The sequence below is a fragment of the Calliphora vicina genome, chromosome X, assembly GCF_958450345.1.
Source record: "Calliphora vicina chromosome X, idCalVici1.1, whole genome shotgun sequence".
NCBI classification, from domain to species: domain Eukaryota; kingdom Metazoa; phylum Arthropoda; class Insecta; order Diptera; family Calliphoridae; genus Calliphora; species Calliphora vicina.
In genome coordinates, this window is record NC_088785.1 from 5,298,285 (window position 1) to 5,425,072 (window position 126,788).

Here is a 126,788-nt window from a genome sequence, read left to right on the forward strand (position 1 = left end):
TTGAGGGTCATTTTATGTGAATGCATTCAAAACACAAAATAGAGCATTCAATCCGATCTCTGGTACGTATCTCTTTATTTTAAGGTTATGTTTCAATTTGTTAAAAAATTTTAAACCATCAAACTTTTACCCCCATTTTCTCAATTTCAAATATTGTAACTGCGGTTTGTTACAAACAAGCAAAATTTTACAATAACAATTATACAGAGAGCGTGTGTGAAACGGTAGCAAAGTTCCATTTTTTTCAATAAACTACACCATTTTTGAGTTGAATATATGTTGTGCAACCTCTTCCATTTTCGAAATAACGGTATACTCGAAAATATGAGCTAACCTAAAAAAACGGTTAGCACCACTGAATTCAGCGTGCCCGAATTAGTTTAACCGCTTGACAGTTTTTTCAACTAGCACAGTGTAATCATTGCCATTTACACAATTTTCATTTACGAAACTTCTAAATATTCTAAAACATTAAAAAAAATACAAACTTCAAACGAAATATTTTTTTGGAAAACCAATAGCAATAGAACAGCTATGTAAAATTGAGGGTGAAACATGTATCATATTACCGGGGTTTTAAGGCAACATTTTTCGATTATAAATTGACCCACCCTAATGTAAATACTCAGAGAAATATGGAAATTAATTTCAATTACGAAATTGCTTATATAAATAAAAAAATATTTGATTTAGCTCCAATCATCAAATTAAATTGAAATGTTTAATTTAAAAAAAAAAACACAATTAAAATAGTATTAGTTAAATATAGTAATTAAATTCCTTAACAAAATTCAATTAAATTTTTTATTGAATCAATTAAGTATGCAATTCATATTTTATGTAAAAACTACTAAAATATTAAGGGCGTGTGTAAAACGGTAGAAAAGTTCTATGGTAAATTACAATTTTCCTATGGTGGAAAAATTTCATAATTTTGCTGTGCCAAATGAATCCAATAAATTTAGACAATTCTCTAGAAAATCCAAAATACTTAAGAACAAATTATTTGTTTTTCACTCTTAATTGATATATTTTCATTATATTGAGGATTTAAATTTTAAATAGAAATGAGATTAGAAATATATATTTTAGTTTTGTATATTTCATTTATTTTATGTTTGTCAAATATTTCTGTACATTTGTCAAAAATTTGTGTTGCCCTATGAGCTAATGAAATTTTATTCACCTCATTACTATCAAAATTTTTCATTACCTCATACTTTGCTACACACAAAAAAATCCATAGGTTATATTTCCTAAAAATATGGTATAAATTTAACTAAGCGCAAGGGTAGAATGGCATTTGCAAAGTTTCTTAGTTAATATAACTAAAATTTTAGATAATTTCATACATAACCTTTTGCACCAAAAATATTTTCAATTGACAATAAAATAAACAAAAAAACTTCGAAGAAGATACCAAACATCAAATTACTAATTCCAATAGTTATATTAACATAGTTTTTAGGTAAAGTGTATAGTTTGAATTACCTATTGGCATAGATAATAAAACTTAGTTTTTAGTTTTCATATAAAAAGAAATTAACTATGCAAGCTTAGTTAATAATATAGCCTCGATTATTTTTTTGTGTGCACCATTTCACACACACCCGGAGTGTTATATTCACCACACAACAAATAAAATTGTTGTGTACAACATCAACATACGTATAATCAGCTGTTTCCGGTTTTTTATCTTTTATTTCCAAGTGTGTCAAAATAGCAACGATATTTAGCAACGCCGGAAATAAAAATGAAAAATTGTATGGGAATTTACAAAAACTAAAATTAAAATTCTATGGAACGTGGGCAGTGCCACGGGAACAGCTATATGGGAGATGGTAGTATACAAGGTGCATTTAATAAGGTGCCATCGGCAGCACAGCTGATTATAGAAATAGCTCGCACAAATGTCAAACTACATATATAAAAAATATTCGCCCGTACGTCCGTATGTCAAACTCTATATATAAAAAATAAGTGAATTCGCCTGTAGTTATTTCAATTCGCCACTGCTGTCACCTTGTTAAATACGCCTTGGTAGTATACATACTATAGATTAATAAAAACTAATCGTGCAAGCAATTGGTGGTTCTATTCCTGAGAAAATTGAGTTCAGAGATGAAAGTATGCATGGCATAGATTAAAAAACGCTTTCCGTGCAAAAAATCGGAAGACCCATTTCAGAGAAAATCAAGTTCCTCCAAATTGGTTAGAAAAAAATGGAATTTAATATTCCATGGAACTGACAGTTCAAACTGAATAAAAACAAGTAAGAGTGCTATATTCGGCTATGCCGAATCTTATATACCCTTCACCTTTGTTGTGGATGCATTATTATTTTTTATAATTAGTATATAGGTATGTATGTACATTGCCCACTTTCAGCGTACATCATCCTAAATTTATCAAGAACACAAAAAACAACAACAACGCCAACGCCAAACGAAACAGAACACCAAAAGAAAAAACAAAAACAAAATACGCAAGGCAATGAAACCAACACACATCCAAACATACGTTTAATTGTATAAAAAACAACAACAACGCCAAAAGAAACAAAACACAAAAGAAAAGAAAAACAAAATACGCAAAGCATGCACATTCAAACATACGATTTGTTGATTTTTTGTCAACAAAACCAACACACAACCAAACAAAAGTTTAGTTGTATAAAAAACAACAACAACGCCAAAAGAAACAAAACACAAAAAAAACAAAATACGCAAAGCTTGCACATCCAACCATACGTTTTGTTGTTTTTTTGTCAAAGCATGCAATACATTGTGTTTTTTGATGAAATTTTCAGAGGTTGTCTCGGATTTTTGCTCATATCTCCGTTATTTATGGACGGATTTTGCTGATTTTAAATAGAAAATAAAAATTCTCGAAAGCATGTCTGACAGAATTGTTGAAGATTTGGATCCCGGAGATATCTGGGGCCTTCAGAAAATTGATTTCAACAGACAGACAGACAGACAGACAGACACACAGACAGACAGACAGACAGACAGACAGACAGACAGACAGACAGACAGACAGACAGACAGACAGACAGACAGACAGACAGACAGACAGACAGACAGACAGACAGACAGACAGACAGACAGACAGACAGACAGACAGACAGACAGACAGACAGACAGACAGACAGACAGACAGACAGACAGACAGACAGACAGACAGACAGACAGACAGACAGACAGACAGACAGACAGACATACAGACAGACAGACAGACAGACAGACAGACAGACAGACAGACAGACAGACAGACAGACAGACAGACAGACAGACAGACAGACAGACAGACAGACAGACAGACAGACAGACAGACAGACAGACAGACAGACAGACAGACAGACAGACAGACAGACAGACAGACAGACAGACAGACAGACAGACAGACAGACAGACAGACAGACAGACAGACAGACAGACAGACAGACAGACAGACAGACAGACAGACAGACAGACAGACAGACAGACAGACAGACAGACAGACAGACAGACAGACAGACAGACAGACAGACAGACAGACAGACAGACAGACAGACAGACAGACAGACAGACAGACAGACAGACAGACAGACAGACAGACAGACAGACAGACAGACAGACAGACAGACAGACAGACAGACAGACAGACAGACAGACAGACAGACAGACAGACAGACAGACAGACAGACAGACAGACAGACAGACAGACAGACAGACAGACAGACAGACAGACAGACAGACAGACGGACATGGCTTAATCGACTCCGCTATCTATAAGGATCCAGAATATATATACTTTATAGGGTCGGAAATGAAAAATGTAGAAATTACAAACGGAATGACAAACTTATATATACCCTTCTCACGAAGCTGAAGGGTATAAAAATAATCAGCTGTTTCATCACAGTCACCAAAGCGAATCTAATAAGGACCTCACGAACAGCTGTCAAAATTCCTTATTTGTTTACAATTGTTAGCTGTCATTAAATTATAATTTTAGTTTTTAGTTTGTGAAATTTTTGTTTTTGCACAATAATGTATTAAAAACGATTAATTTATCACTAAAAAATTTAAGTATTATAGAAAATATAAATTTCTTTATCACAGTTGTAGTTTTAATTTGTTTTTACTGTTAATAACTTCTTTCATGTATTGGCAGACTTTGGCCGGACGTCCATCTTTAATACTTAAACAATTCATTGAAATATACAGAAACTTGGATTATATACAGTACAAAGTTGTAGGAAATGAAAAACATCTTTCCAATGACACGTAAAATGCATAGGTTCTTTATTTAGTGGTAATAAGTTTGATCTTGTGCAGGCGGCCTTTGACCTGGTGAACTTACATACAAGAATTATATGGTATTTTTTTCTACTTAACCTAGCGTTTACACATGCAAGTAACAGTTGCAAAAACTCAACACATTCATGCTTTTGCACTATCACAATTGTGTAAATTTACACATGCATAGTGATTGTGCTAGTGCAAACGTATAAATGTGTTCAATTATAGGGTTTTTACACTAGCGCACATCTAACATCTACCATCAATTTGCAAAGATGTTAACATCTTCCCATAAGAATTGCACAGCGCTGAGTGCCAACATCTTTCTACATCAGGGAAAGGCAAAACATGGGCGCCGCGTTTTTCATTAACTCTTTTCTTACGTACGTGTGCACACGCATTGTAGAGAAATAAACAACTTTTAATCAGTCTAGCTTGAGAACTCAAACAAGCAGGTTGTGTATCGTTTTTTATCGCACAATTTAAGAATCAGCGTTGCCAGTGAAAAAAAATATGTCCCAACATTTAAAGATGTATGATGAACAATATGAGATTTTACATTTTTAATTGGGGAAAAGCGACGAAAGTTTACTGGCAACACCGATTCGTGGTGAGAGCGAAGAGAGTGTATAACTAATACAATCGTAAAATGCAATAGTATAGGTTGCCTTTCCCTGTTCTACATCTTTAAAAAATGTTCCTATCTCATTTCGTTCCACCTAACATCTTTCGATTATTTCAGTGTCACCACTAATAAAATGACATTTATATTAAGAAAAAAATGTAAACAAATATAATATAATAATGAGGGGACATTTTATTTGTTTGAAATTTGCTTGTGAAATTATTTTCTTATTTAATTTGATAGTATAAAAAAGAAAACCAGTCTCAATTTATTTTGTTTTCATAAAAACAATATGATTTTTAATATTATTGCAATTTTACTGATGGTAGATGTTGCAAGTGTGAACAAATCTTTCAAGTTTTCAACATCTTCCATACGTTTCGCCAAAATGTACGTAAGTGTAAAAACCCTATTACTTGCACTGTTACTTGCATGTGTAAACGCCAGGTAAAACATCATCCTAATTATATGAAGTACAAGTCAGAGAACCAAGCCGATCGGCTGAAAATCGGCGGCTAGCCGCCGCTGGCAAATTTTTCAATACCACGCCGCCGCCGACTTCAATCGGCTTAAAAGCTGAGCCGGCTCAAGGAAAGCGCCGATTATCATCTGCGCCGCTGAAACCATTTATGTGTGCAGCAATGTTTTATTTACACATGTGTATTTTTATACCCTTCACGTTCGTGAGAAGGTTATATATACATAAGTTTATCATTCCGTTTGTAATTTCTACAATATAATTTACCGACCCTATAAAGTATATATATTCTGGATCCTTATTGATATCGGAGTCGATTAAGCCATGTCCGTCAGTCTGTCTATTGAAATAAATTTTCTGAAAACCCCAGATATCTTAGGGATCCAAATCTTCAATAATTCTGTCAGACATGCTTTCAAGAAGTTTCCTATTTAAAATCAGCAAAATCGGTCCACAAATGGTTGAGATATGAGGAAAAAACAAGAAAAACCTCGATTTTTGACCTATATCTGGATTACTAAGATTAATATAGACAATGTGGATATCTAATGATAGATATTTCAAAGACCATTGCAATGACGTGAAAATCGGAAAAAATATTTTTTAACCCGATTTTTTTTCACCATAAAAAAATTGAAAAAAAAAATTAAATTTAAAAAAAAGAAATTTAAAATTTAAAAAAAAAGTTTTTAAAATTTAAATATCAATCAGAAAAATTTGTTCCCAAAAAATTAAAAAAAAATTTGTAAACAAAATTTTGTTTACCTAAAAATATTTAAAATTTTTATTTTGAAGTATAATTTGGTGAAGAGTATATAAGATTCGGCACAGCCGAATATATAGCTTACTTGTTTTTAGAAAAAATATTTTTCCAGTGTTTTAGAAAAAAAAATAATAATTTTCTTTTAAAATGCATTAAAGCATTATTTTTAGAATAATCACACATTGAAAATTTGGAACAAATCAAGGTCCCAGTTAAAGTTTAAATTTTCATAATTTTTTTTTTCTGTTTATATTCATATTTTATGTATTGCCGTCCTTCTGCCGGGCGAATGGACTTCATAATTCTGGGGTGTATCGAACACCGGCATCGCTAAAATCACTTTTTCTGTATATCAAAATTTTCTGAAGTACTGAAATATATATATAAATTCAAAAAGGAATTTTTGGTTCACAATGTTAATAAAGAGTACCATATTATAAATCATATAAAAGGTATTTTGAAGCCCTATTCAATGATACCCATAATGATCAGATCATTTTCTAAATATATGAGAAATTTACTATTATATATATTATTTGCAAATTTTAGCCGACATTTAAGCCGCCGCCGTTACTTTCTTGTTTAAGCCGCCGCCGCCGACCATAATATACTCCGCCGCCGCCGCCGATCATTTTACTTCGGCTTGTTTCTCTGGTACAAGTTGTTCAATTACCAATTCAATTCCAATTTAAACTTGATTTTATTGATAATTTTATTTTTTTCTGATAAAACTTTGAAAATAATTACAAAAAAATTTGTTTACAATTTGTATTTATAATTGACAGCTGATTTTGACATTTGGACGAATTTTTCACAAAAACAAAAAGAATGTTGTTTTTGCCTTGTTGTATTGCCGTGGCGCTGTCACCTTATTAGATTCGCTTTGGCAGTTACCTTTTAAGTGTACCCTGAATCAAGGCGAATTCATATAAGGTGTACTCATCCCTACAACAAATACAACAATACAAAAACAACATATATTTTGTTTTTGCTTGTTACCCAATCTGTCAAAAAACACAAGTAAGGCGAATTCAATATTAAAGTGGAATTTAACAAAAAACTGGTGTAATATATATTTTTATTGCTTCATTTTATGTGGAGGATGTTAAAATGTTCAATGATGAGTTCAAACGCGTGGAGAAACAGAAGAAATTGAATATAAAACAACAGAAAAAAGTGGACGCATTAAAAACACACAAATACAAACACACACATATATATGGCGCGCACCAACACGAACATAAATTTTGACAGTTTGGATAAAATAGCTGATGATCAGCTGGGCTAATGAGAACACCTTATATGAATTCGCCTTGCCCTGAATAAAGTCAAGGCGAATTTATACAAGGTGGAGTCAGTCAAACAGCTGTTAATTTTTTTTTCTCTTTTTGGTTCAACAATTGTCAAAGCTAGTTTTTATATTTAAATATCTACATATTCTAAGCTTATTAACAAAATATATATATTTTACATAAATAAGTAAAGCTATTCAATTATCTACACTATATTAAGTTTTAATATTTATTTGTTTAATTTTTCATTTTTGTATTTTGACATTTGTTAAGATCAATATTTGTTTTTGTAGAACTGCCACCACCTTGTATGAATTCGCCTTGTATAGAGTGAAAAAAACTTGAGTCAAGATTAGGGTCAAGGTGCATTTAATGAGGTGCCATCGGCAGCACAGCTGATTATAGAAATAGCACGCACAAATGTCAAACTACATATATAAAAAATATTCGCCCGTACGCCCGTATGTCAAACTCTATATATAAAAAATAAATGAATTCGCCTGTATTTATTTCAATTCGCCACTGCTGTCACCTTGTTAAATACGCATTGATTATGGTATTCAATTAATCGGGTCTCTGGATTAATCGGTTAATCGAGCAAATAATTAATCGGGGTTTAGATTTAATCGGTTAATAATCGGTTAATATTAAATTATTCGATTAACCGAATAATTTCTATTTTAATATTAAATTGAAAAGAAAAACACGAATTTTGTATACTTATATAAGCATTTTCTTACTAAAAAGAACAAAAACATAAAAAACAAACAAAACATAATAATTCAACAAAACAATAAATAAAAATATACACATGTGAGTTCCTTTTTTGGATTTTAAGGAGATCGTCTAAAATAATCTTTTAAAAAAAGAATGTAATTTAAATGCTTAAATTTTAAACGATTTTTTTTAGTTTTAATTAAACTTGACTTGTAAAAACTACCTCACTGATTATAGATTTGGAAAAATAGAAAATAAGGCACGATAAAAAGTATCCAATTTCTCAGTTCTTTTTTTATTTTTTTCTAAGCATATTTTTTTAGATTTTGAATACTTTAATAGTATTGTTAAGTTCTGATTAAAGACTCGTTTCAGTAATGTCTTTAGTTTCGTCTATTACCATGTCGTCCTTCAACTCATTATCACAAAGTTCATCATAGAATAATTTAGATAAAATGTCATTTCCAAATTCCTTAGTTTCAGTTTCCGTACTATACTTCAAAACTATTGCTAGAAGGGAATGTTCACGAGTTAAGAAATTAAATTTTAAAAAATAATTCTGTATAAAGTGCAAAAAAGAGACATTTCGGTTAATCGGTTAATCGACACAAATTAATCGGTTTATTCGTTATTTGAAAATCGTCAATTTTAAATTATTCGAACAGTTAACCGACAAAAATTAATCGGTTAACCGATTAACGGTTAATCGATTGAATACCCTAGTCAAGATATCGTCGACGAAATAGTTTCGATTTTGGGAATTTAAAAAACCGGGAAGTAAAAATACCCACTAATGTACCCATTATCTCAGCTTCGAAAAATAGAGTTGTTTATGGGAATTGTGAAAATCGGGAAGTAAAAATACACAATTATAAATAATATTAATGGAAATAAAAGCAAAAAACTTAAAACCTAATAGTACATTTACACTAGTAATTTTCAAACTAGTTAATGATCATAAGCTACTTTCATAAAATATACCGTTTACATCAGAATTTTAGACAGTTAAGTGGTTTATTTTTGACAAGTCATAAAATAGCTGACTTCAATATAAAAAGTTTACTAAAAATATGTACGTTGTTACGAAAAAACGCTGATGTAAACGGTATAGTTTATGAAAGTAGCTTATCATAAACTAGTTTGAAAATTACAAGTATAAATGCACTATAAGCAAAAGCACAATTTTGTCGTAACCCCCTGTCTATACTTGACAAATATTTATCGTAACAATAAATGATATTTGTTGTCAAGACAAAGTTGCCTGAGCAAAAGCACTATCAATTCTGTCATAACGAAGCAATAATATTAATAAATGAGGATTATACCTGATATTTGTTAATATTGATAACTATTTTGACGTTTATCATGACTAAAATTTATCAAGTATACACAGAGGCTACGTTTATACTAGGGTTCTATAAATCGATTATTCGGACAAAGTCGAAATCGACTTTTACGTCGGAAAAAAGTCGAACAAAGGATTAAGTTATGTCAATAGTCGAAAAAGTAGAATAGTCGATAAATGTCAAAACTATTTTTTTGACCATTTTGGAGGAACCTATTTTTCTCTGGAACCAATCACACGATTTTTAGAACGATGGTATCATTTTGTTCCAAGACTTGTATACTTTCATAATATGTATGGCTTGTATCGAGACACTGCCCACTAGGGATATAACTATTGACATATATATGTAAAACTACAAGGCCTGACTCACTCACTCACTGACTCATCAACGCCCAGCCCAAACCGTTAAAGCTAGAAACTTGATATTGAGGTAGTAGGTTCCCTTTACATCATCTAGATCCACTAAGAAGGGATTTTTGGAAATTCGAACGCGAAGGGGAATAAAACGGGAAAAACCGGGTAAAACATGTATCTCTATATCTCCAAAACCAATAAGCATAGAAATAAAATTTTAATCAAAAAAAGAGCCGACAGGTGTCTGGCACTTTTTGGAAATTCGATATTCTAGGTGGCCAAAACGGGTAAAAATAGTACCAGTAGAACACTCTGTTAATCTTTATATCTCCTAAATAATTAAACTTAGAAGTACAATTTTTAATTCATCAGATCCAAAAAAATAATGCCTAGAAATCTTTTTCGTAATTTTTTTAAAATTAGAATTTTGAAGGGGCAAAAATTGTATCCTTTTTTGGTACTTTTTATTCAAATTTATATTTGCACTAAAATGACCAAGAAATATTTTTGCTAATCGCACTTTTTACTGATAATTAATAAGAAAATTTTCGAATAATATTTCCACACGGGGAACAAAAAATAACCCACAAGATGCTATTCGGAACTAATGTACTAAAGGGTAAAAAGGGGAAACATTCAACACATATTTCGGCACCTTTTTGAAATTAATTCTGCTATTCTATTTTAAGTGCTTTTATTTGAATTTGTTCAATAAAATGCTTTTGCCTCCACTGAAATTTGAACTAAGAAGGGATTTTTTTTGCTAAACGGGTAAAAACAACTAAATTCTGTAAACTAATATCTCTGAAATTCAGACAGATGGAATTAAAATTCAAAAAGCAAATGAATGCCGTCAACAAATAAGCGGGCGCATGTATTCAACTTTTTTGATAATTGAGCTTTTAAAATGTTTTTTGAAATTCGAATAATAAGGGAACAAATTTTTCTTAATTTTTGTAAACAAATATTTTTTTAATTCACAATTTAAGTTTTAAAGTATGTATTACAGATAGGAATACAATTGAAATCGAATTTGTCTCTTCTTAAAAACATATCGAATGTGTTTTGATACTTTTTTTTTAAAAATCCGGGCAAGCAATACAAATTAGACCGATTTTTTCTAAAACAACTAAAAGATTTTTTTTAATAATTAAAATATTGTGTAAAACAGAAAATAGATTTTAGGGTGATTCGAAGCGACCCATTTCAGCGAAAATTTATTTTCAATTTTATAACACACTTCTGTGTTAAAACAGTTCTCATGCATACATTCTGGTGGAAATATTTGGAAAAATAATTGACAATCACATGGAATTTAGCAAACAATTTTTTTCTTAATTACCTGGCCACCACTGCATTTACAGCAACCAGAATTCTTTGTTACCGAAGAAAATATTCAGGATTATCTTACTAAATAATGTATAAACTAAAATTTTAGTATAAAGTGATATGTTAGAAGGATACATTTATCCCTATATTCATAAACATTTTTTATAATTTATAAGAGGTTTATAAAGTACGAACGTTCGAGATTATTTTCCATTTTTTTAATTTATAAAAACTATCAAATTAAGAGATATTTTGTATAGATGAGAAGGACTTTAAATTGAAATAAAACAGAGAAATGTGTTTTGAATATCCATCCAATTCGCCTTATAAATTAGACTTATTGTTTAAATATGAATTCAACAACACAAAAAACCCACAAGATGAAATTCGGAACTTAAATAGGTACTAAGGGGTAAATTGTAGTACACAAATTTTGGTACTTTTTTGCAAATCATTCAGCTATTCTATTTTAAGCACTATTATATTAATTTGATCAAAAAGCATAAACAATTTTGGAAAAATGGAATATTTTAAAATTTCATAATTTCAAGGAGGAAAAGGGAAATTGGTACTTTTCTCCTAATGGTACTTTTTTAATATTTTAAATTATTTCACTTATCGTCATTAAAGTTAGCTGATATGTATCTGAGTGAAGTTAGTGTTATGAATAGGGGATAATATGTAGGTACCAAAATGTAAGAACTGAACTATAGGTACTTTTTGAATTTTCTATAACAATGGACTTAGAATCATGAAATTAAGCATATATGGTCCTAGGTGAGTGAAAATTCTAGGGGGAGACTTTTTGGTACTTTTTCTTTATTCTAATTGTACTTTTTTGAATTTTCTATAACAATGAACTTAGGAACATGAAATTAAGCATATATGGTCATAAGTGAGTGAGAAATCAAGTCGGGGACTTTATGGTACTTTTTCTTTATTCGAATGGTACTTTTTAAATTTGTTATAACAATGGACTTAGAAACATGAAATTAAGCGTATATGGTCCTAACTGAGTGAGAATTCTAGGGGGAGACTTTTTGGTACTATTTCTTTATTCGAATGGTACTTTTTGTAATTTCTTCAGCAATGACCCTAGAAACATGAAATAATGCTTATATGAACCCGAGTGAGTGGGAAACCACAAGCGTATACTTTTTGGTACTTTTTCTATATTCTAATGGTACGTTTTTGAATTTTTTATTAAAATGGACTTAGAAACATGAAATTAAGCATTTATGGTCTTAAGTGAGTGGGAATTCTAGGGGGAGAAGTTTTGGTACTTTTTCTTTATTAGAATGGCACTTTTTGTAATTTCGTCACCAATTGACCTAGAAACATGAAATGAAGGTTATATGGTACCCGAGTGAGTGGGAAACCACAGGCTTTTCGGTACTGAAAAATGGTTTTAGCTAATTTTTTTGGACCATTTTAATTTTTTCTGTAATTAATTAATGAATTAATATTATATTTTGGTTTATTTTTTTAACGTATTTTGTTTTTATTGCTTAAGTAAATTAAATAAATATATTTTTGTTGATTTTTTTTATGTGATTTTGTTCTAATTTTTTAATTAAAATCTGAATTTATGCGGTTTATGCATCTATCGCATAAAACGAGACCTGAGTGTATCTGGTTCTATGTGAGTCAGAATTCAAAGTGGTACTTTTTATTTATTCGAATGTTACTTTTTTATATTTTCATCACCAATGAACTTAGAAACATTATGCTATGTTTATATGGTCCCGAATCTACAAGTATTGACATTATGGAACATTTTCTTTATTCTAACGGTAATTTTTGAATTTTCTACAATAATATAATTAGATAGTATATGAAATTTAGCATGTATGGAGCTGAGTGATTAAAATTTTGACTTTTCTAACAAATGTATGGTACTTTTTTTATTCTAATGGTAGTACTTTATAGCACTTTTTCTTTATTCTAATGATAATTTCTGAATTTTCTATTGCAATTGACCTAGAAACTTATTAAGAAATTATTAGAAATTAAGCTTTATGGTCATGAGTGAGAATTCAAGGGGGAGTCTTTTGCTACATTTTCTTTATTCGAATGGTACTTTCTATATTCTCTACACAAGTGGGGACTTTATTGTAATATTTCAATATTCTAATGGTACTTTTTGAATAGTCTATAATAATGGACCTAGATAAATTAATTTAAATAGATTGGAATCAGATGGAATAGGCCGATTATATATTTTGGAAATTATGTACAAACGTTATTTGCTTATCAAATAATATAAGTTAAGATCTTTCATGCTACATAAGTAACACATTTTTTAATTGTGCATTGATATACTTTTATATTAATATCAAAATATATGCTAACGAAGTAGCGGGTAATATGCTAGTAACTAATATTTATCACAGCCTTCGGTGATAAATATTAGCCACCGAAGTAAAATAATTAAATAAAGGTTGTTGGCTTGACTAAGGCGCCATCTCACCACCAGAGGCGCTGCAACCTGCACTAATAACAAACATAACGCGCAATTGCAGAGTTGTCAATTAAAAAGCTTTTCTCCTCCTTTCACCACCTTTTCTTCTACACTCTATCCCCTTTCCAAAGAAAGTAACACATTTATAAAGTTCCTATACTAAAACCAAACGCGAATAAAACTATCCCCAATTCGTATCGACCTACATATATCACTGAATCCATGCCTATCAAAAGTTCTAGATAAAATCATAGCAAACAGGCTATGGTGGCTTGTCATGTCCAATGTAGTCATCAATTCGGATTTAAGAAAGGTAAATAAACAATTGATTCTCTACTTTATGAAGATTATCAAATTGCAAACTGTCTTTCCTTAAATAAACATGCAACAATCATTTCGTTGGACTTCGAGAAAGCTTTTGATAAAATTGGCATCCACGCAATAGTCGATCAACTAGTTGCCTGGCAAGTTGGACCAAACATTTTGAATTATGTCAGAAATTGTATGACAAATAGGAAAATACTTGTAAGAGTAGGATACTATTACTCTAAATGTCAACCGCTACATAATGGGATACCTCAGGGATCACCTTTATCAGTTATTTCTCATTGCATATAATAAACTCTGCGTAAAGACATCGATTATGTAGTTTTTATTCAATGTTAATAATGCCCACAGATATGTTACAGTTTGAGTGGCACTGCTATTTGAAAGCATTATGCTACTTTTAAATCAGCCGTTAAAATCGTTATATTTGAATTCATGTACAATTTAGTAACACTGCCCCCCGCTTAAGCATGTTCGTCCCGAATAGGCATAGACTCACTTTTCCCATAGGCAGCTAGTCGTTTCAGATGTTCAACCTTAATTCCCGATATCTGTCTTCCACATTTCCGTATTCTATAAACCATGTCGTCCTATTTTTTAACTACCCTATGTGGTCCTTTGCAGTGATTCCTTCATTTGGATGACAAACCCTTATTACGTTGGTTTTCATTTGGTCATTTGTCATTTTAATTCGAACTCCGAACGAGTTCATGCATTTCTTTTTCTGCTGAAGCACCTTCACCCATCTTGAAGGTCAACCTCGATTTTCCGCACATTACACATCTGGGGCTTTGAAATTATCTTTGCTGTTTATTGTACCAGTGCAAATGAGACAGTTTCAGCAAATGATGGTTAGGTAGGTTAGGTTCCATGGGTAGCCACTCTTCAAGCAGCTCACTTGGGTCCATTCAAAACTGATCCCATTGTGATACCCAAGGGGTAAACATCTTGGTATTAATTATACGTCCGTTGTTTCCAGGCTAAACCAACCAGATTCTCTGATGAAAGAGTAGATTCGTCTAAGACTTATCCTTGATAGCTCATCTAAGCATGATAGGAATGGTGTTCCGAAGATACGTTCCCTCAGATTTATCAGAGCCGGGCATTGACAGAATAGGTGTGACACCGTCTCATCCTCTTCTTCATTATGGCAGCTCCTACAGTAGTCATTATACCGTAGGCCCAATCTCCTAGCATGTGTCCCAATTATACAGTGTCCTGTAATGAAGGAGACAATTAGCCTTATTTGCTCACGACGAAATTCCATAAGTAGATTCGTCCTGCTGGCATCATATACGGGCCAAGTAGACCTCGTTGTAACACAGGAAGACTCATTGGTCCACCTGCTTTGTGCAGATTCATATAGTGTCCGCTGAACAGCCATCTTGCATATAGCAAGGGAAATACCAGAAAAGGGGTCGATCTCATCATCATCCATCATCGCCCCCATTTTGGCCAGTTCGTCAGCTATACAATTACCCTGATTACCATCATGGCCAGGGACCCATATAAGCGTTATCCTAGAATGTCTCGCTATCTCATTAAGGGATACCCGGCATTCCTCGGTTAACCTAGATGTCGTAAAGACACCCGCTATTCCTTTAACGGCAGCCTTGCTATCGGTAAATATACATATATCACCAGATATTTGATAAAACCTCAGCCAGTTGGATGCACGTTTAATGGCCGTAATTTCCGCCTGAAGAGCCGTACAGAAGTTAGGTAGCCTGAAATAGGATTTAATCCCATAGTTCTCAATAAAGAAACCACCACCGACCCTATTGCCCCTCTTTGAGCCATCAGTGAATACCCTTATGACATCATCAGGGGGTAAGAGTCCGCGCTGCCATGAATCCCTATTCGGGATCTTAATATGGAAATGCATATCGAAAAATGGTTTTGCGATGCAGTAATCGACATTACTATGTAAGTACCCATAGTAGTTCAGTATCTTAGAGTGCCCATGATCTTTACCATACCACGAACATCCAGCATTTAGTCTCACAGCAGAGTTGAGAGCCATTTGTATCACCATCAAATCAACTGGTAACCAGTTCAGGATAGTAAAAAGTGCCTTAGAGGGGGTAGTCCTTATAGCGCCTGTAATCAGTATCGCAATAGTCCTGAGAACTCGTTCCACAGCCTTACGGTGAGTAGCATTATCCAAGGCGTGCCACCACACCAACACTCCATAGAACAAGATGGGTTTAACAACTGCTTTGAAGATCCAACTGATACCCTTCGGCATAATACCCCAGTTTGTACCAATTGCCTTCTTACAGGAGTAGATGGCTACATAAGCCTTGTTAATCCTGTTTTGAATATTCAAATTCCAGGACAATCTTTTATCTAGAATGATGCCAAGATACTTCGCATTATCTCTAATCTCAAGACTGATTCCATTCAGTCTAGGTGGTCTGAAGTCATCGATCTTATACCTCCTAGTGAAGAGAACCAGTTCCGTTTTTTGTGGGTTCACACTAAGTCCACATGAAATACTCCACTCACTCAGTGTACTTAATGCTGATTCCATACAACTGGATATTGTATCCAGAAATTTACCAGATATAAAAACTGCAACATCATCAGCATATGCGACTGTCTTGATCCTTCTGTTATCCATCCTGATCAACAGGGAATTCATAGCCAAATTCCACAGAAGTGGTGATAAAACACCCCCCTGCGGGGTTCCACGATTGGCCACTTTTAAAACACTTACACCACCTAAAGTAGCACAAATGACTCTATAACCGAGTATCTTTTCGACTAGTCGGCGAACACATAGATCAATTCCCAGTTCATCCATCGCAGATAGGATGGCATCGGGCCTGACATTATTAAAAGCTCCTTCAATATCGAGAAAGGCAACAAGTGAATACTCCTTATGTATTAGCGACTCCTCAATGGAGCCAACTAGCGAATGTAGAGCTGTTTCCACAGATCTGCCTTTGGTGTAGGCATGTTGGGATTTAGAGATGAGTTCCGACGGAATGGTCATTCTCAGATATACGTCAATCACCCTTTCTAGGGTTTTCAGCAGGAAGGATGCAAGGCTAATTGGCCTATAATCCTTTGGTTTAGTGTGAGTCGCCTTACCACCTTTAGGAATGAAGACTACTCTGCATCTCGTCCACCATGTGGGGATATAGGTCCATCTAATACACGCTGTGTATATGCTAATGAGCCATGGTACAACTATTTCTTCGTTCTTTTGAAGATCAGCAGGAATAATGCCATCCGGCCCAGGAGATTTAAACGGGTCGAAGCTTTTGATTGCCCATTGGATTCTATCCCTGTTTATCGGAACAGAGTTATCACCCGGAGCAACAGAATCGGCAGCCCCATTCATAGTCTCATCATCGACTGGAAGGCAACCTGGAAAATGAGTATCTAATAGGACCTCAAGTGTTTCCCTACTATTCAGAGTCCATCTACCACAGGGTTTCTGGATATAGCTCGGTACAACCGGTGAAGTTGATAGAATTTTACGTAATCGGTTAGTCTCAGAGGATCCTTCCACGCCGCTACAGAAGTCCCTCCAGGCTTTCCTTTTCGCATTCCTCGTAAGGTTCTTAAAGTGGTTCACTGAGGACTTATATTCCGGCCAGTTACCCAGCCTCTTTGCCTCGTTGAACAATTTACGACACGCCCTTCTTGCGTGTGCAATCTCAGGGTTCCACCAGGGTGGCTTATTCCTACCCCTGCAGATATTCGGCTTACAGGCCAAATTAGTAGCTGATTGGAACGCTTCTGTAAGTGCCTCAACTGCTACCTCAATATCGTCCCTATTTTCAATAGTGGGCGGGTTTGGTAGAGACCGGGAGAGTACATCACTCTGCAACTCCCAATTGGTCTTCCTCCTATTTAGAATGGTATTATCATTCCTATAAGTTACACTGATATTGAAATCAATATATAGATGATCAGAAAAAGAGCAGTCGTCGGAGACAGCCCAATTGTTAATCATACTGTGGTGCTCAGCACTCACAAGTGTTAAGTCTAGTACCTCACTTCTGTTTGAAACAATGAAGGTAGGTTCTGAACCTCTATTAACTACTTCCAAACTACTATTAAGTATGAAACTGAAAAGACTCTCACCTCTTGTGTTGGTATCGCTGCTACCCCATACAATGTGGTGCGAGTTAGCGTCAGCACAGATAACCAATGGTATCCTGGACTCATTCGCCTTTTTCACAGCACTACGGATATCATCGTTTGGTGGATGCTCCCCGTGGTCATGCGCCATGTAGCTGGATATCAGCCATAACAAACAGCCTTCATTAGTTTCCCATGAGACTGCTACTGTATCTTCATTACTGTAATCAGACAGAATGAAGATTTTCAAAGAGCTTTTAGCCAATATACAGGATCTAATTTTACCTGCGCCTTTAGCGAAGTAGAGCTTATAGCCCTTCAAACATAGTCCACAGATACGGTCCTGATGGACCCAAGGTTCCTGGACCATGACTAGCTCCTCCCCGTTCTGAGCAATTCGGAGGAGCAGTGCAGCTGATGCTGCTTTAGAGTGGTGAAGGTTTATCTGGGTCACCCTCACCATGCTCCATTTTTACAATAGTGACGTCGGCGTCCTCCTGGTCAGAATTCAGGAGGGCGTCCTCGTCCACCACCTCATCCATCCGTTCAAAGAATGTACCAACTAGTTCAGAGACTGAGTTGGTATCTTCAGTGTCGGCTGGATCAGTGGCGTCATTGCAATCCATGCCCTCTTCCGAGAGCATGGGCTTTACATCACCTGAGGATGTATCGCCTTTGTTGTCGCTACGGTAGACACGCAGGATGATCGTACCAAATCCATAGTAGACCTTCCCTTGTGCCTTCCTTAGCGGCCCCAAAGAGTCCTTATTCAGGACAACGATCGCTTTCCTTGAAGAGCCCTCAGCGTCCGTAACCTTAACAACTTTCCAGTCTTGAGTTGGAAGCTGTGGGTTACAGCACTGAAGGATCTCCAAGATCTCCTCCGGGCTAGATGGCTCAGCTGGTATTTTAGCTATGGATCTAGGCTTTCGGGGTATCTCACTCACAGATACCACCTCAAGCCTAGACCCCGGCCAAACCTCACCCAGTGATGCGACGGCAGTCTTTAGTAGCAACGCTGAGCGTTCATCTACACAAGACATAAGTTTTACGTGACCCTGGTACCAACCAGCGTCATCGCATTGTGGAGGAGTGCCTGGGTTCTCTTTGAGAACTTTCCAAAACACCCCTACCAGTTTTTGCTTCACCATATCCCAATTCAATTGAGATATGGATCCGTCATTCGCACTCCGGTCGATAACCGCCCTAACAAGACTGTCTTTGACAATCTCGCTAAAGGATTTAGCTAACGACCTTTGTGCCGCTTTGGGACGTTTAGGTCCCGGTTGCTGGCTCTTGGTCGCTGTATCCTCCTCTGAACGTTGCCGTTTAGGCCCCGCTGGTAATTCAGCAGAAGGAGGAGCGGTCTTGAGACCAGCAATATAGGCTTTCGCCCAGGAAAGCGAAGCTTGTTGCTCCTTAGTGAGGTCCTCGACTTTTTTCGAGCCAAGTGCCTCAACAAAGCGGTAAGCGGAACGCCTGGTGGTAGCAGCCCTTCTAGCAGGGTTTTTATGCCTGGGGTTAGTTTCAGAGCCGGGATTGGCCAGGGGTGATGCGTCTTCAGGACAGGAGGATTCCTTCACAAGACCTGAGCGCACAATTGGCATATGGGAAGCATCCGTGAGGGGCGACTTAGTCGCTTCCCCCTTAGAGGCACCCGAAACAGGGGATTTAGCCGCCTTGACGACTTGGGCTTTCGCGGCTTTGGAGGTACTTGGAGAGAAGTCCAGAGGTACCTCGCCGCTTAGGTCACTACCACCTATTGCCTTGGATTTTTTACAATCAGCCAATCTGGGTATGCCAGATTGACCTCTTGCGACACCAGTAGCATGCAGACTAGTCTGGCCCGGTGTGATCACCTGACTAGCCTGAGTTGCAGTAGCATTCGACTCACCACAGCCCGAAACCATCGCTGTGGGAGTAGGGTCCCCGGAGATTATGAAGCCCCCGACCGGGTACATGGGGCATGCCTTATCCTCTTCCATTGAGTCCTGATGGACAATTACTTGCATTTTATACCTGCTGCCAGGTGTTGAGATAACTGCCGCCCCATTGGAGAAACAGACGCAGACCACCAGCCGCCCAATATGGGAAACAGACGCTGGTGGATTTCGGACGGACATTAAAGAGTCCTTACGGACCAGCCGGACTATCCACCTTAACCACCCCTCTCAATGAGGGGAAAATGGTTCGATGGAAATAACATCTGATAGCCGCCCCAGAGGAGAACAGACGCTATCAGACAAAGGGAGGGTAGTTCTTAGTATCATGCTCAACGCGTGCCCTTCTGGAATGGGAGACCCTGCCAGAGACAGCCAACTCAAGTTAAACTGTCCCCTCCAGCATGGCCAACGCGAATCATCGCACTTAAGCCTCTACATCGCGTCAAGATGACTACCCATCGTAGAGGTTATGATGGTTAAGATGTAGCACAAACCGCATGTTTTATTTCAGGATCAGGAATGCCTTTGACGAATGCCTCTATCTTGATATGGACCAAAAATGGGTTGTTTTCTCCTGGATAAGTAAGCTGTAGCAAACGCTCGATTTTCAACGCAAAATCTTGTAGCGTCTCATTGGGTTTCTGCACTCTACCACGCAATTCCATTCGGTATAATTCTTTTTTATGTTCGCAACCGTATTTACGTTGTAGCGCCTTCATTATGTCATCATAACAATTTCTGTTGCTCGCTGGCACGCTTTCAAGAACTACCGCTGCATTTCCTTTTAAGGCCAAAATCAACTCGTTAGCTTTTTCTTCGTCTTTCCACATGTTTCTAATGGTGTGGTGCCATCAAAACTAGGGGCCTTTATTCTACTAGAGGATTCTGGAATAATTCGTACCGCTCCTTCTTGATACTGATGACTATTCACTTTTGTTACAAAGTCGGACACCTTTCTGTCAATTTCATCCATTCTGTTGTTAATACCTGCTCCTTCTTGACATTGAACATTATTCACTTTTGTTTCTAAGTCCGAAACCTTTTTATCAATGACATCCACTCTACAGTTAATAACCTCAGACATTTTCGCTTCCATTTATGTTAAGTGTTTAATAGTTTCTTTGACTTCAGCTTTAACCTCAGAACGAAGTTTCTCATTGTCGGCAAGAAGTTTCTCGTTGTTGACTCTAGAAGTTTCTTGAACTTCTGCTTTAACTTCAGCTAACAGCTTCTCATTGTTGACTCTTGAATTTTCTTGAACTTCAGCAAATTTCTCATTTGTTTCTTTGAATGTTTCCATCATAGCAGCAAACATAGTGCTTAAATTCATGCTGCTTGTTGTTGCACGGGTAGAAACTTCCAATTCTTCTTTATACTCAAACTCGTAAGTTCCAATATCAATATCACGCCGCTTGAATTCATCTATGAGCCTCTGCTGTAATTCTGCTTTGATACCTGCTGTTGGTAGCTCCAACTTACTCAATTATTTCTTGAGTTGTTCAACTTTTAGTTTCTCAAACTTCATGCTTATTATTTTGCAATCCCACTTCTGACATCAATTGTTACGTTTTAACCTTTTCAAAACGTTGGTTTATTTCCTTTAAATAAACCGGATACTTTTGATTGCAAATAAAAGCTGTTTAGTAGTTTGAAAATTGTAACAACTCTTTATTTATTTGAAATGTACAACAACAGAATTAAATAGTCACTCAATGTTTTTTATACGCGTTTCTAAATTCGCAGAAATACAGACACACTTTATAATGTACACGAATTCACTTGAAAAATACAGCACACTTTAAGGCACTCAGTTATCAGAGACTAAAAGCGTCTCTGATAAACTCACTAACGACTGCAACCTCTGCCACTATTTATATCACTGCCATCTGCACTCTAGATTTCTACAATATTCTTTAACTGAATATTCGAATTCGAATATATATCAACTGAAAGCTTTTATTCAATATTAATAATGCCCACATATATGTTATATTTCAATTCAAGTACAATTTCGTAACAATATTATGTAATAATATATCTGTAATGGAGGTTGACAATCTTAGAATACTTGGACTAACTATAAACAGGAAATACAATTGGAAAAGTCATATAGAAAATTTAACATCATCTTTAACCAAGCAACTTAATATTATTAAATGTTTGTGTAGTCCAAAATTTTTGGCTATTCACCAAAGTCATCGTTAAAATGCTTAAAATCAAAAATTTTTTCAGCAATAAGATTTGCCCTAGGAGCGTTTCGTACTACTCCTGTAACAAATATGTTATTCGAATCCAACATATTGCCATTAGAAATCAAGAGGGATCTTTTAACATCTCGATTACTGAAATCTATATACAATAATCCAGACACACCCTTAAATGAAATCATTAAAAAATGTTCCAAAACTAAAAAAGTGCGTAAATTCCCATCTGTAATATATAAAATTGTTCAAACCGCGAAGGACTTAGATCTACCAATTCAAAGACATTTCGTTAAGCAAAAAATAAAACCTCAATGGCATTTTAAGCAAAAATCCATAAATACTGTTCTAAACAACTTTACAAAATCAACAACTGATCAATATTTACAAAATTATTGTATGAAAACCAAACGATCAAGTAAGTTATGGTATAACTGCCAACAATAAAACTATTAAAACCTCATTACTTCCAAATTACACAACCATATTTAACGCAGAAATCATTGACATTACTGAGGCTTTGAATATAATTAAGAGCAAGATTGGATTCTTTGCAATCTGTACCGACTTACTGTCATCAATAAAAGCCATTTCTAACATGTCGTATCCGTCTGGGACACACTAAGCTCTCACACGGTCACGTAATCCATATACCAACCGAGACGATTTGTAACTGCAACATTTCGACAAATAAAATTCTAGAACATGTCCTAACCTCTTGTCCTATTTTCAAATCCAACGGAACAACACCTTTAAAATTACACCACATCCCATACAACTTATCTCAAATCCTACATCTGAATCCATTTCAAAAGTTATATCCTTCCTAAAAGAATCTAGCCTATACAATCTCATTTGATATTATAACATACTCGATATATGTAAATACCTGTAAATAAAATATATCACCTACAATGTAAAATAATTATTTGATATGTAGAGCCTAAGGTCCTGTAGCCATGGCCAACTTCAAACATTCATTTTTATTTCATTTATTTCTGTAATATTAAGCCTAAATGGCCAAAATAATAATATTACATAGCAATTACACCTGAATATAAATTAATATATATTTAATGTATGTATTTAGATAAAATTAAAGATTTGTGGGTCCCCAGTCGCAATAGCATATAAATTAGAAAATCAAAATAATCCTAAATATGTAGGTCCCATCAGTGGAAAACTGTTAGAGTACTTAAAATAGCAAGAAATTCATTTATCTAGTAGCACTAGATAAAAATTCCAAAATTTTCAAACGAAAAACATTATTAGATTGAGAAAAAATACGTAAGGAATAAGGTAAAATATTCCACAGCCTAGCTATTTTCACAACAAACGATTTGTCAAAGAAATATGTAGAAATTCTGGGTATACAAATTTGTGGATTTCTAGTAGATCGTGGTCTAGCACAAGCGGTCTTCCAAATTTGATTATATTATAAAATAAAATTATATTTCGATACTTAACAAGGTCGTCAAAAGAACATCCAATAAAACGATGAACAAAATTTGAAATATGTTCACGACGCTTAACATTATAAACAAACCGGACTACAGAATTAAATATGCCTTTAATCCTTCTAAAACGAATTGAGCTAGTGCCTGAGTAACCCTCAAGACAATATAATATTAACAACATTAATAATGAATGAGCCATATTATACCTAATACGTATTGGTAAATACAGGTTAGACGAGTATATCTTACGCAGAATACCAAACACCTTACAGTGCAATACATCAATGTGATAGTCAAAAGAAAGTTTACTATCCAAGTATACTCCAAGACACTTTATATGATCAACCATTTCTACACCAACATTATTCAATACAATTTCAATTTCAGGAAAAAAAAACGGACAGTTGGCTCAAAAAAAAAATAATAGCCTTCGTTTTGGAGGGATTTAGTTCCAAAGAGTTAGAAGAAGTCCATTCAAGAACTCGATCCAGACAGAAGTTAATGTTACTTTGTAAAACATCGGTTGAGTCCAAATTACTTCTAAGTGAATGAATGAAACACATCACGAAGCTTCATCACAATAGTATAATGACAAATAGAACCAAATGCGTTAGAAATATCAAGAGAAATAAGTGCACTTAATTTGTCATCATTCACATATTCACGAATAAGGTCTGTGAGACTTAGAAGCATCAATGTAGATTATAACCCTTATGAAAAGCATATTGTCCCTCATAAATTCTCAAAAAAGTCGATTCCAACATCTGGAGTCGCATTATATGTTCCAAAACTTTTGATAAAGCTGGAAGAATAGAAGTTGGTCTGTGGTCTTCAGGACCATGAACTACCCTCGATTTAGGAATAGGTATGACCCGGGCAATCTTCCAAGAAGAAGGAAACTTCGATGTAGTCAAAATAGTATAAAATAAATGTAATTTGTAATTAGAAACAAAGGGATAAATTATCTTAATGAAGCGAATAGAAATATTATCAACACCTAAAGAGGTAGATTTAACTCTATCCAAAATTTCAATAACCTCCAACTCAGCAAAATCATCAAAGACAAAATTTTCAACAACCAAGTCTTCATTACTACTAACAAAAAAATCATTCAAGTCATCTACACCACCAACAAAAGCATCAGAACTATTATCTACATATCCACGACCCCTTAAAATTCTCCACACATTTCCTGAGTCCAAACCACGGAACATTTTAGAATAGTGCTTTTAGCCCTATTACGGTATTTGCAACATGTCTTCCAGTTTACTTCAGAACGATGACATAAAAAAGAACGGTAGGCAAGTTGACTAAGAGACTTAGTATATAAAATGCTGTTAGAATTCATCCAAATAGACCCATCATTAGAAATATTCCTTCTAACAATAGGAACACATGTCAACAGCAAATCAAAAAGAGATGACAAGCAAGAGCACATATCATCAACATTACCCAAATAGAAGCTAGAAAATTCAAAAGTAGACAAAAATAAATGAAAATTATCCCAATTAATAGCATTAAAATCACGATATTAAACAAATTCATTAATCTTAGAAAGGCTGATATTAAATGAAGCTAATATTAACGCATGGTGCGAAATCAACGGACATTGTAACTGACTAGAAAGACAGAACATTGAATATTGCTAACTAACCAAAAGTCTATCAATGATGTAGATCCATGTGAAATATCATAGTGAGATGGTTTTGAATCATGAAAAACAGATAAATTATACCTTATGCACATTGATCTCATATTGCAGGATTTAGTGGCATCAAACATGTTACAATTGAAATCACCAACTACAATAATATCAGAATATTTCAAAAACAATTCACTATGAAGATTTTCAAATGAAACAAGATCACCATAGGGTAAGTATACAACCATAACAAGAAATTTAGAAACATTAGAATTGAGCTCAATATAGAGAGATTCCAGGCACCAATTACAGAAACTTGATAAACTATGTTGAATTCAAGACCATTGGCAATATACATCCCAACACCACCACCTCTAGAGTTTAAACGATCATTACGACAAAATTTGTAACCAGATATCTCAACAGCTCGACTTGATATATACGGTTTTAACCGAGTCTCAGTTACAGCAAAAATATTAATGAAAGATCCAAGTAATATATATCTTAATTCATCCACCTTCGAGAAGTTGGCAGAAGGTTTGATACTTTGGCAATTAATATGAGCTACATTAAGTATATCCTCATGAGATTGCAAAGTTATATTTATATCAGATATACCACTGAAAGAAGTACCTACATTAGGGTTATGAGACATCATAGTAAAATAGTATTACGATGGGGAACCAAACAACTATAAAAAACATATAAAAATTAACATTTCAAAATAATATATGAAAAAAAAAAAATTTTCATTAACCAATAATAACAGCTAATCATAAGAAAAAATATAATGAGATCAAAAATATATGTACAGTGAGTGTCACTCAAAATCGTACAACATATTTTTTTTTAAATATTATGAAATTATACAGGCAATAATAGGTGATTATATAAAAAATTAAGTCATTTTATTAATTGGAACAAAAAATATGTATTTCAACAAAAAAGTTAACAAAACCTCAATTCGTTAAAAAAATATTGATGAAAATTAAAGGACATCACAAAATTCATATTTCACTTAAATTCGTACAATTATATAAAATTATAATTAAAACTTTCAAAATTTAAAAAAATGTTAATATTAAATAATCCTAATACTTTGTAGGGTATCATTTGCTATTTCTTAGTGCCTTTACGATTTTAAATGAAGCGTTGATATTCTGGGCACTGACAGTCTTACCCAATTTTTTTATTTGTGGATAAGGGCAATTAAAATTATACCCAATTTTCTGATAGGTAATAGCACACACAATATAAAAATAGCATTTTAAAATACTTCCAAAACATCAACTTTCTAAAACTAATGAATAAAATTTGACTACGATGGTGTACGATTTTAAGTGACATTCACTGTATATTATAAAATGAGATAGAAAATTAAGATAATGCTTGCTGTGTTTTATGTGCTAAATTCATAATGATTAAAACTTTGAAGAGTTAACTCAATCAACAAGAGTTATTTATTATTGTTTTTTAAGTTTTAGTTTTTTACACAAAAAATCTAGTAAATGTTTGATTAATATTACAGCTTTTTTTAATACAACTTATAGCTCACAATAACAAAGAAGTACTATAGCAGTAAATATTGAAAAACACAGCTATAATTATAATAATTAAAAATAAACAATTTAGCAAAAGAGTAATAATTATAATAATCATCCATTAAGTAAAGAGGCACATTCCACATAATCATGTATAATTACTTTACCATCAGCAGTCATTAGTTTCGCTTTGACTCTATCAGTATTTAAAATTTTATACTTGGTAATAATTTTTTTGTGTAAAGTATTTAATCTGCCAGCAGCCGGGGCATAATGATCATTTAGGTATAAAGGCATATCAATTTCTCCACCAAACACATCACAAATCCGCAAAGACCGAGATTTAAAGTATTCTTTCATTATATTATTACGTAGAAAGACATTATTGAATTTAAAAGGAACAGCTTTACGGTTGTTAAAATAGCATGGATAATTAATATCATGAGGAGATATAGAAATATTATAGATTGAACAAATTTTCATAATAGGAGCAGTGAGATCAACTAAGCCATCAGGTAATCCACTAACTACAATGTCAGCTCTATTAATTCTCTTGTGCAACACGTTGTTTTCTTCTTCTAGTTCAGTACATTTCTTGGTTGTCGAATTATCAATATGATTTATAAGCTTGTTGCAGTCAATAATTTCTGATTTCATGTCCTTGAGACAAGATGCAATTTCAGATTTGAAACTAGCAACAGTATCAGCTAATGCTTGAGAAATGGATCTTTGTTCAGAATCAGCCTTCTCCATGAAAGTGTCAAGTTTCGAGTTTAACGCACTGATCTCCCGCCGCAACAAGTTTAAGTCAGATCAAGATTCATTATTACACGACTTACAGGAGAAGGATAATGACTTGCATTCCTTTAGCACATGAAATATGGAACCACTGCACACAGTTTTTTCATTGAATGCTGGATTGAGTCCAATGTTGTCCTGACAATATCCACTTATAGACTTTTGCAAACTAACGTGTATATATATAATGTATGTGGGAAATGTAAATAAAAGAAAACACGAACAACAACAGCAGCAGCAACAGCAACAGAACTCCAAAAAATCAGCAAATCCACAAAAAAAAGCATCCACTTATGGTTATTTAATTATTTCTAAATCAATGATATTTAATTATTATTATTATATACAAAAAGACAAGTATATACAATGAAAATAGTTAAAAAAGTTGTAAAAATGATTAGCTGCCAAAAATCTCACAACTATTCAGGCATAGTGTTGCCAGATTCCCATTTTAATTTGTAATTATTTTCTAATGCTAATAAATAAATAAAAAAATAAATAGTTTGTTGAAAAACGTAAAAGAACGACATTAAAAGTACCTGTTACTTTCTCCATTTGCTACCAGTGATTTTTTTAAAGTACATACCTGTTACTGCAGTTGTTCCAGTGATTTTTCAAAAACGTTACCAGTGAATGTTCATTAATTTAAAAAGTTTTCCTTTATTTACATTATTTTACAAAACTAAATATTGTAAGGTGCAGTTACAACAGTTAATACATCAATATAACATAATTAATTCTAATACTATATATATTAGCATATTGTTGTCAATAATTCTCAAACAGTTAATCTGAATTCTAATTGGTTGTCAATGATTCCCAAACAGTTTTTGTGAATTCTGATATAAAACATCAAAGAAAAACATGAACAGGGAAGCTAGAATCGAAGTCCCGATCTACTTATACTTTGCGCCCGGGTAACAAAGCATAATTAGACAAGGCCTAAATTCTTACTTCGTATTAATACTGTAGTTAAAATCTGTAGTTAGCCGACCGACTGCCGAAGTATTTATCTCGTCGGATTGTAGTCATTAGCTATTCATATCCAATAACCAGTAGTTATCCGTCGATAGCTGAATAATTTATCTTATCGGATTGCATCCATAAGCCGTATTTACGAATAATTAGTAGTTAGCCGACCGAGTGCCGAATCATTTATCTCGTCGGATTGTACTCATTAGCTAGTCATAGCCCATAAGTTGTAGTTAGCCGACGAGAATTGAAGAATTTATCTCCTCGGATTGCATCCATAGACAGTATTTACAAATAATAGTCGTTATCAGACCGAGAACCGAAGCGTTTATCTCGTCGAATTCACTATTAGAAACTTCGCTAATTAACCAACATATCCCAAAGATCCAAGACAGCTCTGTGGTAAAGATTTCAAAGAAAGCATACCTTTGAAGAACCTGGGCAGACTAAGCATACCCCAGCTGGAAACAAAAACTGCATCACAATATTTACAAATGAGATATTATCTTTACATATAGATATTACATCAAATGATCGAGTTGATCAATTGAATTTGAAGAGTTTATTTACATAGTTGAGGCCAAATCGGTGCAGCCGTTTTCCGATTTTGTATAAATCGAAAAAAGTGGGCGTAAAAGTGTCTAAATCGGTCCTTCCATTCTATACTGATGCAATTACCAACGAACGACATTTGATTTTTATTTATATACATAGATAGATAGTCTAATATAAGCACAGCCTTTACAGTACTACACTGTACAACACCAAAAAAAAATTACGAGGTCCGACCAATAAATATTGTTAGAGGAGACAAAAAAAAGATACGTGTATCGGCGTTTCGAAAGTTTACATCTGAATATCATTTGAGGGGGGGTTAAAGTTTCCCAACTCTTGCACATTCTTATTGTTAATCGTCATAAGAAACCATGTGACCCTTACATTTTAGGTATAAAATGTGTTCAGAAGAGTTATGTCAAATGTTACGTAGAATATTTTTGTAGAATATGTTAACCCTCTAAATCCTCAAGGCATGGGTATTTTTTGTTCTTCTTTTAAAAAAGTGCAAAAACCACCATTAAAACAGGGATTTAAGGGGTTAAAATGTTCCGCAAAAATATTATCCGTGAAATTTTACTATAAGTTTCTGAATACACCAAAACGGAAAATTCAACCAGAAAGTCAGAAATAAGATAAATAAAGAGAGCCGAGGGTTAATTTCGCATTTATTAAGAATTTTATTTTAAAGGACATTGTAGGTATAAAATGTATTCAGCAAATTTATGCAAAATATTTTTTGTAGAATATGTTAACCCTCTAAATCCTCAAGGAATGGGTCTTTTTTGTCCTTCTTTTAAAAAAGTCAGAAATAAGACACAACAAAGGAGAGCTTATGGTTAATTTCGCATTTATTACTATATTTATGGTGTTGTTTCCAATAGCTAGTTGGCGTCTAGTCAGTCTTTTATTAAATGAAAAAATTATTGCTTGAGTCTTTTTCCATCTTTTTCATCAATGCACTTGTAAGTTTACTTGAAAAACATAAAGCTGTGTCATCGGCGTAGTATGTAATTTTGAAATTATTTGGAACCTGAAATTCAGATGTGTAAATCGAATAGATCAATGGCGACAGAACTGATACTTGCGGCAACCCTGCTGAAATAATTTTAGCTGACGAAGCTTCATTATTTATGGCAACCTTAAACGTTCTAGCGTCAATAAAGTCCGCAATTAGTTTGCATAGATACTTAGGGATGTTTGCAGCCAAGAGCTTATATATGTATGAGCCCATTTGCCAAACGGTGTCAAAAGCTATACTCCTAATATTTTTCTACAATACATTTTATGGGCCTCCAAAGATTTTTCTCAGGCTAATATCTTGCAAACAGTTCGCAATTTTGATTTACTAAACTAAAGGAATTAAGTGCTTTGTGCCATAAACTATTAAATTATTATAAACTAAAGCTTACTTTTAGGCAGCTTTAAAAATATTTATTTCTAAATTTATTTCGTAGTAAAATGAAAAAAATATGAAAGGATTCTATACTAAAATAAATGAATATAATTAATTCCGGAATTTCTTGACTGTCTTTGCATGTACATGTATACGTACAAATCTTGATAATTTTCTTAAAACATTCGCTTTCAGTGATATGAAAACACTTTATAAAAATTTAGAAGACTCTACATATAACAGTTGTTTAGATATTCGATACCACAGTTACAAATGATCTGATACCAATAAAGTTCATCAGATATTCGACAACATGTCCAGTTCCATGTCCACTATTAATAACCCGACCGTTTTCAGACACATTACGTAAAATTATAAATATTGAAATGGTCAATGTATTTGGCTGATTTTTTGAAAATTAAAAATTCCGATTAAAACTGTAATAAAAAAAGCCCCCTAAAGTATGCAGTACAAATTTAGATATTTTATTAGCAAATAAACAATAACAGGCTGGTAGGTGTATGTGGGTTGGAGAAACTTGAAGAACTAACATTAGTAAATAGCTACCGGGCGAAGCCGGGCGGTCAACTAGTTATTTAATAAATAATAAAAATGTTATTGTGAAGAACTAAGAAAACTATATAAATTTTATATAAGTATATAATAGCTAGTTGATACAAAATTCAAAAATGTATTTTACATCCCTGGAACACACACAACACAAATTGGTTTCGTATTTTACAATGTATTCTTCTGTTGCATTTGGAATGATAATTTTATTTTACTATTTTATACACAAAAAAAAAATAAAAGGCAATAAGTTTAATAAATAAGTAAATAGCTGTCTATGTACATTTTTATGTACCCAGTAGTTCTACAAGTAGTCTATGTAACTCTTATAGACAGTAATTTTCACTAATGTCTGATTACTTGGTGACTCCACTTTATACATATATTTTGGGTAACTATATAGTCAATTGTTTACTTTACACGTCCCAGATAATATAGCGTGAAGTCAATTGTCACTTGAGAGTCTCTAAGTAATCTAGAGTGTAGTCAGTAAAATAATAATTTTGATTAACTCGAATAATACCAAAAATTAAAAATTTTTATTCATAGACATACTTAGGTAGCTAGCAAGTTAACGGACTCTATGTATCAGCTATAAGACCCCTTGCTTAGGACACGCACATGTTAAACTAAGTAGTCATGTAGCTATTTATGCAACTAGTGGTCAACCTAAGTATGTAATGGGAAAAATCATTAGTTCGGGACAGTTGCCCAGAACTGCTGGATACCTAAACATATTTAGTATAAATTCATATATGTACTTGTTGTTGTGTGTGTAAGAGTTCCGTTTTACTTTTTACGATCATAATTCAGCTCTAATGCTTCCAACACATTTTAGAAACCTTTCAAAGGTATTGCACATACACACACACACTTCAAACGTACAACCTTTCACCCTGCCAACATTTTCAATTGAAATTGTTTTGTTAAAAATCATTTTCATCTTTTTTGAATTCAAATATAAATAATCGTACAAAGGCATGTTTTGGGGATGGACAATCGATACTGATACAATAACTTTTATACCTAATTTATTGTGTAAATCGCTTTATGTTACATGCAGCAAAAATATTCCGTATTTACTGGCATATGGGAAATTCCACGAGAATCGCTACCACGACTGAAAAAACAAAAACTCTTGAAACTTTTTTTCAAGATGATTTCAATAAAAGAAAATAATAAAATGTTACTATGTGAAAGTATTTAGATCATATTACATCATTTTAAAGATAAAAATAATAGTTTAAAATTGCGGCGAAAATTAGGCTCCCAACTAGCTTGTAGTAAGAAATGAATTTGACTCTGATTAGCGGTATTCACAGTTAAGTGCAAATGGTCTAGCATCATTGCAAATGCAAAATTTTACCGTAATCCAATAACATAATACACACAAAAGCCTTTACAATTTTGCATTTGCAATGATGCAATACCATTCGCACTTAACAGTGAATACCGCTATTGTTTTTTTGCTATTGTCAAATTGTTTATTGAAACCGAATGTATATTTTCTATTAATTTTTTTAGTTTTTGTATACATACATATATTTACAGAATATATGTATATTGACTGATGAGTCAGTGAATGAATGAGTCAGGCCTTGTATTTTTAAATATACAGATTTTTTAAAAAAGGCCCAAAACTTGATCGTACGTATACTTTAGTAAGTGTGTGTAAATAAGTATCTGCTGAAATGACGGACATAAGATATAAATATTAAAATTTTATCTTTGTACTTTTAACAGACCGTAATAAAATCTTTAAATTTAGAATCGAGAATAAATAAATAAATAGGTAAGCCAACTCATGTTTTATCTCCTCAATGAAATATGTAGTTATGACAGATAATTATAAATTAACTCAAAATAAAACTAAATTTAATTTATAATTTAAAAATTTGTATATAAATTTAAATATGCTTGGAAGAAAAACTGTTTGAGTAGAATTACAAAAAGGGAATTGGCAGTCCAAAATACCAGAGAGAGAAGAACGTGTAGAACCGTCTTGTCCCTCAAGCTTCATTACAATCGGCCCAAAATATATATCATTTTCATAAATATTGAAAAATTTGACATTTGACCTTCACGATTTAAAGGTTAATGTCTTCCGATTTTAGTAAAACATTCAGACCTTATTCAAAATTACCAGGACTATAATATTATGAATAGGTTTTACTTAAAATTTATAAAAGTAAGGAAATTGGGTTCATTCGCCAAAATATGGACAACAAATTAGTTTTTTTCTTGAAAATCGCAAAATTTAAATCGCAGGTACGGAAAAACTGTAAGAGTTATTGACATAATTTTTTCATATTTTTATTCCCTATTATGATCTCAATAAATCCCAATGTGATGATCAAAAAAGTCTGAAATTTGTTTAACAAAATTTTTAAAAATTTGAAAATGGAGATTCGAAACAGACGTTAAAAAAATGCTTTTTTTTGGCCATACCTGCGAATAGGTTAACGGTATCTTACGAAGACAAAAACTCATAAACAAGTAAATACTAATACATTTTAAATAAAAATTAAATTTAATTTAAATTTTTCTCGAAATATGTTATTTTTTTTTCCTAAATTTCTTGTTCAAGTGGCCTGAGACATGTTAATGGTCTGGCGAATTTGTAATAACTTTAACATTTTTTAACAAAATTTTGTCATTTATATCTCATTACAACGATAATTACGTACACACATTTCGATTCTTTTGCATTCAATTGCAAAAGTATTTATTTAGTACCAAAATTTTTACAAAAACTGAAAAATTTTAATTTTTTACGAATTTTGGCGATACTACAGTTTTTGGATCATTTTGACCCAATGGAGATGCAGGGTTAATCTCCAAAAAATATTTTTTAATGTAATTTTCATTAATATAAATATGTAAATCTACATATTTCTAGAAAACAATGCAGAAAGTTAACGAGTTTCAGCTATTTATTTTCATATAAATAGTAAAATTTTGCATTTATCTGAACTTTGACCTCGATGCGCGTCCAGAAATCGTTGTGCGATTTGGCTCAAATTTTCAGCACTTACCTTTTAGGCCTAGTGTCACAATATTCCACCCGGCACTCTTTGAAATCTAAAAATATTTAATTAATATTTAATGGTAAATAATATTTAATTGTGGCAGACCAAAGACGTTTTGGTTAATGGAAGAAAAATCGAACTTCAAAATGTTTGCTTGGCATACAAATTCATGTAAAACAATTGTTTCGGGTAAAACACATGTTTGATTGAACCGTAATAAATGTTTATTTTGAAGGAGTGTGTGTTTTTTCATTTCGAAATTATAGAAATTGAAGGAAAAAAGGAAACGTTTTTTAAGTGTGGGTGTTTATGCCTATTGATCCGAACTGGGCTGGTTAGTCAAGTGTGTGTTTTTGTTGGTTGATTTTTTGGTACGTACAACACGCTTGTGCTTAAAACTAAAGATTTATGATGAGGACTTTTCAAAACACACAAATATTTAATGTTTATTTTCATTTATTGAGCTGTTGTGGTGGCACGCGTCATTGGTTTTACTCGTAAGATGACGATGATGTAAATTAAGAATACAATTTTCGTATCGGCATTTCAAATCGACATGAGTTGATTAATGATTTTAAAATTCATGGCCAATTGTTTCCTAAAATAACAGAAAACACATTAAAAATTAGCTGTTATTTATTTTAAGGACTACCGAGCAATATACATAATTGAAAATACGTATTAGGTAAACCGGAATTTGTAAACGAATAGTAAATATAAATGGATAGGCCGATTTTAAAGAGAAAACATATATAAAATTCGATTGATACAAAAACAAAAGGAGATAATAGGCTGGTTGAAATGTTGCAAAAATACATTCTGTTGACAAGGTTTGGTTGGCATTAAAAAATGGGCAATATCCATATTCACATAGCCCCCACACAAATGTCGCCCGGAATACTGTTTAGGCAGACATGTACATGACAATTGTCTTATAATAATTAATATCGTGATGGAATTGGGCATAAACACGTTTTGTACCAAATTTTGTGCGGATCGATCCATAAACTATATACAGTGCAAGCTCGGAATTCGCGACTAAAATACAAGATGGCGCAAAAGTAATCCTCCTATCAGAAAATGCTATAAATTTTGCGATTGGCCCCTAATGTCAGTTCTGTTTTGACATTTGTGTAGTAAACACATGCGAAATACCTTAATAAACAATGTCAAATTAAAAGACCAAATACAAATAATCCACAAGAAGAATCAAAGTTTTTAATTTTTTTTTAATTACAGCCAAAAACATCGGAAGTTTACTTCTGCGCCACCTTGTATTACCCTTGAACTTCAATCCCTACAAAATATGGTTTTTGAATTTCCGTTTTTCAAGTTAAGATTCATTGTAAAAAATCTGAAGAGGCAGCACGACGCGTCGTGCTATGAATAAAAAACTTGTATAATTCGAATAGTTCCTGACTGATCTTTTTTTTCTACCATAAAAAACCTACGGCTATAATCAGGAGGAATTTCAGAAAATCAATTTCGACGAAATTGAGTATCATTGTTAATATTTCACTTCCATACAAAGGTTCCTGGAAGTGAACAAAATGGAAACAAATGTTTGAATATCAGCAGCGATTTGTATTCTATTTTTTTTTTTATTTAAAAAAAGCAAACACAAACTGCGGGAATTGAACCCGCAACCCTCAGATAACCCAGCATACTATCAATGCCGGTGAAGGATAGTTGAAGAAATTTAAGCGTCGAAATGGAATTAGATTTTTAAAAATTGTCTTCGAAACCTCATCTTATTGATCCATTTTGTGAAAGAGTTTAAGGATTGCGTTGATGAGCATGAATTGACTCTTCACAATGCCGACGAATCCGGTTTATATTATAGCATACTTCCAAACGGCTCCCGGAAGAAAAAATATGTAAAAATCGAATAACAATTTTGCCCTGATTAAATGCGAATGGGTAAACTTAAATTGTTAGTTCATTAAGAGACAACAAGATCCGTTTTGCACCACAAAAATGTCTATATTTATATACAAACGCTCATACTTATTTAAACAACAACATGATTAATTCGGTTTTATTCATTTGTTTTGCTCCACAAAAACACAATAATCTTGGCAACTCTATTATACACTATATTCCCTGGATATTAAAATTTTACTGTATTCCAGTTACGCCAACACTATATATTACGGCGTGTCGATTTTAAAAATCGCCCAAGTGACAAGGAAAATCGTATTCTAGGAATCAAAATAAGAAACTTTGTCCAAGGAACCATACCTCTAAAATGGATTCTGATGTTCCTTATTTTGACCCAAAGGTCAAATTTTGACTTTGGAGGGCCGACTCACCATTGTGTCACACCCCCTGGAACGGCCAAAATTTTTTAAAAAAATCACCATTTTTGCACTTTACATGAAACAATCAGCGAAATGAAAGAAACTAAAAAAAATTATTGTTTGAAATCTTTTTTGCTATCAAGTCTGGGCAAATTCAAATCGTCGTCAAATAATGGCCCGGTATTATTGCATCCAGTGATATATTTTTTATCGTTGATAAAATCATTTAATTTGTTTTTTTTTTGTATTCAGCAGCACAGTGGGGGATCTGAAAAAAGTGGAAATAAATCTGTAACTTCTAAACGAATAGCCCGATTTTAATAAAATTTCCCATGGCTATAGATTAGGTGTTGGTAAGTTTTAGTTTTGAATTTGGGCTCATAACACCAAGGAGGGCCCGAACCACAATGTCCCAAAGTAGGGCACCTCGGGTATATCAAAAATTAAAAATGATGCCAAATTTTTGTTTGCATCACTGTGAGCCGTTTCATGTTCCAGTCTTACGTAACCAATCAATAGAGAACTCGGTTCTCTCAAAATAACAAGATGCGTTTCTTTTACCATCCTAGTATGATACTTCCCATCAATTTTATCTCGCGTTACAGTATCATCTTTTCTACCATCGTATGAAAACGCTAACAAATTGGTATCGTCTAAACGAACTTTCGATTGATCCATGATGAGAGGTTCGCTATGCCGATCTTTCATTTCGAAAGCTTGGTAAAAATCGGTTCCCAATGCTGATGCTACTCTATCAGGCACACAAAATCTGTCACAACCGATGCACATAGGTCTGGCGAATCACATTTTTTGGCCAAAACTCAAAACTTCTTTTCCTATATTTGTTGTTAGAATATAGTAGCAAACACTTCAGATAAACAAAAAAAATAATTTGTTTTTACAAATTTCAGTTAACAGTTATTCTATGAAATGAGAAAGTTCAATGTAAACTGAAACACGTAGTGCAGTTTTTTGTTTTATTTGAGTCATAAAAAAAACTTTTTAAATCTTTAGTTATGGATATTAATGGTAATCGGTAAGTATTTAAATTTTTAATAGTGAAATATTCAATAAAAATTAATGTAATAAGAAATTACATAAAAAAACTTTCATAACCTAAAAATCAGTGATTTTAACTTTTTATAAAAAAAGTATAGTATATAACTTACAAAATTTCAACCGATTTCAACGAACCAAAAACGCACAAAATTACTGTGATACTTTGTGCTTACGAATCATCAATAACTTTCTGCTAGTTTTTGCTTATTTTTAAGAAATGAATTTTTGTTTCAGGAAACTTTTGCTTCAAAAATTGTGATTGACTCAGATTTTGGAAGAGTGGAAGTGAAAAACTAGAAAAAAATTAAATTATTAAAAACTTAATAAAATTTATGTTTTTTGTTATTAATTGTATCTCTTGTATGAATTTATGTATATAAGTGAATATTTTAGTTTTGGCCAAAAAAAGTGGCTCGACAGACCTATATGCGATGGCGGTACGTATGTTGAATCATGTTGGCATTGATGACATAACCGTTGCTCCTTGCTCTTTATTTTCCATCACAAATGCATCGACTATTAGTCTTCCCTGATTATGGGTGTGTTCGGGTACTTTCCAGTAAAAAATATCCAGTAACTTTATTTTAGAGGGTAAAAATAAATTACTCTCAATCTGAAAAATATCTAAAAAGGTACGCGAACAGCAATTTGTAAAAATAAGTTGTATTTTATTATAAATCAATTTAAAACGTTTATTTTACTTCTTTTCTTAGCAAGACTTGTAAATTGTGTTAATTTTAAACTTTTTTGTTTTGTTTACATTTGCAACAATATGTTCTAAAGCTATTTTTATGTTGATATTTTTTACTGGACAAAAAATGGCCAGTAAAAAATATCATGTTCTCTATCTACGAACTGTCATTTTTAACACTCTCTGGCTCTCGCGTTACAAGTTTTTAAAAGTAAACGAACGGAATCCCGTAACTTCCAGTGATAATTTGTACAAATTATTACAAATTATCAAGTACGCGAACACAACTTATGTTGATCGTGCATAAACTCTTTGAAGGGCTTTGCAACAAAGCCCCATATACATACAGAAACCTTTAAGTCGTATTTACATTTTCCAATGTAATTTTTTTTTTCAGAAATTTTACAAACTCTGGAAATGGAGCAATCTATTTAATTTAATCAATACACTGTTTTTCGGCATTATTCCCATACCACAGCCGCTGGGTGGGTCGGCCCTCCAAAGTTAGTGGGGGTCGGTCATACATTTAGACTCGATTGGGGCACTTTAATGGGTCAAAATAAGGAACATCAAAATTCATTTTAGGTGTATGGTTCCTTTAGCATATATTTTAGCAACACTAACCATTAGTTTGCCTGGTATATAGAAAAAATAACGGTACTCACATATTTTTGATCAGCAATTTATTAAAGCAAATGTTTGTCATTTGTAAATGAAGTGTTATCAGTGAAGAACGAAAAAAATGGTACAACTGAAGTTTTTTAGCGAAAACAAGTAAGAGGGCTATATTCGGTTGTGCCGAATCTTATATACCCTTCACCAAATTATACTTCAAAATACAAATTTTAAATATTTTTAGGTAAACAAAATTTATTTATTTTTTCCAAAGTTGTTTTTTCATTTTTTTGGAAAAAAATTTTCGAATTGTTATTTAATAATTATATTTTTAAAATTTTCGATTTTCGATTTGAAATAGGAAACTTCTCGAAAGCATGTCTGACAGATTTATTGATGATAAAGATATCTGGGGTCTTCAGAAAATTGATTTCAACAGACAGACGGACATGGCTTAATCGACTTCGCTATCTATAAGGATCCAGAATATATGTACTTTATAGGGTCGGAAAATTATAGGAAAAATATAGCCGTTAAGGAGGAGTTCAGTTACTAACACACGTACAGAAGAATTATATATATAAAGAAAGAAGAGAAGATAAGGTAAAAATTATAAATGATAAAAAATAAACATTTTAACTTATTTCATTATTTTTTTTTTTAAATTTCATAGGGATAAAGTTATTAAAATGCCACGTAGAGCAATGTTATATTCGGAAGAGCGCACAGAAATTTTAAATCTTAGATTAAAAGGTGATACAATCCGGACGATTGCTCTTAAGGTTAAGCGCAACAAATCCGCCATAAATAATTTTTTAAAAAATCGAAAGGAATATGGTAAATCAAAGCATCTGGTCGTCCACCTAAAATAACTGATCGTGAGAAACTGCAAATAAAGCGTTGCTTCCAATAAATATATCAGCCCATCTCAAATACGTCTTCAATTGAAGTGGTGACAAACACCTACAATATCAAAAAAATATTGCCTGTTCCGCGCTTACTTCCTCGACATAAGAAGGCAAGGTTGGCCTTTGCAGAAAGTTTTGGGACACTCGGTCATCTACAGTGACGAAAAAAGAAATATTGGAGGAATACTCGAAGAGAACGGGAAACTCGGCACGCCAGAAATTCTAAAATAGGATCCTTAATTATATCTCCTATCTGTTTTGTAACACATAAGATGGACTCAAAATACTACTGCGAGTTATAGGAGATTGTTTTAATTGATTTTGGAGATGACCTATGTGGTTCAGTTTGGTAACTTCAAAAGTAACAAAACAATTTTTAAAATCTAAAAATATTAAGACTCTGGAGTGGCCTGCGGTAAGTTCTGATCTGAACCCCATAGAGAACCTGTGTGTTTGTTAAGAATATCTAAAAGAAAAACTAAATTTATCAACTTTTTTGTTTTTAGTCACTTTTCATTACTTTTTTTGCTAAGAATGTTTATACAAATTTATGTTTCAAGGAAATTCTTAACAAAACATGGTTTTAATTATACAAATCGGATGAAAATTATAATAGTTATTCAACTTCAAAAGGTAATTTTTACTTAAAATATATCCGTATTTACTTGTGTATGACTTTTTGTCTTCGTAGGATACCGCTAACCTATTCGTAGGTATGACAAACAAAATTTTAACGGCAGTTTCTAATCTACATTTTCAGATTTTTATAAATGTTTTAAAAAAATTTCTGAATTTGTTGATAATTTCAATGGGATTTATTGAGATTATAATAGGGAATAAAAATATGAAAAAATTATGTAAATACCTCTTACAGTTTTTCCGAATCTGCGATTTAAATTTTGCGATTTTCAAGAAAACTAATTTTTTGTCCACATTTTGGGGAATGTGCTCAATTTCTTTACTGTTATCAATTTTAAGTAAAACCTATTCATAATATAATAGTCCTGGTAATTCTAAATATCGTCTGAAAGATTTACTAAAATCGGAAAACGTTAACCTTTAAATCGTGAAGGTCAAATGTCAAATTTGTCAATATTTTAATTTTAATGAAACTTGACCTCTTAGCGCGTCCCAAAATTTTCAGCACTTAACTTTTAGGCCTAGTGTCACAATATTTCACCCGGCACTCTTTGAAATCTAAAAAAAAATCGGCTGTCACCCTAGTATACATATGTTAAAAATTTGACATTTTTGCATGCGTTTAAATTTATGCAATTATTTTATATCTTTTACGACATATCGTCAATGCTAAAATATCAACAAAAAAAAATAATAACCAGTTAACCGTCTTAAAAAATCGGTTTGCCAAAAAATCGAAAAGTTAAAGAAACTCGAAACCGGTAACCCGAATTTTTTTTTCACCAAAAAAATTTTTTTGTCATGAATTTCAAAAAATAAAAATTAAAAATAAATTTGGATAAAGCTTTTTTTAAATAAATTAAAAACCAATTTAGAATTTTTTTTTAAATTTTGAAAACAGATTAGAAATTTAAAATTTTATTTATCTAAATAGTTTTTTATTGAGTAGACAATTTTTTTTAAATGTTGGCCCAACTTATGTTTTTGCGAAATGAAAAATTGACCAGACCCACTTTTTTCGATTTATTTAAAATCGGTTACACCGATTTGGCTAATTTTTTGTTTAAATGATCATAGTAATCCAATTTAAGTTTTTACTGAAAGAAAAATTGACCACACCAATTTTTTTTTTGATATATCTAAAATCGCAGGACGCCTGTTCATGTTTGCAATACATAGTCCGCAAAAGTTTTTACATAAATAAAAATTGTCCACTAATACGCCCACTTATTAAATACATATGCAAAATACATCGGTCTGTGATCAATCATATTTCTGACAAAAAATCGATTTTTTATATAAAAACTCAAAATATCTAAATTCGCTAATAACTTGGCCAATAAGCATTTAATCAAGAAAAGGAGCTCGATCTGTGATCACTCATTTTTCCGACCAAAATTCGATTACTTATATAAAAACAAAAAAATATGTTCATTGATTTACATGTATTCTGTTTAGAGATGCTAATCGGGACTGATTTTTGAAAATCCCCTGGTCGGGATTTCGGGATTTTCGGGAAATATAAAATCCCGAAAAATATAAGAAAGAAACGTACATAATCCCGAAAACCGCGGGACTTAGATTTTTGACAACAAACTTAGGTTATGTCAGTCAATAATACGTTTTTTTTTTTGTTGCTATTTTTACCCAATTCACAATCGATTGTCCTGTCCAATCACTTGGACAGGACAACAGGATACCTACCAACCCATGAAGTAAATACGCCAAGGGGATGTTCTACAGTTTACTTACCTTTTTCAATCTTGCCTATCGTTTACATCAAATAATTAATTAAAATTTTTAGGTTATTAATGTTTTAGATATGTTTTCCAAAACTTGTATTTCCGAGTTTGCAAAAGGATTTAACGCATTTGTATATACTAAGGAAATTGTCTATCACATTAGACAAAGATGACCAGCGATATTTTACATCATGTTTAAGGCGAATCTCTTTATGTTCTAGCAACTTTACGTAAGCCTGTGTAATGTTTGCGGTTTTTCATATGATTTATTAAAAAGTTTAGAGCACTTAAGAAATACGTATTACGTACATGATTAATGCCATTATATATTTCTACTTAACTTTCTACTCAGACATTTCGATTAATAGACACAAATTAATCGGTTTATTTATTTGAATATCGGCAATTTTAATTATACATATCACCTAACTTTAATGTCTATAGGTTAAATAATTTATAATATTAAAAAAGTACCATGATGACAAAAGTACCAATTTCCCCTATCCTTCTTGGACAACCGTCAAGTTTGAAATTTAAAAATAATCCATTTTTCAAAAAAAAAAAAAAAAAAATATACGAATCTGTGTTAACGTGCTCAAGAAAAAATATGTTTTAAAAAAATAACTACCAAATTGTTTGCCCGTATTAAAAAAGTTATTAATGAAATTCAACCGAAAAGGTCGCCCGGGCGGGTAACTATTGGTAAAGCGAAGGTTAAACAAACAACGGATACTGGCAACAACGCAATTTAAACAAAGTATGAAAACTCTATCTATAGTAGTTCCCAAAACATTCCGTAATCTATATTATCTTTGAATGGGAGGGAACATTACAGAAAATCAAAGTACTAGTTTAGACAAAGTTTAAAGACTCTCACAATTAGATTCATTTGATACTATAAAAGAACTTGATGTGGAAGATACCCACTCCACTCAGCCGATCCTAACCAATTTCAGCCAAACATCCTAAAAATATATGAAAGTGATTCAGACAAAGATTCTCAAAATTAAAATTTTCTTTGTAATGGAGGTACTATACCACTGTTGCGATCTCGCCCATTTTTTGCTAAACTTCGTTCAGTATATTACCATGGTAACGAAATAATTTATCAGATGTTTGATAATAACTATTGATTTTGTATGTGAAGTTCCGTGTTCACTAATAATTTTCAGACAAATTACGTAAAATTATAAAAAAATGTTTGGACAAAGTTTGAAGAATACGGCAATTTTAGTTGTCCAGATATTAGAAATTTATGATGTGCTGTGTATGGGAGTGTCCACACCCATTGTTCCGATCCACAACCATTTTTGTTAAACTCCGTACAGTCATATAAAATTAATTCATACAAAGTTTAAATACTTTTTCAGTTCTCCATATATTCGCGATTAACAATTTACCTCCTTTACTATTAGATTAGTGGACGTGGCGCACAGTGCTTTGTTTTCATATAGGCAATGGACAAAAATAGAAGGAGTTATTGCAGACGAATAAAAATTAGTGGAATATTACCTTTTGGTAAGATTAAGAAAAAATATAATTCTTGAAAAAATCCGTGAAAGGACACGGGTACCTCCCATATATCCTGAACATATAATTTTGAATAAAATTCACAGTTATACTCCTAACATTTTAAAATTTGGTTATAGTCATTTTAATAAAGTTATTGTTGTTTGTGAAAATTTTTATTACAATCGCAGCACGGATTCGGGTGGCTGCCATACATCCTTTTCCTTAAAAAACTTATAAACCTGTATAAAATTATTAATTTTCAGAAATTATTGTTCTCTTATAATATTAGATGCAAAATTATGAAAATTTTATCGGAAGGATATTCATAATTCCAAGACATCAAGATTTCAATATCCTGTATAACATCTAATTTTTTTTTTAAAAAATTCGTAAAAATCGTTTCTTATTTTGGAACCAATTTGGTTATAATCATTTTAGTAAAGTTATTGTTGTTTGTGAAAATATTTATTACAATCGCAGCAAGGATTCGGGTGGCTGCCATACATCCTTTTCCTTAAAAAACCTATTAACCTGAATAAAATTATTAATTTTCAGAAATTATTGTTCTCTTATAATATCAGATTAATTTAGTTATTAACATTTCAATTCCAGCAAGGATTTACATAACTGCCATATATCCTTTTTTAAAAAAAATACTGAAATATTTTATACATTTTCTAAATTCGGAAGGACGGATGGACGGACATTTTCAAATATTCATAGCCATATGGTTCAGCAGTAATATTAGAAACTGGATGTTGGACTATACTTTAAGTGTTCCTAATATCAGCAGAAGCTCATATTAACATCTAAATCTAAGGATATGTAGCTTATATTAAATTATTGAGATACTTACATTTACGGTAAAAATGTATTATTTATGGGTGCCATCAAAAACAAATTTCTTTTAAAGTTCTAGTCAAAACGGACAAATAATGATTTCACATTATAATAAATAAGTAATAGGCATTAGATAAAATTAAAGAAAAATTAAAATTGATTAACACGTTTTTTTTCAAAATTAAATCAAACTTTGGAATTTTTTTTTGATTTCAGCAAAAAAACATACAACATCAAGAACCAAATAAAGACCTATTAATACACTTTATGCCATTAAACTACTTTTGTTAAATAACGCAATATTTCTTAGTTATTTAAAAGAAAAAACGGTATTATTTTATAAAAAACCAAAAATCTGGAGCTTTTTCCCAAAACCATCAAATTGAAAATTTACGATATGGTAATTTATACATTTAAACAAAAACAAAATTTTAATAGTTTTCATAAGAAAGGACAACTAATGATTACATTTTCTTATAGATAATACTTATGGCTATTCTATAGTAAAACATAATCAAAATAGATTAACACGTATTTTACTAATATTCCCACAAAGTTTTAGAATTTCAGGCTTACAATAAAAAAAAATGTTAATTATTAAAAATTGCGCAGATTAAACTGTTAAACATTTTTTGACAAAAACAGTAATTTTCCATAATTCCACATTCATATTCTTTCATTTGCAGCCAATCGCGAGTTTATATCTTTTAAAACGAACTTTTAACAATGATTTTAGTTAACCTTAATAAAAATATATTTTTCTCCATAAAATTTATGTTGAAAATGTACTAACTTTAGGGACCTCTAGTGACGACAAAAAGAGATATTTATAAAAAAGTCTCTTTTACAATAATGAGTTATTTAGTTCTCTATTGAAAAATATAAATTTCATTAACATCAAAGACATGATCTTGTTTTTGATTTTTGTCCATTAAACAAAGCACTGTGTGGCGCCTCCCAAAGTATTTTATTTTTTTTATTTATTATTTATTAGCCTATGGAAAATGATCCTTGCAGGCAATTAACAATTATTTTTATAAATGTAACAATGAAACTTATTATAAAAATTAAGAATATTGTTTTTAATTATATTTTACTTAATGAAAAATCAATTAACATGTAAAATTTATTAAATTCCATACATATTCTCCTTATTGGATCAGCATTGGCAAAGTTCGCTTTAATAAATTTCACTGATAATGGAACAAAATGACGTGATGGTCGTTGAGGCACATTAAATGAGATATTTTGGATTAAAAAACCGGAACTTACACTACCATTGATTATGTTGCAAATAAATGAAATGTTTAACATTGATCTTCGGCTCTTCAAGGTTGGAAGTTTAATTAAAGCCAATCTTGCAGAATATGAAGGTAGATTTATTGGTTTGAAGTACAATCCACGAAGACAAAATAGTAGGAACTGCTTTTGTACAGATTCAATAGCATCTGAATGTTTTTTATATATAGGGTCCCATATTACGGATCCGTATTCCAGGATAGGCCTTACCAGGGATGTGTATAGGGATTTAGTGGCATAAGCGTCATTGAACTCCCTAGCCCAACGTTTCATAAATCCCAGTACATCTCTGGCTTTATTTGCTGTCATTGTTATATGTGAAATAAAATTTAGCTTGGAATCCAGTAAAATTCCCAGATCTAAAAATTTATCGACCATTTCAAGCTGATGTAGTTCAAAAACATAGTGTGCCGGTATTGGATTTTTTCTAACAAATCGCATATATTTGCACTTTTTTAGGTTTAATTCCATATAATTTTCCTTACACCATGAATAAAACGAATTTAAATCATCTTGAAGAAGTTGCTGATCAAGAACTTGACGATAGCTTAAAAATATTTTAACGTCGTCTGCATACATTAAGACATTGGAACCATGAATAACTTGAGGAAGGTCATTTATAAACAATGAAAAAAGAAGAGGACCAAGATGACTGCCCTGTGGTACACCTGATGATACTTCTATATTTCTAGACCGAATATTCTTAAAAAGTACAGCTTGTATTCTATTTGTTAAATAAGAGAAAATCCACTGTAGTGTACTGTTGGAAAACCCCAATAAACAAAGTTTCTTTCTCAAAAGCATATGATTGACTTTGTCTATTTGCTGATGTTGAAGAAATCCGTGATAAATTTCGGATGTTAGGTGAAGAAGATTTGTTGTCGTTGAGCATCCTTTCTGAAAGCCATGTTGATAAGGAGATATTAAAGTTGAGATTTGATAGCATAATTGTTCAGTTATAATTTTCTCGAATAGTTTGGGTATTATACTTAATTTAGCAATACCTCGGTAGTTTATAATATCAGACTTATTTCCTGATTTAAATAATGGAACAATAAAAGAATCCTTCCAGATGTTAGGCAAATTACAACTCTTTATTGATTTGTTAAATAAATACGTAAGAGGGATAGCAATATTGTCAGCACAGTTGATTAAAATACTGCTAGGGATTTTATCAGGAGCAAAATTATGCGAAAATTTTAGATTCTTTAATTCCATGGTTATATTAGAAACATCGATAAATTGTATAGATACTGATTGATTTGAAGATATCATATATGGGTAGACAGCAGAATCATTATAAGTTGCATTTAAATAAGTTGTTGAGAAAAAATCCGCAAATAGATTGCTTATAACTGCATCATCAATAGATTTATTTTGGTTAAACTTCATAGATGAGGGGAAGCCAGTTGATTTTCTTTTGGAGTTGACAAATTTGAAAAACGATTTAGGATTACGTTTTTCTTTATTCTCATGGGTACTTTTTTGAATTTTCTATAATAATGGACCTATAAACATAAAATTAAGCATATATCGAGCCCTTAGCGCCAAATTATCGTAAGCGACATTTTTAATTTTTTTTTATTGCGGAAATTAAAATTTTATGGACCGACTGATGTTTTAGCGTTCTCAGAATATCAAAATTGTTAATAACTTCAAAAATATAGGGTGTACGATTTTATCGTAAATAAATTTTTTTATTTTACAGTAAACTAATTTTATCGTAAGCGACACATAGTGGTATAGAAAAAAAGAGGGAAATAAATCTGTAACTTCTAAATTGTTAGATTGGTTTGAATGAAATTTCACATGCGCAAAGAAGAAGTGTTCTCGAGTTTAAGTTCTGAACGTGGACCTCATGGGCCCACCAGGGCCGCGACCAAGGGTCCTCAAAGTAGGACACCTCGGGTATATTACATTTTTAAAATGATCCTATTTCGTCGTTTGTGTTCCGATTTCAAAAAAATTACGCACATAAAATCTTATCAATTGTCTCTTATAGCTTAGGAGATATTCGCATTTGAAAATTAAATTTTCAACATTTTTACCCAACCTACTCCCGTTTTTTGATAACAGCGTATTCCGATTTTCTCCAGTTTTCCTTCATTGGACTAACAACATACGTATGTATCAAATAAGAAAAGAACTGTTTAAAAATAATGACTATGTCCAAAGTTATATGCATTTGCATTTAAAAAATTTTGAAAAGCCGATTTTTCGCTAATTTTTTGCGGAAAAAGAACTTTTTTCTTTTTAAGTTATCGCAAAAATTTTCTAAGAGGATGTATAAGGAATTTATACTTTCTGAAAGCTAAGTTTTCATAAAAAAAAATTTTGTTACCGAGGGGATCAGGTCCATTCAAAAACACCTATTTTTTATGTAAAATTAAACCTTAGGGCAAAAATTCTCAAATCGCATATTTGATATCAAAATATAATAACCGATTTTATATGGCTTTTTATTATTTTGTAAAGGACTCCGTTAACTCCGACCCTGGTATGGATATTATAGCCAAAAAACTAAAAATTTCCATTTTTGGGATTTTTCAACTCTTTTTTGGGAATTGCGGGATTGCTGATAATAAATTTCAAAATTCGTTTTTATTTTTCCATTTTAAATAGAAAATTTTACATAACTTCAATTCGAAAAATTTGCATCTATGCAAAAATTCAATAAAAAATATTTTTTGTCATATTTTTCAATAAAGTATTCCATGAATTTTTAATTGTCAAAAGTTATTATAATATATCGCATCATAAAATTTTTAATTCTATGTATAAATTTCAAAATAATCGAAAAAAACCTTCTCCTGTAAAATTTGTGTTTTGTCGCTTACGATAATTTGGCGCTAGGGGCTCGATATGCAATATAATTTTTCAATACCTTTTGTTCAGATGTAATCAGTTGTTAACCAATTCAACTATATTTTAACTGAAACATATCCAAAAATAAAACTCATTTCAAATCCTAATACTCTGAAACTTCACTACGTACACTCAAGCTCTGTGATTTGGTTGATGCGAAGTGAACTTTCTCGGTATTCGTGCTACTTTTGCCAGCCTCAGACGAATATTATACGGCTGAAGAAACAAGATAGAGATAAAATCCATTAATATGCATGTGATTCTGTGAAGTCAGCTGTACTATGTTCAACGTCATATCCTAAGGCTCCATCAGAAGAGTCCCACACAATTTCATGTGCTTTTGATGTGGACTCGCTGAGCATCGACCCTCCATCGGAAATTATATCGAAATTTATTAGAAACTAGATGACCGCCCCGGCTTCGCCCGATAGCTATTTACTAATGTTAGTTCTTCAAGTTTATCCAATCCTGTTCTTGTTTATTTGCATTTTTATTTTTTAGATTTTGCAAAATCTATTCCACTATATAGGCGTACAAATGTCTCGTAGGATGATATGGAATTGCCCATATGTATCTACAATTTTTTTATTTTAAGAGTTGTGGAAATTAAAGACATGAAATCAATAGACGGAATGAATTAATTCTCTTTCATAATTTTATTATTCGATAAATATTTGCAAGGAAAATTTCTGACACTTACCCATGTTATTACTTATGTATGTAAATGTATGTATTTATGTATATATATATAGTATATATATATAGTATATATAAGAGCATAATTAATCTAGACTTATGTTTAAAATTATATAAAAATACAATACTAATAATAAATAAAAAGACTTTTATAATTATACGAACTAGTACTAAAATGGCACAAAAATTACTTTGTATATTAATATATTGTTTGTATGAATAGCATAGAATTTGTAATTTGTTTTGCGATTGTATTCTTGTGTATACATATTTATGTTATTATTTTTTTCTTTCTTTCTTTCTCTTATTTTGTTCTGGCATTATTTGCTGGATCTGATCTTGGACTTTTGTGTTCTGAGGAAACAACACTACGAAAATCGTGCAAAGTTCTTGAATGCTGCTCACAAAAATAGTTTAATGCAGTGTTATTTCTAATCTAACTTCTGTTACACGAATTTCTAGACATAGAAGATTTTACCACAAACAATTAGATAGATTAGTTTTAATAAATTGTTTATATTTATTTTCCTAAATAAGTTTGAAATGATGATATTCTTAAAGTTACAACTTCAAGAAATCTGTAGTGTGTTGTGTGGAAATTGATTTAAAATTTTTTTATTTTATTAAAAATATGCATGATTTACCTTTCAAATAAAAGAGAAATTTTAAAAATCGGTTGGATCATCGTGAATCAGTAAAATATGTTTTTCTTAAGTAGCTTTCCAAAACATAAATAATAAAATAACAATAGTTTTTCTCATATAATGACTATAAGGGGGTAGGATCAACTATGGACCGATCCTCATAAAAGTTAGTAGAAAGATTTAGTTTCGTATAAAAATTGTTTATGTTTAATTTCATCATAATGTTAATTACATTGTGCACGAATTTGACACTTTTTTCTGTCAAGAAAGGCACCCAATGGGTTAAACTAATTCGGGTACGTTGAATTCAGTGGCACTAACTTTTGTTAGGTTAGCTCGAATTTTCGAGATATAGCGTTATTTCGAAAATGGAAAAATCGAAATTCCACAATAAAATTACCTTTAAGTAAGGCTTAACACGTTTTTAATATTCGCAGTCGTTTTCGAAATATAATTTTTTTTTGGCAAACAAAAAATTATTTTTAGCAAAATTTAGAAATGCATATACGCTCTTAATTTTTTTCACACACATAGAAAATTAAGATCCAAATAAAACAAGCCCTAAATGATTAAAATTTGTCCACAACTTTGAATTTTATTCACAAAAGATAATATACATAACTCGTAGTAATTATCTACATTGTGCACCTTGTTTACACTGCAAGAGTCGGCAATGAAGTGCCGTTTTCACAAAACGCCAAGATTCTGTAAATTTTCTGTTTGTTATTGATTTTGAATCCATATTTAAATGACTAGTGGAAAAGATAAGATATATCAACGTATAAGAATTTTTTTCTTCTTTTCAAAAATGTATACAATTTTTAAGAATTAAAAAATTTATAGAAGACTTTTTGTAAAAATGTGGGAAAAATGTTAAAATGTTATTAGGCGATATTTGCTTGATCTTTTGTTTATAAAATCAAAAGTTGTAAACAGATTTTAATCATTTAGATCTTGTTTTCTTTGGAACATTATTTTCTATACGCTTAGAAAAAGTTAAGATCGTATATGGATTTTCCAATTTTTCGTGCCGTTTTAAAAACCAAAAATTTTGAAGATTAAAAACACGTTAAGTATTTCTTAAAGTTAATTTTATTGCGGATTTTCGGTTTTTAATTTTTTACAATAAACTAAACGGTTTTTGAGTTACGCGAATATATGTTGTGCAACCTCCTCCATTTTCGAAATATCTCGAAAATACGAGCTAACCTAAAAAAACGGTTAACACCACTGAATTCACCGTACCCGAATTAGTTTAAGCCACTGGGTGCCCTTCTTGACAGAAAAAAAAGATTTAAATCAGAGACCGAAAATAACGGGTTCACTTTAAAATTTAAAATTAAATTTAAAGCACAGTGTTATTAATGTTCAAGTAATATTCTGAGGGGACCTTGTATGGGGACTAGGGACAAATGTTGGGGGATTATTTGTATGAGGGCTTGGTGAAATACTACTGAACCAATATTGCCCATTTTCAATACCAAACAAACCTTGTGGAATATTTCAGCCAGATAGCTCCGGACAGACAGAAGGGCATAGCTAGATCGTCTTCGAATCTTATGAGGACCCAAAATATTTTGATATGTTACAAACGGTATGACAAAATCAATATATTCGATGGTGGGTATAAACATCAATTAATAAATGAATAAGTTATGCTATCTTCTTTAACTTCTTCTTTAAAAAAAATATAGCGGACAGTGCTTTAGTTGGGGAGCATCCTGATTTTAAAATCAATAAATTCCCCATTTTTAAGCGCTGGGTATAATAAGTAATTTATAGGTAAATATATTACTTCATACTAACTATCTATCCATAAATCTATCTATAATTATTTGTGGCAGTCTACTTGTAAGAAAACTCAATAAAAATCAAACCAAATGCGAAACTAGTTCAGTGTACATTAGTTAAAATGTTTTCGAGTATATTTAGAGATCTTGCATGGTAAAATTAGAATTCTTCTCACATTTTCTTAAGCGAATTGTTATATTTGTTGGTGTAAAAATACATATTTAAAAAAAATTTCAATGTACATATATTGTTTTTTTTTTTTTTGGTATTTGTATAAATAAAAATATATAGGGACTAGTTCCAAATAAGTGTTCCGATCCCAAACATGTTCATAACACAGACTCACACATACATATATACCAAGTACCGTCTCTACCATAAGGGCAACCGGGGTCCGCGGCCAGGACCTCACGGAGGTCTCCTACTCAAAATTAATGTCATTTCGAAATTGAAATATTAATTGACAATTTTTATACATATACTTATTTATGGCGTTAATTTTAATAATTTTTCTAATTAAAAAAAAAAATATTTATAATAAAAAATCATAATTTTTAACAATTAATATGGCATGGCAAATAATAATAATTATTTTTAATATTTTAACTAAAATAATCATGATTAAAGAGAAATGCTGCGTGCATAAGGAGTATGTACACTAAATTAATCATTATCACAAGGACTACCATTTAGTGTATTGATTTTTATTATTTAATTCTTATTATTGTATAAAACTCAACATTAAAAATTATTATTGCTCAGAAAATAACAGTTATTTTTACATTTAGCTGTAAATTAAAAAATATTTTTAATTCAATTTATCGAATATACAAAAGCTTACTTTAACTTTTAACTGTTGCTTTCTAAGCAAAAAACCAAACTCAAATCTAATCGCAATTTTATAAAAATTAAACAAACCCAAAAAAATAATTATTCGTTTTCTTTTGTTACTAATTGGTAACTTAAAAAAGCATAAGCATTGTTTTTCTGCTAAAATAAAAAAATTTAGCGATAAATTACTAAAGTTATCATCACTGATGGCTACACGTTGAAGTCAATAATTGCAGATTTCCCAGATGTGTTTATTGTAAACAATTTATATATACATACATACATATGGACAATTCCACGATTCGAATATTTTCGCATACATGTACCTCAAAATGAGTTCTGTTTTATGTCACGTACGATATACCCTTATTTCGCTCAATATTTTGGACAATAATATTTTGAAAGAACTGTTTATTATTTGAAAATATAGTACGCTCTGAATGGAACATAAAGAACAAATTATTGTTCAGATACTCTTATTTTTGCAAAATCTATTCCACTCTATAGGCGTACAAATGTCACGTCCGATGATATGGAATTGCCCATATGTATACTATTGTTTTATAGCTCATTTCATTATAACGAAGAGAGCAATGATTCACAAAAAAGAAAAAAAATAGTAATTCAACAAGTAAGAGAGCTATATTCTTTTTCCAAATTGTTTTTAAATTTTTGTTTAAAAAATATTTTTCCCGATTTTGACCCATTGTAGGTCCAACTTACTATTGCCTTACATACATCGTTGCAATGGACTTTGAAGTATCTATCATTATATGAATGACTTAGTAATCCAGATATAGATAAATAATAGGGCAAAAATCGAGGTTGTATCGGTTTTTTCCATTTATGGGCCGATTTTGTCGATTTTAAATAGCAAACGAGCCGGAAGAATTCCCACATATTGATGTATGAATCACCTATTTAAGTTATTTGGGGGCTACGGAAAGTTGATTTCAACATACAGACGGACATGGCTATATCGAAAGAAGAACATTAATTTTACGTATATCAAACAAAAAAGTTAAATTTTGTAAATAAGCGAATTCACTTAATTGTGAATAAATTCGAAAAGAATCAATCGATTTTTATCCTCGATATCTCATTTTGTTCCTATCTGACGTTTTCGATTTTTCCTTGAGTTTTTTAAAACACAAAAATTAGCTATTTTCACGTAAAAAATATATTTTTTGCTTCAATTTGTTATTTTAACTCCGAAACTACTGAGCCGATTAAAACGCAATATATAACCGGATTAAAGGTTATTGAATTCCATAATATCGGGCTAACCGTTTTTGAGTTATTATAAATTATGAGGAGAAACATTTAAAAAAAATTTTAAATTTTAGAAAAAAAAACTATTCATAGAATTTAAAAATTTTACCATTTTTGTACTACTGGAACCACAATACATCAAAATTGTGTAGTGGTTTAAAAAGCCTCCACAATTTTTTCGATTTTGTTGCCCTGTGTTATCTAGCGGTAAATGTTATCTAGTAAGTATTAGAGCTTGAAGTGGATTAGAATAATGTAATTTTTTTTAGGTTTCTCTATTAGTTTTATTAGGAAAAGGGAAAGGTAATTAGCAAATCTCATGCCGGACGCACAATTATCTGTAAGTTCTTTAAGGAACACCACATGGAGTAATATTCGAATCAACCTAAAGATATTGTGATATCTTAAATATTTTTAATTTCCTACTTAAACGTATGTATGTATATGCAGTTTTGTACCTCTTTACCTTATTATACTGTTCATAGACTGTCTAAACGAGATAAATATTATCAAATTTGGGCGATTCTCCAATCCATACGAAAGATGAAATAGCAAATTTTAGGCCCGTTTTCTCAATGTATCGACAAACTGTCTGTTACTAAATGTCGACATACATTTATTAGGCCGATAAACTGTCCGTTAACAATTTTGGTTTTCTCAATATACCGACAAAAAACATTATTTTCAGTTGGCAATACCTCTCAAAAAAGATGTGAATGTTGGGAACCCTGCCTTCAAGTGACAACTTGTTTACATAAATCAGCTGTTTAATGTGGCCATCGACAGCGGGAATCTTTTGAAAAATTCATTATCCTGCATGTCTGCCAGGTAGTTAGGCCTGGCATGATAAACTCTTTCAGCATTCACTTGGAACTCATGTTCTTCGAGTTCATCCTCCATCAAATTAATGTTAATTCCTCTATTAAACTTTTTTTTTGTAAAATCTATTTAATATCGTTTACAAAAACACAAACACATAAAAACTATGAACAGCAGTCAGCTGATTGAATTTATCTGTACGATAAATAAATAATTGGCAGATGAGGTCGGGTTAGCTTTGCGACAGAATAAAAGCGAATGAGACATTGAGAAAACCAAATTTCTTTAATCTGCAGTTTTTCGTTGGGAAAAAATATAATCACCTAATGAGAAAACGGCCCTTAAAATTATTTGGGGAACTCTTCGCTATATAATTTTTATTTTGTAGTGGAAAATATAAATGTTGGTATTAAGGAATAAACATGGTAGTAGTTCGGAAATTTTGCACACCATTCTCTGCAACGATGCTGTTTGTGTGGCAAATAACCTATATGTACATAATTATGACACACATTTTCGCCGAAATGTCTGATATAGGGTTTTTACGGTTAGTGACTGACTTGCTACATATGTACATATATGCGATAAGTAAATCCTTAGATTGTATTTCATACATCTATGTATGTATATGCATGTGTGTATGTATGAAATATTTATGTGGATTTGTATATGTATGTGTGTATATGTAACCTACATACATACATACGTAGGTTTGTGTGTGTATTTGTGTCATTATTCAAAAATTTGTTTTACTAGTTAAGTATTGTTTGCTGTTGTTTATGCTACACTTATATTACTATAATTTCATAATACGTATAATAATAATAATTTGAGAATAATATTGATCCACTCAGTCGTCATCGCGAGATTCAAAACCAATTGCATTACTTTCGCTAACAAATTCCAACTCTGATATACTTTCAGCGGGATAATAGTTGCTGTTGCTACTGCTGGTGGTTGGAGTGGCACGATCTATTAAACTAGAGTTGCCCTCGTCCATGTTCTTGATACCAGCAGCTACTGCTGCAGCGGCGGCTGCTACGGCTACAGCTTGGCCCATATCCTGGAGTTGATAGGCCGCATTGACGGCTGCCTGAACGTCGTCTTCGCATTCGGGAGAATGATGACATGGTGGTCGGTCGGAGCCCGGAATATTCGAACCTGGGGAACCAGACCCACGGCACCAAAGTTGTCGCATCTCGGCCCGCCTGTTGCGCATTAGAACTTTGTATTCGGAAATTCGCATCTTTTTACCATCCACAATGCAGGTGCGTTTCGGCCTGGGTCTGTATCTATAGTCGGGATGTTGTTCCATGTGTAGCTTGGAAAGGCGCGACTGTTCTTCGTAATAGGGTTGCTTGTCGGCATTTGTCATGGCTTTCCAACGGGCTCCCAAGATTTTCGATATATTCGAGTTGTGCATGTCTGGGCATGCTTTAAGAATTTTCCTACGCTCATCTTTGGCCCAAACCATGAAAGCATTCATCGGTCGTTTTATATGCTGTTTGCTGTGATAGCCATGTCCATGGCTGCTGGTGGTGTCTCGGCTATTGCTGCAACTGTCGCGTAAATTGGAATGGATGTCTTGTGGCAAGAACGATGCAGGCGTGTGCGATTGTTTACCTCCACTAGCCAGTTTCAGTTCTTGATTAACAGCAGGGCTAAACGGTTCGGTAATCCGTTTGCTAGCGCATGCACTAGTCGAATCTCGACTACTACGCGTAACTCGCGTAACTGATATATTCTCAATGTTATTGAATGGAGCTATCGTATCAGATTCTTGCGCTTCTGGATTATTCCAAATGTGGATGGCCACAAAATTTGTGTCGGCATTGGAAGACGAAGATGATTGCCAGTGCAGTGGTGAATCACAGTTGGAGACGGGTGTAAGGCGATCATTTTCCCGCTTAATTAAAATGGCACTATTGATCGCCGCATCAATCGATGATCTTGATGAATACTTTGGTTTTGTTAAGTTCAACGGAGCATATGTGCATTCCTCATCATCCAGGGATTCTTCTTTGCCCGTTAATGTCACATCCTCCTGAGCTGAGCTATTTGAATTAGATCTCGGGCTGTTGGTTCCATTTGAGCTGGACATAAGGTCTGTATCATCTTCCAGGGATGTATCGACCTGCATGTGTTCAATGGCATCATCTGCATGACATGAAGTTGGCGAAGGACATGCGCTATTGTTATTATTATTATCATTATTGTTATTATTTACATTATACAAAGGTGTAGAAGGTGGTGTAGTCGTACTCGCCACCACATCAACGAAATTTAATTCCGAACCTATGCTTTCTAACACGCTCTTGTTTCCCATGCCATATTCATGCGCCAACGACGACGACGACGACCCATTTTCAACAGCTGTTAAATTATTGTTGTTGATTATTTTATTCGTAGGATCGCTGTTGTTACTATTGCTGTCACTATTGACGGCCACTGCCGCTACTGCCAAGGCGGCCTGTAAATGCGCTGCTGCAACAGCTGCTGTGGACCACATCGGTTGCATTGTCATCTTGTTATGTTGCGAGGCATGGAGGGCGTGTGAATGCAATACTGTTGGTAGGTTGCTAGCTGCCACCGCCGCTAGATGTGGAGGAGGTGGTGGGGGAGGAGGACGTAAAAATGCAGGTATAAATGGCACGATTGTTGCGGCTGGTGTCGGCTGTTGCTGTATTGTAGTTTGTGTTGTAAAACTTGTCTGCTGTGCGACAGCACATAATTGTGAGTTTAACTGATGCTGTAATTCCTGGAAACAATTTTCCTGTTGCTGTTGTATGCACTCTATTTGTTCTTGGTTGTGATGTAGGTTGCCATCTAAATTTGTCATGATTTCGAACTGAGTCTGAAAAAGTAAGAAGAAAATTGAAAATGTTTACTACACGGTTCATTGAAAAATGGTTAAAATTATACACAAATTCTTTAAATACTCGCATTACTGCGACGCTTGATATAATAGTTCAATTGTCAAAAAACACAAGTATGATAATTAGACTTCCAGTTTTCGTCGGGACAGACCAGTTTTAGAGTCGAATGTCCAGTGTCCCGACGATACTCTGAACGGGACGCCATTTGTCCCGTTTTGAAAAAAACATAACTTTTTCATTAATTACCACAAAAAATATAAAAAAATTGGAAATACCTATAGACAAGGATGCTTTATTTTCTGAATTATAGTATTTTCTCAATACTGAACATCACTATTTAACAATACACTTAGTGCATTAACTTCTATGAGTTCCGAAAAATCTCATCTATCTATATATATAAAAATGGATGTTTGTATGTGGGTATGTATGTATGTATGTATGTATGTGTGTATGTATGTTCCGAATGAACTCAAAAACGGCTCCACCGATTTTGATGAAATTTTCAGGGAATCTTCAGAATATCCTGGCGGGTAACACCGTAAAGTCAGATTTTTGATTTTCGGTCTGTGTGCGGAGAGGCGTGGCATTATCCAATTTTTACATTATACCGCTAATACCATCTATATATATATAAACAACTTCTGGACCGATTTTCTGAAATTTTCAGGGTATCTTCAGAATAACCCAGCGGGTAACACTGTAAAGTCAGATTTTAAATATTCGGTCTGCGGGCGGAGAGGTGTGTAAAAATCTAAAAATGTTATATTATACCGTTAATGCCATTATATATAAAAACAGATGTGTGTATGTATGTTCCATATGGATTCAAAAACGGCTAGACCGATTTTAATAAAAATTTTCACGGAATCTTCAGAAAAGCATAGCGGGTAATACTGTAAATACTTTTACATAAATACTTTTAATAAAAAATAAAGGTCTTATTCAAATAAAATTTGTTTTCGAAAGGGCATCTACGTCTAGAGTCGCAGAAACGGGAAGAGAACGCGAATCACGGCTTCAGCAAATGCGTCGCAGTGCATCTTTATCGAGTGCTGCAGAAACACCTCAACAGCATATAGTTGTTCGCTCCCGAATGGCTCGATCAAGAGAAAGAATCGATTTAAAGTTGCCCGGATTTTATTACAATAAGTATGATGACAACAGGAATCACAAGGATGTACTAATTGGCGCAATGAACAAACATTACTTACATTGCAGCATTTTGAAGTTCCCTAAGGAATCCCCGGGAATGTGCTGTTCGAACGGTAAAGTTATTCTGCCACCAGTTATTGAGCCGTCTGAGCTGCTACTAAGTTACATTTCCGGCGCCAATCCTATTTCCAAACACTTCCTTCAAAATATCCAAAAGTACAACACATGCTTTCAAATGACGTCGGCTTCATGCCCACCTTTAAAGTTAAAGGCCAAATGTACCATTGCTCACGCTTCTCAATGACGATACGAAAAATTCCAATTGATCCCTCCACAAATGAGATTTCATTTCCGGACTTCTGCCAAATGCAAATAAATATTCAAGACGTTGTCGACAAAGTATTCCCAAGTCTTACAATGAACTACAACAATTCGGATTGTCTGTGGGAACATGCAATTTTGGCTCCAACAAATTATGATATTAACAAGATCAATAAGCAAATACAATTGAAACTGCCTGGCAAAACAATAAAATACAAATAGATTGACGCAGTAATGAACGAAGAACAAGCCGTCGATTATCCTGCTGAATTCATTGGATCACCGACTTTGTCCGAAACTGTATATTAAAACAGAGATCCAATATAAAACAGATATTTTCTAAGGGCCAGCAACGCGGACCGGGTTCAGCTAGTTAAATTATATATCAAAAAATGTTTACAGTATACTGTAAACATTATTTAACATTCATTAAAAATAAATGGCACGATAGTCGATCTAGGATGCTTGTAACTTTAGTTAAAGGTGAGTTGTTGGTCCATTTCAATTTCAGCTTAAGATGTGCTGAGTTTGTTGAATTTATTACTTTAATAAAAGCTGATAAAAGTTATTAAAATTATAAATTTAAAATTAAGGACTGAAATAATTAAACTTTATTAAATAATAGCTTAACGTAGTAAAATAAAAATATGTGAAAGATTTTATAAGCTATTTTTTAATGGAGTTACAAGCCTGTTTTGAAACAAATTAGGTAAAATTATAAAAAATAAATTTTCAGACAAAGTTTGAAGAATCTCGCAATTTTAATTATCCAGATATACAAAATTGAGTGTGTACTTTGTATGGCAAGTGCCACACCCACTATCCCGATCCAGACCATTTTTAGCTAATTGATTCATACGCATTTTAAATACATTACAATTTTAATACTCCAGATATTCGAAATTAACTATTTACTTTGTTTCGGTGCAATCGGCACCGAAAACTAAATTTCATACATTTGCACCGAAAAAAAGTTCGTTTCAGAAATCGGCAACGAAAATTGGGAACGAAACGGCACCGATCAGTAACGAAAAACCTGTCATTTGGGCCCGGAACGACATTATTTTCATTATTTTTTATTTCAAATTTAAAGGAAATCAAAATGAATAAAAAAAACAAAATTTTCTTTATTGGAAGAGGCAAAAATAATAGATTTTGTCAAAAATAATGAAATTCGATTTAATGTGCGACATCCAAAATTGAAAAATAATTTCTTTACACGTTTCTAAATTCTCAGAAATACAGACACACTTTATAATGTACACGAATTCACTTGAAAAACACAGCACACTTTAAGGCACTCAGTTGATGTTTATTCGAAAAGCGTCTCTGATAAACTCACTAACGACTGCAACCTCTGCCACTATTTATAATACTGCCATCTACACTCTAGATTGCTCTTTAACTGTCTAGAGCTTTCTAATACATACGCCATCTGTGGTGTACTTTCGACAATGTTCTTTAACTGAATATTCGAATTCGAATATACGGTCGCAGCAAACAGCGTTGCCAACTTACGATCAATGTTCAACTGAAAGCTTTTATTCAATGTTAATAATGCCCACAGATATGTTACAGTTTGCTATTGCAGCACTGCTATTTGAAAGCATTCTGCTACTTTTAAATCAGCCGTTAAAATCGTTATATTTGAATTCAAGTACAATTTCCTAACATTATTATATATAAACGTGTAGGAAAATATGTCCTCTTTTAAAAAATGTTTAAGAATTCAAAAAATTATAGAAGAGTTTTTTTTTAAAAATATGGGAATAAAAAATGGTTACACATATATAGAAACTTTCGATCCAAATCCAAAAGTGAAAAAGATATTTGTGAATTGTTCTTCCATGCCATCGTAGAGAACCGTAAAATATTATGTTTCAAAATTGGATTATTCCTAGACCTTTTCTTTACATTTTCCGTTAAGTTCCAAAAAGGAGAAGAGCTTTCGTGGAGAGTAAGTGATTCCATTAACTGTTTTTGAACTTTTCAATCTCTCATTTGATTGCTGAATTTAAAGTTTAAAATTTTTATTGATAATAACACTGTGCACGAAATTGACATTTTTTTTCTGTCAAGGCATCCACTGGTTTAAACTAATTCGGGTACGCTGAATTCAGTGGTGCTAACCGATTTTTAAGGTTAGCTCGTATTTTCGAGATAAACGGTTTGCACAACATATATCCGCGTAACTCAAAATCGGTTTAGTTTCTGGAATAAACGAAAAAAAATCCGCAATAAAATTAACTTTAATCAAGGCTTAACAAGTTTTTATTTGTCAAAGGGGGCAAGGTTTGTGGAACTTCTGAGGAGTAAATAATGGCTTTTTATATAAGTATTTGATACTGTTGAAAACATTGTGACTTGAGGATTAATATCTTAGTAAAATTAAATAATGTTATAAAATTTTGGGACTTCATTTAAATTTACCTTAAAAACTAAAAAAATATAATATTGTGATTTTCCACGAATTAAAATATTAAATTTGACTTAATGTACAATTTTAACTGTTAAAGATATCATAACAAGATTTGGAACCAATATAGTCTTAAATGTCGTTAAATCAATGGCATTCGAATTTTTGACAGTTTTTATTTTCAAATACCGAAATTCCTAAAACGGGGAAAATGTGTTCCAAAAACTGGGATTTTTCAGAAAAGTGCCTACTGTGACGTTATTTACCGTTTGATAGTAAAAACACTTAGCAAGTATTTAGGAAACATATGGGGTTATGCAAATATGTAGCTTTTTCGTGGATCCTTGCTTTGTCTTTTTAGAATTTTTTACTCAAACCGAAATTTTTTTTTAAAAGTTGCCCAAGTTTGGTTAGGTCTGGGGGTGATATGTCCGCTTAAGTGAGCCAAATTTTTCTTTGCACGCTTTTGCATTAAGTTATCTTTCCGGATCATATAAAAATTCTTAGTCCCGATGAAAATTTTTTTTCTACAAAAGAAAAAAATATATGGGTTTTTTTTAAAAAAACGTAAAAAATACGGACGTTTTTACAAATTCCAACTTTGGATGCGTATAACTTTTTATAGGGAACAGATAACTGTTAGCAAGTTTTTTTTTTTTTTTTAGAATTTTATCGCCAATATACATAGCTGTAGTGCGATTCACTAACTTTTATAACGATAATCGTATCGTTAAAATATATATAACGAAAATTTATCGAATTTGCTATTCAGTAACATTTTTAACGATATTCGTTGTCGGTTGTAGTCAGCTGTTACTTTAAGTTATGTTAGCGACAATAATTTAAGTTGTGTTTATTTAATCGATAAAGTGTATTTGCAATTTTTTCTTCGCCATCTTCACCTTTTGTAGCTGGAACTATCGTAAAAATAATGGAAACACAATATTGTTCACATAATATTTACAATAAAATATAAAAAAACAAGTTGAAAAATAAGGGAATTTGACGATTAGACTACTAATTATTCAACTGGAAGAAGTACTTATTTTTGTTCGCGATGTCCCAAAAGTAATCCTTTACATTTTGGCCGGAAATAAGTTGTTTTGTTAGTAGAGTTATTTATAAAATTATGTATTTAAAAAAAAAAAGTAAGTCGCAACCAAGTGTCGAACCAACAATCTTTAATTATTTCATTGTGTGTCAAATAATGGTTTTCTGCTTTTCGCTTATTTTAAATTATTTGAATACAAAAATACAGCTGTAAACAATAGTTAAACATAAATTACTGAATCACACTATCGTTACTGCAAGCGATTATTTATGTCGATAAACATTACGATTGTCGGTTCGTTAAAAGTTAGTGGATCGCACTACTGATATTTTAAAAATAAATTTCGACCCTCCGTAGCTACGGTTTTATAGATATGGCGGACCTACGCGTAAACCATAAAAAGATCGAGCAAAATTAACCCATTTTTCGCCGACCGGTGATTATAATTACCATCACTTTTACTATTCATAACTGACAAATAAAAATTTGTTAGGCAATATAATTTAGTTTATCAATTATTTAGGATCTTATTTCATTATTATATACCCAGTTTAGTTCCTTTAGCAACATAAACTATTTATATTGGGGCTTTTAGAAATTAGCAAATAAAGGTCATCAAAATACATGGAAATATAGTAACCAAGATTCTCTAAAATCTAACAATTATGTTTATATTTATAAAACTAAATGTTTAATTTACTCTTTTGAGGCATATTCACGACAATTAATGTACATATATAATCTAAAATTTAATGATTAATATTTTGGTGATTATAATCACCATTGGCGAAAAACGTATGCTTTTTAGTTTGGTTTATGAACATGCATTTACATATATTTTTATCATCAAAAGCAGAACAAACTTATGTACTATATTATTGCTATGATAACGGTTTATTTGAACAGTTCATGAAAAAGTCGCCTTTGGAGCTGTTTTATTTAGTTTTTAATGAAGAAATTATGGAACTAATACTGATGAATACGAATGAGTATGTATTGGAGTGAGTAGCTAAATCTAGGTGTTCTAAAGCCTTGTGCTAAAAGCCTTGACAATTTTTGAATTTTGGTGGATGAAAAAATGTCTGCATATCGGTACTAATAATAGGTTAGACTAAAATGACCGCTTTGCCAAAATAAGACCTTTAGTTAGTGGATAAAACAAACAATTTATGCAATTAGGAGTTTTTAGTGAGCATTTGTCAATTGACGAATAAATGGTGCCATATTTTGAAAGGCATTCGAGCAAAATTTGTATTAGAAATAAGCCCATTCGTTTCGGCTTAAAAATTGTGGGTTCTGGCTTCACAAGATGGATATACATATGTTTAGCTGCATGCCTTATTCTGGTTCTCAGTTTGATCCTGAGTTTTCTGGAAATTGTGAAGCTTCCAAAATGATATTTTGCATATTTTGACAATGTAATATCAAACAACCGTATAAGTGTTAGAGCCAAAGAATTTAGCTGGCCTCTTTTCCTAATGCTGTAGACTCAGCTGTTGGAAATATCTGGAAGTTGCATATTCTTTTGTGCAGAATTGGAAAAGCTAGAGGGAAATCGAAACTTCTTGTTTGCGAGAATAAAAACAGAGGGACCAAGAAAAAACAAACAAACAAATATGATGCAATACTACATGAAGATAAAAAGACGACGATGCAATCAACGCCAAAGTTACACTCCATTTATGTGTAAGAAGTTTGAAAGGTTTTGTATACATATTCCGCCGATGGTGATTATAATTACCACTCATTTCTTAAAAACTGTAAAACCCTCTAACTTCACAGAAAAAATTATTGCATAAATTTGTTCAATTAATTTATTTTTTGGTTCTACTTTAAACTTTAATATTTTTTTTAATTCATTTAATTATTTTTTTAATTGGTTGAAGGATTTTTCGAAAAACAAAAAAAAAATCTGACGTTTTAAAAAAAATTAAAATAGGAAAACAAAAAATATTTAGAAAATGTGTATATATTTTAGTCAAATATAATAGTTTTGTAGACAATGTCCTCAATTTGGACAATTTTGAAACTGTTTTATTCTGAATGATTATGTTAAGCTGCACGGTAAATACAAACATGTTAAATTGTATATAAATGTCTGTAATTTTAAAGTCTTTGCACATATTAAAAGGAAGCAAGCGTTATGGATGTGTAAATGCGGAATCTGATGTATGAAATACATTTTCTTTTGGAGATGACATTCCTTAGGTAAGTACGATTGTATTCCTTTTTTAAAATGTCCTTAATTTGATGTAATTTTTCTTTTATCATCCATTAGATCTTATTGTGTTGGAATGCGTGCCCGAGCTGACCCCGTTAAAGTTTTGTGGATTCTAATGTTTGTTGACTTATTATTCCCAACTTATTATTCCGATTGATCTTAGGGATAATACTTCCATTTTCGAGTAAGTACTTGTACAGACGAGAGAATTTGTTCAATACGATATAGAATTTCTTTGTTTTTGTTTCACTCCAAGGTCAAAATGCAACGTTAGTTGAAGGCTGCCACCGAGATGATGCCACGTTTATTTTTAGTTTCTAGTTAAATTATAAGTACTTATGTATTTACATTAGACATTACATACATTACATACATTACATACATTACATACATTACATACATTACATACATTACATACATTACATACATTACATACATTACATACATTACATACATTACATACATTACATACATTACATACATTACATACATTACATACATTACATACATTACATACATTACATACATTACATACATTACATACATTACATACATTACATACATTACATACATTACATACATTACATACATTACATACATTACATACATTACATACATTACATACATTACATACATTACATACATTACATACATTACATACATTACATTACATACATTACATACATTACATACATTACATACATTACATAATAATAATAATGAAATAAAATAAACGGGTTAAAAAAAATAAATCAATAAACCTGAATATCTCTTCAACTAATAGAGATAACCTACACTTGTAAGCGTATTTTTTGTAGACTTACACAAGGACTATTTATATTTAAAATTTCAGCTCATTCGGATCATAAATGAATTGTTGGCGATTTTTTTTAAAAAATTTGAGACCTGAGGTGACCAACTTTGAGGGGCTACGCACTGGTACCCATTATCAACTCGAAAACACCTCAGCTCAAACCTAGTGAAATTTCGTAACATATCTGCAATAGTTCCCAAGATACCGAATTATTTCCAAATAAAAAGTTTCTAAACCACTGTGCGCTGACAGTTTAATTCTTGTTATAAAAGAAGTTTTGAAAAAAAATTAGCTTATAATTTATTCAAAACTTACCATGTAATCTTTTAATAATTACTTTCTAGGAAGTTGACAAAAATACTTATTATATATACAGAACAACAAACTCTGCTAAGAAGTAAGTACTTAATTCAGTTTCCGCCATAATGGCCGTAAATCTTTTCCAGATTTATATTTTCAAAAAACTCAAATTTATTGGAATCCCAAAATTATTTCAGATATTCCACTACTACGGTTCCACTTACATATATGTAGTGTCATATTCGAGCCCTTTTTCTAATTTTCATAATGGCCACAAATCCTCTCCAGTTTTTTTTTTTCAAAAAAATCAAATTTATTATTGTATTTATTTTATTGTAGATATAAACTAGTTTATTACCATTCAAATACTAAGTTTTATTACTTGTAGCTTTAGCTGGGTGATTAACAGTGCTCTACTTAACTGCAAAATGGATTGTGCTAAAAAATGTGGTTTATGTCTGTGCTAGTTAGATTTAAATTTATCTTAACTCACATTACTTTTTAAGTTCAAACTTTCAACATATAATTAATCGAAAGCACAAACAATTTTATTAATTATTTTATGATATAGTGGCATCTTCCTTCCCATAAGTTTATTTGTGTCTAATATTGTTATCATTAGGAGAGAATAATCGATGATCATGAATTTTAAAACAAGTAAGAAAGTATAGTCGGTCAAGCAATACCATATGATACCCTGCACCGAGAAGAGGATTATAAACAGTTTTCTTTTAAAATTTATATGAGAGCTATGACCAATCGTCTTCTGTATACATATATGAAACTTAGTTGTGTTGACTTTTATTTAAATACCATATTTTTTAAGAGATTTATACTCGTTAAAATGATTAAGTCACAATAAAATTGGAAAAACTTTAAATTGGGCTTTATTTCATTTATTTTGGGGGTTATTTCATTTTTAAATTGGGAATTATTTCATTATAAAATAACTCCCAAATGAAGTAAAATCAAAAAGAAAAAAATATTGGAGTTTGTTTCATATAAAATATTTTTGGGCTTTATTTAATTTTTAAACTTTTGTTGCAACTAAAATATGTTAGGGTCAACATAAAATATTCATGATGTAACTTAGTAGCATTCAAAATGGACTATTATTATTATTCTTTTGAAAACCTTTGATCTAGTGACATTAAATTAATTGTTAATAATGAAATAAGAAATTATGAGTGGTCGTTGTATTCGATTACTGAGCAACAATAATTGTACTTAAAAAAGTCCAGTGCACAAAAATACAGTGTTCTTTCTATAGGCGCTTAACTAATTTAACAGAGAAAAGTTTTGTAATGGAAAAAAGAAGAATTTTGTAATGGGGAAAAATCGTAGCGATTTGTTTCATTGTGTTTTATTTCCATATTTTTTTGGAAATTATTTCATTATGAAATAAAACCCAAATATTGGGAATTACCGTCAATGAAAAACAACTTTCCTGAGCGAAGCCAGTATAAAAATGTTAAAAATGTTTGGTAATTGAGAGTTAGATTACATACATAAATTGCTTTAGCTTTAAAATGGCTAAAAATTACCCTCTTAAAACATAAAACTCAATCTTAAAACTAAAAACCTAGATCTAAAATTACTACTATATCTATATCATTAAAATATTAACGTTACTGACAGATTTAAGGGGTAAAAAGGATAAATTCTGTAACCTTATATCACCAAAACTAATAAAGATACATGAAAACTTAAAATAGCATATTGCTCCTTTAAACATTTGGTACTTTTTCGAAAATTTAGAGGAGAAAACGGGTAAAAACTGTATTTTGGTACTTTTTTTTGCCACCCTATGTATCTTTTATACCAATAAGAGTTATGAATTTGGCATTTTTTTGGAAATTCAAACCCTTAAGGGATAAAAATTGTGTTTATTTTTGGTACTTTTTCATAAAATATGTTTTTCTATAAATTGATATTGATATTTATTATAAGCTCCCACCACGATACAGAAATTTATTCGAATAAAATTTTACCACCGAAATGGGGACAAAAAAAGTACAATGGCGTGGGTAAAAACGGGAAAATACATTTTATTTGAAATTATTAAGCCAATTTTGATAAAATTTTTAAAATTGGTTGCTGGATTCATACTAAATTAACTAACAAAGTGTTATTTGGAACTCGAGTGCCAGATAAACAGTTTGATACTTTTTAACCCAGATATGCCGACTGCTTGAGTTTGATCATTTTAAAAGTACTTTTATATTATTTTGGAAGCAAATGAGAAATAAAAAACATTGCAATTTGAGTTTTTTAAAAATTTATTGAAAATAGTGGTTTTTTAAGTCGTCCTATATATAGGACATTGGGGTCACAAAAACAAAACTAAAACGCAGTAATGAAACATGCATAGACCAATCAAGCTACTCTTCATAAATATAAATTCCAAAAAATATAGTATTTATTCACTTGTAAATTTTACTTTCCGTACAAACGAGATGTGTCCATAATGACTGAATATGGGCATTATGAAAATATCACGAATTAAAAATTCAATAACTCAAAAATAGTAGCAAAAAATAATGCGATCACACTAGAGTTGGGTTGTTCATGAACGAACAAGTTCAATTGAACAATTCAGTCAAATGAACAGTTTGAAGTTGTTCAATCATCTTGTTCGTTATTGTTCTTTTTATTCACTTTATTCCATTTGATCGTTTGACATTACTGTAAACCCTAGAACCCTAGAAAGGGTGATTGATGTATACCTGAGAATGAACATTCCGAATGAACTCATCTCTAAATCCCAACATGCCTACACTAAGGGCAGATCTGTGGAAATAGCTCTACACCCGTTAGTTGGCTCCATTGAAGAGTCGCTATCACATAAGGAGTATTCACTTGTTGCCTTCCTTGATATTGAAGGAGCTTTTAACAATGTCAGGCCTGACGCCATCCTATCTGCGATGGAAGAACTGGGGATTGATATTGGTGTTCGCCGGTTAGTCGGAACGATACTCGGTTATAGTCATATGTGCTACCCTAGGTGGTACAAGTGTTTCAAAAGTGGCCAATCGTGGAACCCCACAGGGTGGTGTATTATCTGCACTTCTGTGGAACCTGGCTATGAATACCCTGCTGGTCAGGATGGACAGCAGAAGGATCAAGACAGTCGCATATGCTGATGATGTTACAGTTTTTATATCTGGTAAATTTCTGGATACAATATCTAGTTGTATGGAATCAGCATTAAGTACACTGAGTGAGTGGAGTATTTTGAGTGGACTTAGTGTGAACCCACAGAAAACGGAATTGGTTCTCTTCACTAGGAGGAGATCAGAGATAATGCAAAGTACCTTGGCATTATTCTAGATAAAAGGCTATCCTGGAATTTGAACATTCAAAACAGGATTAACAAGGCATATGTGGCCATTTATTCCTGTAAAAAGGCAATTGGTACAAACTGGGGTATTATGCCGAAGGGTATCAATTGGATCTTCAAAGCAGTTGTTAAACCCATCTTGTTCAATGAGTGGTGGTGTGGTGGCATGCATTGGATAATGCTACTCACCGGAAGGCTGTGGAACGAGTTCTTAGGACTATCGCGATACTGATACTAAGGCACTTTTTACTATCCTAAACTGGTTACCAGTTGATTTGATGGTGATACAAATGGCTCTCAACTCTGCTGTGATACTGAAGGCTGGATGTTCGTGGTCTGGTAAAGACTATGGGCACTCTAAGATACTGAATTATTATGGGCACTTACATAGTAATGTCGATTACTGCATCGCAAAACCTTTTTTCGATAGGCATTTCCATATTTTGATTCCGAATAGGGATTTATGGCAGCGCGGACTCTTCCCCCTGACAATGTCATAAGGATATACACTGATGGCTCAAAAAGGGGCAGCAGGGTCGGTGGTGGTTTCTTCATTGATAACTATGGGAATAAATCCTACTTCAGGCTACCTAACTTCTGTACGGCTCTCCAAGCGGAAGTTACGGCCATTAAACATGCATCCAACTGGCTGAGGTTTTATCGAATATCTGGTGATATATGTATATTTACTGACAGCAAGGCTGCCGTTAACGGAATAGCGGGTGTCTTCACGACATCTAGGTTAACCGAGGAATGCCGGGTATCCCTTAATGAGATAGCGAGACATTCTAGGATAATGCTTATATGGGTCCCTGGTCACGATGGAAATCAGGGTAATAGTATAGCAGACGAACTGGCCAAAAGGGGGGCGATGATGGATGATGAAGAGATCGATCCCTTTTCTGGTATTTCCCTTGCTAATTGCAAGATGGCTGTTCTTAATGGACCCAAGTGAGCTACTTGAAGAGTGGCTACCCATGGAACCTAACCTAACCTATATATATTCTGGATCCTTATAGATAGCGGAGTCGATTAAGCCGTGTCAGTCTGTCTGTATGTCCGTCTGTTTGTTGAAATCAATTTTCTGAAGACCCCAGATATCTTCAGGATCCAAATCTTTAATAATTCTGAAGAAGTCAGAAATGCTGGATTACTGATTAATTAATATAGACAATATGGATATCTAATGATAGATATTTCAAAGACCTTTGCAACGACGTATAAAAGTCCATACTAATTTGGACCTACAATGGGTCAAAATCGAAAAAACAAATTTTTTAAACCGAATTTTTTTTTTCACCAAAAAAAAAATAAAATTTTTAAAAACAAACAATTTTTTCTAAAATTTATAAAATTAAAAAAAAAAAATTTGAAAAAAACAACTTTGGAAAAAAAATAAATTTTAAATAAATAATTAATTTCAACAAAAATAATTTTGGTATTTATTATTTTATACCAATTTATACCAAAATTGGTTATTTCAAAGGCAGCAATGTCACTTTGTTGAAACAAACACAGCTATCTCCAAATTTCAGGTCGCATTTACCCGCAAACCTCAGTGAGGATATGGATCAAACTTGGTTGGCATATTTGTCTTTTTCTTCTATACTAATTAGCAAAACATTTAATTAAAAAATTTAAGTTTCTTTAGAAATACAAGTTTTTCTTATTTATTTCGAAAACAACAAAAGTGGAGATTGCTGCCTTTGTTTCCACTCCCCTCATATGATGTTAATGTGATTTCCCAATTATTCAGGACCATAGATGTTTAATTTCATGTTTCAATATTATAGAAAATTAAAAAGTGTCATTAGGACGAAGAAGTACTCATTTACGATGAGTGTTTTAAAAAACTCATGAAAAATCGAAAACGGCAGAAATTGTTGAGATTTATTGCTTTATCGCAAAATGAGTGAATACGCTTATTGCATAAAATAAAATTGCATAAATGTTAATGGTTTTTGTTCTATTGTGATCGTTAAAAATATAACACATTATGAGGGTAACCTTTAAAAATAGTACGAAATATGTTGGCAACATTTTGTGTCAGAAAAGAAAACGTAATAAAAATGCATCATAATTAGTTCATATAAAAATCAGGGAAAACAGGGTACATATTGGAAAATATAGTTAAACTGTATGTATGCATGTATGTATTTTGCTTTTTGGTCGATGCTTTAGGCGAAATTCTTTACAATATGAATTTTTCGGGTGCCTAGTGTTAAATACATGTTCTACATGATACGAGAATGTTACTTGATCGAATGCTACATTCTGACTGGTTTTTACTAAACAATTGTTCAGGTTTGAAAAAGCGTTTTCAATATGCGAATACACGTACTCGTACACGTACATATGTATATTCTTTTAGAATTAGAATAACAAAAATGTGCATTTGTTATAGCGATTTGACTATTTGTTGCATCGATCGTAGTTTGGACGAGTCGTATACATTTTGCGCTGGTTTGTAAACAAGAGATGAGTTGTAAGTAACATATTTATCGACTCAGATTAACTTTCTGAACTGCAACCACCAAATTGTCGGTGTGTCTGTCCGTCCGTCGCACAGTGGAACTTGTAGAACAAGTTAGGTTGCAAAAATCAAAAATTGATTGTACCGCTAAACAAAATATTGAATAAACCTATTTTACTGGAAATTGTCCAACGATTTCAAATATTCTACTCTCATAACAATCAGATTCAGATTACTTCAGAAGATTGAGCCCTTCAAAATTTAATTGAGTTTCCGTGTTCAAAAAAATATACAATTTTTAGGCAATTTGTTCCGCTTTCATATACAGTAACGGATCATCATTATTTTTGGTTCTGTTGATAGATCTATTTGTTAAGAAAATTGTACTGTTTGCTTTGTGTTTGCCTAGGTAAATCGATAAAATGAAATGGTCATGTATGTACTGGCATCACGTGAGTTCGGCTTTTGGCTGATTTTTTTTATTCGATTCGAAATTTTCAGGAGATGATTTGTAAAGAAAAAAAAATTAAAAAATTCCGTGTAAAACTCGGAAAAAAAAACTTGTTAGCAATGCATTGCTAACATGAGTATGCAACTGAAAGAACCCTTTTCAAACACTCATTTCAATTAAACCTTTAACATTTTTGGATTATTTCATTTGGTTCAAAAGTTATGATTTTTGCAACAAAAAAACTCAAATGGCGCCACTGTGCGTCGGTCCGCCAGGCCGTCTGTCTTTCTTTCAACATGCATATGTCTGTATGTCTGTCTGTCTGTATGTACATATGTATATTCAAACCAGTCGAATGTTGTATGTACAACACTACAGGTTGCGAATGCATGAAGAGACAATGTCTAGCTGCAATCAGGAACAGGATTATTGCGAAAACAAAACAAACAAACAAACAAAAAGAAAATAACAAAAAAACTATTTCGAATAAAACCAATTTTGCCTCCAGCATTATAATAAAACTATCCACCTGTTGTAAGCTAAAATCTTCCTAATCCTACGAAAAAATAAGTTATTGCAATGAAATTTGCATCACAAACTTCATTAAGTTAAGTGAACTGGTTTGTGCTTTTTATTTTGTTGGTTTGGTTGGTTTGGTTGGTTTATAGAAACTTGTTTTCTTTATGATTAGTTTAGTAAGGTGGATGTGGCGAAATTGTAACCAGCCAATACACTTGTAGCCAGAGGCACATGCGTTGGAAAATACGAGTAAGTATAGCACCGACAAATCTTATGGGAAACTAACAAAAACTTACCAGCAGCCAAAAGAAGCTCAAATAGCCAGCAGAAATATTTTAATCATCATATAAATGCTGTGTTAAATATTCCAATACACTATAGTATTTAATTAATCAGCTCCAAAGACAATGTTTCAAAACCGTTAAATTACGCAAATAATTTTGATCAGATATGCTCATACACACACATATCGTAAAATTTATCGAAATTCAATTATTCCTACTATATTTATCTATAAAAAAGTACATAGTAATTGTTAAAATAAAGCAATTTAATGTACATGTAATTGTCAATATTTAAATACTTTTTGGTTAAAGCTCGATTTTAAGAATTTTCAAGTACTTGGTAGGGTTATTTTGCTTTTTTAGGATCCCTCTTTACCAGTTACCATTAATTTCCATTTGTGCGTTCCCACCCTCCACCAAAAAGATGCACCTCCGTTGGCAACATATCGAAATATTGGTTGTAGAACTAAAAACTATGTACTTACTGCCTCAAAAGTCCGACTTAAATCTTTATTTTTTCAAAAACCAATCTATTTTCAGTCCAATCTCCTTTAGGATTCTCATTATCTTACAAAATAAATCAGGTAATTTGTGGTGTTGACTCACTTTTGAGGCTGTGTGTATATTCTGGGTCCTTATAAAATTGTAAGTCTATCTAGCTATGTCCCTCCGCACAGTGGTTTAGAAACTTTTTTTTTTTGAAAAAATTCAGTATCTTGAGAACTATTGGAGATATTGTTACGAAATTTCACATGGTTTGAGCTGAGGTATTTTCGAGTTGATTTACGTTTGTTCAGCTTCCTAGCGCTAATGGGCACCATTGTGTAGCCCCTCAAAGAGTTGGTCACTTCGGTTATCGCCTCTATTAGTTGAAGAGATATTGAGGTTTATTTATTTACTAGCATAACCCGGTGCACTTCGCTACCCCTACCCTAGTAAAATTAAAAAAATATGAATGGAAATACGAAAGTAACACTTCAATTGATATTCACTCCACTGCTCTGATCCCACCCATTTTTAACCTTTTATGTAAATATCAAGCTTTACTTTAACTTTCCTTTGTAAGGGAGGGGTCATTCCTACTAAGCCGATCTTGATTAGCTAAACTTCGAACAGGGAACAGGAATAAATTCGTTTTTAGCTAACCTCCGTAGAATGGTAATAAATTGATTGATACAGAGTTTAAATTCTTTTAGAATTATAGTTCTTCAGATATTCAAAATTAATTATTTACGCCACAACCACTAATGGAATTCTGACCATTTTCAGCCAATCTGTGTAAAATAGTAAGAGAGCAATGCGGACAAAGTTGGAAGAACCTTGCAATTATTACTTTGTAGGAAAGTGACTCGCCTCCTTTTCCGACACCTCCCATTTTGGTTGCCCAGATATTCGAAATCAGTATTTACTCTGTATGGAAGGTGCTATGCGCTCTAATCTGATTCCAACTATATTCTGCTAAACTCCGCACAGTAGTAATAAATTAATTTGCTTAAAGTTTAAACACTTTTACAATTATATTTCTACATACAGTGGGGAGCTCAAATGAGTACATATTTCTATTTTGTGCACTTCTTATGGAATAAAAATAAAACTAATAAAGCAAATCTGTCATTTATTTTATGTTTAATATGTAACAAAATGAATTACAATTCAAAACAAAAAACATCCAGTTCTAAATAAAAAAACAGACAAAACTAAAATAACTCGCATGTACTCAATTTTGCACCCCACAATAACTTTAGGGAAGAATTGCATTTTTTAAAAAAATTTTCAAAATCCTTTATTACGTAAATAACATTTTAAACGCATTGGCATATTTTCTATAAATTTTTCATTAACTTTTTTTGGAATACTCTCTCTCTCGTGCTCAATCCGCTGTTGAAGCTCGTACAAATTGGTAGGAGTTAATCGGTATAGTTTCAACCGCCAATTCTCGATTCACTAAAAATTCTCAATAGGATTGAACTCAAGACATTGAGTTGATAACTGCATTAATAAGAAATTTTTCTAGGAACAGCATTCATTGGTGTTCCTAGAACCTAATGCACACCATGTGAAAATTTACTTCTTCTGCAGGATTTCCTCTTTTATATACAAAAACGCATTGATGAGACTACAAAATCGGTATGGTGAGTCTGCAAAATACGCAGATGGTTTTCTTTTCCCATTATTTCATTGATTATTTGCATTGGTCCAAGGTGGCACCATATAAAGCAACCCCATATCATTACCGTGTTTTACTGTTTCCTTACTGTGTCACCAATTTTGAAAAAATCGGCGAAATAATGAGTTAAGAAGACTATCTGCGTATATTGAAGACTAATCATACCGAATTTATAGACATGCCATTCCGATTTTGTAGATAAGAGCGCCAATCATGTCCAAGAAGTTATTTTACAGCAGGACGGCTAATTAAAGCACTCATCAAAAACTTTGAAAAATGGTTTAGTGAGCAAAATTTCTACCGAAATAGAGTCCAGTTCGATATACCGACCTCAATACGTAATCATCTTTGTATTTTCAACATTCATCTTTTGACTTTGTAGATTATAACGCTTATCCTGCAGAAGGAGTAACTTTTCAATAGGATGGTGACCAAGTACACACGTCAAAAATCGTAGAGAATGGTGTTCCTAGAAAAAATTCTTATTAATGCAGTTATCAGCTCAATGTCCTGAGTTCAATTCTATTGAGAATTGTACATAAGTAAAATATATATTTACTTATGTACAATTACATATTTAATCCAATATGCATAAACAATTTTTAAATTTGTCAAAGGTTTATAAAACAAATTTTGAATGGAAAATAAAAAAACACCTTCAAAATATATTTATTAAAGCGAAGTTAAATTACTAAGGTCTTCTTCTTTGTTTTCTATAACAACTCTCACTTAAAACAGAGCGAAATCAATACTGTTTAATTGTTTCTCTTATTTATTTACAACAACACATTGGACAAACACGCATTGATTTGTTTACTTTTTAGCTAAAGGTTCACATGTACACGTTTTTGCATATGTGTTAGTAACATCTTTAAACGCTTATAACTCCTAAAAAACTGAACCGATTATAATAAAATATATATTCTGCACTTCTGTGAATAAATCCCTTTAAAATGGTATATTTCTTGCCCAAATTGAATGTATAATGTGAGCGTAAAAGGGGTCTAAAGAAATCGCCTTGCCTATTAATATTATGATTATTTTTTAATTTTGCTCGATGTTTTTTTTTTGTTTCTTAGATAGCAGCTATATTGGCGATAAAATTCTACATAAAATAAAAACAACTTGCTAACAGTTATCTCTTCCTATATAAAAAGTTGTACGCATCCAAAGTTTGAACTTATAAAAAGGGCCAAAAGGGCTCTTTTGGTATGTTTTTCACTAATCTAATAACTATTGAAGGTCCATGACCAAGACCACAATTTTCAAATGTTCCTGCTCCTTGAAATAATTCAAAATCTACTACAACACCACGAGATGTTGCACATACTAGATTTTTTTAATCCAATAGGTCGTGGATTAGATCTGATTACCTGACGAGCATTGCATCTTCCCGTAAACGGTATCAATTGAATAGTTTGTTATATCAGTAGCTAGTTCATTACACCGCTTTCTTAACGTATCGATGACTGATTGAACTCTCCAAAGTTTGTTTGTTGGGTTTGGTGCAGAGTAGTCTTGAAAATGTAAGTCTGATCGATGTTGCAGGAATTTGTGTAGGGACCAGTACATTCTTATTTATATTTGTCCATAAATCCGGTTGTTTTGATGTTGTTGGTTGTTCGATGGAGTTTGATTGCTCTACCGCTGCACTTAGCTGATCATTTGGAAACGCAAAAAGATCTTCACAGGATATGCTATCATCACTTCTATCATCACACAAGCTGAGAGAGCTTCTGTATTTACATTTAAAGCGGTCCAAATTTTATCAGCATCATCGTCTTCACTGAAGTCAGCATTGGACTGGTCTAAAATGTTCAGAACTGTTTCAATATCGTCATTGTTATTCAAATCAAACAAATCAAATCAAAATGGAAATTCTCAATTTCATTTGGAATTTTCTCAATATCATGTATAATATTCTCAATATCAATTAAATCGCTAATGCAAATTGTTACGAATTTGCATTAGCGATTTGAATTTAACGGTCTTTAGCAACTGCCAGCAACATTCATCGTGTTTATAAACATTTCCATCACTAGAAGGTTATACTTATCAACAATGTTGAAAGCATGCGATTAATTAGCATTACTTATAAGTAGGGCAACACTAAAGCAGCTAACATTAATATCGAAAGCTCTAGAATTCGAATATACGAGTTTTGACCGTTAAGAACAATCTAGGCTACTCAGATGCAGATGGCACTGTCTATAAATAGTGGCAGAGGTTGCAGTCATCAATGAATTTATTATAAGCGCTGTTAGAGTTAACATCAACCGTCTTGTACATTATAAAGTCTGTCTGTATTTCTGCGAATTTATAAACGTAATTCAGATGTTGTTGTACATTTAAATAAATAAATAAAGAGTTCTTACAATTTTTAAACTACTAAACGGCTTTTATTTGCAATCAAAAGTATCCGATTTATTTAACCCCCGTTTTTAAAAGGTAAAAACATAACAATTGGTGTCAGAAGTGGGATTGCATGATAAGCATGAAGTTTGAAGAACTAAAAGTTTAACAACTCAAGAAAGAATTGTGTAAGTTGAAGCTACCAACAGCAGGCGTGATATTGACATCGGAGCTTACGAATTTGAGTATAAAGAAGAAATGGAAATTTCTACCCGTGCAATAACAAGCAGCATGGATTTAAGTACAATGTTCGCGGCTATGTTGCACAAATTTAAAGAAGTTCAAGAAACTTCTACATCCAACAACGAGAATCTGGAAGCGAAATTGCAAGAAAATTCTAGAGAAGTACAGTAAACTACTAGAGTCGACAATGAAGGACTTCTTGCTGAAGTTCAAGAATCTTCTAAAGTAAACAACGAGAAACTTCTTGCCGAAGTTCAAGAATCTTCTAAAGTCAACAACGAGAAACTTCTAGCTGAAGTTAAAGAAACTTCTAGAGCTACAAATGAGAAACTTCATGAAATTGCGGAGGTTATAAACAGCAGGGTTGATAATCTTGAAACGCAATTCAGCAACTTTAATAAAAATACAAGCCAAAGTCGTTGATAAAAAGCTGTCCGATTTAGAGAATGAAGAAGGACAAAGGCCTCTATTTTTTATGGTAGCACACCGTTAAGTTCCAGTTTGTTTCGGTTGCCATTAGAAACGAAGAAAAAGCTATCGAGTTGATTTTGGCAGTTCTTGAAAGCGTACCAGTAAGTAACAAACAAATATATGATGACATAATGGAGACGCTACAACGCGTTGCAACGTAAGTACGGTGGTGAACATAAAAAGGAATTATATCGAATGGAATTGCGTGGTAGAGTGCAGAATGCCAATGAGACGCTACAAGATTTTGCGATGGAAATCGAGCGTTTGCTACAGCTTATTTATCCAGGGGAGAACCATTCAATTTTGGAGCATTTGAAGATAGAGGCATTTGTGAATGGTATTCGGGATCCTGAAACCGTCTCATTAGCGCTGGTACAAGAAACAGCTAAGATAATTTCAAAATCCCAAATTTGTAATGTGCGGAAAATCGAGGTTATCGCTGAAAATGATAGAAAAATAGCCAATGAATTATAGGAATTAAAAAAGGCAGTTTTAAGGCTTTAAGTATGAAACAAAGTAAAGCCAAAACTAAATGCTATAACTGTGGTAAAATTGATCACATTCAGCGAAACTGCAAAGCACCAAGGAGCCGAACCAGATATGTTTCACCACCAAGAAACAACCAGCAGGCGAATCATCAAGCATTACATGAGTCACCTTTAAAGCGAGCTAGCACTGAGGGACAGGATCTGACACCCACACCCAATGGCCCTACCATCTCCATATCAGTAATACAGCAGGAAAATAACACTGCTAGTTGGTACATCAACGGTCATTCGCAGTCTATCATCAGATCAGATTTAGTAAAGAAAGCGATGGAACCAATTTGCAATATAAGTCTTCGCACCGCTACTTTGTAGTGTAAATCATGTCATTGTTGTTGCCGATATTGTGGACGAAGTAATCATTGGTGCAGACTTCATGATTAGACACATTATTACTTTGGATATGAGACAAAAAGTCATGAATTGTCACGAAATGTTAAAAGCCATGAGAGAAAGTCTCAAAAAAGAAAGCTAGTATTTGTTGAGCACCAGAAGTTGCCACCGCAGTCAGAGGATTGTTCCTGTTGGAGTGCTTGGTCTGTCTCGCAGTGAAAAGATCCTCAGGTCGGGTTCCAAGATGGGTGAAGGTGCTTCAGCAGAGGCAGTAAATAATTGTGAGAAACGAATTAAAATGACAAACGAAAAAATGAAAACCAGATTTTTTCTTATTTATACCTATCGTTTATTTAAACATACATACACATTTTTTTCTATCACGTCTCATTTTTCTTCCGTAAGAATGTGCCAAATTATATCTTTCTTATATATAAATAGGCCACACATTTTTTTGTGGTACACTTTTAAGTATGTTATTGTCCACCAATATTGATAACACATATAAGGTTTGAAAGGTTATTTTCTCTAGATATGCACAATATTGTTACGAAATTCTACTTGAATTCAAATTTAACGGCTGATTTAAAGTTGCATAATGCTATTTGAAAGCAGTGCCTCTCAACCTATAACTTATCTGTGGGCATTATTAACATTAAATAAAAGCTTTGAGTTGATCATTGATCAAAAACCACCAGAGATGGCGTATGCTCTTGGCTTCGAAAATACGAGCTTTGACAGTTAAAGAACAATCTAGAGTGTAGATGGCAGTGTTATAAATAGTGGCAGAGGTTGCAGTCGTTAGTGAGTTTATCAGAGACGCATTTCGAATAAACATCAACTGAATGCCTTAAAGTATGCTGTATTTTTCAAGTGAATTCGTGTACATTATAAAGTTTGTCTGTATTTCTGCGAATTTATAAACGTGTATAAAAAACATTGAGTGACTATTTAATTCTGTGGTTGTTGTACATTTTAAATGAAAGAGTTGTTACAATTTTTAAACTACTAAACGGCTTTTATTTGCAATCAAAAGTATCCGGTTTATTTAAAGAAAATAAACCAACGTTTTGAAAAGGTTAAAACGTAACAATATAAACAAATTTTTCAGAATTCTTTCAATAAAAGTGGTCGAATTTCCTAGTTAAAATTAAAAGGCTAACGCATATTTTAAAGAAATCTAATAAAAACAACCAGAATTTTTTACATTAATCAAGTTTAAATTTCACATTTAAGTAAAAAAAACTCAAAAAAATCGTCTTATATAATTTGTACACAAAATATCGTAAAACTTTAAATTTTTCTTTTGAGATTTGATTGATCTTCTAGTTTTTAACGCCAACAGTTAAAATGGCCTTTAAATCATTTTTCAAGCTTCTTTGCATGGTGGAACCAGGATGTAAATATGATCAGGGTGAGAGGAGACACAGATTAGATGGACCAAAATACAAATGAGAATGAAGAAAGTAAATTTTCAATGACATTCTGGAACCCAATTTTTCATAAGCTTTAAACATGTCGTTAACTGACTATTCTACATTTTCGGGTCTGTTGTTCTCTAAAAACCCTGCTTTCAGCAATAATTAGACATCAAGTTTCTTATTCGTAAGCTTTTTATCAAAATGTGGGTCTTTCACCAATGTGCGTATTTATGGTAGCACAAATATTCCTTCTTTGAGTTTATCATCACTTAACTTGGAAAATACTGCTTAAATATAAATAGAATGAACAAAATTGTTCATCAAACCAAGTTTTATGTGGAGTGACGGTAAAATGACATATTTAGGATCTATCAATGGTATATGTTTCATATTCGATTTTCCGTAAAGAAACTCAAACTTTTCTGGCCATGCTTTTGATGCATTTAAACAGTTGCGGTGACCACTTAGTTCAGTATTCATATTGGATTTTCAATTAAATGTGAACAAATATGTCGACGTTATCGAATAGTAACGATTACTAAACAAAACAAAATAATAAAAAAGTACAATACATCGAAAACAGTAACTGTTTCTTTTAACCCTAATATGAGGGTAGTAAAATAATAATTGACATGTACCTCGAAACCTAGACGTGATTGATACCACATACGTTTGGAACATTTAATCTATGACTCATTACCTATTCGTTCCAGCTAACAGTTAAGAGGGTACCAAAATCGTGTAACGCAGTGTAATTAAGTATGTTCAAAATCAACTGTTGTTTAATATCACGAATAAAGATTAGGTCCTACCAAATGTTTGCCTAGTTTAGTTTCACAACATCCCACTCCCACTAATTCTATAAGTATTGTGGTTCTGAGTCGTTAAAGAGATATCCGTCGCGATCAATATAGTGGCGATAATCCAAATTCATATGCAACAGTATTAATGATTTTTCTGGGACTTTGTTTAAGTGGCTTGAATTGCCTGGCTGTTAATCTAAAAATTAATGGCATCATGAGTTTCATTTTTATACCCTTCACCTTTGTAATTTCCACAATATAATTTTCCAACCCTATAAAGTATATATATATCAGCAAAATCGGTCCACAAATGGCTGAGATATGAGGAAAAAACCAGGACAACCTCGATTTTTTACCTATTTTTGACATATATCTGGATTACTAAGTCACTAGTATAGACAATATAGATATATAATGATAGATATTTCAAAAACCTTTGCAACGACGCACAGAGGGTTCAAATGTACCAAAAGTGGGGATTAATTCAAAAGCTGAACTTTATCTGTTTCAGTCATGTTTGGTATTGGGTAAAGTGCATTAAATAATACATCACAAACTGCTAAAATTACAGTAACAGGTAACTTACTTTATTGGCAGTGAGCGGTCAAAGTCAAAAAATTTTTACAAATTTTGCGTGCTGTGGTTAAAATTGAAAATTGTGATATTTCGAGAGCTTATATTTTTTGTTAAATCTGTTAAAAGTAGATTAAAATGGAACCATCAACTTCAGGTATTTGAGAACATAAATAATTTTTGTTTAGATAAATGTTTTGAAAATATTTTTTAAGATTTTTTTTAAAGTTCTCCATTATTGGAGTTTTTGCAATATATAGATTGAGTTTAAAAAAGTTCAGGGCGAGATCGGGTAAATTCCATTAAATGCTCAGCTTATATATACAGTTTTTTTCAAAATATTAAAACGCCTAGAAATAAGAAGAAAAATACTTTTTACTTAAATACTTTTTAATTATAATTTTGATTACTTCTTTTAATCAACACAAGGTCTTCAGGTAAATTTTGAAATTAAAATTGAATTTTTTCATATTTTATGAATTTTATTTAATTTCATATTTCACATTAGGGTTTTAGAAAAACAAATTGGCCAAAAATATATCTATAAAATAATCAGTACTTTTTGTATGAAAATGGGGATTCCCCGGATAAATACCAAAGCTATGTGTTTCTTATCCATACCCATTTTGAAAGTAAAATTGATTTTTTTCTGAAATGAGTGGTTGATATTTTATGACTTTTATTTAATTTCAAATGTCAACAACGACATTAGTTTTTGGCCAAAAAAAATATTTATTTTCTACTTGGGTCAAATTTGACCCGAAGATCGTTAACGTCGGTAAATTTGAAGACCTTATGAAGGTTAAAATAATCTCTTAAACACAGTTTAAATGCTTTGGAGTATATCGATTTTTTTTCTTTTGTTTTTGTAAAGCTAGACATTGAAAATGATCTTTCAATCAGTGTACTTGTAGGACATAGTTAACAAAGCATTGAGTAAGTTTTCAAGCATTCCAGATCGATTGTATCATTTATTTAAATACAAAAGTCTTCTATTTTGAATATTTTTAAAGTTTTTAATACACTAAAACTCATAAAAATACACTTTTAGAAAAAACCGATTATTCGAGGAGAAAAACCCGGTTTATTCGATATTCGAAATGTGAGCTTTTCAAAAAAACCGAAACCGACAGGGCCGATCACCCTAATATATACACACCGTTACAAAAGTATACATACGATGGACTTATTGGGCTTTTTAGTAAACATCTATTATATAAAAATACAAGGCCTGACTCATTCATTGACTCACTCACCCACTCACTGATGAGTCAGTGAATGAGTGAGTGAATGAAAGATTCGGGTCATGTATTTTTAAATATATAGATGTTTAAAAAAATCCCAATAAGTCCATCGTATGTATACTTTTGTAACGGTGTGTATGTCCTTTATTTATTTTAAAATAATCATACAAAATAATCATTTCAAATTTAAAAAAAAAAATTAAAATAACAATTGGAAATTTTTTTTGTCTAAAAAAATTAAAAAAACAACTTTGAAAAAAAAATAATTTTTGTTTATCTAAAAATATTTAAAAATTGTATTTTGAAGTATAATTTGGCGAAGTGTATATAAGATTCGGCACAGCCGAATATAGCTCTCTTACTTGCTTTTTTTTTTTGACATTGTTGTATATATTTGAAATACTTAGGACCTGTCGTTTCAAAAATGAATTTCATCAATGAATCAATTATTTTGTATTGAAGCTAAAAAAAACTTAGTTGTATATGAATGTATCTACCATAACCTTCACTTTACCAAAGGTTTAAATAACTATTATTTTAACAAATAAAACATTTTTCTTCTTATTTCTAGGCGTTTTAATATTTTGCAAATATTCTGTTAACCGGTTATTATTAAAAAACCGAAACCAAACCGGTTTATATTAAATTGCAATTTTTCGAAGAAACCGAAAATCGGTTTCTAAAAAATGTCGAAATGAAGAATCGATCGATATCATAATATTAATAGGCAAGTCGATTTCTTTAGACCCCTTTTAGTCTCACATTATACATTTAATTTGGGCAAGAAATATACCATTTTAAAGGGACTTATTCACAGAAGTGCAGAATATATATTTTATTGAAATCGGTTCAGTTTTTTAGGGGTTATAAGCGTTTAAAAATGTTACTAACACATATGCAAAAACGTGTACATGTGAACCTTAAGCTAAAAAGTAAACAAAGCAATTCGTGTTTGTTCAATTTGTTGTTGTAAATAAATAGGAGAAACAATTAAACAGTATTGTTTTCGCTCTGTTTTAAGTGAGAGTTGTTATAGAAAACAAAGAAGAAGACTTTAGTAATTTAAATTCGCTTTAATAAATATATTTTGAAGGTGTTTTTTTTTTATTTTCTAACTCCCATATGCATAAACAATTTTTAAATTTATAAACCTTTGACAAATTTAAAAAACTGTTTATGCATATGGGGGTAAATATATAATTGTAGATAAGTAAATAGTTATTTTATAATTGTGACGATTTTCAACGATTTATCACTGCATGAAGTTTAATGAAAAATGGGACGGGTCGGTAAAAATGGTGAGTCGCCTCCCATACAAAGTAAATAGTTATTTCTAAATATTTTGTGAAATATAATTGCAAGATTCTTCGAACTTAGTCTAAATGGCTCTTTTATAAATTTTCATAGTTTCGCTTAAATTGTTCGGGATTTGAATAGTGGGCGTGGCACACCCTATACAAAGTATATAATTAATTTCGAATATATGTAGAACTATAATTGTAAAAGTGTTTAAACTTTTAGCGAATTAATTTCTTATTACTGTGCGGAGTTTAGCTGAATATAGACGGAATTAGATTAGAGGGCATAGCACCCAAAATGGGAGATGTCGGAAAAGGATATGAGTCACCTCCCATACAAAATAATAATTGCAAGGTACTTCAAACTTTGTCCGCATACCTCTCTTACCATTTTATACAGATTGACTGAAAATGGTCGGGATTGCATTAGTGGTTATGGCGCAAAGTAAATAATTAATTTTGAATATCTGGAAAGCTATAATTCTAAAAGAATTTAAACCCTGTATCAATCAATTTATTACCATTCAACGGAGGTTAGCTAAAAACGAATTTATTCCTGATCCCTGTTCGAAGTTTAGCTAAGCATGATCGGCTTAGTAGGAATGACCACTCCCTTATAAAGGAAAGTTAAAGTAAAGCTTGATATTTTGAATATCAAGTGAACTGTAATTCTGTGATTCTCAAATTTTGTATGTGTTATTTTCGTACTTCCATTCATATTTTTTTAATTTTACTAGGGTAGGGGTAGCGAAGTGCACCGGGTTATGCTAGTATAGATAAATTGATGTAGAATTTCATATAGACCAGGAATATATATGCACTTTGTTGGTTACACCACTATTGATGATGAAGGGTATACAAATAATTAGTTTATTGCATTGTGTATTTAAAATAAATATAAACTAAGTATCTTATCAGTGTTAAGTGTCGCAAGTCCCAAAGATCATGAACTAATGCAACCATAATGTTATACAACTAAACAATGTATTTTTGAAAGGTTTTTCTTTATGTATGTATGTATTTATTTTTTTTTTTATTTATGGGAATTACGCAATTCATTTGTGTTTAACCCTTTGACGCATATGGGACACCGGTGTCCCAAATATTTAACACATGATTTTTTTTCAAATTAAAAAACTTTTTGTAATAAATTGCAATAGTAACTTCTTATAAACAAAACTTTATTTTGTTTGAAGGTTGGTACCACTGATCACGAAAAGTAAAACAGATAATTCAACTTTATACCATGTTCTGACGAGCGGTTGAATTACTTAATTCACGATCTGAATTACTATTGCGAAACAACCCGTTCTCACGACAGATTAGTAATTCAATTTGACATTTATTTATTCTTCTTGTTTTATTTTCTTCATTTTGTTTTGGTACTTTTGTTTTGACAGCTGACATTGACAGAACACTCGATAAAAATTAGAGATGAGACTGATTTGATCGTAATTCGTAAGGTAATTCCAACTGAATTACGTACGAACAAGGTAACTCGCACTTGCAATTTTGTATGGCGAATCATGTAATTCAGTTCGTAATTGGGGATTGAATGACGAATGAGAGCGTGAATGACGAATAATAATGGTATTAGTTTTGTTTTATAATATCAAAAAGTAATTTTTAATATCTTAGTGCAGTTTTTCAATTGATTTTGTTAGAATAAAAAATATAAAAATATAAAATATAAAAGAAGTATCCGCAATACTAGATTTCTTGTAAGGGACATCGATGTCCCAATATGCATGAAAGGTCGAGAGTGTGGAGATTTTCCCTACAATGATTGATGATTTTATATATTTGTTATACCCTACACCACCATAGTGAGGAGGGTATAATGCGTTTGTGCAGATGTTTGTAACGCCCAAAAATATTGCTCTAACACCCACCTTAAAGTATACCGATGTCCGTCCGTCTGGCTGGCTGGCTGTTTATGTAAACCTTGTGCGCAGAGTACAGGTCGCAACTTCATACAAATGTTCTTTCGAAATTGGACTTTATCGGTCATAAATGTTTAATTTAAATTTCGCTCCAAATAAGTTCTATATACATAAAATTCATGTCACCAAATTTTGTTACGATCGGTCCATAATTAGTCATAGCTCCCATATAGACCCGCTTCCGAAAATCACTTTAACGTGCATAAATCTCTTAAAAATGTCGGTATATACACCAAATTCAACATAAGTAACTTTCATATAGACAATAACCTAATTTCATGGTGATCGGTCCATAATTGGTCATAGCTCCCATATAAGGCCCATTTCGAAAATCACTCACGAATATAAACTATTGATATTTTAAATGAAAAATCTTTTTACTCATTTACTTGGTGTAGGGTATTATATGGTCGGGCTTGACCATATAATACCCATACCATACTTTCTTACTTGTTTTTTATATATATTTAGGCCAATAAAACTACTAGAATATTCCGTTTGACTGATCACGTTGTAGAAGAGTATATAATAGCGGATAATAGCGACCCTGAAGATGGCCTTAATTTGGATGAAGAAGAACAGTCATTTTTAGAACAAGACATACAAGCTGGATTCTCCGAAGCTATCATTGAACCGGCTCAGCAACCACAGTCTACTCAAGCTGAATGCCACTCATCTTCAAGTTCTGTCATGGTGGTAAATGCCACGGAGCATAACAAAGCCACAAACACTATGAATTCTACCTCAACTCATTCTTCAGTTCCTGATCGCGTTCCCATATTTAATTGGAAGATTAACTCTTATAGGGCTTATAGTTTTTTTGACAGTGATTATGAATTTGGTAAGATAAATATCCTTCAAGATTCAACGAGTATAATACCTATTGACGTCATTGAGGCAGTTACAAATATGAACTCATTGATTGAGCAAATAATAGTACCAGAAATCTTACGCTATGCTCATAACAATGGAACTGTGTTTACAACAGATCTTCAAGAAATAACATATTTCTTAGGTATGAACTATGTTATGGGCTACCATGTGCTACCTACAATGAGAAACTTCTGTAATGCCTCTTTCAAGGTTTGAGGAACTAAGAAGAAATTTACATTTCTGTAACAATGAGTCGCAACCACCACCAATATCGCCCAGCTTCGATAGAGCATACAACATTAGATTAGTGATTGATCACTTCAGTTCAAGTTTCCAATCAGCCATGAACAATACAATAACCCAATCAATTGATGAACATATGGTAAAATTCCAAGGCCATAACATAATGAAGCAATATATGCAAAATAAACCAGTGAAGAGAGGATTCAAAATGTGGTGCCGTGCTGATGCCAGAACCGGTTACTTATTTCAGTTTGATATATATACGGGGAAGAAGCTAACAGGACCAGAAATTGGATTAGGAGAATCTGTCGTATTTCAGCTTACGCAGCCTTTGGTGGGGCTTGGCTGTGAAATTTATTTCGAAAATTTTTTCAATTCTCCCATGCTTGAGTATAATCTAGCAAAACAAAATATAAAATCGTGTGGCACTGTCCGAATACAACGGAAACATATTCCTAAAAATTTACCTCTGAATTGAGATTTTTGCCACCAGTTTTGAGGTAATTTCATTCATCAAGTGGATGGATAATAGAGCTGTACATCTTCTCACAAATTTCTTGTGACCAATACCCACTCAAAAGGTAAAACGCAAACAAGTCGGATCAACCCAAAGCCTGGAGATAAAATGTCCAGATATTGTTCACAAGTACAACAAGTAGATCTCATGGACCAGAAAAAGGTCACATACGAAGTAGACAGAAAATCTAAAATCAAATATTATTTGCGTCTTTATTTCGATCTGTTAGATATTGCAATGAATAACGCTTATATTGTGTATGAGAAACTACACTCGGAAAACGAAGGACAACTACTAACTTCTCTTGAATTTAGACAAGTTGTAGCTAGGGATATGATTGGCAGTTTTTCTACTAGAAAACATGGCTTACCATCAACATCCATGACAAAAAAACGGATCCGTAATATAGGACTGAAAAAGTCTATACCTCCACATGTAATGGAAAAAACAAATTCACGTAAACGATGTGTGCAATGTTCTAAGAGTTGTGTAGAAAATCGAACCAATAATATTTGTACAATGTGCAATGTTTATTTATGCTTCACAGCAAACAGTAATTGTTTTGTAGATTTTCATGCATAAAATAAGCAATAAAATCGGTTTATCTAATCTAAATCAATGCTTTATTTAAATTTTAAAATGTACATATTTGCTCTTAATAATAATTTCTCAGTTCAGAGATTGTCGACCCTTAATGCATATTGGGACATATTTGTCCCAAGAGATTTCTAGGAATCTACTTAAATTTTTTGTTTTTTCTTTTTAAATATGTTTAAAATAGCTCTTAATACACTCAGATTCTCAAAAACTTTTGCGTACCCGTTTTGTGCGTGAAAGGGTTAATAAAGGGTGCTTCAGCAATAGAAATGTACGGAAGTAATACTGACATATCATTTATTACACTTACAGAGTACTATCACAAATCTATTTTGCTTATATACTCGTACATAACATTTTTAAAACCAGGTAAAAATAATTAATTATACTCTAACTCATTACCTTTACTATCCTTTATTATCACCTCGACTTTCTGATATGAAACACAAAATGTTGCAAGTCCCAAAAAAGAACTTATAAGATGCATACGCACTTCTTCTTAACGCTGATTACAATGTGCTCGAAATTGAGCGGGGCATCCGGCGGGTTAACCTAATTCGAGTACACTGAATCCAGTGGTGTTACCGTTTTTTTTTAGGTTAGCTCTTGTTTTCGTGATATACCATTATTTCGAAAATGGAGGAGGTTGCACTACATGTGTTCGCGTAACTCAAAAACGGTTTAGCTGCTAGTTATCTATTTTGTTAAAATATTAATATATCTTGCTAATTTATTGATTCACAACATTTTTAATATCCATATATATGCGGCCAATGTTTAGAAAATACAAAACGATAGTGCACATTACCCGAAGTTACTCTATGCTTTTTCTTTGATAGAACTTTTAAATTCTTCGGAATGAATTAAAAAAAGGGCTTACTTCTCCTAAAAACCCTAAATATTTTAAAATATGTCCAGATTATCAAAATTTATTGGTCTAGAAACATTTACCATATACAGGTTTGCGATGTCATATAAAGGGTTTTGTCAACAGGGACGCTACAAAAATAAATAGGGACAGCAAACGATGCCATATTTTTTGCCGCTATTTTGACATTTCTCTTCAGTAAGTTTTGCCATTTCATGATGGAAAGATATATGTACGAGCCAACAACGAGTCGAAATTATTAAAAAGAAATCGACTTCAAAACATAATGTCATCGAACATACTTTCACAGGAATAAAGAATTTCATTGATATCCAAAACCGCGTATGTTTTATTTAAAAAAAACTTTTGTAGCGCTCTTATTGAAAAACCCTGTAGTACTTTTTAGTAATAACAAGGTTAGGTTAGATTCCATGGGCTGCTGCTCCTCAAGCAGCTCACTTGGGTCCATTCAAATCTGATCCGATTGTGATACCCAAAAAGTAATAACAAGCTAATTCCCATTAACCCTGGTTGATTAGCTTTGCTAACGATGAATTAAAAAAAAAAAATTTTATAGAATTTGAACTTCATTATCCGATATATATTTTCATTACTGATTAGCACTGTTTTTATACGACAGTGTACTGTTTTAAAAGTGGCGTATTTTTGAATCTAATTTAGATATTGACTTGAAATTTGTTTTGTAAGACCAAAAATTAACTTATCTAAACCAAAAAGATTAGTTCGGAATAAATGTGGATCAAATTGGTCCTAATATTTGCAATTGTATTATAATTTTTAGAGTTTCGTGTTCGGTTTTAATCGAAACCACGGTTTTTAAAGGCGTAAAACCGAAACCGACAATTATTCTTCGGTTTTCACTTTTAACCTATTTTCAGTAGAAAAATTTAAAATTTAGAAATGATAAACAAACTTTTACATCCAAAGATTCATTAAAGTATTTCCTGACAATTTAAATTCAAATGACTGTTTATTTATTTAATTTAAAAAACGAATGCAAAATGTTTTTAACAAAGACTTAGTTATTTTCAAATATCCAATAAAAGTATGGAGTACTGGCTGACCCGGTGCGCGTCGCCATCCCAATTAGAAGAAAGAAATATTACTATTAAGTCTCCCTTTGTGAAATAATAATAATTATGGATAACATGTCTCTAGTTTCAAGTTTATTGGTTCATAGTAACGTGGATTCTAGCTCATTCGAAACGTATTATTATTATTTTAAAAAAGTACCATAAAGACCCACATTTTGTATTCCCACTCAGTATCATGAATGCATATTTTCATTATTATTGAAAATGCAAAATAAATGTACCACTAAAGTCACCTTTTGTGGATTCTAACTCATTCAGCATCATGTGTGTCTAATTTTTAGGTTTATTACTATAAAATATTCGAAAAGTACTATTACAATAAAGAAATAGTACTATAGCCAACTATTATGTACATAAGTAAAATAATTGAATATAATAAAAAAGTACATTTAGAAGATAAAGTACCACAATTTCCCACAATTGAATACACAATTGAATACACCCCCACCCCCGTCAAGTGTGAAATCAAAGTAATTTCCTGATTTTAGGTTCAATATTATAGAAAATTCAAAAAGTACCATTTTGAAAAACGAAAAAGTACTCCTTAGTTTGGTTTAGTTTTCCTTTTTTAGTATCATAATTGATATGAGAAGCATATTAGCCAACTTTAATGTATATATAGATTAACTAATTTAATATATTAAAAAATTACCATTAAAAGAAAACGTACCAATAAAGAAAAAGGAAATACTCTTGAACACCCGCCAAGTTTGAATTTTAAATTTGTATAGCTTTTCCTTTATTATAACTGATTTTGTTTCTATAACACTTGATATTTAATAAATTATAACAAAACCGACCGAAACCTATCGGTTTTCAATTTTTTAAAACCGAAACCGCGATTTTAAATTCTTCGGTTTTTTGGAAACTCTAATAATTCTGTTACAAATATTAGTTTTAGAAACTCAATAAATATTTAATATGTAATAAAATCGTTATTTATTAACAAAACTAAATGAAATTTTCAACTTTTTTTAAATTTGTAATTTTAAATAACAAAGTGTAAAAAAAACTTGTCAATAGGTCATAGGGAATCCCGCAATATCTAAAAATTGGAGCAAAAATCCAAAAATGCAAAAAACGGTATTTTTTACAATTTTGCCCATAGGATCCACATTTTCTTCGGGGCTGAGAAAAAACTTTGGGGATAAATAAGGAACATACCAAGGTTTCCAAAGCTGCTTTCCGTTTTCTGATCCCTAATTTGGTATTCAATTTCCGAAGGGCGTAAGGCCAACATATTCGAAAAATAGAACATATTTTTTATACCAAAATGTTCTCCGTAAAGCTACCTTACAGAAAAACATAAAATTGTTATATGTTCTTAACACACAAGTCACATTTTCAAAAAACAGCAAACATTTACTATTTTTTGAATTTTTAAATTGAAAATTGTTTATTTTTGGATTCATAATTGATATTACTCTGAAATCTCTTGTATATTATTTGTAATTTAGCTGCCTAACTAACAAAAAATTCGACTCCATTCGGTTCAAAAATACACCCTATATTTTTAAAAAAGCGGATCAAGTTATGGCAAAATTTTAAAATTTAAATTGTGAAATGCCTATAACTTGGAAATTATAAGAGACTAGTTGACCGCCCCGGCTTCGCCCGGTAGCATTTACTAATGTTAGTTTGTCAAGTTTCTCCAACCCACATCCACCTGCCTGTTCTTATTTATTTGCAAATAAAACATCTAAATTTGTACTGCATACTTTAGGGAGCATTTTCATTATAGTTGACTGGACTCAGAAAAAAATCCGAGTTTTACCCGGAATTTTTGAATTTTTTTTCTTTACAAACCATCTCCTGGAAATTTCGAATCGAATAAAAAAAATTCGCCAAATCGCTACAGCTATTTTTATATATATAGATAAATGTGCATGTTTTTTCAAAGCCTAGCCGAACGCTTTCCAAAAATATAAAAATCTTTGAAATCAAGAGGGAAACAAAAAAATGGCACGTGTTTAAAAAAGTTACATGTCGATGGTACCCTACTTTGAGCCCCCATATCGCCGCCCCTGGAGCATTTGTAGGTCCCATTATAATATTTTAAACTCGAATTCTCCTTGACTACGCCCACTTCAAATTATTCCGATCGGACTAGCCGTTTAGAAATGCCAGATTTATTTCCAAAAAATTTCGATTCTGCCCCACTGTGCAGTGTGAAATTTGAATGCATTATGTTTCATTTGTCAACAAACAGAACATATAATAAAATATAAAAAATAAATAATTATTTTACATTAAATCCTTAAACTAAATATAAAACAAAACAACAAATATTTCAGCTCACATACATACATCGATGCTCTGATAGTGGTTAATTCGCTTTAATTTAATTTAATTAAACAACTTTAAATTTTTAATAGACACGTTTAAAATATTTATGAAACATTCCAAAGTAATTATTGCAACGTTTTCTGCTTAATGAATTATAAATGTGCGATTGATTATGTGTGACACATGGAAATTCGCATGAAATTACTAGCATATTTATATAATGCACTAAAGTTTAAAATACATTTTTTTTCGGCAGAAAAAAAACATTTTCAGAATTCTTGGGGTGGTAACGGAATTCTATCTATTCATTCATTCATTCATTATTTTTAAAACCCCAAACAATAATTAATTAATTATTCACCACCAAAAACATAGGGTTTATATTGATTTTGTCAGTACATTTGTACACAAAAGTATATAGGAGGCCGTCAGAGCCACTTTTGCATTTATAGTACTAAGTATTATAATATTTCCGAATTTGACATTAGAACGACAATTACGTACACATTTCTATTCTTTTAAATTAAATTGCAAACAAAATTGCAAACAATATGTAACACGAATTTGACATAAAAATCCAAAAAAAAACTTGTTTAGCAGTTGATTTTATATAAAATGTATGTAAAACCAATATTGTGTGCTATTTTTTTAAAAAAAATACGTATTTTTCTATTTAATCCCTTTTGAAAATCAACCAATGGTTGTTCACACGTTACAGTTACAGTTACATTACATTTTATTACTATAACTGCTGTAATTACTTCACACACAACAAAAACAATCAGATGTTTCCTCAAGTTTCATTAAAATCGGCCCAAAAATATATAACATTTCGCTTTATTTTCATTAGAAATTCCAAATATTGAAAAATTTTACCTTTGACCTTCACGATTTAAAGGTTAACGTTTTCCGATTTTAGTAAAATTTTCAGACCATATTTAAAATTACGAGGACTATAATATTCTGAATAGGTTTTGCTTAAAATGTATAGCAGGTCTCAATCGCCAAAATATGGAGAAAATATTTTTGAAAATCCCAAAATTTAAATCGCATGTACGGAAAAACTGTAAGCTGTATTGACATAATTTTTTCATATTTTTATTCCCTATTATGATCTCAATAAATCTCAATGTGATGATCAAAAAATTCTGAAATTTGTTTAACAAAATTTTTAAAAATTTGAAAATGGAGTTTTGAAACTGCCATTAAAAAATGATTTTTTTTCGTCGTAACTGCGATTGGATTAACGGTATCCAACGAAGACAAAAACTCATAAACAAGTAAATACGGATATATTTTAAATAAAAATTAGCTATTATTTTAATTTTTCTCGAAATATGTTATTTTTTGTTTCCTAAATTTCTTGTTCAAGTGGTCTGAGACACGTTAATGGTCTGGCGAATTTGTAATAACTTTAACATTTTTCTACCAAAATTTGTCATTTATATCTCATTACAACGATAATTACGTTCACATTTCGATTCCTTTGCATTCAATTGCAAATTCATTTATTTAGTACCAACATTTTTACAAAAACTGAAATTTTTTTTTTCCGAATTTTGGGGATACAGTTTTTGAGTCATTTTGACCCAAAGGAGATACTGGGTTAATTTCCAAAAATTTTTTTAATGTAATATTCATTAATATGAATAAATCTACATATTTCCAGAAAACAATGTGGAAAGTTAACGAGTTTCACCTATTTATTCCATATAAATAGTAAAATTTTTCATATATCTGAACTTTGACCTCGATGCGCGTCCAGAAATCGTTGTCCGATTTGGCTCAAATTTTCAGCATTTACCTTTTTAGGCCTCTTCAAAATTTTAACAAAAAAATGTTTCCATACAACTGATTGTCACTTCTAATATACAGTGGTGGCCAGGAATTTAAGACAAAAATTGTTTGATAAATTCCACGTGATTGTCAATTATTTTTTCAAATATTTCCACAAATATGTATGCATGAGGACTGTTTTAACACACAAGTGTGTTTTATTCAACTGTGTCAATTCATACATACTCACCACGAACACATAAAATTTTTCTACAACTTGACGAAAAAAATTTTTTTTTTAATAAACATATTTTCGCACATTTATATCATTATATTTTTATTATTATAAAATATTCGGACCAAATTTCGTATTTTTAGTTCCATTAGTTTCGGTCATATCATGTTATTAATAGGGGGGTCAGACGGCATGTATTGCTTGTGTATTGGGACATGTATTCGATACATATGGAATTCCATGTGTATATCATAATTCACATTATACATACGATTCATAATTTCCACGATCAAACGTACATATGTAATTGCATGTGACATAACCTCTATTAGTTTATATGTTTGTTGTTTTTAACAATATATTTATTTAAAACATTTTTAAATCACAATACATATATTTAATGCTATGAAATTTATTTTGTTATGATTTTTCTTTACTATTTTTTGTTTTGTTTTTTTATTTTGCTCTCACACAGTGTTGTATTTCAAAATACAACACTGTTATATACACGAAAATAGAACATGCTCTAATTGCAAAAAATGTCACGAGTAATACACATGTATTTTACATACACAAAGTTTCATATGGATCACACGGTATGTACATGTTTACATATGGAAAAATGTCCCAATACATGGCACAAAACACAAGCAATACATGCCGTCTGACCCCCCTTTAACAGCGGATGTTTGCTGTGGTGGGTCAACGTATTTCCACATATCTTTGTCCATATATGTTTACCGATTTTTCAGAAACTAGAAACATTAATAATAAATTTCATACCCTTAGAGGTCCTTTTATTTTGGCTCTATCGCACTTAAAATTCAGTTTATTATTTTCTATTTATATATCATTCCTCCCTTTCTTATGATTGTATTTTAATATATATATGTAAGTACAAAGAAACAAGCTTAAATACATTAAATTAATATAAATTCATAATCCTCTTCTTCTATTTCTGTTCTAATCCTCTTTCTCTATTTGTTGTCACTGTCTGATACTCGACACTCCTTGATCTCTGTTGTTGATTTAAATGAAAAATTTTCCGACCCTATAAAGTACATATATTATGGATCCTTATAGATATCGGAATCGATTAAGCCATGTCCGTCTGTCTGTCCGTCTGTTGAAATCAATTTTCTGAAGAACCCAGATATCTTCGGGATCCAAATCTTCAATAATTCTGTCAGACATGCTTTCGAGAAGTTTCCTATTTAAAATCAGCAAAATCGGTCCAGAAATGGCTGAGATATGAGAAAAAAACCAGGACAACCTCGATTTTTGACCTACACACCGTTACAAATGTATACATACGATCGATATTGGGATTTTTTGTAAACATCTATTATATAAAAATACAAGACCTGACTCATTTATTCACTCACTCACCCACTCATTGAAGGGGAAAGGTTAATCATATCAGAAAATCTCAAAGAATATCGCAGATAGCAATAGTAAGGATGAAAGTATGAGCCCGTTCAGCAATTTGCTGGCCAAATAGAGATCGAGATATCGAAGAATATGTCCAGTAGCGAGCATAAAAAAATGCAACGCCATGCAATGTGATTTAAAACAGCACTGATTTTGCTCAAAAAGATATCCAATTGTCCACATCTACTGTTTTTATATTCTTATTGATCATTGTCAATTATTGTATGACATTTTGTTCAATATTTTTTTACGTAAGGATAATTATAAAATTTTGAGTAAAAAAACAGTGGTAAAATTGTGCGAGCAAAAAAAAAAATGCAACTCTACAGAAAATTGACTTGATTTTTAAAATTTTGAAAAAAATAATTATAAAAAATTGCTAAAAACTATAACAATGTTGCATAACCATCATTTACTATGGAGAGAAAACATTCATTTTCTGGTGCAATGAAATTTGGTTTATTAAAATACGGCTGAAAATATATTTTTACATCCTGCAACATTGTGTCTTTATTGAATTGATTTAACTTTAACACTTCATCCATATCAATTTGTACAGTTGTTTATTTGTTGGTTTTGGCATTGATAGGTAACCTTGAGAGAATTCAAACATTTATAACTAATTTCGAGACCTTTCCTGTATCTTATTTGATAACAATACATTGAGAGCATAATCGACCATCGTTGTAAACTGTAATTTATCTAAGAGGCAGATGATCACTAATTATTGTACAGCATACATTATTGCTAACGCTTCCCGGTGTATTTGCGAATAGTTTTTCTCTGCCGCGCTTAGATGACGTAGGTGATATAAACATTACCGGCCTTTCAATACCATTTACACAGTCTGACATCACACCCCCACACCATAAGGACAAGCAACCGCTTAAATTATGTATGTGATTATTTTAGTTCAGATGAAAGGTGGGGATGGAATGCAATTATTATAAAAGGAGTGATATCAATGTCAACGCTATTATTTTATTTATTAATTTTATTAAAATACATAAAAATTGTGTAGTGGTTGAAAAAGCCTCCAACATTTTTTCAATTTTGTTGACCTGTGTAATCAAAGAGCTGCATACTATTTTATTTTTTGATGTAGACTATTTTCATTTACTCACTTGTTATTAGAAGGGAATTCATAGGGCTTCTTGAATACCTTCTAAGAGCAGGCAGAGTGGAATGAGTATCGGATCTTTTAGAATGTGTAAGTATGCATTTTAGAAGGCCTACAAACTGAAGTTTTATAAAAGTGACCAGATTATTGTATGGCCTGTTTTAAGGCGGCACAAATATCTACCTCAAATAAGCACAAACACTTCGACGATATAGTAAGGTGGCAGAAATGTTGAATGAAGAATGTAAAAAAACTTTGATACACATTTTTCAAAAAGTTCAATTATAAAAATTTATTTAGATATGAAAATTATAATACAGCAATAAGACAGAGTAAAAGTCTTATTGCTGTATTATAATTTCATTTTGTTCTTATTATACGCGGCTATAAACCTGATAATAAACAAGTTCTGCCGTTTTCGATTTTTCATGAGTTTTTTAAAACACAAAAACTTGTTATTTTCACGTAAAAAATATAGTTTTTGCTTCAATTTGTTATTATAACTCGGAAATTACTGAGCCGATTAAAACGTAATACATAACCGAATTAAAGGTTATGTATATTTGAACATTTCTAAGTTTACTTCAATAATATCGGACTAACCCTTTTTGAGTTATCATAAATTATTGTTGAAAGAATATTTTATCTTTTTCAATTTTTAATTTGAATAAATAATATCAAATGTCATGTTTTACCCCCCTTTTTATAATTTTCGAAAAATGTTTTCGAACTTTTTCGAAAAAGTTTATAAACTTTTGCAAATTTAAACCGATTTTAAGAAGTAATGTCTCGTCTTTTTCTATACACAACTTTCTTTAAAACAATATACAAAAAAATAGGTTTTCATAGAAAATACATTTTATGCATACATTTATGAAAGCTTAATTATTTGCATTTCCATAACTGTTTAAAAATATTCGGTCTAAAAATGTGTGAGTTGGAGTTACTAAAGTACTACGACCTATCGTAAAACAGTTTTTTCAAAAAAACTCAAAATTTTGATGATGTTTCAAAATCTTTGAAAACGGGGGTCTACAACCCCCACTTGGTCGATTTGCAAGTTGTTACAAAAAGTGTTTTTTAGCAGTGTGTTATTATTTAAAAATTTAGAATCACAATTAAATATTTTCATTTCATTCCTTAAAATTTATTTAGCTAAACTTAAATTTGTTCGGTTCAGTCCGTCATATACATATTTATATTATTAAATACTAAAAGCACTGTCACTTTATTTAGTTTTTGAGCTTTCGGATTTTGGCCAATTGCAAACCTAGAGGCTTGTAAACAATTTTAAAAATCTTTACAAACTTCCTCTAAATTTGTTCGTATTAATATTTCAGCTCTAATCAGGTCGAATGACATTCGGTTTCTTTCTTTAGTATAAAGATTGTTTAAAATAGTAAAAACTCCTTCACAAAAAGCTTTGCTTACTGGTATTGAAAATTCGAAACGTACAACTTTTCTTAAATTCTCGAATTCATTCCTTTCACCTTTGGTAAAAAAAATAGGACCATATCATTTAACAAATCTCTTGGTATTTGTTTATAAACTTCATGAAGGCTGCAGTAATCGATATAGTATGTATATTTTATCATTATCTATTTCTTCAGATATTTTAAGGTTTTACAGAAGTTTTTATGTTTTTTTTTATTTTTTTTTTAATTTAAAAATGCTATTTTTTAAAAACGATTTTCTAAATAACTGACCGCTGTTTTTAAAAAGTCTTCTACTTCAGTCTTAAAAGATCATTAGGCGAAATGCTGTTAACTTTGGTGCCAAAAAATGTGTCATTTAATCTACTTCTGAGGGTATTTATAAGTAGGTCATAATATCAAGTAACTCTAAAACTGTACAAGAGTCATTCTGATGAGCTAAAATAGTTGTAAGAAATTCCTGCATTATGTTTTGCATAAAATATAAAAATGCATCTGATAATCCTTAACTTTTACATTATTTTTCTTTTTTGAAAAATAATGTAAAAGTAGTATTCCCATAAAACATTTTGGCATTTATTTTTTCCTTCCTACAAAAAATACATACATTATTACTGTGTACTAATTAGTAGTAAGTAAATTTAAAGTAATAAATAATACAGATATTATTGTCGAAAATTTCTATTTAGCTGGACAAATGATATTTTAGCTTGAAACTGGACAGGCATCAAACAAAGCTGGACAATCCAGCCAAGTCTAGCCAGGCTGTCAACCCTACTCATAGCCCTTTATTTTGTAATACACTATTTATACGTTTGGGCATACTTTTAACAAATTTTTGGATAATTTCATCCGGAATTTTCTGCCACTCCAGCTCCATACGTTGCCACAGCTCGTCCGATTAAGTTAGATGGTGCTATTCGATATTGTCCCAACCGTCTTTTCACAATTTACCACAAATTATTGATTGGATTGAGGTCGGGACTTTGCGGAGGCCACTGTAACAATTGAAAATTTTGCCCAGTCAACCATTCCTTAACGATTTTTGAGGTGTGTTTCGGCTCTTCTTCCTGTTGAAACACAACTTCTTCCTCAGGATATGCGTTCAAGTCTACAAAATTAAATAGTCTTCCTTTCTCATGATGCCATCAATTTTTTGCAATGGAGTCCAGTGTAGCCAGATCTGGGGATTTCTCCCTAAATGGGGGAATTCATGAATAATTTGTAGACAAAATTTCGTAGGAAGTGATGTGGGGATTTTAACATTGCAAATACAAAATGTTAGAAACAGTATGGTTTTCATTAAATCAAGTTTTCCAGTCTTAAACAAAGAAACTTAAAAATTAATTTTAATTTTTGTACAATAGAAATAATAAACCGGTTTCGAATGCGGTTTTAGATGTATTATTTCAGTACATAGTTCTTTTTTTTCTACAAGAAAAAATAAAATTGCAAATCTATTTTTACAAAGGCATTGCAAATACAACAAGTTAGAAAGATTTTTTTCTATGGTAATACAATTTTGGGGACAAAATTGTGGATTTCAATTTGTTTGTCAGATTGGGGACATGGTCTCCTGCTGTCAACGCCGGTAATACTGTTTACCATCAGACTTGGACCCAGCTGACCATATTACGAGCTTCCAGTCATCAACAGGTTAATCTGGCGAATTTTAGACGTGCCGAAACATTTTTGTGTGACAATGCAGGTTTAGGTTTATTCACAGCTGAGATGTATCCAAAGTTGTGTAGCGCTCTTCTTGCTGTCCATTGGCTAACATTTTTATTTATTGCTAGGGAAACTTCCTTTGGAGTTAAAGACGGGTCCGCTCTCATCTTTTTTTATCATAAAGAGCGCGTCAGCATCAGTTAATAGTTTTAGGCTTAAATTAAGTTCTTTAGCAATCATACGTGATGAAGAGTAATTTTTTGTAAAATTTAAAACAAAAGATTACAGCAACCAAATCGAAAACTTAATTTAAAATAACGGTAAATTTGAAATTTTTCTACCAATTTTGTTGAGAACAAGTATGTGCAAAACTGAGTATATACGAGTTAGGTATTTTGTTGTTGTTTAATTTTCTCTCATTTCTTATTGTTTTTTAATTTGTTTAAAGATCAGTTTTGTTAAGAACAAAATAAGAAAGAACACAAAAAAAACAAATGTCAAGTAATAGAAAAAATACAAACATGTACTCACCTCTGCTCCCCACTATGTCATTTAACGTTTTATGAAATTTAACACTATCAAATTCTGTACAGTTCGGATCATATACAAAGGATTCGACTATAACACTTACTTGTTTTTTAAGAGAAATTGTATTGGATTTTAATGATATTTTTAATTTTTATTAACACGTCACCAATATGTTATGTATGTGACCAAATTTCATTAGAAATTCGAAATATTGAAAATTTATACTTTTGATCTTCATGATTTAAGGTAAACTGATTTTAGTAAAACTTTCAGAGTGTATTTAAAATTATCTGGACTATAATATTCTTAATAGGTTTTACTTAAAATTCGTTTCGCAAAACTTAAGTCGCAGGTACGGAAAAACTATAGGAGGTATTGACATATTAAAAAAAAATCGATTTGATGATAAAAAAATCTGAAATTTGTTTAACGGTATCCTATGCAAGTAATTAGCTTTTATTTTAATATTTCTTAAAATATGTTAATTTTTTGTCCCACATTTCTTGTTCTAGTGGCTGAGATACGTTAATGACCTGGGGATTTTTTGTCTTTTATATCTCATTAGAACTTAAACTATGTGTTTTATGTCTTTTACATAAAACTGAAAATTTGTTTTATACGTTTAATACTTCATTATCGCCTAATGTATTTAAACTAAATTGATTACAAAAAGTTATGCCGCAGAAAAACATTTTCTCTGTGACCATCTGTACTTTTTCAGTTTTTAGCTTATCAGGTTATCTGGTTATAAAATTAAAAATAACCGCTGTATATCGTGATTACACAGGACAATAAAATCGAAAAAATTTTAAAGGCTTTTTAAACCACTACACAATTTTGATGTATTGTGGTTCCAGTAGTACAAATGTGGTCCAAATTTTAAATTCTATGGAGAAATTTTTTTTCTAAAATTGCGAAATTTTGTAGATGTTTCTGCACATAATTTATGATAACTCAAAAAGGATTAGTCCGATATAACTGAAATAAACTTGGAAAAGTTCAAATTTACATAACCTTTAATCTTATTGTAACAAAAATTTTAACAAAAACAAAACACATGTAAAATGTGCATTCAAAGTACACGCTTGCTTGTACGCACATATAATTTTCTGAAAATAAGCTAATTCACTTAATTGTGAATAAATTCGAAAATAATCAATCGATTTTTATGATCGATATCTCATTTTGTTCCTATTACATGTGGCTTTTTGATAATGTAATAAATTTGAACAATTTCTGCTGATTTCGATTTTTCATGATTTTTATAAAACCAAAAAAAAAAATGCATTTTTTACGTAAAAAATATATTGTTACGAAATTGTACTTGAATTCAAATATAACGATTTTAAGGGCTGATTTAAAAGTAGCATAATGCTTTCAAATAACAGTGCTGTAATAGCAAACTGTAACATATCTGTGGGCATTATTAAATAAAAGCTTTCAGTTGATTTGATCGTAAGTTGGCAACGCTGTATATTCGAATTCGAATATTCAGTTAAAGAACATTGTAGAAAGTACACCACATATGGCGTATGTATTAGTAAGATCTAGAATATTCGAACTTTGACAGTTAAAGAGCAATCTAGAGTGCAGATGGCAGTGTTATAAATAGTGGCAGAGGTTGCAGTCATTAGTGAGTTTATCAGAGACGCTATTTGAATAAACATCAACTGAGTGCCTTAAAGTGTGCTGTATTTTTCAAGTGAATTCGTGTACATTATAAAGTGTGTCTGTATTTCTGAGAATTTATAAACGTGTATAAAAAAAAACATTGAGTGACTATTTAATTCTGTTGTTGTACATTTTAAATAAATAAAGAGTTGTTACAATTTTCAAACTACTAAACGGCTTTTATTTGCAATCAAAAGTATCCGGTTTATTTAAAGGAAATAAACCAACATTTTGAAAAGGTTAAAACGTAACAATATTTTTTGCTTAAATTTGTTATTATAACTCCGAAACTACTGAGCCGATATATGTGAAAATTTGTACATAGCATGGGGAAAATGTTTTCAAAATTCAATCAATCGCAAGAAGAACATTAACTACACAATTTTATGTATATCAAACAAAAAAGTAAAATTTTGTGAAAATGAGCGAATTCACTTAATTGTGAATAAATTCGAAAATATTTAATCGATTTTTATGTAAAGCTTTTTTTTGCTGTTGACCTGTGTTATTGTTAAATATTGAAATACTTGAAATTTGGTTAAATGTATATAATTTGCTCATCATGAGATGTAAATTTTAAAGGTTTTTACATTTATAGACAGAGTAGACATCGATTAGTGACATGTATTGATGAAAAAATAGTGTCCATTAAACTACATTTTCAAACGATATAATTTTTAAAGGTACAAAAAGTTCAATTTTAAACTCGCAATTGTGTTGTACCATCTAGGCATGTCGTTGCAGGGGGCTTCAGTACGAAAAATTGCAACATACATAGTATATTGGGGGGAGATGGTGATATTTACTGTAAATAAAATGACGGAAATAGTATTTTTAAAGAAATTACAGAAGTACATTAATTGGCCTAATAAGGCATTGAGTCTGCAACTATGCTCAGATATTTGATGAGTTTCGTCAACGAATATACTCCAAATATTTTCCACCACTAGAAATAAGCAGATACCTACATAAGCTGTAAACATAGTTATGGATTGAGAAAATTTGGTAATATTTTTCAATGAATTTTTGTTGTTGTTGAAATAATGAAAGAAACACATAACCCGCTAACCAAGCAACCGTGGACGACCTTACTATGCGGTGACAAATGCATTAAAGTAAATCGAATAATTGCGTACTGCTTTCTGGAAATATTAAGGCAGAGCCTCTAGGCGAGGAATCCCGAATAAAAGTCATGTAAATAATATTTAAAAACACTTACCAATGTTCCGGTTAACCGACATAAAATGTCCAATAAAGTATACACAGCTAAAAAATTTTGGTTTTTAGTAGTTAGGAATGGTTAATATTAAATGCAAAAGTCCATTTTATCTATCTATCTTCTTCTTTCATATATATAAAAATGAAATGGGCCATGTATGTAATGGCATCACGTGAGAACTGCTGGAGCGATTTGGCCGATTTTTTTTATTCGATTCGAAATTCAAAACCATCAGGAGATGGTTTGTAAAGAAAAAAAATCAAAAATTCCGGGTAAAACTCGGCAATTGTTTTTTGGAGTTCAGTCAACTGTAATAAAAAAAGTCCCCTAAAGTATGCAGTACAAATTTGGACATTTTATTTGCAAATAAATAAGAACAGGCAGGGTTGGAGAAACTTGAAGAACTAACATTAGTAAATAGCTACCGGGCGAAGCCGGGGGACGGTCTACTAGTTTTGTTAAAATTTCAAATCGATAATTTAGGATCGTTTACATAATCTGTTAAAATTTCATAGGGGTAACTAAACCAAATTAAGTAGTACTTTTTCGTTCTTCAAAATGGTACTTTTTGAATTTTCTATAATATTGAACCTATAATCCGGAAATTACTTTAGGGTTCAATTATGGAAAATTGGTACTTTGTCTTCAAATTGTACTTTTTATTATATTAAATTATTTTACTTATGTATGTACATAATAGTTGGCTATAGTACTATTTCTTTATTGTAACAGTACTTTTCGAATATATTATAATAATAAACCTAAAAATTAGACACACACGATTCTGAATGAGTTAGAATTCGCAAAATGTGACTTTAGTGGTACATTTATTTTGCAGTTTCAATAATAAGGGGCCCAGAAATATGAAATTAGGCATTCATGATGCTGTGTGGGAATACAAAATGTGGGTATTTATGGTACTTTTTTTTATACTCAGCCCAATTATGAATAAAAAATTCCGCGGGAGTTTGTTCCCCGGGAGTTTTTTCCCATTGAATTTGAATAGGAAAAATGAGAAAAGGGGAAAAACTCCCGGGGAATTTTTATTCATAATTGGGCTGACTAATAATACGTTTAGAACAGAGGTTCGCAAAAATAAATCCTCTCACCAATACACTTACTCTCACCAACACATTCAATTCTTTATTTTATTCAGTGCACCTACAAACACACAAATACTAAAACTGAAAAAATAAAGAAAAAGTCATACACCAGTGCTCATGCGTATTCCTAGTTGTCTCGTTGAGTGGACAACGACTACTAAAATGTAAGAGCATAAGAATACGTGTGATTTTATTTTCCACAATTGTGGTATGGGCTGCGCATTTCTGGTTTAGAATGAGCTAGAATCGACATTACAATGAACCAATAAACTTGAAACTAGAATTATCCTGAATTATTATTAACTAGCATAACCCGGTGCACTTCGCCCCTACCCAAGTAAAATTAAAAAAATATGAATGGAAATACGAAAATAACACATACAAAATTTGAAAATCTCTCAATTACAGTTCACTTGATATTCGAAAATAACTAACTAATTTTGTATGGGAGATACCACTCCACTGCTCTGATGCCACCCATTTTTAAACCTTTTATGTAAATATCAAGCTTTACTTTAACTTTCCTTTATAAGGGAGGTGTCATTCCTACTAAGCCGATCATGCAGGAATAAATTCGTTTTTAGCTAACCTGCGTAGAATGGTAATAAATTGCTTGATACAGAGTTTAAATTCTTTTACAACTTGCCTTTAAGTTCGTAATAGTAAAAGCTAACTTTAAGTAATAGAAAAAGGTACCCTTAAAGTTAATTTTTACTATTACGAACTTAAAGGCAAGTTGTAATAATGGCCCTTAGAATTAAAGTTCTCCAGATATTAAAAATTAATTATTTACTTTGTGCCACAACCACTAATGCAATCCCGACCATTTTCAGCCAATCTGTGTAAAATGGTAAGAGAGCTATGCGGACAAAGTTTGAAGAACCTTGCAATTATTACTTTGTATGGGAGGTGACTCACCTCCTTATCCGACCCCTCCCATTTTGGGTGCTATGCCCTCTAATTTAATTTCGTCTATATTCAGCTAAACTCCGCACAGTAATAATATAAAAGTTAGCTTTTTAGTAATAAGCTAAAAGTTTAAACACTTTTACAATTATGGTTCTGCAGAACTACAGAACTGCCACGCCCACTATTTCAATCCCGAACAATTTCAGTGAAACTATGCAAAATTATAAAATAGCCATTTAGACTAAGTTTGAAGAATCTTTCAATTATAGTTCACAATATATTTAGAAATAACTATTTACTTTGTATGGGAGGTGACTCAACATTTTTTCCGGCCCGTCCCATTTTTGATTAAACTTCATGCAGTGATAAGTAATTGATTCGTATGAAGTTTGAAAACCGTCACAATTATAGTTCGCACATATTATAAAATAACTATTTACTTACATATGTATGTATGTACAATTACATATTTACCCCCATATGCATAAACAGATTTATAAAACAAAATTTCCATTCAAAATTTGTTTATAATCCTTTGACAAATTTAAAAATTGTTTATGCATATGGGAGTTAGAAAATAAAATTGGGCAAACACGCATTGCTTTGTTTACTTTTTAGCTTACGGTTCACATGTACACGTTTTTGCATATGTATTAGTAACATATTTAAACGATTTTAACTCCTAAAAACTGAACCGATTTCAATAAAATATATGTATATTCGGCACTTCTGTGAATAAATCCCTTTAAAATGGTATATTTCTTGCCCAAATTGAATGTATAATGTGAGCGTAAAAGGGGTCTAAAGAAATCGACTTGCCTATTAATATTATGATGATGATGATTCACAAAGGCAGACTTGATATGTAGTACTATTTCTTTCTTCTAATTGGGGTCAGCACCGGGTCAGCCAGTACTCCATACTTTTATTGGATATTTGAAAATAAACAATTCTTTGTTAAAAACACAGTCATTTGAATTTTAATTGTGAGGAAATACTTTGATGAATCTTTGGATGAAAAATTTTGTTTTTCATTTCTAAATTTTAAATTTTTCTACTGAAAATAGGTTAAAAGTAAAAACCGAAGAATAATTGTCGGTTTCGGTTTTAGGCCTTGAAAAAAACGCGGTTTCGGTTTCTATTAAAACCGAACACAAAACTCTAGTTTAAACAGTGCAGTTGATTGTGAAACTTGTTGTATATGGGAAATTCCACGAGAATCGCTACCACGACTGTAAACACAAAACCCTTGAAACTTTTTTTTCAAGATGATTTGAATAGAAGAAAATAATAAAATGTTACTATGTGAAAGTATTTAGATCATATTACAACATTTTAACCCTCCGTTAGTCGCAATCATTTTCAATAGAGATTAGTCGCAATGTATCAAAATGATATCAATAAAAGAAAGACGCGTTTGAAAATAATCTCTTCAGAAAGTTATTTACAAATTTACAAAAATTTCAACTTTGTGAAGGACCTGCAAAGGTTCCGAAAGGGACTTGGTACCGTTGGGTCAGCATCAGCCAAAAGATAAAAAAAACTCATAAAATTTTGTTTACATTTTATTAATATATTGATTAGTTTTGTAACATTTATAAAATTTCCTATTACAAGTCTATTTTATGGTATTTTACGCAACAGTATTTTCTGTCATTACAACATAAATAAACACCACAATGAGAACATGAAATAATTCACCGTTATTCTGGGTAAGCGAATATGCCAATAGGTAAAAAAAAATATATTATTCCAAAGATGATAGTGTATTTCAAAGTACTTTTGGGCATAAAGGGTCAAAATATGTTTAGTTTTCATTTTGCAAGCTTATTTTGTTATGGTACGTATAAGTACCGTCGGTCGACAAAGGGTTAAATTCAAAGTATTTAAAAGAATAATACAAATAAAATTGCAGTATAAATATATTTTTATCAAAAAATAGCTTAAAACTTAGGGTGTTTAAAAAATTAACAATAAAAAAGTTTGCCTGTATCAACAAGATCAGTTGCGACTAACGGAGGGTTAAAGACAAAAATAATAGTTTAAACCGATTATATTTAATTTTTTAGGCTAAAATTGCGGTTAAAACGAAGCTCCCAATTAGCATATAGTATGAAATGAATTGAAACAATGATTGTTTTTTTGCTATTGTCAAATTGTTTATTGAAACCGAATGTATATTTTCTATTCACTTTTTTATTTACAGAATATATAATGTTTTATTATAAGAGAAAAATCTGTCACGTACGGTATGTCACGTACGATATTAAATTGTATTTATTATAAAATCATCCAAAGATTGTTTTTATTTAAATATATGACGGATTGTAAACAAAAATATTACGTTTAGTGCAAGAAATTAAAAGAAAACATAACGCCTCTCACGATTCGAATATTTTCGCATATTTCTACATGTACCTCAAAATGAGTTCTATTTTATGTCACGTACGATATACCTTTATTTCGCTCAATATTTTGGACAACAATATTTCGAAAGAACATTTTTATTATTTTAAAATATATGTAGTACCCTCTGGAATGGAACATAAAGACCAAATTATTTTTCAGATACTCTTATTTTTGCCAAATCTATTCCACTCTATAGGTATGATATGGAATTGCCCATATGTTTTAGGGCAACATTATTTGAAAAATAATACGTTACGTGATTTTTGTGTATTTACCTGGTTCAAAACGGATCCCAGATTATCGGGCATGAATGTCTAAGAGTTGTATTTGATTGTTTATTTTTGTGGTTGGTTTTTGAAGGGCACACACTTGGTTTATGACTGACAATAGTTTACTCTGGCTTGTACATATTCGTTAGAAATAGAGTTGTTGTTATTGTACTTTGTAGTGCTATTTGTATGGGGAAATAACACAATTAGATAATATTATTAACTTATTTATTTCTAACGTTTTTCTACTCACAACCAAAAACACATTATTTATTATTTATTATGTTTATTGCATTTTTCACGTAAATTCACCAAATACCAAATTTTATGATTTTTATTTAATTTTTTTTTTTGTCGGAATTGTTTGTTTTATTACCTACTCAAACTATCACTAGTACGTACTCATTCCATTTAATTCGATTATTTATTTGTTATGTTTTCATCAGTTGTTTTCATTTCTCAAAACTGACGACCGTTATTTTGATTATTTTCTTTTTAAGTTTTTGTTAATTTAACTTGAATTATGTTCGCCTCGAATTGAAGTTAAAAGATGCTTACAAATTGGTATATGATTTTTATTTATCTTTTTTTAGTTGTTATGTTTGTTATTCTGAACTGTCAGGGAATTTGTTTGTTTGTTTTTAAATTATTAACTACTCAATCTATCACTAGTTCGCACACATTCCGTATAATTCGATTAGTTATTTAGTTGTTATTACTTTTATGTTTTCTTAAATTAAGGTGCACGATCAATTAATTTTATTTCTCAAAATTGATCGTTATATTGATTATTTTCTTTGTAAGTTTTTTGTTAATTTAAAAGCTGCTGCTGCTGTTTGTTTTTTACTTTGACTAACCTACTAAAAGGTATATGATTTTTATTTATCTTTTTATTTTGTATTATTTTTTAATTTGTTATGTTTTATATTCTTAACTGCCAGGGAATTAATTTGTTTTAAACTATTGACCAATCAATCAATCTAACTATCACTAGTACGTACGTACGTACGTATACATTGCGTTTGATTCGATTATTTAGTTGTTATTACTTTTAGGTTTTCTTAAATTAAGGTGCACGATCAATTATTTTTATTTCTCATAAGTGACCGTTATTTTGATTATTTTCTTTGTATGTTTTTGTTAATTTAACTTGAATTATTTTCGCTTCATATAGAATATAAAAGATGCTGCTGTTTTCTCACCTCGAGCATTGCAACAGAAGACAAATTTCGTTCAAATCATGGCACATGGACACAGGCTGGCTGGTTGGTTGGTTAATCGACCGATCGTTGCTAAACTTGCGGCTTGGCAGTCAACGATATTTGAATCTAAAGTGTGGCATTTAGAATTTTCGATTGTTTTATGATTTAGTTTATTTATTTACTTTTTTTTTAACTTAGCGCGTGTAGTTTTTAAAATTGGTTTGTTTGTGTTTTGTTTTGTTTGTTTGTTTTCTTGCACTTGCCACAATAATAATAGTTTTTATTTTGTGTTATGGCATGCTGTTGTTGTTGTTGTCATAGTTGCTGTTGCTGATGTTGTTGTTGTAGTGGTTTGCAACATAAATGTATTTACACGTTGACGGACTGACTGACGATGATGTTTTTTTAAAAATAATAATAATAACTAACGGTTGTTGTTACACATGAATCGGTCGGCATGAGAAGAGAACTTGTTTGTTGTTAAAACTAAGCGTAAGACTTAACGACTAATGGCTTGACTGGCTGGCTTAACTAACTTGACTACTCAAGTCGTTGCGCGTTAATTTGCGAATGGCTGAACACTAGCAAAAGGAACGGCAACACCAACAATATAACGACGACAATAATAATAAGAAAACAACAACATACTACATATAAATAAATATGTATGTATGTATATAAAAATCAAACAAATAACAAGTAATCACAGACACAGGCCTTCCTTACTTGCTGCTGCATGGCACAAAAATATGCATACATGCGTACGCGCGTGTCTGAACACACACGTTCAACAACGAAGGCAATGTCTCACTGAAAAACAAACAACTCTCAAAATTGAACAAAAGATATCCATCCACATTGTAGATGGATGTGTTGCCATTTTAGCAATTTCAGTGCTACATTCAGCACTACTTTGTTTAATAAAAATGTACATACACTAATACCCCGGGTTGCGTCCCTAATTGGGCCTGGAGAAACGCGATGCAATCCGAAACGACACAAACGAAGCACGATTTTCCATACATTTGTGTTGATTTTCATTTAATTGGTTCCTAGATTCATAATTTTTGCTGAAATTGAAATTTTTTTCAATACAAACATTTTCATATTAACGGCGCAAATCGAAGTACTAACGACGCAACTTCGAAGTCATGCGACGCAAACTGAAACAAAAACGATGCAATTCGAAGCACTAACGACGCAACTTCGAAGCCATGCAACGCAAACTGAAACTAAATCGACGCAACTTCCAAATCACACAAATTTGGATATATATGGATATATACACTTCGTGAGAAGGGTTTATATAAGTTTGTCATTCCGTTTGTAATTTCCACAATATAATTTTCCGACCCTATAAAGTATTTATATTCTGGATCCTTATAGATAGCGGAGTCGATTGAGCCATGTCCGTCTGTATGTCTCTCCGTCTGTCTGTTAAAATCAATTTTCTGAAGACCCCAGATATCTTCGGGATCCAAATCTTTAATTATTCTGTCAGATATGCTTCCGAGAAGTGTCCTATTTAAAATCAGTAAAATCGGTCCACAAATGGCTGAGATATGAAGAAAAAAACATGACAAACTCGATTTTTGACCTATATCTGGATTACTAAGTCATTAATATAGGCAATATGGATATCTAATGATAGATATTTCAAAGACCTTTGCAACGACATATATAGGATTTTTTAACCCGAAAAACCAAAAAAAAATTTAAAATAACAATTCAAAAAAATTTTTTACAAAAAAAAAACAACTAAAAAATTAATTTTGTTTACCTAAAAATATTTAAAATTCGTATTTTTAAGTATAATTTGGTGAAGGGTATATAAGATTCGAATATAAGCTCTCTTACTTGTTTTTAAAAAAAATGTGCTAAATGCTTTTTAGAATAAGTTTGGCATTTCGTTTGTAATTTCTACATTTTTCATTTGCTACCGCACAAAGTATATAGTTATATATATGTACATTAGAGTGACAATCAGTTGTATGGAAAAAATTTTTTGTTAAAATTTTGAAGAGTGCCGGGTGGAATATTGTGACACTAAGCCTAAATGTTAAGTGCTGAAAATTTGAGCCAAATCGGGCAACGATTTCTGGACGCGCATCGAGGTCAAAGTTCAGATATATGCAAAATTTTACTGTTAATATGGAATAAATAGGTGAAACTCGTTAACTTTCTGCATTGTTTTCTAGAAATATGTAGATTTATTTATATTAATGAATATTACATTAAAAAAAAGTTTTGGAAATTAACCCTGTATCTCCTTTGGTTCAAAATGACCCAAAAACTGTATTATCGCCAAAATTAGAGAAAAATGCAAATTTTTCAGTTTTTGAAAAAAATTTGCTGCTAAATAAATACTTTTGCAATTGAATGCAAAAGAATCGAAATATGTACGTAATTATCGTTGTAATGAGATATAAATGACAAAATTTGATTAAAAAATGTTAAAGTTATTACAAATTCTCCAGACCATTACCGTGTTTCAGACCACTTGAACAAAAAATTTAGAAACAAAATTTAGATATTTCGAGAAAAATTAAAATAAAAGCTCATTTTTACTTAAAATATGTCCATATTTACTTGTATATGAGTTTTTGTCTTCGTAGGATACCGTTAACCTATTCGCAGGTATGGCCAAAAAAAATAATTTTTTTAACGGCTGTTTCAAAACTCCATTTTCAAATTTTTAAAAATTTTGTTAAACAAATTTCAGTTTTTTCCGATCATCACATTGGGGTTTATTGAGATCAAAATAGGGAATAAAAATATGAAAAAATTATGTCAATACCTCTTACAGTTTTTCCGTACCTGCGATTGAAATTTTGCGTTTTTCAAGAAAAACTAATTTTTTGTCCATATTTAGGCGAATGAGTCCAATTTCCTTACTGTTATAAATTTTAAGTAAAACCTATTCATAATATTATAGTCCTTGTAATTTTAAATATGTTCTGAAAGTTTTACTAAAATCGGAAAACGATAACCTTTGAATCGTGAAGGTCAAATGCCAAATTTTTCAATATTTGGAATTTCTAATGAAAAGATAGCGAAATGTTACATATTTTTGGGCCGATTTTCATGAAACTTGAGGAAAATATATATTGGGGTCTAGCATTTACAACAACAGTGCAAAAATGAATTTTAACCTTTAAGAGGACTTGGGGTCAAAACGGTTGTGTTTTTCTTGATTTTAAAAGTTGAGAATAATTTGGACCCCAAGTGCTGCTAAGGGTTAATTTCCATTTTAGTGCTGTTATTTTAAATTCTGGACTTTATGTTATATTTTCCTTAAGTTGCATTAAAATCGGCCCAAAAATATATAACATTTCGCTATCTTTTCATTAGAAATTCCAAATATTGAAAAATTTGACCTTTGACCTTCACGATTTTAAGGTTAACGTTTTCCGATGTTAGTAAAACTTTCAGACCATATTTAAAATTACCAGGATTATAATACTGTGAATAAGTTTTACTTAAAATTTATAACAGTAAGGAAATTGGACTCATTCGCCTAAATATGGACAAAAAATTAGTTTTTCTTGAAAAACGCAAAATTTCAATCGCAGGTACGGAAAAACTGTAAGAGGTATTGACATAATTTTTTCATATTTTTATTCCCTATTTTGATCTCAATAAACCCCAATGTGATGATCGAAAAAAAATGAAATTTGTTTAACAAAATTTTTAAAAATTTGAAAATGGAGTTTTGAAACAGCCGTTAAAAAAATTAATTTTTTTGGCCATACCTGCGAATAGGTTAACGGTATCCTACGAAGACAAAAACTCATATACAAGTAAATATGGACATATTTTAAGTAAAAATGAGCTTTTATTTTAATTTTTCTCGAAATATCTAAATTTTTTTTCTAAATTTTTTGTTCAAGTGGTCTGAAACACGGTAATGGTCTGGAGAATTTGTAATAACTTTAACATTTTTTAATCAAATTTTGTCATTTATATCTCATTACAACGATAATTACGTACATATTTCGATTCTTTTGCATTCAATTGCAAAAGTATTTATTTAGTAGCAAATTTTTTTCAAAAACTGAAAAATTTGCATTTTTCTCTAATTTTGGCGATAATACAGTTTTTGGGTCATTTTGAACCAAAGGAGATACAGGGTTAATTTCCAAAACTTTTTTTTTAATGTAATATTCATTAATATAAATAAATCTACATATTTCTAGAAAACAATGCAGAAAGCTAACGAGTTTCACCTATTTATTCCATATTAACAGTACAATTTTGCATATATCTGAACTTTGACCTCGATGCGCGTCCAGAAATCGTTGCCCGATTAGGCTCAAATTTTCAGCACTTAACATTTAGGCCTAGTGTCACAATATTCCACCCGGCACTCTTTGAAATCTAAAAAAAAAAAATCGGCTGTCACTCTAATGTACATATACATCAATATATCGGGAAATCGATATGACTGAGATATAAGGAAAAACTAGGACAGGATTTTTGTATCTACATATATCTGAATTAATATAGACAATGTGGATATCCAACACGTAAGAGAGCTATATTCGGTTGTGCCGAATCTTATATACCCTTCACCAAATTATACTTCAAAATACGAATTTTAAATAAATTTAGGTAAACAAAAGAGGTTGTCCTGGTTTTTTGCTCATATCTCAGCTGTTGACTGATTTTGCTGATTTTAAATAGGAAACTTCTCGAAAGCATTTCTGACAGAATTATTGAAGATTTGGATCCCGAATATATCTGGGGTCTTCAGAAAATTGATTTCAACAGACAGACGGACATGGCTTAATCGACTCCGCTATCTATAAGGATCCAGAATATAAATACTTTATAGGGTCGGAATATTATATGTATAGTGGAAATTACAAACGGATTGACATATACATATGTATATCTCTCTCACGAAGGTGAAGTGTATAACAATAGATACATATTTCAAAGACCTTTGCAATGGCCAAAGTAAGTCGGACCTACAATGGGGTTAAAATCGTGAAAATATTTTTTACTTCCATTTTTTCTCACCCAAAAATATTTTTCTTATAAATTTTTATTGAAAACACGATAGGGCCCAAGCGAAAGGAGTTAGCTGGTTTGGTATTGAAAATGTGCAATAACGGTCCATGATTTCACCCCATACAGGTGAAACAAGAGAAACATGTTTAAATAATATTAGCTGTAGTAATAAATTCATACTTACTTTCTGTATTTTTGTGTCAACATTTATTTAAATCTTTTTAAAAATTTATTGAGATATTTCTTTTGATAAAATGGTCCCGAATAAGTAAAGAAATAGATTTTGGATTTTTTGCATTTATGTTAATAATAAGTTTATCTTGAAACTGATATTTGTTCCATTAAAATTTGTTTGTAACAATAAAAAAATATAATTTTTTCTTCTGTAGAAACTTTTTTAGTTTTTAACGTTTATTTAGTATCGATACGGTTGTGTAATTTCAAAAATTCGTCATTAAGTATATGAAAAATTAGTGCAAATTTTTAGCACTTTAAATGCACATAATGTCACGGATGTGTGTCTTATGTCAAATTTATTACCACCTAGAAAATCCTAGATCCTTTTCGGAAATGCGAAAGTTCTAAGTATGTAATGTACATGTACAAAAAACCTGTCTATTTTTTGCTGTTCTCCGTAAAAGTAAATTTCATATCTTTATTTATTTTGCAGCCAGCTGTTTTTTTTTTAGCTGTTTGGCAGCTAGTAAATATTTTTACAAAAACAAAATCCATGTTGTTTTTTGTAGAATTGAGTCTAGCTGTAAATAAATTCGTCTTGCTTAAAACTAACTTCATGCTAGAAGTTAGAAAAGTCCAATTCCGGACAAGTTTTGGTATATCGAGGGAAAAAGTTACATATATAAATTTCAAAAATTAAAAAAAATCCTTACAATTTTCTTTCATACACTTTAGAATATTTAAGGGACTTTAACAGAATTTCGCAATAAAACTATGAAAACAATCACAAGCAACTACATCTGTATTTAGAATTTTTGTATACAAAACCAAGGTCTGCTCAATAAATTTAGCCTACCCTGGCAACACTGATACCGACGTTACGAATGAGCATGATGTGATGAAGAAGCAAACGTGTACATTTGTATGAATGTGTGTGTGTGGTGACTGAGTGTAACAACCAGCATCCACCACACAGTGTTACAAAACGGGTCGAAAAGTGCACAAGTGCACAACACCAAGGTACATTGAACATTTAACAAGGCTAACTCAAAAAGCCCGAAATCTCGTTTTTTTGCGAACCGGTTAATTTAAAATGTTGATTTTCGGTTAACCGGTTTACCCGGTTTTTATCACTCTCGGTTAAACGGTTTTTAAAATTTGGGTCTAAAATTAATAAATCTCATGTTTTTGTGCATTTTTGCGAACCGGTTAATTTAAAATGTTGATTTTCGGTTAACAGGTTTTTATCACTCTCGGTTAAACGGTTTTTAAAATTTTGGACTAAAATTAATAAATCTCATGTTTTTGTGCATTTCTTATATTCATTGTATACACATTTATTGGTCTGATTTGAAAACTAAACTGCTGGATTACAATACAAACCTCTTTAGATTAATATTTTTAAGAATTACAATGATTCTAAATAGTAGAGGACGATGAGTTTACTGAAAAACTTTTTCAGAATAAATTGCACATAATGAACTATTAAAAATTGAATTCCGCATAATTCTAGAAGTTAAGCTAAATCTTAATAATGATTCACTATAAACATAGTGATGATTTTACCAAACGTTAAATTGAATTTGATTGAATTTGACTTCATTAGTGTGTTTTCTTCTAAAAATTTTATTTTATTATTCATTTCGTTAGCTTAGTGTACAAAGTCCTTTTCAGAAATGTTACATAATGTTATTAAAAATTTCCCAGGCCACTGGAACAAGAAATACAAGGTGGCGCAAAAGTAATCCTCCTATCAGAAAATGCTATAAATTTTGCGATTGGCCCCTAATGTCAGTTCTGTTTTGACATTTGTGTAGTAAACACATTCGAAATACACGTTAATAAATAATGTTACGCTACACTGCTCCAGAACGCGGAATATTACTGTCTATTTATTTTAATTATTTAATTACAGCCAAAAACATCGGAAGTTTACTTTTGCGCCACCTTGTATGTGAACAAAATTAACATATTTTGAGAAATATAAAAATAAAAGCTAATTTTTACTTAAAATATATCTGTAGTTACTTGTATATGAGTTTTTGTCTTCGTAGGATACCATTAACCTATTCCCAGGTATGACCAAAAAAATTTAATTTTTTTAACGGCAGTTTCAAAACCCCAATATCAAATTTTTAAAAAAAGAATTACAATTCGTAAAGAATCTTGCATTGAAATTAAATAAATTGTCATTAAAACAAGTAAGAGAGCTATATTCGTCTGTGCCGAAATTATCACTAAATTATACTTCAAAATAAAAATTTTAAATATTTTTAGGTAAACAAAACTTATTTTTTTTCCAAAATTGTTTTTTTAATATTTTGTAAAAAAAATTTTTTTAATTTTTTTTTAAAATTTCCAAATTTTTTTTTATTTTTAAATTTTTTTTTTAATATTTAGTGAAAAAACTTTCTATGGTCTTATAGACGTCGTTTCAAAGGTCTTTGAAATATCTATCATTAGATATCCATATTGTCTATATTAATGACTTAGTAATCCAGATATGGGCCAAAAATCGAGGTTGTCCTGGTTTGTCCGATTTTCTCTATTTTAAATAGCAATCGAGCCGGAAGAATTCCGGAGATATTGATGTATGAATCGTGTATGTAAGCTATTTGGGGGCTTCGTAAAGTTGATTTCAACAGACAGACGGACATGGCTTAATCGACTCCGCTATCTATAAGGATCCAGAATATATATATACTTTATAGTATCGGAAAATTATATTGTGGAAATTACAAATGGAACCTTCTCACGAACAAGTGGGTATAATAAAAACAAGTGGGATTTTAATTTGCTGTTGTTTGATTCCATTTATTAATGAATCTATCTGACACTCATTATATCTTTTATTTATACGTTGGAAAATAACTGTTTACTGTGGAGTTGAGATAATTTTTTTGATATAACCATAGATTCTGACAGAGCACGTCAATATGAATCTATTGTTATACAAGTAAGAGGCTATATTCGTCTGTGCCGAATCTTATATACCCTTCACCAACTTATACCTCAAAATACAAATTATAAATATTTTTAGGTAAACAAAATTTTTTTCCAAAGTTGTTTTTTTAATTTTTTGAAAAAAACATTTTTTTTGAATTGTTATTTAAAATAATTTTTTTTAAATTTTAAAATTTTATTCTGTCCTGGTTTTTTCCTCATATCTCAGCCATTTGTGGACCGATTTTGCAGATTTTAAATATGAAACTTCTCGAAAGTATGTTTGACAGAATTATTGGATCCCGAAGATATCTATGGTCTTTAGAAAATTGATTTCAACCGACAGAAAGACGGACATGGCTTAATCGACTCCGCTATCTATAAGGATCCAGAATATACATACATATATACTTTATAGGGTCGGAAAATTATATTGTTTTTTTTAATTATAATTATTCACGAAGGTGAAGGGTATAATAAAAGTCTCCGTTGATTCTAAAATAAAGAGTTTTTGATTTAAAATTTTCTGGATAACCGTAAGTATAAATATTGCTATAAATATAGATATCATATCATTTGGTTTCATTACACTGTGCGTCATACCACCACCTTTGGGTATGCACTTGTTGTTTTGAGTGTGTTTTTTTTTGTTTTTTGTTTTTTTGTATTTCGAATGTAAATCGTATTACTACCGGAGAAAATTTTGAATCCACATTGTTGATTGCGGTGTGGTGCTATGATCTGCTGTTGTTACATTGTACTTATTTTTTTGTGTTTGTGACTGACTGTATATGTAGGTACGTATGTAGGTATGTTTGTATGTATGGATGTGAGATGTTTGTGTGTGAATTTCATTCTATTTTCCCCATTGTTTTTAGTGGACGACTTGACTACAAAGTAAGCATTTGTTTGTTTGGTTGCTATTGTTGTTGATGATGATGATGATGTTGTTGTTGCTGTTGTTGTCGCTTATCTGTACTATTTTGTTATTGGTATATTGTGGGTTAACGTATTGTGTGCTCACTTGCAGCAGCAAATATCGTCGTTTGCCAAAACAATGAATGAACGAACCAACGAAAGAATGAACGAACGAACAAACAAACAAACGAACGAAGGAACGAACATTTGGAAGGATGAAATGTATGAATGAATGAACAAGTGTATTAAAGAATAGTAGGTATGTATGTATGTTGTTGTTCTTGTAGTATGTTTAGATTGTTTTGTTTGTTTTGATTGTTTTGTTTTTGTTGTATGTTAGTATGTAAGTACATATGTAAATGTGTGTGTGTGTAAAAGTTGTTTGTTTTTGTTATTGTGGGCGTGTGCTACGTTATTGGAAGAAAGCATCATTGCTGTTTTTATTATTATTATTATTGATTCATCATTACCATAAAGGCATAATAATGACAATAAAAGGATGGAAATAATAAATCATAAGAAAATCAATAGAAGAATGCACATGTCATTAGATGATTATATACGGTGTTAGTTTCTAGTACATACACACGTACTTGAAGTGTGTGTGTGCGTGCGTGTGTGTGTGAGCGTTCCCTGAGTATTTGCCATGTGATAAACTTCGTCATACTGATTAGTTCATCAATATGTTCACAAGAGTTGTAGGCCCACAATTGTTTTTAAAACACCCAAATATTTATTCATTCATTTATCCTTTTATCTAGCTTCTTATACATCCTTGCATCTGCATGTGGTACATTAATCGTACTATTCCTTCAATCATTTCTCCATTCATACATCCATCCATCCATCCATGTTGCCTGTCATCCATCCATTATAAATATGTCCAAACAAAAGACGGTAGTAGTAGTCTTTTGTTTTCAACATTTTCTACAAGTTTGTTGAGATATGTACATATGTATGAGTAAAACGTGAGAGCTTACATGTGTGTTTGTGTATGTGTGTCTAGAGTAGACTCCTCCCTTGCTAGCTAGCAATTTGCTAGGAGCACTTACACAAAAAACTTTAGTTTCAGCCAATTGTTTTGGCAATTACACGCTTTATGAGCATATTCAATCATCAGTAAAACCCAGTCACCCAACGAGAAAGACTTCGGCTGCTTGATATCGTCGTTCATTGTTTTTCATTTGTTGTCTAAAACAATGAAAACTTTTTGTTTTCCACTAAGGCATCGTATCAGACAAAGACAAAAACCTGCACCAATATATGTGCTTTGTTTTTGTTCTCTATGTGTCCAAAATTTACTGTTATGCGCGCGCAACCAGGGACTCCGTCAAACCAAACCCCCATAGACAGCCAAACAGAACAATGAAAACAATAGATCATTTAAACAACAAAACCTAGAGAAAAAACAACAACAAAAATATAATAACTAACCAAAAACACAAACAACAACAAATAATCAAAAAACAAGTAAGAGTATATTCGGCTGTGCCGAATTTTATATACCCACCACCACCACCACCATAATACGGTCATCGTTGGTTGTGTGCCTTTTATTGCCAGAAAATAATTAAATGTTATTTGTTTTTTACGAGATTTTAGCTTTAGCAGCACTTTTTCATTTCCCGGGAAATCGGGATTAATTTTTAAATTACACGATATCCCTAAGATATACCCTTCACCTTCGTGAGAAGGGTATATATAAGTTTGTCATTCCGTTTGTAATTTCCACAATATAATTTTCCGACCCTATAAAGTATATATAATCTGGATCCTTATACATAGATAGCGGAGTCGATTAAGCAATGTCCGTCTGTCTGTCTGACCCCAGATATCTTCGGGATCCAAATCTTCAATAATTCTGTCAGACATGCTTTCGAGAAGTTTCCTATTTAAAATCAGCAAAATCGATCCACAAATGGCTGAGATATGAGCAAAAAACCAGGACAACCTCGATTTTTGACCAGTTTTTTTTATCACATATATCTGGATTATTAAGTCATTAATATAGACAATATGGATATCTAATGATAAATATTTCAAAGACCTTTGCAACGACCTTAGTAAGTTGGACCTACAATTTATCAAAATTGGAAAAAATATTTTTTAACCCGAATTTTTTTTTTGACAAAAAAAAAATAAATTTAAAAAACAAAAAATTTTTTTTTTAAATTTAAAAAAAAATAATTTTAAAATAAGAATTCGAAAAAAAAAATTTACAAGAAATGAAAAAAACAACTAAAAAAAAATAAATTTTGTTTACCTAAAAATATTTAAAATTTGTATTTTCTCTCTACTTGTTTAATTTTATGAATGTAGACTTTTTAATAAAAAGATAAATTGACTCGATTTATAATTAATTCTGTTAATTCGATCGGCATAGAATTCTGTGACAGCCCTGAATAATGAACTTGTTATTGGTCTATTTGGGTTGTATGAATTTCTGCATTTGTTTTGGAGCTTTAAGCATCTTTTAGAGAATGTCAAGTTCAAAAAATGTTTTTAACGGAATTCCCTGTCCGGAATTCCTAGTCTCCACCTATTTCAATTGTTTCAACATTGGAAATTTGATTTTTCTCGATTTCACCAAACATTTCTAATTAACAAATAATATTTTCGTGAAAATGTAGGCACTATAATATAATGACTTCAACAGACAGTGGGACTCCGAAAAATATTTCGACAAAGGGACTGATCAAATAAATACATCCCATGTTTTTGGTGGAGAACAATGTTGGGCCTTATATGGAAGATATAACCTACTAAAGGGCGATAGTCATACAATTTTGTGAGTTGATATCTATGCCTCTTATATGGGATTAAAGACTGATTGTCACAAAAATCAATAGAATACAACTGATCTGTGTAAAATTGTATAAATAACGATATCGTCAATGATCAATTACACTGTGTGTAATTTTTTCATGGAGTCATGGAAATATAACCATAACGAATATACATACATATATACACTTTTTGGTTCTACGACTAATATTTCGATATGTTACAAACGGAATGAAAAACTCAATATACCCCCATCTTTTTGGTGGTGGGAATAAAAAACATTGTTACAAGTAAATAGCAATTTGTATTACGAAATACACAAATGTACTCTCATACATACAGAAACACATAAAATTTATAATTTTCATTCACACAAACGGACGTGTATCAGAGTTGCCAACTTTTTAAATTTGTCACAATTTTCTAGTAACCCAGCAAAAAATGGATAATAACTTGTAATTACTCCATAACTAACTTTTTAATGACTACTATATACTAGGGATGCCAAACGGGACTGGGTTTTACAAATCCCGGGATTCGGGATTTTAGAAATGTAAATCCCGGGATTTTTCGGGACCCCGTGTTTTTTCGTGATTTTTTGGGTCTTCAAAAATATAAAATTCAATAGTAAAAACTATTTATTTTGTTAATATATTTAAGTAAAAATATAACAAAGCACAAGCTAATGCATTGAATTAAAATAAATTTGACACAAAAGATATTTCATATTTATACCCGTATTCTGAACTTTATAACAGTGATAAATCCATAACAAAACTGAAATTTTTATAACTTTTGTATTGCTACGTTCATTACTATGATACCAATCGTATTAAAATTGGTAAGGCAGTTTAAAAGTTATTTACAATTGAAACTGGATAATTTTTGTCGAAAATGTTTGCTTCCTCCTATATCAGTGGTGCTCAAACACATACCATCAAAGCTTTGGTTGTGTTGGTAAAACAGCGGGGAATAAAAATAACAACAACACCACAACTGATTTAATTTTGTTCTCTGAGATGAAAACAAAGCAAGAAACACATGATCATTATAAGACAACACACAATTAAGCTTATAGTGTATGTGTATCAAAGTAACGTCAGCAGAATTTGCTTGCCCACTGCGACGCTGTCCTATATTAATATTAAAAATAAAAAGTATTGTTTTATTTGATAACAAAATCCTGGGATTTTCGGGATCGAGATTGGCATCCCTACTATATATCGTCTGCATTACAAAGAACTTTTCGTATATTTATTTGGGCTATTCACACGGTGTGCTATAAGTCATATTGTCAAATAAAGTACTAAAGTTTTACCTTAGTTTTACAAAATTGTTGTTGTGCTTCAAAGAAGAAAGTCCTAAAATAATAAGACTAAACAGTGTAAATCTAAGTCGAAAGGGAAAAACTCTTTATCGAGCCATAATAAGTCGGACCTACAATGGGTCAAAATCGGGAACAAAATTTTTTGTAACCCAAATTTTTTTTCACCAAAAAATCAATTTTTAATAGTTTCATTATGTGCAATTTATTCTGAAAAAGTTTTTCAGTAAACTCATCGTCCTCTACTATTTAGAATCATTGTAATTCTTAAAAATATTAATCTAAAGAGGTTTGTATTGTAAATCAGATCAATAATGTGTATACAATTAATATAAACAAGTAAGAGTGCTATATTCGGCTGTGGCGAATCTTATATACCCTTCACCAAATTATACTTCAAAATTTTAAATATTTTTAGGTAAACAAAATTTAATTTTTTTTCCAGTTTTTTTTTCATTTTTTGTTCGATTATTATTTTAATTTTTTTTTTTTTAAATTTAAATTTTTTTTTTTTTAAATTTAAAAAAAAAAAATTTTTAAATTTTATAAAATTTTTTTTTGTTTTTTAATTTTTTTTTTTTTGAAAAAAAAAAAATTCGGGTTAAAAATTTTTTTTCCGATTTTGACCCATTGTAGGTCCAACTTACTATAGTCTTATATACGTCGTTGCAAATGTCTTTGAAATATCTATCATTAGATATCCATATTGTTTATATTAATGTCTTAGTAATCCAGACAGACAGACAGACAGACAGACAGACAGACAGACAGACAGACAGACAGACAGACAGACAGACAGACAGACAGACAGACAGACAGACAGACAGACAGACAGACAGACAGACAGACAGACAGACAGACAGACAGACAGACAGACAGACAGACAGACAGACAGACAGACAGACAGACAGACAGACAGACAGACAGACAGACAGACAGACAGACAGACAGACAGACAGACAGACAGACAGACAGACAGACAGACAGACAGACAGACAGACAGACAGACATACAGACATACAGACATACAGACAGACAGACAGACAGACAGACAGACAGACAGACAGACAGACAGACAGACAGACAGACAGACAGACAGACAGACAGACAGACAGACAGACAGACAGACAGACAGACAGACAGACTGACAGACTGACAGACTGACAGACTGACAGACTGACAGACTGACAGACTGACAGACTGACAGACTGACAGACAGACAGACAGACAGACAGACAGACAGACAGACAGACAGACAGACAGACAGACAGACAGACAGACAGACAGACAGACAGACAGACAGACAGACAGACAGACAGACAGACAGACAGACAGACAGACAGACAGACAGACAGACAGACAGACAGACAGACAGACAGACAGACAGACAGACAGACAGACAGACAGACAGACAGACAGACAGACAGACAGACAGACAGACAGACAGACAGACAGACAGACAGACAGACAGACAGACAGACAAACATTTCTAATTAACAAATAATATTTTCGTGAAAATGTAGGCACTATAATATAATGACTTCAACAGACAGTGGGACTCCGAAAAATATTTCGACAAAGGGACTGATCAAATAAATACATCCCATGTTTTTGGTGGAGAACAATGTTGGGCCTTATATGGAAGATATAACCTACTAAAGGGCGATAGTCATACAATTTTGTGAGTTGATATCTATGCCTCTTATATGGGATTAAAGACTGATTGTCACAAAAATCAATAGAATACAACTGATCTGTGTAAAATTGTATAAATAACGATATCGTCAATGATCAATTACACTGTGTGTAATTTTTTCATGGAGTCATGGAAATATAACCATAACGAATATACATACATATATACACTTTTTGGTTCTACGACTAATATTTCGATATGTTACAAACGGAATGAAAAACTCAATATACCCCCATCTTTTTGGTGGTGGGAATAAAAAACATTGTTACAAGTAAATAGCAATTTGTATTACGAAATACACAAATGTACTCTCATACATACAGAAACACATAAAATTTATAATTTTCATTCACACAAACGGACGTGTATCAGAGTTGCCAACTTTTTAAATTTGTCACAATTTTCTAGTAACCCAGCAAAAAATGGATAATAACTTGTAATTACTCCATAACTAACTTTTTAATGACTACTATATACTAGGGATGCCAAACGGGACTGGGTTTTACAAATCCCGGGATTCGGGATTTTAGAAATGTAAATCCCGGGATTTTTCGGGACCCCGTGTTTTTTCGTGATTTTTTGGGTCTTCAAAAATATAAAATTCAATAGTAAAAACTATTTATTTTGTTAATATATTTAAGTAAAAATATAACAAAGCACAAGCTAATGCATTGAATTAAAATAAATTTGACACAAAAGATATTTCATATTTATACCCGTATTCTGAACTTTATAACAGTGATAAATCCATAACAAAACTGAAATTTTTATAACTTTTGTATTGCTACGTTCATTACTATGATACCAATCGTATTAAAATTGGTAAGGCAGTTTAAAAGTTATTTACAATTGAAACTGGATAATTTTTGTCGAAAATGTTTGCTTCCTCCTATATCAGTGGTGCTCAAACACATACCATCAAAGCTTTGGTTGTGTTGGTAAAACAGCGGGGAATAAAAATAACAACAACACCACAACTGATTTAATTTTGTTCTCTGAGATGAAAACAAAGCAAGAAACACATGATCATTATAAGACAACACACAATTAAGCTTATAGTGTATGTGTATCAAAGTAACGTCAGCAGAATTTGCTTGCCCACTGCGACGCTGTCCTATATTAATATTAAAAATAAAAAGTATTGTTTTATTTGATAACAAAATCCTGGGATTTTCGGGATCGAGATTGGCATCCCTACTATATATCGTCTGCATTACAAAGAACTTTTCGTATATTTATTTGGGCTATTCACACGGTGTGCTATAAGTCATATTGTCAAATAAAGTACTAAAGTTTTACCTTAGTTTTACAAAATTGTTGTTGTGCTTCAAAGAAGAAAGTCCTAAAATAATAAGACTAAACAGTGTAAATCTAAGTCGAAAGGGAAAAACTCTTTATCGAGCCATAATAAGTCGGACCTACAATGGGTCAAAATCGGGAACAAAATTTTTTGTAACCCAAATTTTTTTTCACCAAAAAATCAATTTTTAATAGTTTCATTATGTGCAATTTATTCTGAAAAAGTTTTTCAGTAAACTCATCGTCCTCTACTATTTAGAATCATTGTAATTCTTAAAAATATTAATCTAAAGAGGTTTGTATTGTAAATCAGATCAATAATGTGTATACAATTAATATAAACAAGTAAGAGTGCTATATTCGGCTGTGGCGAATCTTATATACCCTTCACCAAATTATACTTCAAAATTTTAAATATTTTTAGGTAAACAAAATTTAATTTTTTTTCCAGTTTTTTTTTCATTTTTTGTTCGATTATTATTTTAATTTTTTTTTTTTTAAATTTAAATTTTTTTTTTTTAAATTTAAAAAAAAAAAATTTTTAAATTTTATAAAATTTTTTTTTGTTTTTTAATTTTTTTTTTTTTGAAAAAAAAAAAATTCGGGTTAAAAATTTTTTTTCCGATTTTGACCCATTGTAGGTCCAACTTACTATAGTCTTATATACGTCGTTGCAAATGTCTTTGAAATATCTATCATTAGATATCCATATTGTTTATATTAATGTCTTAGTAATCCAGACAGACAGACAGACAGACAGACAGACAGACAGACAGACAGACAGACAGACAGACAGACAGACAGACAGACAGACAGACAGACAGACAGACAGACAGACAGACAGAC

General features: G+C 31.6%; 2 protein-coding genes across 2 annotated transcripts; both read right to left on the reverse strand.

The window, feature by feature from the left end:
- Positions 1-18,123: 18,123 nt before the first annotated feature.
- On the reverse strand, positions 18,124-20,464 carry LOC135962816 (uncharacterized). The gene is made up of 2 exons (XM_065514712.1): positions 18,361-20,464; positions 18,124-18,296 (listed from the first exon to the last, which is right to left on the reverse strand). Exon 1 carries the CDS (start codon positions 20,196-20,198, stop codon positions 18,501-18,503), a length of 1,698 nt encoding a protein of 565 aa, XP_065370784.1. The 5' UTR covers positions 20,199-20,464; the 3' UTR covers positions 18,124-18,296; positions 18,361-18,500.
- A 28,822-nt stretch (positions 20,465-49,286) lies between these two features.
- Positions 49,287-110,586, reverse strand: Sox102F (transcription factor Sox102F). The gene is made up of 2 exons (XM_065514721.1): positions 108,593-110,586; positions 49,287-57,556 (listed from the first exon to the last, which is right to left on the reverse strand). Exons 1-2 carry the CDS (start codon positions 108,623-108,625, stop codon positions 55,553-55,555), a joined length of 2,037 nt encoding a protein of 678 aa, XP_065370793.1. The 5' UTR covers positions 108,626-110,586; the 3' UTR covers positions 49,287-55,552.
- Positions 110,587-126,788: the final 16,202 nt, after the last annotated feature.

What these genes read in the sequence shown, in the direction of transcription:
- LOC135962816 (XM_065514712.1), bottom strand. Translation starts at nt 20,198, where the DNA reads ATGTCCGTCCGAAATCCACCAGCGTCTGTTTCCCATATTGGGCGGCTG.
- Sox102F (XM_065514721.1), bottom strand. Translation starts at nt 108,625, where the DNA reads ATGCCCGATAATCTGGGATCCGTTTTGAACCAG. An exon ending in TGGGATCCGTTTTGAACCAG is followed by an intron (nt 57,557 to 108,592) that starts GTAAATACACAA and finishes TTACTTTTTCAG; the next exon opens with ACTCAGTTCGAAATCATGAC.